The sequence below is a fragment of the Microcaecilia unicolor genome, chromosome 8 (assembly GCF_901765095.1).
Source record: "Microcaecilia unicolor chromosome 8, aMicUni1.1, whole genome shotgun sequence".
In the NCBI taxonomy this organism is placed as follows: domain Eukaryota; kingdom Metazoa; phylum Chordata; class Amphibia; order Gymnophiona; family Siphonopidae; genus Microcaecilia; species Microcaecilia unicolor.
The window spans coordinates 142,597,116-142,716,658 of NC_044038.1; the positions used below are offsets into that span (position 1 = coordinate 142,597,116).

Sequence of the window (119,543 nt, forward strand, 5' to 3'; positions counted from 1 at the left end):
GACATTTACATCCCACATTATCCCAAACAAGTTTGTGTTCAATGTGGCTCACAATAAACAGTATTGGATACATAACTAAGAATAATGCATAAGAAAGTAATTTGTTGTAAGAATCCAATTTTACAATACAATATCATAAACATACTGGGATAGTTATGGATGTTTAACATTTAGAAAATCTATTATGAATGAGAAATTGTACATGAAGCAAAGAGAAAGTTAATGGTAAATAGAATAATAACCAATTCAAGTAATAATTAATTGTTTGAGATATGGTAGATTTTGATTGTACCACTGCAAAATGGCTCAGTAGCAATTATTTTGAAAAATAAATGCACTATCTATGGACATCACATGTACTGTTAGCACCCGAGGGTAGCAAAATTTAATTGGGTGATTTTACTCAGGTAAATAGCTTTCAATTTGCCCTCAATGTCTTATCTCCCAAACCCCTCCATTGCACAACCTGAACCAACATCCAATCCGCCCATCCCCCCAAACCATCCAATTCCTCCCACAAGAGAGCCCCCACATAACACCCCCCCCCCCCCCCCCCACACACACACACACTCACTCCACAGCAAGCATACTCCCCTGGAGCACTCTACATGACCTTCTGACCCCCTCCCCAGTCTTACTGGGGGTCCCTGGTGTTTAGCAAAGCAGGAGCGATGCCCATTCAATCCGGCAGTCAAACAGAGAGAAAAAGCAGAAGTAGTGATCAACAGATGAGCCTGGTAAAGAAAGTCCAGGATAAACAATTGGTGCATGAAAAAACATACTGTGGCACCAGTATGGCATGATTCACCTTTAAGACTGGGGTCTGATTGTTTATTCACCTATATGACCTTACGTTTGTCTTTGTGCAATGCTGAAAATATACCCCTGATGCAGATTAACTGCCAAATTGTGGCCTCACTGTGTTCGTATTCATCTAATAAATCATCTTTGGTGTGCCACACTGGTGTGTATTCTTTCATCCACCAATTGTCTATTCATTCCTGCTACTAGCAATCCCAGGTTCAAAAGTAGAGACTAAGGGGGCCTTTTAATAAGGTGCACTGAAAAATGGCCTGCGGTAGTGTAGGCACAGGTTTTGGGCACGCATAGATCCATCTTTCAGCGCATCTGCAAAAAAATGTCCTTTTTTTAAAACTTTTTACTGAAAATGGACATGCGGCAAAATAAAATTTGCCGCACGTCCATTTTGGGTCTGAGACCTTAACGCCAGCCATTGACTTAGCGGTAAGGTCTCTCACGTTAACCATGCGGTAATCGCCTACGTGCGTCAAATTGGCATTACCGCCTGATTTTCACCGCATGCCAGAAAATAAATGGGGTGTTTTTTGGCACATGTAGCGGATGCTCTTAAAAAAATGAAATTAGCACATGGGCCACATGGTAGCTGGGCGGTAACTCCGAATTGGAGCACGTTGAGTACACATAGGCACCTATGCGGCTTAGTAAAAGGGCCCTTAAGACCTCTAGAATGAATTTTGCAGTACGTCTGCTAGAGCAGTAGTTCTCAACCTGACCCTTGGGACACACCTGGAAACTGTATGTGCATGCCTCTGGGCAGGCTGAGAGGGCAGAGAGTATGACAGTAGTGGAGACAGGTTAGCGTTAACTGGTCCACAAAGCTTAAAAAAAACTAGCACAATCGCTACACTTTTCATCTGCTGTGGTGTCCTACTCAAAAGGGTATCGATGTTTTGGTGGTGAAGAACGTCCTGTACACCACATATCCCTTCTATGGGCGAAACACGGCCTATGTTGGGCATTGTATTGGTTTGAAGTTCTACAATAAAGACTTGTTTGTATCTACTACTGATCTAATTTGTTTGCTTCTACATATGAATATGCATGAGCTAAATTTGCAAGCAGTGGAAGCAGTGCATGCAAATTTATCTCATGCATATTCATTGTGGTTGGTGTGTCCTGAAGACTCGTGCTAGAGGACAGAAGCCTGACCACTAACAGTAATACTGCAAGATTAGCACTAGAGGGCTTGGCAGACATTTTTGAACACAGGATCATTGATAGCACGAGCGAGTGGCTATTGCTCCTGCTTCACTAGATATCAGAAACCACTAGTAAGGCTAAGAAGAGGATTGAGGGGTCATGCAAAGAGGCCTCCTGGGAGGCTATGCTTTCTGTGGGGAATTATTCATTTCGCAATGGGAATACATTGGAGTGGGTGATCTGTCTTGAGGAGGGGAAGTCAGGCAGAATGGATATTGGGGCGGGTGATCTGCCTTGAAAGTGGGGGGAGCGGAGCGGGTCAGGGAGCCTGACATTGAAATTAACAAGTGCTCCTTTCAGGCACTTATATGTCCCTTAAGGCAGATGTATATGCTGCCGTCTATCTTCTGGCGGATGGACATGGATTCTCTATATAAAATGGGGAATCCACATCTGTATTGCAGTCCTACCCAGGACATGCTCTCTCCTCACCCTACCCATGCTTCCTCAACATCTACACGTAGTTCCCATATGTAAATAGCCCCATTGTGAAATGCCATTTACACATGTAAATGTTTGGATGCTTCTATAATAAGGGCTGGTATTTCTTTAATACGGCAAATTCATGGACTGCTTGCAACAAGAATTACTTTAGTAAGAACTGAATTCCTACAAAGACTTGGTCAGTCACATATAAACTTATTAAGGGCTAGGGTTACTAATGTATGCTATCATGTTAGTACATTAATAGAAACTACATCCTATTGCATAAAAAGGGACCTCCGATTAAATAACAAGCATTAACAGCACCTATGTGCAGGAATGTGGTAGCACTTGTTTGATTCTAGCCCTAAATCTGCTATTACCCAAGATTAGAAGCCAGGAACATGAACCTGAATCAGGAAACATGTGGGAAACGCACTGCTCACACAAAGTATTGCCAGTACCTATAACATAGTAACATAGTCGATGACAGCAGATAAAGACCTGTATGGTCCATCCAGTCTGCCCAACAAGATAAACTCATATGTGCTACTTTATATGTATACCTGACCTTGACTTATCCTTGCCATTTTTGGGGCATAGACCATAGAAGCCTGCCCAGTACTTGCCCCGCCTCCCAACCACCGGTGCTGCCACCCAATCTCCGCTAAGCTTCTGAGGATCCATTCCTTCTGAACAGGATTCCTTTATGTTTATCCCATGCATTTTTGTGACCTAATAGAATAGTTAGTACTTCTGAATACCTCAAATCCTGTCTGATGATTACATGCTTTACACATTTATCTGGGTTAAATTTTCTTTAGAGCAATTATATTGCTCTTGGGAGCTCTGAAGTCCTTACCTTTGCTTGTTATATAAATACGTAATATGCAGAAGATGGAAACAACAGCCAAGGCAGCGACACAACCCAAGGCAATACGAACAGCCACTTCCTTTGTTCCTGTCTGCCCTGATTCTGAGCTTTCATAGCTGTCTTCCTGTTTACCTTTCAGGGTCAAAAGAAACCAGGTTAATCCTCAAAGGACCAGATCTATTCAGCATTTCTTCACCAACATTGTCAAAAATCTCATTGATGACCAAGGCAAGAGCATTAAAAGAGCTTGTAGCTTCCAAAACTCTTAACTGGCAAATTAAAAGCGAGCAGTACACATGGTAGTGTCCCCTAAGCAGATTTCCACAGAACTAGGAGACGGCTGAATATTTCGCTGACAGGAAGTTAATAGAATTAAGCATTGTAGCATGTCAGGCTGTGTAACAACCCATTGCTATAGTTTGCCCACCCCATTATGCTCCCTTTCCCCAAAAATGCAACTGCAAAATGAGTCTAGAGGCACACCAAGGATCTGCATTGCTCACGTATAGATCCAGGACGTTCTCCATTTATCAGTGCTAGACCACAGGGGTAGTTGCACTGTACTTGGTACATGAGACCTGCTTGCATTCTTGCACTAGGTACTATTCATATAGCCTGAAACTTAATATGGCAGCATTCAAGACTCTCACTAGACAGTATGGGGGGAAAAAGTGGGCACCAACTATGTCCTTCATTTCCAGAATGCTGGCAGATACTCCAGGGGCATAGCCAGACCTTGCAGTGGGAGGGGGCCAAAGCCTGAGGTGGGGGTTACAATTTTGGTCTGCCACCCTGCTGCTTCCCCCCCCCCCCCCCCCCCCCCCCTCACTGCCGCAGCAAATACCTTGGCTGGCTTTGTCTTCCCCTCACGTCCTGCACGCTCCTTTCAGTGAAACTGAGCATATTTCCTTCTATTTGTTTTAAAAGTATTTCCATGTAATTCCATTGAGTGTCCCCTAGTCTTTGTACTTTTTTAAAGAGTGAAAAATTGATTAACTTCTACACGTTCTACACTTCTCAGGATTTTATAGAGCTCAATCATATCCCCCTCAGCCATCTGTTTTCCAAGTTGAAGAGCCCTAATCTCTTTAGCCTTTCCTCATACGAGAGGAGTTCCATCCCCTTTATCATTTTGGTTGCTCTTCTTTGAACCTTTCTAGCTCTACTATATCTTTTTTGAGATATGGCGACCAGAATTGAATACAATACTCAAGGTGAGGTCACACCATGGAGCGATACAGAGGCATTATAATATTCTTGGTCTTATTTTACATCCTAGCATGCATCCAAATTTGCACAGTGGACCCCAGGGCCTTACAAGCAACTCACATGCTGTGACCTGAGCAGAGGAGTTGGGTTGTCAGTGCCAGCTAAAAGCCACATTGCCATATGCACCCCGATAGACTGTTTGGCATAGTTCAGTAGCTGTAAACCAAGTGCAAGAATGTAAACAGGCTAGGAGAAGAAACCCTCAAAATAATATAATCAGTTAGAAAACCACAGAAGAAAAGAAACTGATAAGGAGAATGAGCCTGAAAATGATTGTTGAGTTTTAAATAGCAAAATGAACTTCACTGCAACAGGGCAAAAGAAAAAGCACTAAGCCAGCTAAGACTCCTGTAACACATGGTATTTGTTACACTGAAAGTTGACTTTTAAATCTCAGTTCCTACTTAAGTTAATCAAGCAAAAAGTATTTATGGATGGAGCAGAAGACATGGGTGAAAATAAGGATCAGGAGGTAAGGAAAAGAATTAAGTCATAACTTCTGTAGCAAACAGGGCATTTATGGACCTTTCCAGAACTATTTTGGGTCTATAAGATCAGATTCTCACTCTTTCCTAAGTATCTTAATCAGAGAAATAGTAGATGTAAAGATTTGTTTTATACTGGAGGATCTTTAGAACTCTTTGGCTGCGGCTGTGATAGTGGTGAAGAAGAGAGTGAGTAAGTAAGTAAAGGAGAAATGCCAGCAGGTCACCTTTAAAACTGGAGTTTTAAAGCCGAAGCTAACACTCTCTCATGCAGTGTCACAGATGTAAAGAAATAAGGTACTTTACTTGTTTTTATCGAAAGTCGAGTTCCCAATCCAAGCACATTTCCATAGCCAATCAAATCCACTTCACAGAAATAGATACCCGAGTCAGAAACCCTCAGGTCCAAAATGTACAAAGATGCATCTCTTTTCAAAGAAAAGGCCTCCGATCCTCCTCGGATGAGCCTGTTTCCAAACTCTTGCACAATGGCCTTGTTGGTGATTTCTACTTTGCTCCTAGCTCCTTCCACCTGCCTGTACCACTTGTAGACTCCTATGGCTGGCATGTCTGAACAGGTAAATTTGCAGCTTAATGTGGCATTTCCCCCTGTGGTGGCATAGACAGATGAGGGAACCTGATGGACTTGGAAAGCTCCCTTAACTCCTGGGAAGGAAACAAACGCAAGGTTTAGCAACTAAAAATATTACAAAGTTTCTGCAAAACCAGAGTTAAATTCAAATCAATTCTTGTATACTGCTAATATCCCCTTTCCAGGGTTCAGTGTGGTTTACATTCTAGGTGAGACAAAAGCAAACAGTGTTAGTGTGAGGTATGAGAAACATTAATGCATGAGACTAAAAATATTAAGGAAAGAATAATGGATGATACTAGGAGGTAGAAGTCATGAAGCAGTCTTTGGGAAGACAACGGTTTTTAGCCTCTTCCTGAAGTTGAGGTAGGTATTTATAAAGAAGAAAAACAAAGGAACTACAAAGAAGCAAGCCTGCAAAAGCCTACTCAGGTTTGACATCTCTAGTGCTTTAACACAAATTGAGTGGAACAATGGCGCTATGGCACCATAAGAACTCCCATGCATGTATATAGTAAAGGCATTTAGGCCTCCCAAAAAGCTCTAGAAAAGATGTGCATTTTACACAAGCATTTTCATGTAACCCACTTGTGCAACTATGATGAACTGCCTGTTAACAGAAAGAGGTTAATATTCAAACACCTAGTTATCTTTAGGAAAATTATTCCATTAAATCTAAACAGCTAAGTTTTCAGTTAAATGTTCAGTGAACTATAGCTGGTCAAAAAATTTAGTGCCACTCGGGTTTTCTCTGCTATACTTAGTAGATTAAGGGTTCTTTCTTTTTTTTTTTTTTTTTAGAAATATCTTTATTGTGTCATGAATGTAACAAGTCAGTACAGAGCCGAGACATTCCTCGGTTGAGCAGTCAATAACAGCACAAAATTGTTCAGTAAGCCCAGATACACACCCAATCCCTTGCACTTTTATATAGCCAAACAAAGAATCTAATCAGACAACCTTATCAGAGCTCCAAGATAGCCCATATTCCATCCACTCATGACAATTTTCATCTTAAGGAACTTCAGCATGTACAGCATTTTCTGCACTTGCACTCAAGTATATTCTTATAAAATTGCACGAGGGTCTACAAGTATAAAGAGTTAGCGGACAGAAACAACACCTACTTTTAAACACCATTGCTTGTACATTTTATTAAATACTAGTGGAACCCAGCCCGTTTCCTCAACAATGAAGCGGGCCCTAGAAAGGCTCTCTTGTAAGCGATTTTTTGTCTCTCGCCTGGCCTCCCCTCCATGTCCAGCGATTCTCCTCTTCCCTGCCCTCCCATCCGTGTCCCGTGATTCTCTTTGGTAAAGCACTGCCAAAATGGCTTCAGTGTTATATTTCTACATCTAAATCTGCTGGCTAATATAGGAAGATTATTATCATTTTCTCTCTAGTTTTCATACTTTCTCAGTTTCCACTTTCCTCTCTTCTGCTTTCAGCATAACTACCAGAGAACATTAGTCTAATTAGAAAAATGCTTCTTGCTACTAATAACATTTTTAAGAATTATAGAGTGAAATGCGATTCTAGAGTGAAAATATTTAGAAAATAAGCATTAGTATATAAGCTGGCATATTTTATTTTAATTGCTAGAAACATTAAGTACAGGGGTGTATAAGCAGGATATGGATGATAGAATTAGTCAAGAGGTTTAGGAGAGAAGATATTGTAGATATAGCCCATCTGTTTATCAGTAGTAGCTCAAAGTGAGTTACATTCAGGTACAATAGGCATTCCCTGTCCCCAGAGGGCTTCCAGTCCAAGGGGGTCTTTTACTAAGGTATGCTAGAATTTTTAGCTTGTACTAGAAATCAGCTAGCACTAAATGCTGAGATGCCCATTATATTCCTGTGGGCATCTCAGCGTGTAGCGTCAGTTGATTTCTAGCATGAGCTAAAAACATTAGCACACATTAGTAAAAGGGCCCATGTTTGTACCTGAGGCAATGAAGGGTTAAGGGACTTGTCCAAGATCACAGGGAGTCACAGTAGAATTTGCACTGGGCTCTGCTGGTTTTTAGTCTGTTGCTCTAACCATTAGGCTATTTCTCTACAGGGCTGGTATCAGGGGAATGCAAAGAAAGCAGTTGCTTTGGGCCCCCATGCCTGCTCAAAGCTGGCAGGCTTTGAAGTCCCCTTCCAAATTTCAGCCCTGCTCCTCCATGCCTAAGAAGGTAAGCTGTCATGTTCGCAGGTTGATCACCGTGGGACAATTTAAGTCTTTTTTTATTTCACATGTATCTTCACGTAGAAGTGTGTTAAACTTAAAAAGTCAGAATCCCAGAATGCCTATATTTATATGGTGTACACATAGATGAAAGAGAACCGAGCTAACTCCCGTGTCACTATGCAGCTATGGCCATACTTTAAACACTGTTTAAAAAAAAAAAATCTATAGCCATCCTGGTCAGGCTGCTGAAGGAGGTGATGAAGAAATCTTACCTGGTACCGATGCACAGATGAAGACTGATGTAAGCAGCAAGTCCATTCCCCTCATTGGCACTGATAAATGTTCAGCACATCAAACCAGACAAAGGCAGCAAGGAGTTTCGCATTGATGAGATGTTATCAGGGAACACATGACACAGATCGTACTGTTTCATAACCAGCGAGGTTGAATTTTGTGCAATTGGCTGCTTCTGAAAGTGGGTCTATAACTGTGGTAACCTTTTATTTTCCCATTAACATACTACAGAAAAATGCAGGTTGACCTGAAACTCAAAGCGTGCTCCTCCGTCAGTAAAGCTCACTGTCATTTATGAAGTTACTTACTTCTATTTTGTTTTCCATTAATACATACAGAATAGAAAAACCTTCAACCACGAATATGGTGAAAACTAAGGCACCGGGCATTGAATAGCACAACTGTTCTATATAACGCAGATTAGCTGTCCTGGAAAAAAAAGTGCAGGATGAAGCACCTTTTCTTGGACAAATACAAGGGTTATCCAAAGATGTTTTCTGTGAGCTTCCTGATCAGGGGCATCTTCTCATGGCAGGACACACAGAGCTGGAATATCAGGGGGATGGGGAAGGAAAAGCTGCTTAAAAATGTCCCCTTGTACAACATATTTTATAGGTTTACTTGTAAGTTCTCAAAAGATAAAAGGAAGCTTCTATTATTATTATTATTATCATTACATTTGTACCCCGCGCTTTCCCACACAATGCAGGCTCAATGCAGTGCTTAAAGTTAAATGTTGAGAGTTAAAAAAATAAGAGGTTAAGCACTAAGGGGATTGGGTGGTGATGCTAATTATTGGGAAGCTAAATCAGAGCTGAGCAGACTTCTACAGTCTACACCCTGATTGTGATTGAATAGATAAGGATGGGCTTGAGTGTAAATTTTAAGGGGCTTTGATGTTAGTTTCAGAACATAATACAAGAACAATGCGGGGCAGACTTCTAAGGTCTGTGCCCTGAGAATGGCAAGGACAAATCAAACTCGGGTATACACTAAAGTATCACATACCATGTAAAATGAGTTTATCTTGGTGGACAGACTGGATGGACCGTTCAGGTCTTTATCTGCCGTCATTTACTATGTTAAGGAGGCAAGTCTGGAGCTTCGTGCCTCCAGTTGGCGCCATTTGGCATCTGTTTACCAAGATACTGTTATAGAATACTAGCATAACCTGAAATGATGCGCCAAAATTTAGACATGACCATTTATGCCAGCTCCATGGCAGGTGTAAATGGGCAATGCCTAAGGGGCGCTTTTACTAAGCTGCGGTAAGAAGGGCACTGTGTTAGCAGCAGTGGCCTTTTTTTTCTACAGCAGGTAAAAAAAAACAAAAAGGCCAAAAATCAGCATGGCCCTGGGCTAAAATTGCATTTACTGTGTGGCCTTGTGGAGAGGAGCACTTACCACTAACCACTGAGGTGGTGGTTTGGGCTCCCGCAGTAACTCAGTGCTAACCAGGCAGTGCTGATTACCGCCGGGTTAGCACCGTGCTAATTAAAAAAAATATTTCCATAACGCTGGAAATGGCACGTGCTCAAGGCAGAACTACCGCTGGTGGCTGTGTTGGGCTGACAGTAGTTCTGGGTTGCCACGCAGCAACCCTTTAGTAAAAAGGCCCCTCAGTGCACTATATAAAGTGCATAACTTATAGTATTCTACAGATTATTCCCCAGATCCTATATAGTTCACCCAAATTTGGATCCAGATCCCAGGTGTGTGCATAAACTAATTAGTCAATTAGACACTACCAACCAATTGTTGGCAATAATTAGGAGCTCTATGTCATATTCTATAACATGCATGCCTAAATTTCATAGCTTGCAACTCAAAATGGGAAATGGCCATGGGAGGAGCATAGGCATGTCAGAGGTATTACCAGAATTTAGGTGCAATGTTAGAGTATTTGGATATACACACCCAACTGCCATTAGTTGAATGCAAGGATTTACACCAGGTTTCAGCAGGCATAAGTCCTCGCAACCAAAGTTAGGTGTTTGAATTTGCACTAAGCCCTATTCTACAAAAGGTCATACGAACATAAGCACTGCCACACTGGGACAGACCAGAGGTCTATCAAGCCCATTATCTTGTTTTCAGCAGTGGCCAATCCAGATCACAAGTACCTAGCAAGATGCCAGAACAGTAAAACAGATTTTATGCTGCTTATCCTACAAATAAGCATTGAATTTTCCCCAAGTCCATCTTAATAAAGGCTTATGCACTTTTCTTTTAGGAAGGTTTTAAACCCTTCTAAACTAACTGCTTATACCTCATGCTCTGGCAACAGATCCCAGAGTTTAATTATACATTGAGTGAAGAAATATTTTCTCTGATTTGTTTTAAATTTACTACTTTGTAGCTTCATTGTGTGCCCCCTACTCCTAATATTTTTGGAAAGGGTAAACAACTCCATTTGGTATTTCATAGACCTCTTATCTCCCCTCAGCTATTTTTTCTCTGAGGTGAGGAGCCCTAGCCACTGCCTTTCCTCATAGGAAAGTCATCCCATCCCCTTTATCATTTTTGTTGCTCTTCTCTGAACCTTTTTTTTTTTAATTCTACTGTATTTATTTTTGAGATGCAGTGACCAGAATTGTAATATTCAAGGTATGACCTTTGTAGAATTGGCACTTAGTGTGGATCTTAACAGCATCTAACTTTGGGCACCGTTTACTGAATACAACCTTATATGTATAAGTTGGAGACATACCCATGTATGTGCCTCCTCTGCAGTTATGTGCTATGCATGTTGGCATGATCTTACAGGAATGCACTTATGCTTTAACTTCAATTTTTGGAACTTCTGGACACCCATGTGATATGTAACTGTAGGTGCCAACTTACAGAATTGCCCTATGAGGAGGAGCTAGGAGTTGCCTGGGGCCTTGCCAATTAAAGAAAAAAAAATGTAACTACCTGAACTGGGTAGAAAATGACACAGGGACAAAGTTTATCCCCATCACTGCTGGTTCTCTCCCCACACCCTCCCCTTAGGCTCTGTCCACATCAGCAAAAGCCTTGAACATTTATGATTTTATACTTATATCATTTTATTAAAGTATAAAAAGGAATATACTGTGCAACTGTTGCTTATAAATCACAAATAGAAAACAAGCAACTATAATAACCCCCCCCCCCCCCAACACACACACCTTACCAACCCCAATAGCCAACTTCTACTACCCCAAGGACTCCTAATCCATCCTGTTAAAATGTCCAGGGGTACAAAATACAATCTGCTCTGTATGCCCTATGAAGAATCTGTAAATGAATAAAATCAACCATCTCAGGATTCAGTCTAGCTCTCTTGTCTTCCACTGTCCCCTCTGCAATAGATGTCTTCTTAAAAAATGTGCTGCTAACAGGAATGTACAGGATCCCCCATACAAATGTTGCTAGTTGTGGCCAGTATGTTTGTTAAAAAATATATATATATCAAAATATCATCATCTGCATCACTGAAACAAACAGTCCAATTCATTCATTAAGAGGCTTCAAAGTAGAAAATGACACAGAGACAAAGTTTATACTTTATCTCCATCCCCACGTCATTCTCTAGTACCTGATCAGCTAAACAAGAAATTTCCAAGGGCAGAAACTGGGGAAGGGGCCCCACAGTCCACATGCAGGCTATGCCTCTGCAGGATTGAGGTCACCTGTGGAAGGGGGGGGGAAGGTCCATGGCAACTGCCCTGTTTGCAACCCCCTAATGCCAGCCCTTAATATGGGATTGCCTTTAACAGCTGTGACCTGGAAGCTCCTACAAATTGAGAGGAACACCCTGCTTTTCCCATCAATCTAGACAAACGTCTATGTTTGATTGACCAGAGGAAGTAAAAAGTGGAGGAGTGGCCTAGTGGTTAGGGTGGTGGACTTTGGTCCTGAGGAACCGAGTTTGATTCCCACTTCAGGCACAGGCAGCTCCTTGTGACTCTGGGCAAGTCACTTAACCCTCTATTGCCCCATGGAAGCCTGCCATGAGTGAGAAAGCGTGGGGTACAAATGTAACTGAAGCCCTTGCAGACAGGCTGCAACATTTCTAGATATGAGCACATTTCCCCCGTGTTACAAGATCTTCACTGGTTCCCTGTGAAATGGAGGGTTTAATTTAAGGTTTTGTATTTAAATTTATAGGGCCATGAATGGAGACATTTCAATTGCTTTAGCTACAGCATTGAGAGAGTATATTGTCCACCTCAGCCTCTAAGATCAGTAGGTAAAATGTTCCCTCAAACAGATAAACAGATTTTGACTTAGTGTCTTCTAAAACAATCTTCCATGTAGAAGGTGCTCACCTGTGAAAGATCTTCCAGTTGAATTAGGAAAAATAAAGAGTTACTTTCAGGAAACTATTTAAAGCCTACTTTTCTCAGGCCTTTTGTTAAGGAAGGATAGACGTTTTAATATAATAAATGATTTACTGCTTTGAGTTTTGTCTGTCATTTATTTTATGTTAGTAAATGGTTTATTTTGTACACTGCTTAGAATTTTGGATAGTGCTGTTTATAAATTTTGCAATAAATTTGTCAAAATACACTTGACATGGCCACATTTTAAAAAATTATTTCATCTGGTAAATAATACAACTGTCCCTTATCCATCTATTAAAAATGAAGGTAGAAAAGGTGATGTATTAAAATACAGATAAACATAGGTTAAGAGCAGGCCGTCTGCCCATGGATTCAGTTTTGGTGAAAAATAGGAAATCATAACTATTCCAGGTTTCTAAAATGTGGAACTACCTATGCAAAGATATCAAACTGTTTGAAATCCAGTAACTTCAGCAATCATTTTTAGATTTGCATAATAAAATCTTAGATTTAGCAGGGAAAATAACATTTTCTAATGATCCTCATAGCACTACCCTTTCTTTAGATGCATCAGGGGTGCAAAACTCCAGTGCTTATTAGCTATCAAGAGTGCTAGACTTCAGGATTTCCATAGTACATAAAGTTAGCCTGTTTCTTATCCTGAACATTTATTTTGCCATCGTGAAAGAATTAAAAAAAAAAAAAAACGAACAGCAGCCCTCCCAAGGCCACAATTGTACACATCTAACACAGGACCTGGGCAAACTTTTCATGACAGACATTTTGCAATAGGACTGGGGGGGGGGGGGGGGGGGGGGGGGAAGTTTTTAAATGTCGTATTGGGGTGTATGCAATTGGAGAGGATAAATATGACAGAGTTTAAGAGTTCTGAGAAAGTCAATACCAAGAATAAATACTCAAATTGACACAGGAAACCCTCTAGCAGTAGATGATTGTGAAATGGGGGAAAAGAAAACTTATCTACTTCTTAAATTTCAAAGCAGCCCTCACACTACTAGAATAGTTTTGTTCTGTTCCTCGCCCTTAGTCGCCTGGCTAAGACATTTGGCTTTCTACAGCCAAAATTCAATTATGCACCCTGCTACCATTCCCAGATAATAGTCAACTTTCAGTACCCACTTCCACATTTCTACCAATTAGGTACTGAAAAAAATAAAATAACTTTCTAGGTCATCCAATGAGAGCTGAGCTCAATTATCTATTACACCCATGACAGCATAGTATTGCATTAACTTCAGGCGAGTTGCATTTGATTACAATAGATAATTGGAGCCTCATTTAAATCTTTATCAAAATAAAACAGTACAAATGTACAGACTGAATGGAACAGCAAAGTTCTTATTTTAAGTCCCTCTATCATTTCCCCAACCAACCCGCAATCCTCCCATCTCCCCCCCCCCCCCCCCCAAGAAAAAAAAAAAAAAAACAGCCCCAGCCCTGTCAGAAGAGGAACTGAAATAGTAACTTGTCATGACAAACATCCCAAAACCATGAGAGCCAAAAAGTTAAAAATCCAAATTCAGTAATAGACAACTAAGCTCTATGTGGTAGTGGACTCCAAACAGGTTTCCATAGTTGCTGAAATTTCTGCCAGCTCTGTGGCTTAGCCCTCCCCACCCTATGAGTTCCATCACCATTATAGCATTAAAAAAAATTACATCATTGCATCAAACTGACATCTGAGGCCATAGAAGCCAACTCTGTGGGTGCTTGAGCACCCCCAATATTGAGAAGATTCCTTGTGTGTGTCCAGGGAAGGGTTATTTCCACTGGGATTAGCACCCCCAATAATTTGAAAAGTTGGCTGCTATGTCTGAGGCAATCTCAAATTGGATAAGATGTGGTCAAGAAATATCATCCTTGGATCCTTATTTAAAAATATTGGGAGTAGTGGTTGATGTATCAAAAGATGCCACCAAGAAGGGTTTTTGGACTTAAGATGCATTAGACAGCTTTCAACAGGATAACTTTAGACTAATAGTACAGTAATTTTATCAGATTACTGTAATATACTGTATGTGGTACTGATATCTGGAAGAAATTACAAACATTATAAAATATGGCAGCAAGGCACTTATTTTCAGTGTTTCAAGTCTGAAAGGGTTACTCCACTGTTTATAAGTAGAGGAGTGTGGTAGCCGTAAAAATTGCATTGGTTGTCAGTGGAGACTAAGATAGTATCTACTTTGGGTTGTTTGCTTTAAAAAAAAAAAAAAAAAAATCATGGAGAATACCAGATTCTATGAATAATTTAATTTTGTCTAATCATAAGATTGGGCAAAGCCAGGTGAATTTAGAACTTACATATCCTAGCTCAGTAAATGTTATGTTTATAAAAATGGTTTTCTACTTATTTCAATTTACGACAGCCAAGTGGTAGAATCAGCTACCTTTCAAGCTCTGGAAATTGACGTATTATAGACTATTTTGGAAATTGCTTAAGTCGTTTTTATACATTAACCCCCAATTCTAAGAAAGTCACCAAAGATTGTGCACACAAATTTAGGTGTGTTCAATTTGCATGTGCAATTGGATAGAGTCAATTGGCTTTTCAGCAATTATTGGCACTAATTAGATTTAATTGGGACTAAGGAACATAAATTTAGACACATTATCTGTACCAAAAGGCATGGAAATGAGGGTCATAGGCATTTTGGGGTAGATTGGAGGCATAATTTAGAGTTACACACGTAATTACACAATGGTGCTTTGCACAGATTTAGTTGCAGGCATTTGCACATTTTGCTTGGTACAAATGACACCTATACACGAGCTGTCCGCTTGAGTTAATTCTATACACAGTGTTTAGGTGTGGCTCAGAATACAGTTTAAGCAGGTATTTAGCACCACTTTTTTTTTGGTACCATATATAGAATCTAGCTCTAAATTTAACTAAGTTACACTGTTAGAATTATCTCTGTATATTCCTGGGTATGCCCAGCTTCTCAATATTGTGACCCGCATTGAATCTCCAATTGCAAAGTTTGCAGGATATAAGAAATGGTAAGGGTAATATTTCCAATCAAAAAAAAAACCCGACAGATTCAGCAAACCTAAATTTTAGCAAAACAATGTTCTAACTAATATAAAAAGGATTGAAACTTGAAGGGTAATATTCTGAATAAACTGTTTTTTTTTATATTATCTCCCTATTGGTTTGCGCATTTGTCAGCCTCTACTTCTGCTGTTTTGCTTTGACTCTCCATGGAGGCTCCTCCTATCTTCTAGGGTAATATTTCCCCCATCCTCAAAACAGTTATAATCAAGTTTATACTGAAGGTAATGGAAAAGTTGCGACTTGTCCAAGATCAAGAGTACCAGCAGAATTTAAAGTGTGGGCATCCCCTTCCCCCAGCCCGTTACTCTTACCACCCATATTTTATAGAGGTGGGCACTTGCTCCTTTGTTTTTTTTTTTTTTTTTAACAGACTGTTGCATGATCCCCTCCGTGGCCAATTGATGTCTGATGTAAATAGCAATGGAATAAGGAGTCCTAACCGATGGCTGCCAGTTCAGTTTCACATTATTTAGCAAGAGATTGTGGATGTTATATCTGTATTTCCCACCAGCCAGATGACCAAAAAACAAAAACCCTGAAAAGGTGACTTTACTACATTTATAGGGGTCTGGGGCTGCCATCAGTACTTGTCAAACTTGAAAAACCAGAGGTGGTTAGCTGGAAACTGAATCTTGATGCAACCAAAAAAACAAAAATAAAAATACTTTAATCCAGTCACAATAAAGATTTATCTTACCCAAAGATCAGATTAGCCCAGCTACTTTCAGAGCAAGCAAAAGTATTTGCTGTTAGTTTTCCCGAACTTGATAGATCAAGAGTCTTTGATGGTCATGGAGGGTTCCCTGGACTTATCATGGTTCCAGACTTGTCTGGAAGTGACAGGAATAAGCAAACGAAATTAACTGGTAAATTGAAAAATGTTACTTTTCTTACTGTCCACGCCAGACAAATAGGATGCATCTGGTACCAGACACGTCCAGGTTACAGAAAAGTGCTCCAATTGAGCAGCAATCCTCTCCTGAATATGAAACTGACAAGGGCGTGTCTAAAAGCAGAATAAGATTTCCTTCCTATACAGGGAGGCCTTTACTGCCCCTAGCCCAACATTAACTGAGGCCATGGTTATCCTAAGGGGGACAGCCTACCACTGAGTGATAAAGCGAATGCTACATACCTGTAGAAGGTATTCTCCGAGGACAGCAGGCTGATTGTTCTCACTGATGGGTGACGTCCACGGCAGCCCCTCCAATCGGAAACTTCACTAGCAAAGTCCTTTGCTAGCCCTCGCGCGCCCGCGCGCACCGCGCATGCGCGGCCGTCTTCCCGCCCGAAACCGGCTCGAGCCGGCCAGTCCAGTATGTAGCAAGACAATACACTTCAAGGGAAGACACAACTCCAAAGGGGAGGCGGGCGGGTTTGTGAGAACAATCAGCCTGCTGTCCTCGGAGAATACCTTCTACAGGTATGTAGCATTCGCTTTCTCCGAGGACAAGCAGGCTGCTTGTTCTCACTGATGGGGTATCCCTAGCCCCCAGGCTCACTCAAAACAACAACATTGGTCAATTGGGCCTCGCAACGGCGAGGACATAACTGAGATTGACCTAAAAAAATTACCAACTAACTGAGAGTGTAGCCTGGAACAGAACAAACAGGGCCCTCGGGGGGTGGAGTTGGATCCTAAAGCCCAAACAGGTTCTGAAGAACTGACTGCCCGAACCGACTGTCACGTCGGGTATCCTGCTGCAGGCAGTAATGAGATGTGAATGTGTGGACAGATGACCACGTCGCAGCTTTGCAAATTTCCTCCATGGTGGCTGACTTCAAGTGGGCTACCGACGCTGCCATGGCTCTAACATTATGAGCCGTGACATGACCCTCAAGAGCCAGCCCAGCCTGGGCGTAAGTGAAGGAAATGCAATCTGCTAGCCAATTGGATATGGTGCGTTTCCCTACAGCCACTCCCCTCTTGTTGGGATCAAAAGAAACAAACAATTGGGCGGACTGTCTGTGGGGCTGTGTCCGCTCCAGATAGAAGGCCAATGCTCTCTTGCAGTCCAATGTGTGCAGCTGACGTTCAGCAGGGCAGGAATGAGGACGGGGAAAGAATGTTGGCAAGACAATTGACTGGTTCAGATGGAACTCCGACACAACCTTTGGCAGAAACTTAGGGTGAGTGCGGAGGACTACTCTGTTGTGATGAAATTTGGTGTAAGGGGCCTGGGCTACCAGGGCCTGAAGCTCACTGACTCTACGAGCCGAGGTAACTGCCACCAAGAAAATGACCTTCCAGGTCAAGTACTTCGGATGGCAGGAATTCAGTGGCTCGAAAGGAGGTTTCATCAGCTGGGTGAGAACGACATTGAGATCCCATGACACTGTAGGAGGCTTGACAGGGGGCTTTGACAAAAGCAAACCTCTCATGAAGCGAACAACTAAAGGCTGTCCTGAGATCGGCTTACCTTCCACTTGGTAATGGTATGCACTGATTGCACTAAGGTGAACCCTTACGGAGTTGGTCTTCAGACCAGACTCAGACAAGTGGAGAAGGTATTCAAGCAGGGTCTGTGTAGGACAAGAGCGAGGATCTAGGGCCTTGCTGTCACACCAGACGGCAAACCTCCTCCAATGAAAGAAGTAACTTCTCTTAGTGGAGTCTTTCCTGGAAGCAAGCAAGATGCGGGAGACACCCTCTGGCAGACCCAAAGAGGCAAAGTCTACGCCCTCAACATCCAGGCCGTGAGAGCCAGGGACTGGAGGTTGGGATGCAGAAGAGCCCCTTCGTCCTGCGTGATGAGGGTCGGAAAACACTCCAATCTCCACGGTTCTTCGGAGGATAACTCCAGAAGAAGAGGGAACCAGATCTGACGCGGCCAAAAGGGAGCAATCAGAATCATGGTGCCTCGGTCTTGCTTGAGTTTCAACAAAGTCTTCCCCACCAGAGGAATGGGAGGATAAGCATACAGCAGACCTTCCCCCCAATCCAGGAGGAAGGCATCCGACGCCAGTCTGCCGTGGGCCTGAAGCCTGGAACAGAACTGAGGGACCTTGTGGTTCACCTGAGATGCGAAGAGATCCACCAGGGGGGTGCCCCACGCCTGGAAGATCTGTCGCACCACACGGGAATTGAGCGACCACTCGTGAGGTTGCATAATCCTGCTCAACCTGTCGGCCAGACTGTTGTTTACGCCTGCCAGATATGTGGCTTGGAGCACCATGCCTTGACGGCGAGCCCAAAGCCACATGCTGACGGCTTCCTGACACAGGGGGCGAGATCCGGTGCCCCCCTGCTTGTTGACATAGTACATGGCAACCTGATTGTCTGTCTGAATTTGGATAATTTGGTGGGACAGCCGATCTCTGAAAGCCTTCAGAGCGTTCCAGATCGCTCGCAACTCCAGAAGATTGATCTGTAGATCGCTTTCTTGGAGGGACCACCTTCCTTGGGTGTGAAGCCCATCGACATGAGCTCCCCATCCCAGGAGAGACGCATCCGTGGTCAGCACTTTTTGAGGCTGAGGAATTTGGAAGGGACGTCCCAGAGTCAAATTGGAGCAAATCGTCCACCAATACAGGGATTCGAGAAATCTCGTGGACAGGTGGATCACGTCTTCTAGACCCCCGGCGGCCTGATACCACTGGGAGGCTAGGGTCCATTGAGCAGATCTCATGTGAAGGCGGGCCATGGGAGTCACATGAACTGTGGAAGCCATGTGGCCCAGCAATCTCAACATCTGCCGAGCTGTGATCTGCTGGGACGCTCGCACCCGCGAGACGAGGGACAACAAGTTGTTGGCCCTCGCCTCTGGGAGATAGGCGCGAGCCGTCCGAGAATCCAGCAGGGCTCCGATGAATTCGAGTTTCTGCACTGGGAGAAGATGGGACTTTGGGTAATTTATCACAAACCCCAGTAGCTCCAGGAGGCGAATAGTCATCTGCATGGACTGCAGGGCTCCTGCCTCGGATGTGTTCTTCACCAGCCAATCGTCGAGATATGGGAACACGTGCACCCCCAGCCTGCGAAGCGCCGCTGCTACCACAGCTAGGCACTTTGTGAACACCCTGGGCGCAGAGGCGAGCCCAAAGGGTAGCACACAGTACTGGAAGTGGCGTGCGCCCAGCTGAAATCGCAGATACTGTCTGTGAGCTGGCAGTATCGGGATGTGTGTGTAGGCATCCTTCAAGTCCAGAGAGCATAGCCAATCGTTTTGCTGAATCATGGGGAGAAGGGTGCCCAGGGAAAGCATCCTGAACTTTTCTTTTACGAGATATTTGTTCAGGGCCCTTAGGTCTAGGATGGGACGCATCCCCCCTGTTTTCTTTTCCACAAGGAAGTACCTGGAATAGAACCCCAGCCCTTCTTGCCCGGATGGCACGGGCTCGACCGCATTGGCGCTGAGAAGGGCGGAGAGTTCCTCTGCAAGTACCTGCTTGTGCTGGAAGCTGTAGGACTGAGCTCCCGGTGGACAATTTGGAGGTTGAGAGGCCAAATTGAGGGTGTATCCTTGCCGGACTATTTGGAGAACCCACTGATCGGAGGTTATAAGAGGCCACCTTTGGTGAAAAGCTTTCAACCTCCCTCCGACAGGCAGGTCGCCCGGCACTGACACTTGGATGTCGGCTATGCTCTGCTGGAGCCAGTCAAAAGCTCGCCCCTTGCTTTTGCTGGGGAGCCGCGGGGCCTTGCTGATTCGCACGCTGCTGACGAGAGCGAGCGCGCTGGGGCTTAGCCTGGGCCGCAGGCTGTCGGGAAGGAGGATTGTACCTACGCTTGCCAGAAGTATAGGGAACAGTCTTCCTTCCCCCGAAAAATCGTCTACCTGTAGAGGTAGAAGCTGAAGGCTGCCGGCGGGCGAACTTGTCGAATGCGGTGTCCCGCTGGTGGAGAGACTCTACCACCTGCTCGACTTTTTCGCCAAAAATGTTATCCGCACGGCAAGGCAAGTCCGTAATCCGCTGCTGGATTCTATTCTCCAGGTCGGCGGCACGCAGCCATGAGAGCCTGCGCATCACCACACCTTGAGCAGCGGCCCTGGACGCAACATCAAAAGTGTCATAAACTCCTCTGGCCAGGAATTTTCTGCACGCCTTCAGCTGCCTGACCACCTCCTGAAAAGGCTTGGCTTGCTCAGGGGGAAGAGCATCAACCAAGCCCGCCAACTGCCGCACATTATTCCGCATGTGTATGCTCGTGTAGAGCTGGTAAGACTGGATCTTGGACACGAGCATAGAGGAATGGTAGGCCTTCCTCCCAAAGGAGTCTAAGGTTCTAGCGTCCTTGCCCGGGGGCGCCGAAGCATGTTCCCTAGAACTCTTAGCCTTCTTTAGGGCCAAATCCACAACTCCAGAGTCATGAGGCAACTGAGTGCGCATCAGCTCTGGGTCCCCATGGATCCGGTACTGGGACTCGATCTTCTTGGGAATGTGGGGATTAGTTAATGGCTTGGTCCAGTTCGCAAGCAATGTCTTCTTCAGGACATGGTGCAAGGGAACAGTGGACGCTTCCTTAGGTGGAGAAGGATAGTCCAGGAGCTCAAACATTTCAGCCCTGGGCTCGTCCTCCACAACCACCGGGAAGGGGATGGCCGTAGACATCTCCCGGACAAAGGAGGCAAAAGACAGACTCTCGGGAGGAGAAAGCTGTCTCTCAGGAGAGGGAGTGGGATCAGACGGAAGACCCTCAGACTCCTCGTCAGAGAAATATCTGGGATCTTCCTCTTCCTCCCACGAGGCCTCACCCTCGGTGTCAGACACAAGTTCACGGACCTGTGTCTGCAACCTCGCCCTGCTCGACTCCGTGGAACCCCGTCCACGATGGGGGCGTCGAGAGGTAGACTCCCTCGCCCGCATCGGCGAAGCTCCCTCCGCCGACGTAGTCGGGGAGCCTTCCTGGGAGGTGGCCGCGGTCGGTACCGCACGCGGTACCGACGTCGGGGACCTCAACCTGGGCGATGGGCCAGCCGGCGCCACGCTCGACGGTACCGGTGGCGCAAGCACCGCCGGTACCGGAGGGGTAGGGCGCAACAGCTCTCCCAGAATCTCTGGGAGAACGGCCCGGAGGCTCTCGTTTAGAGCGGCTGCAGAGAAAGGCTGAGAGGTCGATGCAGGCGTCGACGTCAGTACCTGTTCCGGGCGTGGAGGCTGTTCCGGGCTGTCCAGAGCGGAGCGCATCGACACCTCCTGAACAGAGGGTGAGCGGTCCTCTCGGTGCCGATGCCTGCTGGGTGCCGAATCCCTCGGCGACCCAGAGCTCTCGGTGCCGACACGGGGAGGAGACCGGTGTCGATGCTTCTTCGATTTCTTCCGAAGCATGTCACCGGAGCTCCCCGGCACCGACGAGGAGGACGTCGAATCCACCCGTCGCTTCCTCGGGGCCGAGACTGAAGAAGGTCGATCTCGGGGGGGCTGTACCGCAGGAGCCCTCAGGGTAGGCGGAGACCCACCCGAGGGCTCACCGCCACCAGCAGGGGAATGGACAGCCCTCACCTGCACTCCACCCGATGCACCACCGTCCGACGACATCAGCAGACGAGGTCCTGGTACCACCGACGTCGATGCAGCTATCCGATGTCTCGGCGCCGATGCAGAGGCCCGATGCCTCGATGCACTCGATGCAGGGGCGGCCGAGGAAGATGGTCTGGACGCTGACGACGTCGATGCACTCGAAGATCCCGGTGCCGATGCCGACGAAGAGCCCGAGAACAACACGTTCCACTGGGCTAGTCTCGCTACCTGAGTCCGCCTTTGAAGCAGGGAACACAGACTGCAGTTCTGAGGGCGGTGCTCGGCCCCCAGACACTGAAGACACGACGAGTGTCGATCAGTGAGCGAGATAACCCGGGCGCACTGGGTGCACTTCTTGAAGCCGCTGGAAGGCTTCGATGTCATGGGCGGAAAAATCACGCCGGCGAAATCAAAAGCCGAAATGGCGAAATTTGAAGCACCAAATTTAGAGGGAGAAAAAATCTCGACCGAGGCCGAAAAGAGGCCTACCCCGACGACGAAAGAAAACTTACCGGGGCAAAAAAGCTGGAAGTACGGGGAGGATTTACACGAAACCCGGCGGGGGGTTTCCGGAGCACTTCCCGACTAGGACAAAGCTTTCCCGAAGGAAAAAAACACGTTCAAACAAATTGGACGCGCGAGGTCGACTTTCCGGGGCTCGACACGGCGAAAACACGACCGTACCGAGTGCGGACAAAAGAAGACTGGCCGGCTCGAGCCGGTTTCGGGCGGGAAGACGGCCGCGCATGCGCGGTGCGCGCGGGCGCGCGAGGGCTAGCAAAGGACTTTGCTAGTGAAGTTTCCGATTGGAGGGGCTGCCGTGGACGTCACCCATCAGTGAGAACAAGCAGCCTGCTTGTCCTCGGAGAAGAACTAGGATAGTGAATCTGGGTATTTGGTGGTAATCCTGGAGGAAATGCTGCTATGCATCTGTATGGGAAACCACCTGTGAGGAAAATCTGCCATTCTGCGTTGAGGACTAAAGAAAAGTGAGCTCATAGCCTTTTCCAGGAAACCTAAAAAATTATGCCGACCTCTTCAGTTGACATGGAGCCCACAAACCAGTGACTGGCTGAGCCAGTCTAAAACCATTCCCTCTTAAGCCTACACTAAAAGCAACAAGAGGACAGAGTAGTGTGATCACTCACTAAGAGCCAGTGGCTTAGCTACGTGGGGCCCCCACAGATTCACCCCAGGACCCCCCTCCCGGCGAACCCGCCCCCGCCACCGCCTACCTTTACTTTTGCTGGCGGGGGATCCCACTCCCCGCCAGCCGACGTCTTCTCAGTCCTTCCTGCTCTTCAATTTGTTTGCTGACGTCCTGCACGTACAACGTGCAGGACGTCAGCAAACAAATTGAAGAGCGGGAAGCGACTAAGAAGACGTCGGCTGGCGGGGAGTGGGATCCCCCGCCAGCAAAAGTAAAGGTAGGCTGCAGCGGCGGCGGGGGCGCGGTGGGAGGGGGGCGGCAATTTCGGCGGTGGGGGGGCGGCGCCGGGGGGAGGGCTAAAATGTGCCCCCTCCCCCCGGGCTCTGGACCCCTCACCCACGGAAGGCTGGCTACGCCCCTGCTAAGAGCACAACAGCTTGAAACAGTCTTTCCCACTCACAAAGTTGTCTTGGACTACTCTTGAGGAAGGTGTTTGGTCACTTCAGGCACAACCCCCCCCCCCCCCCCCCAAAAAAAAAAAAACAAGTACCATAGATTGGGAGTTTAGGCAAAAGTTTATTTTTTTTTTTTTGGGGGGGGGGGGGGGAAGAAGGGGAGAACTACTCCCCTTTTACTGTCCAAGGGGGTGCTGGTAATAGCTCTGCTGTCAGACCCAAAATCACAATGGATCACCCCATGCCCATCAGTGTAGAAACTGACACCATACACTAAGTTTCTCTAAATATCCCAAAAAGGAAAGTTTGTCTGGCAATAATTATCCCAGATGCCTCACATTAAAACTTACCAGCAATCTTCTGTTAAAGCCAGATTAAAGTGAGCATTACATTTTCTGCATAAAAAAAAAGGCCTGCTCCAAGTCAAATTTTAAAACATCTTTATTAAAGACTGAAAAATAACACACAAAACACTAATTCTTTAGAAAACAAATTTCTACAGTTCACATAAGGGAGGCAAGTCCACTGCAATTTCTTCCAGTGTAGGCATGAGAAACAGATCAGACTGTAGACAATCTAGAAGGGGGAAGGGGAAAAAAAAATTCACACACAAGAAAACTACACAGTTCTTAAACACCAAATTGTTATTCTAGGCTGGACTCATGGCCATCCAGGTAGAGGGACTTTAGCTCAGTCTGTTACATGTGTTATATCTCAATGCCTTTTCATTAGAAAACAAGTCACACTTCAGTCAACTGCTCCGTCTTTTCAGTTGGAGCAGTAAAAAAAAAAAAAAAAAAAAAAAACTGGTAAAGCAGAGCTTTAAATCCTTTAAAAGGAAAGAGGACAATTTTCTAGAAGCACCAACATGTGGTACTCATTAGGAAAGGTTTTGTAGTTTGGGCACTGCAGTGGCACCGCTTGAAATTCAGGTACAAGACTAGAGAGCTACTAGAACTTAGTATATTTAATCATAAAGGTGCCTGCCACTAAACTGAAAATCAAATGACTGTTGGGGCAGGGACTACTAATTATGGAGCCACACTGTGGCTAGAATATAGCCAGTAGTTAAAAAGTTTGCTTTAGTGGAAGTTATGGGGGGAGGGGGCAGGATTCTAAGTGCCTTACAAGTCACATGATTCCACCCTGCAAAAACAATTTGCCATTCAACATGGCCTGGAGATCTGTGATCATGTAATCACTTGCTAATATTGCATGAGCATTTCATACTGTTCTCCCAACCATGAAGGACTACATATGTGGAATCAAGGGTACCGTTTTGATATTCTACCCCTTGCCATAGGCATCTGAACAGGTTTGTCAGTTAAAGCCCATTACATGAAGTGTCACTATAGGTCCATGGAATTCACTCCCAGTGTGAGGGCTGCCAACAGGTCCAAGTTTTCAGAATCCCTAACAAGTATGCATGAGTCATATGCAAATCAGGGATACCCTGAAAAAGGGTTGCTAGTGGGTCTATACCAGTAGTCAGTTCTACCAGCAAGAAAAGCCACTGCCTGGATGTTGGTTGCAATTAGACATAAAAAGTTCCTAGATGTTTGCAGTTCTAGATTAAGTGAAATAATAAACTATTTCAGGCCCCCTCCCATATGCAAGTAGCCTACCAGTTGCAGTTTTTATGATTAGGAGAAAATTCCTGCACCAATTGGTTAATGTAATACTAATATCAGGGTGCCTTGTCATTTAGACCTTCCCATCAAGGCTAGTGGTTTCACAGGATACAGACTAGGTGCTCACCTTCAAACCTGTGCCCAAATATGGTTGCAATCATAAAATGTTGTACATGTATGCTGGAACTGCAAATTTCCTCCCCACAACACAAAAGGTCAGTTCACAAGTAAATCACAAAACTATGTTACTGTACACTAGCTATAACAGTGTGGATATACAGTCTTGTGAAATCCATAAGTCTGATGCTCGATATTCCTTCTACAAGGAAAGTGAAATTAAAATCTGGGAACACTTTTCAGGGTCCAAAAATATGGAATATTTCACTAATTACAGTCTGTTTCTTAAAGTTTTCCTTATCTATTCTCTTTATAATTTTATATTTTGAGGAGTTAACTAATTGTAAATTAGATATTCATCTGTGAGACCTGGATCTACTACTTAACAGAACTTAAAATATGTTTTTATCCTTCTGAATTTATCCCTATTCGAAACTTCATTCTTCCTTACTCAACACATTACACCAACTTTCATCCTCTCCCTACCTCTATCACCTTTTTCCCTCACCCTTTTTATTGTCCACCTCTTTATATACTATGTTTAGATGTTTTATTCATTTTATCTTGTAAATTAACTATATGATGTAACCCGCATTAAGCCTGCTGACAAGTGGGAATACGCGGGTCATAAATGTTACAATACAATATTATATATACCTGAATGAGATTTCGTCTTCTTGTAAACTGCATTGAAGACTTAAATGTGGTATAGAAGACTCAGAATAGACTAGAAGACTAAAAATGTACCACACTTAACTGTGAAGTGTCCAGAGCTTTGTTAAGTATCATTTTACCATTAGCACACAGTTGGTATATCAACCTTAAAGTACATTAAACTAGTCAACAGTGTCCAATAGTGATGAGGCATATGATCTGATACACTAAAGCTCTGGACAGGGGAAATACAATACTGCCCCCTGCTGGGGTATTAGTGCTATGAAAGGTTTGTCAGACTTCTGGCTTTACTATAGCCAGGGAACCACGTATACAATGGGTCAGAGCAAATGAATTGTGTAGTGTTACTGTTTTTGGTGTTGGCACACTAAGGATACTGTATAAAATTAATGACATTTGTGACTTTTTAAATTTCACTGACAGTTGCTAGGAGAAAGTGAAAACACTTATAGATCAATACCAGATGTGTAACTATTCTGCCCCCCACCCCCTGGTGCAGCAGAGCTGTTGCTAGACATGGTCTAGGAATTCTGCACATTCACAGTTCCTGAAGGAGCATTCTGATGGTTTTAACCTCAATAATATCTACCAGTCACCTTGATGCTATTAGTATGTTATGAGGACAACCTGTCTTCAAGTCTGACCCAGACTACTGCTGCCCTGGCTGGACTAAAACAAAACAGAGGGGCATCCCAAGTAGCCAAGATTTTAGGGTTATAGTAGGTTTGGACTAAGCTAAAAGTACAAAGGGAAAATTAGGTTCTTACCTTGGTAATTTTCTTTCCTTTAGTCATAGCAGATGAAGCCATTACGTATGGGTTATGTCCATCAACCAGCAGGGGAGATAGAGCGCACTCAAACTTTCACAGTGCCCTCTTGGCCAGCTAGCTCCACTGCCTCTTCAGTATTTGAAGCTTCCAAAGCAGTATGGCAAACCGCAATGGGAATCACAAGAGCTTTCCTCACAGCGAACGATGGCCCATCACAAGGGCATGAACTCATAAAGGAGGGAATGCACATCCTCCTGGAGGGAATAAACTCATCCTCCTTATTGTATAAGTGGAGGGGAACACACGCGCCTCCTGGAGGGAATCACACATCCTCCCAACACACGGGAGGGAATGAACTCATCCTCCTATTTATAGAACTGGAGGGGAACACACAAGCCTCCTGGAGAGAATCAACATTCTCCAAAAAAAACATGCTGGAGGGAATGAACACATCCTCCTAAATTTAAACTGAACATGAATCCTGAAGATTGTTTTCCAACTTTCTCCCAAGGAAGGAACTTCAGGAAATTAGAACAGAACCTGAAAAAACAGATTCACAGCATACAATCATACAGGGAGGGCTCATGGCTTCATCTGCTATGACTAAAGAAAAGAAAATTACCAAGGTAAGAACCTAATTTTCCCTTCCTTCTCATCAAGCAGATGAAGCCATTACGTATGGGATGTAACAAAGCAATCCCTAGATAGGGTGGGAACAAGCCACACCACGCGCTAGCACTTGTGCACCAAAACGCACATCCCTCCTGGCAGCCACATCCAGCCTGTAATGTCGGGCAAAGGAGAGCTTAGAAGCCCATGTTGCTGCACTGCATATCTCTTGAAGAGAGAGTGCTCCAGTTTCAGCCGAAGAGGAAGAAATCGCTCTAGTAGAATGTGCCTTAAAGGCTACAGGCGGAACCCTGCCGGCCAGCAGATAAGCTGAAAAGATAGTTTCTTTGAGCCAGCGGACAATAGTGGCTTTAGACGCTGGAGACCCTCTGCGAGAACCGGATAGCAAAACAAACAGATGATCAGAAGTCCTGAAAGAGTTAGTAACTTGCAGATACTGCAGCAGAGTCCTGCGCACATCCAAAAGGTGCAGCTGCCCAAAAGATTCTGGAAACTCTTCCTCTGAAAAAGGAGGGCAAGAAAATAGGCTGGTTTAAATGAAAGGCTGAAACCACCTTAGGCATAAAAGGAAGGCACGGTCCGAACCGTGACTCCGGACTCTGAAAATTGCAGAAATGGATCTCTACAGGACAGCGCCTGGAGCTCTGACACCCATCTCGCCGAGGTAATGGCCACCAGAAAAACGGCCTTCAGTGTCAAGTCTTTCTCCGATGCTCGCCGAAGCGGCTCAAAAGGAGATGCCTGCAGGGTTTTCAAAACTAGCCCCAGGTTCCAAGCTGGACAGGGTGCTCGCACTGGAGGTCGGAGCCGAAGCACCCTTCTAAGAAACCGTGCCACATCTGGGTGAGCAGCCAAAGACACGCCTTCCACCTTACCACGAAGGGAGGCCAACGCTGCCACCTGCACCCGCAGGGAATTATAGGCCAAGCCTTTTTGTACACCTTCCTGCAAAAAGTCCAGAATCGGCGAGACAGGAGCCCGCATTGGAACAATGGCTCTGGAAGCACACCAAGACTCAAACAGGCACCAAATCCTGGCATAAGCCACGGAAGTGGACCGCTTGCGGGCTTGCAGGAGAGTGGAAATAACTTTATTGGAATAACCTTTATCCCTCAATTGCGCCCTCTCAATAGCCATGCCGTAAGACCAAAGCGGCCGGCGTCCTCCATGGCTACCGGTCCCTGAGTCAACAGGTTCGGTACCAGAGGTAACGGCAGAGGAGCCTCCAGGAGCATCTGTCGGAGGTCTGCATACCAAGGTCTCCTTGGCCAATCCGGGGCGATGAGGACCACTTCTCCTGGGTGCAGCCGAATCCGCAAGAGCAGGCGCCCTATCAAGGGCCATGGGGGACACACAAAGTAGACCCGGAGGCCAGGGTTGAGCCAAGGCATCCAACCCCGCCGAGCGAGGATCTCTCCGTCTGCTGAAGAAGCACGGGACTTTGGTATTGGCACTTGTCGCCATTAGATCCATCACGGGCTTGCCCCATTTGACACAGATCTGCAGGAATACTTTGTCTGCCAGATTCCATTCTGCTGGATCGATCTGATGCCTGCTCAGATAATCGGCCTGCACATTGCTCTGACCTGCAATATGAGCTGCCGACAGACACTGAAGATGCAGCTCGGCCCAGTGGCAAATCAGTTCGGCCTGCGCGGCTAGTGCTCTGCACCTTGTTCCGCCTTGTCGATTTATATAGGCCACCGTTGTCATGTTGTCCGACATCACTCTGACAGCCAATCCTTCCAGGGTCACTTGAAAGGCCAGAAGCGCCTGAAACACCACTTTCAACTCTAGGCGGTTGATGGACCACTCCGACTCCTCGGGTGTCCATAGACCCTGGGCATGCTTCCCCTTGCAGTGTGCGCCCCAGCCCTTCAGGCTGGCATCTGTTACCACTAGGCACCAAACGGGGAGCGTCGGCGGCATTCCTCGCCGCAGCATGCTGTCCGAGAGCCACCACTCCATGCTGAGACGGGCCACAGGGAGCCAAGTCTGCATTGGTAATCCTGAGAAATAGGAGACCATCTCCGGAGTAGGGAATACTGTAGAGGTCTCAGGTGCGCTCTCGCCCAGGGTACCACTTCCATCGTGGCTGTCATCGATCCCAGCAGCTGGACAATGTCCCAAGCTCGCGGGCGGGGCATCCTCAGGAGCAGACGGACCTGATTCTGAAGCTTGCACCGCCTTGGCTCGGGTAGGAACACATAGCCCGAGACTGTGTCGAACCTGGCCCCCAAAAACTCTAGAGATTGTGAAGGGGACAGGTGACTTTTGGCCATATTGACGACCCAGCCTAGAGATTGCAGTAGAGACCACTCTGGCTGTAGCTTGTAAGCTCTCTGTTGCAGAGTCTGCTCTGATGAGCCAGTCGTCTAGGTACGGGTGAACCCTGATACCTTCTCGCCTGAGAAAAGCAGCTACTACCACCATTACCTTCGAAAAGGTTCGGGGAGCTGTGGCGAGGCCAAAAGGCAAGGCCCTGAACTGGAAATGTTTTCCCAACACCGCAAACCTCAGAAACTTCTGGTGCGGGGGCCAAATCGGTATGTGCAAGTAAACTTCTTTCAGGTCTAGAGACGTGAGAAACTCTCCCGGCTGAACCGCCGCAATGACGGAGCGCAGGGATTCCATGTGGAAATGCCGCACTCTCAGGGACTTGTTCACTTCTTTTAAGTCCAGAATAGGGCGAAAGGACCCACCTTTTCGCGGCACCACAAAGTAGATGGAGTATCGGCCGCAGCCTTGCTCGGCGGGAGGCACCGGGGTCACTGCCCCTAACTGAATCAGACCTTGTAAAGTCTCTTCCACCGCCGCCCGTTTGACGGCAGAACCGCATCGGGACTCCACAAACATGTCTCTTACTGGGGCGTTGAATTCTACTCTGTATCCATCTCTGATCAGGTCCAGAACCCACTGATCTGAGGAAATCTTGGCCCACTCCTCGACAAAGAGGGAAAGCCGTCCTCCGATGACAAGCATCGAGGAGAGGGCCGGCGCACCATCATTGAGAGGGTCGCCCCTGAACTCCTGGTCTTGAGCCACCGGCTGCGGAACGCTTGTCCGAGCGAAAGGAGTTCCTCTGCTGACCACGGGCACGTGAAGTGAACCCAGCAGAACGCCCCGGGCGGTACCTTCTAGCTTCACGGAAGCGAGGTCTGTACGAGGAGTGGACCGCCTGGCCCTTAGAGGAAGGCCTCTGCCTATCTTCGGGCAAGCGCTGGGGTTTTGGATCACCCAGGCCTTTCACAATTTTCTCTAACTCCTCACCAAATAGGAGAAGTCCTTGAAAAGGCAACTTCACCAACCTTTGCTTAGAGGCCATGTCCGCTGCCCAGTGTCGTAGCCACAGACGACGGCGAGCCGCCACTGCTACTGCCATTTGTTTAGCCAAAGCTCTGACAAGGTCATAAAGGGCATCAGCCAGAAAGGACAAGGCCACCTCCATCCGCGGAGCCACATCCAAGAAGGGCTCCGCTCCATCTCCGGGCTGAGCCACTGCCTGTTACAGCCAAGCTAGGCAGGCTCTCACAGCATAACAGCTGCATGCAGACGCCCGAACAGTGAGACCTGCAATTTCAAAGGACCGTTTCAACGCTGTTTCCAGCCTACGGTCTTGAACATCCTTCAGGGCAACACTTCCTTCAACAGGGAGGGTAGTTCTCTTTGTCACCGCAGTGACTAGGGCATCCACTGTAGGCATTTGAAAACGAGCCATATGCCCCTCACGCAGAGGGTATAACTGCTCCATAGCCCTGGAAACTCTCAAAGGTCCCTCGGGGTCAGCCCACTGAGCCGAAACAAGTTCTAGGATGGAGTCATGCAAAGGGAAGGCCCGAGCAGCTTTCTTGGTACTAGCCATCCTGGGATTACCTGAGGAGGCCATGCCACTGTCAGGATCTTCAATCGAGAGGGCCTGCAGGGTATCTGAAATAAGCGCTGGCAGCTCATCACAGTGGAAAATCCTCACCGCGGAGGGATCATCCAGATCCTGTGGTAAATCCGCACCTGACTCTGGTTCCTCAGACCAAGAACGTCTGTCAGAGTTCTCCGAATCCTCACACCCCGACCACGGGGGGGGGGGGGGGGGGGGGGGGGGGGGGGGGGGGGGGGGGGGGGGGGGGGGGGGGAGGGGAGGTGCACCACAATCTGAAGGGGAATTAACCCTTCTGCACTTATCTTTAGGCCAAGCATCCGGGAAAAAAGCCTCACTGGGCAGTCCCAGGCCAGAATCCATCGGGGGGGGGGGGGGGGGGGGGGGGGGGCAGAGGAGCCTCAGGCGACCCTTGAGGAAGGGCTCTTTTCATCATGTATGCTTTATGCAGCAAAAGCACAAAATCCGTGGAGAAAATCTCACCCTGGGCACCCAAATCCTGTCCGGTGCTAGCCACTCCTGAAATAACCTCATCTCGAGGTGCCCCACCCGGCTCAGGTCTCTCCGTGTCCACGGAGGCCGCGCCATGCGGTGTAAGCAAAATGGCGCCCGCTGCCAGCTCAGAGCGGGAAGAAACATCGCTCGCCATGCTCGGGCCGGCTCCTACGCCAATACAGCACGATTTACAGAGCCCTGCTGCTGATTTGCGCTTGCCACAAGTGGAACAGCGCTTTACATTGTCCGCAGCCATCGCCGAAAAACGGCGGTAAAATCCAAAATGGCGGTTTCGCGCCAAAATCGCCCCGATCGCGGGCCCACCCCGGAGGAGTTGGAAAACACTCTTACCTCAAAGGATCTAGTGTACAACTACGATCCTGCTGAAAATCAGGTCAAAAACCTCTGTTCCAGCGTCTCTGCGTTTAAAAACGCGACGCGATTTTTTTTTTTTTTTAAAGCTGTGAGGAAAGCAGAGGTATTGAAGACTCCGGAGGCTCAGATGAGTGGGAAAGGCAGGGAAAGGGCGAACCTATATGCCTGCATCCACTGTTGGTGGGTAAGGACAGGGAAAGCAAGGCAATATGTCCACAGCCACAGAGGTATGGGTAAGGCAGGGAAAGGGCTAACCTATGTGCCTTTAAAGTGAAGCTGCTATAGCCTCCAACACCCCGGTTAACAACTGGCAAGCCAGGAACCACCTCCCGGCAGATTTTTTCTGGAGCTCGAACAAGCTGCAGCAACCATGCTAAGGGAGATAGAGAATACTGGGGAGGCAGTGGAGCTAGCTGGCCAAGAGGGCACTGTGAAAGTTTGAGTGCTCTCTATCTCCCCTGCTGGTTGATGGACATAACCCATACGTAATGGCTTCATCTGCTTGATGACAAGGAAACAGAAGTTACTGGAAAACCTAAATGTAGATTCAGGCCATGTGTTGGCTGAAGATGCATCAGTTAAGTTAATCTTTGGAAGTTTAGCTGCCTCACACAACTGAGGTTGGAAAGCAGTTTCATCTGAGGAAAGGCCATGTAGAAGCCCTTAGGAAGGTCTAACTTACCTAGCTCCCATGTCACTGGTGAAGGCATTTCCATAGGTGAAAGGACAATGTTCATAATCTTGTCATGTTGTTCCTTTTCCTTCTCCAGCACAAAAAGTGGAAGGCCAGCCAGGTTCAAGTGACTGAGCTTGTGTCCTTTAGGAACATCGAAACACTCAAAGTCTTAAGGAGATAAAAAAATAAGCAAGTCACCTTAAATGACATACCTAGATTAGCAGTACACCCAATGTACAAGAATACAATTAATCCCAATTTCTTGGCCCGTCACGAGCTGTGCGCATCAGCAGCATTTTAGTGCCCAACAAAATTAAAATGGTGACCTATGTAATAGCTTTGGCCTCATTTCCTCCTCCCCTAGGATAAAAACCACTTCTGTAGTAAAGTTTGTGGGCCAGTTAGCACCTTTTTGGCTGCCAGCAATGGTATTCTGAAATCTGAAAGTTGTTCCAGGCTATCAAAGAAGAGTGTTTACAGTAACCTAGTGATTACAACCCCCCCCCCCTTTTTTTTTTTTTTTTTTTTTTAAATCTGCCTCAGGTGGAAAGGCCCTTAAACTACATTGTAGTTAAGAGGCTGACCAAGTTTCAGTTTCGGCACTGAACAGCCTGAAATTTGAATTCAGTTGAAGACACCGACCTGTTTTTGGCTGAAACCAAAACTCCCTCCTCAACCAAAAGCAGGACACCCAACTTTCTGCAGCAGCCATTTTGACTGCAGAGCTAGCATGGGCAGGAGTGAACTTGGTGGGGGGGGGGGGGGGGGGCTGCCCCCACAAGGCCTTGAGGATGATTTAACCCCCAAAACTACTTGTGTTTAGAAGTGTTCACATTAGGACTCCAAAAGAAGGGTGGCTGTGCTGAAATTTCAATTCCTTCCTTGAACTCTGTCATGGTGATTTGTGTTATGCAGACACACAACATGGCATTTGTTCTTCACTCCAAAAGGTTTTCACTTTTTTTTTTTTTTTTATTGGTCCGCTCCTACTTGTTTTCTTTTTTTTTTTGGTAGAGGCCTTTCCTTTTGCTGCTCCCACTCTCAGCACAACGATTGGGGCCCTATACCTGGATGGCTTAGCTTGAAGTTTGGCTACGGTTAGAGAATGACACGGGGACACCACAGTAACCACAGGGATGGGAAGGAGGGTTATTATAGCTGCTCATTGTTATTTTCTAATTGTAATTTATACACAACAGTTGCACAGCATATTGTTCCTTTTTATACTTTAATAAAGATTTAAATATAAAATCATAGGTGTTCAAGGTTTCTGTAGATGAGGACAGAGCCCACACCCGTGTCATTCTCTAGCTACAGTATTTCATGAAGACCAGAATGTTAGCAGGACGATTGACTGGTTAAAAATGACACACAGAAGCTTTTGTCAGCTGAGTGAGAATGACGACGTACCATGACATAGGAAGTGGTTTGATATGGGTTTTGTCAACAGTAAACCTCTCAAAGCAAGTTAGAGGCTGAACAGAGATGGGTTTGCCTGCTACCTGATAAACACTGATTGCACAGATATGAACCCTCACAGAACTGGTTTTCAAACCAGAGTCAGGTGTAGGAGGTATTTAAGCAGGGTTTGTATAGGGCAAGAGGATCTAGAGCCTTGCCCACCAGGTGGCAAATCCATTAAAAAGTAATACCTCTTGGTGGAATCTTTCCTGGAAGGCAGCAGGATCCTGAGACACCCACAGGCAGCTACAGCAGCACAAATCCTGTGCTCTAAACAAGCAGGCTGTGAGGGCCAGGACTGGTGGTTCGGGTGCAGAGGACACCCCTCATTCTGCATGAGGAGTCAGAGCAGTCTGGTCTCCCTGGTTCTTCAGAGCAGAACTCCAGGGAGAACCACATCTGACTCAGCCAGATGGCCACAATTAGGCACGTGGTTTCCTGGTCCTGCTTGAGTTTCAGCAAAGTCTTCCATATTTGAGGGATGGAAGAATATGCATACAGAAGACCCTCACCACCAATCTAGGAGAAAGACAAGACACTAGCCTTTTGTATGACCCGAATCTGAAGCAGTACTAAGGAAACTTGAGATGAGTGGCAAAGATCCGCAGAGGGGGGTGCCCCACTCAGGTGATCTCACAGGCAACATCCATAGAGACCACTTGTGCAGTTGCAGCACCCTGTTCAGCCTGTTGCCCTTCCCCTGCCAGGTATGTAGCATGGAGCACTATGCTGTGAATGGTGGCACACAAGGGGTAGGATCCTGTACCCACATGCTTGTTGGCATAGTACATGACAACCTGGGTGTCTGAGAATGAGAAGTTTGGTTCAGCAACCAATCTCTGAAAGACTTGAGATTCAGATTGCCCCTAACTCCAGAAGTTGATCTGAAGCTCTGTCTTCTGAGCAGATCAGGTCCCTAGGTGCGAAGCCCATCTGCATGGGCCCCCTCCCCCTTAGAGTGGACGCATCCATAGTCAGACCTTTCTGGGGCAGAGGAATTTGGAATGGGAGTCCCAGGGTCAATCAGGTTAAACCATCCAGAGAAGCAACTAAGTTAACTCTGGGGTAACCATGACATCCACAAGGTTCTCCGACACCACTGAATAGCAAGAGTCAAGTGGTGAGCCATGGGAGTGAAAAGCACTGTGGAAGCCATGTGGCCCTTCAACCTCACCATCTGAGCTGTGACCTGCTGGCTGCTCTGAACCCGACAACAAAGGCATTTACCTGCACTGGAGGCAGGTAGGCTTGAGCTTGCAACCTCCTGTACTTCCCCACCCTATTATCCTATCATTCTACCCATTATCCTCACATCTTATGACACTAACTGTATCCCCCTTTTAGACTGAGTCATCCAGATGGCCTGTTTGGCAGGTTAGTAAATTTTAATAAACTTGAAGCCTGAAAACAGTATCCAGCAGAGCTCCAATGTATTCTAATTGCTGTACTGGGAGCAGATGCAGCTACTGGGGTTTTGTCAACTACCCCAAGTCCCAGCACCTGAATAGTTCTCTGCATTGACTCTTAAGCACCTTCCATTATGTGCTCTTAACCAGTCAATTATCCAAGTAGGGAAACACATGGATTCCCAGTCTGTGTAGCAATCCTGCTATTACGGCAAGGCAAATTGTGAATACTCGGAGTGGATGCGAGGTCAAATGGTAGAGGTGACTTCCATCTGAGAGGAGAATCATCTGGACACAAAAATAAGTATCCTTAAAATCCAGAGCATAGCCAATCTCTTGAAATATGGTGAAAAGAGTGCCAAGTGAAATCCTGAACTTTTCTTTAAGCCGATATTTGTTCGGGGCCCTTAGGTCTAAGATGGGGCAGAATCCCTGTCTCTTTGGGTACAAGTACTTTGAACATAATCCTTCCCTTCTCCCCATGGTGGAATGGGTTCAACTACATGGGCCTTTAGAAGAATTCCTGTGTAGCACTTACCAGTGCTGAGCACAAACTCCATGCTCTCAGGGGGCAATTTGGAGGAAGTTGATGCCAACTGATGGTTTAACCCACCCAGCTCATTTGCGGAACCCACTGGTCTGAGGTTATAAGGATCCACACACACACCACTCAGCCTCACCCAACCAGGTGGTCATCTGGGCTAGATACTTTTATTGCAGCCAGTCAAAAGCTCACCCCCGCCCCCTGCTTTGACTGGGGAGCTGGCTGGGCTTTGAGTCTGCTACTGCCAATGATGGGAAGGAGTGCACCTTTACCTTTGCGAGTAGTAGAAACCTCTTCTACTTCAGCAAAAAAAAAAAAAACTTCCACGATGTGGAGGCTCCATAAGGGGTGGGAGAGACAAGGACTTTATGGAATCAATTCTTCTTAAATTAGGTCTGCCCTCTCTTCCACCTTGTCCCCAAGAAGATCATCTCAGCAAAGGGCATCTGCCAACTTTTCCTGAACTGCTAGTTAAAAAAAAAAAAAAAAAAAAAAATGCAGCCCTGAGAGTCTGCACATTCCGACACTTAAGGCAGAATGTCTAGATGCCACAAAGGAATCAAAAATGTACCCCCCTAGCCAAATGTTTCCTGCACTCTGTAAACTCAAGCACACTGAACACCAAGGACTTCAGGTAAAGGCTCATGTAGAGCTGGTAGGTCAGGATGTGGAGATGAGAACTGAGGACTGAAAAACGTCCTCCCAAATCAGAGTATGAGCATCCCTGCCCAGGGAGCCGAGACACGGGTATTTGAAATGCTGGCCTGAGTGAAAGTGGTGTGGCAACAATGCCTTCTTGAATCTGGGAGCCTTCTGGACTATTTTCCATATTTTTATCCCACCTTAAACCAAGGTGGGTTACATCAGAAACATACATAAAATCTTTAGAGATAACTGCCTAAAATGAGTCCAAGATCCCTCAAGGTTGGTACCTTCTCAAAGATAACCTGCACAGAGAAGAGAGTCTCCCACTTTATTCATCTGTGCAATCTTCAAGATATACACACGAGTACAGCTTTCTGATTTGGGAGGAAGTTTTTTTCAGTCCTCAGTTCTCACTTCCACATCCAGACCTACCAGCTCTACATGAGCCTTTACCTGAAGTCCTTGGTGTTCAGTGTGCTTGAGTTTACAGACACTGTCTCCCACTGTCTTCACTGCTCCACAAAGAAAAATACTTAGGGTCCCGTGCGACACTGCTGAAGGCACTCATGCATGTGCAGTGCAGGCCGGTCAAAGGCTTCTTAAAGCTACAGAACGCTGGCTAGAATCTGCACCAGGGCTTTGTTGAGGTGAGAAACTAAGTCCAGCTTCCACTCAGAACATTCTATTCATTTTTTATGAGGCTGCGGAAGAAAGTTAGAGTGATAAAAGGAAGACAGTTGCATCATGAGGCCAGTTCAAAGTAATACTTACCTAAAGGGTCATAGGGAATGAGCTTTTCAATTTCAGGATAACACTCGTCCGTATTCTTGTCACAGCACTTGACATTTTTCTAAGTTGGCAAGAAAATTTAGAAATTGAATCAGATTAATACATATTGAAACTCGGATCTTCCAAATCTAGGCTTCAAACTATTGGCCTGCTCCAACTTTCATATGTCATGAACAAGTGTGGTAAAGCTTAACAGCCAGGTGTGAGAAACCACTGCAGGGTCACGTACAAGAGGCTAGAAAAGGCAACCATAAGAGGAACAAATTGTGTCCTAGGAACTTGTTTACTCTAGTTTCACCCCAGTTTGTTACTTGATCACCTCAAAAAAAAAAAAAACCCATACACACACTTGACACCCTCATTCTTATGAAGGGTGTTAGGTAAATTAATTCCATTAAATTATAATTCAGGAACTGGAGAAAAAAAATCCACAGGAATTATGATTTAAATAATTAGAAATTAGAATCTCAGTATATCCAGTTCCCTTCCTATACCCCTCCCCAGGAACTCTATCATATAACTCACTCATCTGTGTCCTTTCCATATTGCTGCATTGCATGCCTGGAAAAGCCTTCTTAAAATCTGTATGTCATGTTCTCTGGCCCTATTCAAAACCAGGCTAAGAGCCCACCTTGAGGGCTGCTATCAACTCTTAATCCCCAAGGGGCCCTTTGACAAAGGTGCTAAGAAGTGGCTTGCGGTAGTGTGGGTGCATGTATTGAACACGCGCTGGATCATTTCTCCACTGTGTCTGGAAATAAGGGGGGGGGTTGGGCTGGTAAATGGATGCGTGGCAAAATGAAAGCCAGTGCACATTTATGACCCAAGGCCTTAATGCCACCCATTGACTTAGTGGTAAGGGCACACATTACCTGCATGGTAACCAGAGCATGCCAACTGCCAATTACTGTCAGAATGCCTCCACAGTAGAAAATTTTTTTCTACCGTGGGTTTTTGGCACATGCCAAACTCAATTACTGCCAGACGCATGCACTAGCCGGGTGGTAATGACAATTTGACATGCGCTGCACCTTTGTAAATGGCCTTAGTCCCTCAAGCTAACTTGCAAGCGATGTCCTACTCCTGCAGTTATTAATGGCCAGGACTAAAGGGTTAATCCTAGAGAGACCTGAACTGCGTTCCCCCCCCCCCCCCCCCCCCCCCCCCCCCCCAGTGCAAGATGTTACATTCTTATTTGGAACTTTAGTCTTCCATTTTGACCTTAATAAAATACAATAAAAATATAAGACCCTGGACAAGTCACTTAGCCTCTGCTGACCCAGGCACAAAATGTCATTTGTGAGTCCACTAAGAACAGAGAAAACCACCTGAATTCAATATGTAAACTGCTTTGATTGTACCACAGGATGGCAGTATATAAAAGAACCTAATAAAAGTTTACTACGGAAGTTAACCTGATCTGTAGCTTATTATACACAAAACCTGCCAAAATACTTCAGTACTATACTATAGTACTATGAATCATTTCTATAGCGCTACCCAGTTGTACGCAGCACTTCACAATTGAACACAAAGAAAAGAGTCCTTGCTCAAAAGAGCTTACAATCTAAATCAGGTCAGACAGGACCAATAAGGATAAGGGGAGGACAGACGGAAGGACACATAGGGAAAGGGACTAGTACAAGTTTAAATAGCCCAAAATGTATACAGACCTCCAAAAAAAGAATTCTACATCACTTGCCACCATCCACAAAAAGCACTGAACACAGTTTAGCAGGTATCCGCAAATCAGTTGTTACATGCCATTTCCTCTACAAAAATCTGCACTTTGCGGATTGAATGTCTTAGCCAACAGCTCAGCTACTCTCTCCTCCCATTGAGGGCCCATGCCTTAATGTTTTAAATGGTTAGTTTTCGCTGCTGCATCAAAATCTCTCAGAACAAGAGAAATGTATTCACGTTAGCCAGAATTCAGCTACCTGATCAGATTAGACTCTTTTCCTACTCGGAGATGCTGTTAGAAAGCAAACAAGCTTTTTTTTATGGCATACACAGCCCCAAAAGCAGCTAGCTTGGAATTGAACAATGAATTTGGGAACCCTTTTGGTCTTTGCCATCACCGATGGCTCAATCTAGAGTATTGAAATTGTAACCACATTTACTCTGAGGCAGTGTGAAGGGTGGGGGGGACGTTATATTGATTTTGTATCGGCTCTGGAGACATTACTCACATTAATTTTGCATGTAAATCTTGCTTTTATTTTGAATAATCAAATTTGAATACACACGATTTTTACATACCACAATGCTCAAAATATTTATCCCGAAAAATGAAAAGAAAACCACAGAAATAAGTTTGCACCATTCAGCAATTACAATAATTAAAAAAAAAATTAATCAGCATAGTTTCTAAATAGCCAAGTTTTCAGTTCATTGCTAACTTCAGATAATCTGATTCACATGCAGTGGTGTGCTGGAGCCAGCTCGCACGAGCCACTTTTTAAATTTTGACAGATCTTCCGAGCCGGTTGTTCTTCGGAGCGAGCCGGCTCCATTACACGAGGTAAGCATGGCAGGAGGGCACCATCACAGGCCATGCTTACCTCCCCTCCCGCTCTCAAACATGTCCAGCGATTGTCCTTCGCCCCCCACCCTCCCCTCCCATCCATCCTTTTCTATTACCTCCGTTGAAGCGCCGAGTTATTTAAAGCCCTGCTGCCCATCTCTAGCCTTCCCTGTTTGCTTCTGATGAGTTTGTGCCCTCAGTCCCGCCTTCCGGTAAAAGAAAAAGATGGATGGGAGCAGGAGGATCGCTGGACATGGATGGAGCGGGATGGGAGGGCAGGGGAGAGAGGAGAGTTTCAGGACATGGATGGAGGGGAGGGAAGGGAGAGAGAAGAAAAGCTGAACATGGAGGGAAGATAGAGGAAGGAGATTAGATGAGGGAAGAGGTAGGAGATTAGATGAGGGAAAAGGAAGTGAGGAGAGAAACTGCACATGGATGGAGAAAATAGGCAGAAGCTGGATCCACTGTACAGTCAAGTCTGCGGAGGACCAGAATGAAGAAGAAAGGAGAAAAGAAAAGAAATAAATGGAAGGGAAGCCCTGGAAACAGAGTCAAGGGAACAGTATAGAGCAGCAGAATCAGATACTGGGCCATCATGATCAGAGAAACAAAGTCACCAGACAACAAAGGTAGAAAAAAATTTTATTTTCATTATAGTGTTTGGAATAAAAAATTTTATTTTCATTATAGTGTTTGGAATATGTCCACTGAGAATCAGGTGCTGAACGTTAAAAAGTTTATATTTACTTATTTATGGCATTTTATCCCATATTAAATGAATTAGATTGGAACCTGGGATCATTTAATTTTTTTTTCCTGGAGAGAGTAATGCATTGCCCCCCCCCCCCACCCCCCCCGGCTATAGCCAGCTCTGCAATTTGGGGGGGGGGGGGCGCAGAGGTGGACTGGGGAGAGAACCTGTTAAAAATTTACCAGCACACCACTGTTCACATGGCACAGTATTCCATAAAATGTGGTACTACTGCACCCACAAATCTCTTAACCCCCAGACAGCATCATGAGACTTACTGGAGCTTTTGAGCAATGGCTGAAGTAAACCTTAATTAGGAGAAGGACATGGCCAACAGCTAGGAAAGCCACGACTGTGCCCCTGGGTTAGTACTCTACCCCACCTTCCCCCCCCCCCCACCTGCCTCGATGGTCACCTAAGATTGCAAGCTCTTTTGGTCAGGGACTTTGTAAATCCAACCGTTATCTTAGTGTTCTATATTTAATGTTAACCGAATAGCATCTCTAGAAATTTTGCAGGGCACAGTTCTTACCCACAGGCAGGTGAGCTTACCAGTACATGCAGAGCCCTCAATATTCACAGGGTGTAAGATAGGAACAAGGTATCACATGAACTAGTAGCAAGTGAAAAACATGCATATGACATTCTGCCAGCTTTTCCCTTTTCTAAAAGGTACATTATGCAGATGTCACACAAGCAAACTATTTCCCATCGCATGTGCAGTTGCAGAAACTGCCTTTTAACTTCCTAAAAACCTCTGAGCCTTCTTACTGTTCCAAAAGGAGCCAACTTGCTATTCTAAAGGCTCATGTGTTACTACTTGTACTCCTAGATCTTTTTTTTCGGGCCATATAAAAACATTTCTAACTCCTGTATTAGTCCTGAGAAAACCAGATTACGTACAAGATAAAAAAAAACCAAGACTTATGTACGTGCTGAACCAGTCAGAAGGCTATCCTCCAAATCCCATAATGCAGCAGAAAGCAGAGAAAGGGTTAAGACTAAAAGTCCTATTGCAAAATGTTTAGGCCCAAAAGAGCAAAAACAAAGAGGAGGTAAACGCCCTCACGAAACCGTGAGATAAACAAAAAGTGAGGAGAATGGATGAGGATACCAAAAAAATATTTATTCACATGAAAAATCAAAATTAAAAAACAACAAATTTGTACATTTTATGTACAAATTTGTTATTTTTTAATTTTGATTTTTCATGTGAATACATACATATTTTTTTGGTATCCTCATCCATTCTCCTCACTTTTTGTTTTTTATCTTTAGGCCCAAAAGAGCCTCAGCATTCCTGAGAGGCTCATGTGGGAGGATCCTGCTAACACTTTTATACTATCTTCAGAGTGAGAAACTCAACCTTGCTAACTGGCAAGACATATAATATGATGGAGGATGAGCTAAAGTGTTCCTGTAGTGTCAGAGAATAAAAGGCAAACCAAAACAGGCAAAGAAGGGAAATTTAGTTATTAGCAGGATGAGCCGAGTTTTGCAGGGCTCAAAGCCACCGGTGAGCAGCATGAAGGGGCAGGAAAAGGGGATGGAACTTGATATACCGCCTTTCTGTAGCTACAATCAAAGCTGTTTACGTATTATATACAAGTACTTATTTGTATCTGGGGCAATAGAAGATTAAGTGACTTGCCCAGAGTCACAAGGAGTTGCAGTGGGAATCAAACCCAGTTCCCCAGGATCAAAGTCTGCTGCACTCACCACTAGGCTACTCTTCCGCACTAGCTCTATGGTCAACTAGCCTTTCACAAGGTGTCTCCCAAGCCAGCTTAGCTTAAACTGGACCGAAAAAAAACCTTCAGGTCTAAAGCAGACTTTTGGATGAACCCGGTCTACAGCAGACTTTTGGATGAACCCGGTCTACCTGAAAACAAAGCTGCAGAGGGAGTTATACCAGAGGCAGTTTATGGGACCACAAATATCCATCCTAGCAAACATCTTTGAAGTCTGAAAAGACAAAATTGATCATATGCCTATCTCCCCAAAAGGAGTAGTGATTTGGATTGGAGAATGTCCAGAGCACAAACACATAAAAGTACTAGACAGATTAAAGTTTGGAGCTATATTTTAAAAGTATATTTCAAAGACTCCTTTGATGGATCTCTAGATGGGCACATAAATTATGTTTCCAGAAGAAAGCAGAGGAAGAGAACCAGCTTGCTTAGAGGCTTGACACAGAAGGATCCAGAATAACCACCCACTTAGTTTTAAAAGTGGACTTAAAGACTGAGTCAATTAAATGCTTTTTCCTTTTGAGCTATAGTACTTTCCACTGAAATAACTGCATACTTACTACTACTACTACTAATCATTTCTATAGCGCTACTAGACATACACAGCACTGTACACTTGACCATGAAGAGACAGTCCCTGCTCAACAGAGCTTACAACCTAATTAGGACAAACAAGAGATAAGGGAATGTTAAAGTGAGGATGATAAAATAAGGGCTCGGAGTTAAAAGCAGCATCAAAAAGGTGAGCTTTTAGCTTAGATTTGAAGACGGCCAGAGATGGAGCTTGACGTAACAGCTCAGGTAGTCTATTCCAGGCATATGGTGCAGCAAGATAAAAGGAACGGAGTCTGGAGTTAGCAGTGGAAGAGAAAGTTGCAGATAAGCAGAGATTTACCCAGTGAACGGAGTTCCCAGGGAGGAATGTAGGGAGAGATGAGAGTGGAGAGGTACTGAGCAGCTGCAGAGTGAATGCACTTATAGGTTAACAAGAGTTTGAACTGTATGCGGAAACAGATAGGAAGCCAGTGAAGTGACTTGAGGAGAGGGCTAATATGAGCATAACACTGGTGGAATTAGTCGTGCAGCAGAATTTTGAACAGATTGAAGAGGAGAGAGATAGCTAAGTGGGAGACCTGCGAGAAGCAAGTTGCAATAGTCTAAGCGAGAGGTGATAAAGAGTGTGGATGAGGGTTCTGGTAGTGTGCTCAGAAAGGAAAGGGTGAATTTTGGTAATAGAGAGAAAGAAACGACTGCATTCTGCTGAATATGTGCAGAGAAGGAGAGGGAGGAGTCGAAGATGACTCCAAGGTTACGAGCTGATGAGACAGGAAGGATGAGAGTTATCCACAGAAATAGGGAATGGGGAGGAGGAGAGGTTGGTTTAGGGGGAAGATAAGAAGCTCAGTCTTGGTCATGTTTAGTTTCAGATTGCGCTGAGACATCCACGCAGAATTGGGTGTATGTACATACATTTTAGAAGGCGGAACATCGAATGTGCAGTGATGGTTCCAACTGTGACATGACCACATATTCTCCCTGGGGATATAATGGTTGCACCAGGCACGGACTGAGCACATTTTGATATACAAAAAATTTTTGTGCAGAATTTGTTTTTAAATTGCATTAAGAGAAAATTTAAAAAAAATAAAATATATATATATATATAATTGGTTTGAGCCTAAGGAGTTGAGGCTGATACTTTGGCCTGGATTTCGGCTGAGATTTCTGGTGTGGAGAGGTAAATCTGGGAGTCGTCAGCGTAAAGATGATACTGAAAACCATGGGATGAGATCAGAGTACCAAGGGAAGAAGTATAGATGAAGAAAAGAGGTCCCAGGACAGATCCCTGAGGTACACCAACTGACCGTGGGATAGAAGTAGAGGAGGATCCACTAGAGTACACACTAAACGTACGCTGGGAGAGAAGAAAACCAGGCAAGAACAGAGCCCTGAAATCCAAGTGAGGACAGCATATCAAGGAGTAGGCTGTGATCAACAGTGTCAAAAGCAGCAGATAGATCGAGAAGGATGAGGATAGAAGAGACCTTTGGATCTGGCCAGGAACAGATCATTGGAGACTTTAACAAGCGTTGTTTCAGTTGAATGAAGGGGGCGAAAGCCAGATTGAAGTGGATCAAGAACAGCTTGAGATGAAAAAACGTCAAGGCAATGGCGGTGAACAGCACGTTCAAGTATCTTTGATAGGAAAGGAAGGAGGGAGATGGGGCAATAGTTGGAAGGACAGGTTGGGTCCAATGAAGGTTTTTTAAGGAGTGGTGTGACTACGGCATGTTTAAAGGCATTAAGAACAGTCGCAGTGGAAAGTGAAAGACTGAGGATATGAGATGACAGTAGGAGAGATAGTGTTAAGTAGATGGGTGGGAATAGGATCAGAGGAACTGGTAGTTAGTTTTGAGGAGGAAATAAGATGTGTAGTTTCCTCTTCAGTGATTTCAGAAAAAGAAGAAAAGGAGGCAAGGGTTGGAGGGTTCAGAGAATTGACTAAGGGAAGGAGAGGTGGAGGTGACCTGGTTGAGAATTCAAGTTTAATCTTGTAAACCTTATCATGAAAAGTACTCAGGCAGAGTCTGGGGGGAGTTGGAGATGAAGGCACTTTGAGGAGAGAGTTCAATATGGCAAAGATATGTCGAGGGTTTGCGCCAAGAGAATTTGTCAACTGGATGTAATAGTCCTGTTTGTTTTTTTGTTTTTTTTATTTGTACCCCACGCTTTCCAACTCATAGCAGGCTCTATGCGGCTTACATATTATATACAGGTACTTATTTGTACCTGGGAATCACAAGGAGCTGCCTGTGCCTGCAGTGGGAATCGAACCCAGTTCCCCAGGACCAAAGTCCACCACTATAACCACTAGGCCACTCCATGTAAAACAGCAGACTGGAAGGAGGTCAGCAAGAATTTGAAATGTATGAAGTAAGCATGGGCACAGGAACGTGGATAGCGGATTATAGAGTCAGCCAAGGCTAGGGTTTGGTACGTTTTACAGAACGGGGAATGGGAGACCAAAGTGATGGTCAGTGAGGATTTGGGGATGTGCCTCCTCCTCCCCCACCCACCACTGGGGTCTACCTTTAAAGTGTAATCCCCATAGAATGGAAACAACTCTTCTTCTACTACTACATTGGATACTGACAAGCATGTGGATGGAAGGTATTACCGTGTTTCCCCAAAAATAAGACACTGTCTTATATTAATTTTTGCCCCCCCCAAAATGCGCTAGGTCTTATTTTTCGGGGAAACATCGGGGTTGGCCCGCCTGCCCTCCGTCGCTCCCGGAACTAACCTTAAACGCCTCCTTTCACCTTCGCAGCAAGCAGCAGGGCAGACCTCTCCTTCCTTCCGTGTCCTGCCCTCGCCTGATGTAACGTCCGCGAGGGTGGGGCACGGAAAGGAGAGGTCTGCCCTGCTGCTTGCTGATAAGGTGAAAGGAGGCGTTTAAGGTTAGTTCCGGGAGCGACGGAGGGTGGGTGGAGGGGGGGGCCCTGCTTTCAAACAAAAATTTGCTAGGTCTTACTTTCGGGGGAGGCCTTATATCTACCAATTCAGGAAAACCTCTACTAGGTCTTATTTTCAGGGGATGTCTTACTTTCGGGGAAACAGGGTACATACTAACCTTTGGGACTGTAGACAGCTGCCGTTTTGGTTTCTGAGACACCTTCTTCTTGGTGGTGGTGGTAACAATAGCTTTGTTACATTCAGTCTGGTTATTGATATTGCCCAATGCCTTCCTTGCAGATTGAGCCAAGCCAGGTGCTGCATTAAACACTTTCCCAGACCGTGGAGTCTGCAGAAGAGATCTTTCAGGAATGGTCTTTGCTTTTGCTAAATGGGAAAAGTACATGCGAGCCAAACATAGTACTTGTACAGAAGCATGAATGTAGTTAATCATTTGATACATATGTATTTACAAGATTTGTTTCAGTTTTCCAGAATCACCAGCTACACATGTTTGCGTCCAATGAAATGCTACCAATTCTAGAAGTCTAAGATTCATGTGGGAGATAATTTGATTGACTATATGTTAATCAAACCTCAGGTGACAAGATGCTACAGGCAACAACTCAGAATTTTCAAAATGATAAGGTTACATGTAATTAAACTCTGGAATTTGTTGCCAGAGAATGTTGTAAAAGCAGTTAGCTTAGCAGGATTTTAAAAAGGTTTAGATAACTTCCTAAAAGAAAAGTCCATAAGCCATTAACAAGGACTTGGGGAAAATACAATGCTTATGTCTAGGATAAGCACCATAAAATGTGTTCTACTGTTTTGGGATCTTGCCAGGTATGTGTGACCTGGGGTGGGCACTGTTGGAGACAGGATACTGGGCTTGATGGGCCTTTAGTCTGTCGCAATATGGCAGATACTTATGTACTGCTTCAATTGTAAGCAGAAAGTCACTCAGGCACATTCACTACGGAAATCCTGAAAACCTGATTGGGATTACAGTTTGCCCACCCCCACTTTATGATGAATGTCCCTCAAGCAGATTTTTATGTACACTAGAATACTATACAGCCAATTATAGTAGCCAACATCTCCAGCTGCTGCACTGATTGCAGAGTACTTACATAGTAACATAGTAGATGACGGCAGAAAAAGACCTGCATGGTCCATCTAGTCTGCCCAACAAGATAAACTCACATGTGCTACTTTTTGTGTATACCTTACCTTGATTTGTACCTGTCCTTTTCAGGGCACAGACTGTAGAAGTCTGCCCAGCACTATCCCCGCCTCCCAACCACCAGCCCCTTGATTTGTATCTGTCTTTTTCTTGGTTAAAAATGTTATCCTACCCTGTTAACATTTATATTAGAAACCAGACAATTTGTAATCCTCTTCAAAAAGCCACCAGCTACAAACAAAACCTGCTCCAGCAGAAACCAAGTGACAGAATGAGTTCTTATCCTTATGGGAAGGAATTTCCAAAGGTATCTGCTAGAAAGTTATACTCTCCCTTAATGGGAAAAGGACATGACTGTGCAAAAGGGGTGGGGGGAGGAAAAGGAGACATCAAAAAGTATTAGGCCAGATCCCAGACACACGTAGAAACATTTGCCGTTTTGAAAGCCGATTTTTAGCTTGTAAAGGTTTTTTTCCTATTTGCATATGCAACACCTAGTCATACTTCTATCTTGTCTGCCCATTATCACTTATCAAAGTTTTCAAGGTCCACTTACTATAGGTATGCTAGCAGCTGGACTACAAGATCAAACATCATGGGTGGACTTAACACAAATATTGCATACCAAGTTTAAGACTTGATATACAGCTATGGAGATAACATATCATTGTTTCACATCCTTATCACCAAATAGCTACAAGTACAGCCCCTCAAGCAAGGCTTGTTTTTTTATGTTTAAATAAGATTAAACTGTAGCCTACATTTTCCTGGGCCAAGACTTCAGCATTCAGTTTTTTGCCTTGTACACAATCCTAAATATTTGTTATCCAACTATATGTGATATTAACATTTATGGAATAAAAAGTTGTTAAAATAAGCAAATATGATTTTCTTATTAGTTCAACTAGTTTCTAACGACTTTATTTTGCCCGTTATAATTTTTCTACACCCAACGAAAAGCAGTTCAGCAAGTAAGTAGATTACACCTCCACCTTTCCAACTACGAAAGGATGCTTTTGCACCTTACTTTAAGCACACAATATCAAAGTTGTACAGAATAGTCAAGAAGTGCACTTACAAGGTACCGTTGGCAGCCTCAGCCGATCCTTAGACGTGACATCTCCGTTCTCTTTGTCTACATAAATCAAGGTGGCCATGCTCAACCTAATTAAAAATAGCAATAAAACGTTGAATAGACTTTAATAAAAAGCCATCGCGGTAAGGTCAAACGCATTCAGCACCGCTCTTCAGAGACCCGTCTCCCCTCCCCTGGTTCCTTCCAAGACACTTTCCCCTCTCCGCGATCCGGCACCTTTCCTTCAACTCCCCGTACAACCGTTAAACTCATAACCGACATCACTCACCACCAAACCCACAGCTAAGCTTTCCTTCTCTCTGTCGGAGTCGGACACGCCGCCTGGTCTTAATAGAATCTAGAAACACAAACTTGTTGTAGTAAATTGAATCAGTAAGAAGAGGACGCTCGGAATTTGAAAAAGGTGCGTTAGAAGAGGGCGGGACCAAAGAGATTAGATTGAGAGCAGGAGGCGGCATGACGTCAAAAAGCTAAAGCCCAATTTCCCTCTCCTCTGCGCAGCCGTCATCCCTGGCGCTCACCCGAATCAAAGCAAGCAAAGCTACGCGCTGCTGCTCTATCCACGACGTTGTCGTTCTTTATTGCATTTTTATTTGAGCTCACTTATATTTTCAAACATGCCGGCTTGTGCAGCATAATCGTTTTTAGAGTAGTAATTACTTAGTTCTAAATCGTAATCATTGTGTCATTTGGAGAGGCTGGTTACTCCCTGTATTCGTGCAGAGATGTTTTCCACCTAGTAAAGGGCCACCAAACCTGACGACATGCTATGAGAATCAGGTGCTTAACAATAAGCCTTACTATGTATAAGTAAAATTTAAAAAAAAATTAATTAGGTTGAAACCAGGGAGCATTTAACATCTTTTTTTTCCTGTGCCTACATCAAAAGAAAAAGATGGCATATGGGAGCTTGCTCCTTTTGTTTTGTGGAATGCAATGGTATAGTAAAAAAATGCACTTGCCTTTTTTTAATTACTACGATTTCACAGGGGCATATTGAATAAAGAGGGAAGGGCATCCTTCATGAAGTTCTGTCCAGAGTCAGTCTAAAGGTGCCAGAATTGTCCAGTTCAGCACACTATTGGTCTCCAAGTTCATTGAAAGTTAATTATGTTCAATAGAAAATAAATATTATTATTTGTTACTTTTGTATCCCACATTTTCCCACCTATTTGTGGGATCAATGTGCCTTACATAGGACCGTAGTGGCGTTTCCTAGTTCCGGAATAACAAATACAGGTGTTAATTTAGTAGAATAGGGTCATGTAAGGTAGGTAAATTAGGGAACTTAGGGAGGAAGAGGGGATTTGGGGTGTGTCCAATAACTTTCAACTATATGTATTTAAAAATGCCCATTGATAAAACATGTTTTCAATTTTTCTTGAAGATCCCATAACAACTCAATTGCCATTATCCTAAAGGAACTGAATTCCAGAATTTAGACCCTACACAGCTAAATGCTTCTACATCACTTATCTTCACCTTAACTGTTGAGATATTTTCAGCAGTTCTGAATCATGTGTGATTAGACCCTGCAGTGTTATAACATTTTAAAGTCTCTGAAGTGAAATAATTGATTGTCAAAAGATGTAATGTTCAGTGTCCACTAGCATTGGGCACTTGGAGACACATGTGAAGGAACTCATGTTCTCCATGTAAAGGACCATGATCTGTCCTTCACATAGGAAAAAAGATCAGGTGAAGGTGCAGGCAAGCATGCAATGCCCATTGGGCTGTCAAGAATTCCCAATGCCAGCCAGCAATTGATGGAAGATGATCAGTATTATGTTGGTGTGTCTGAATCAATCACAAACAGAATGGATTGAGAGATGCTTGCTGGCTTATGCTGCCCTCTATTGGTAAATGATCAGAGTTTCACCTGCTAGGCATGTCAACATTACTCAACAACCGAGTTGTAAGTGATACCCATCTACTGGACCAAATAATGTATGCTTGACAAGTTTTGCAATGTCTCTCTTCATCAGGCTAGCTCTTGAAAGCTTATCAAAACAGATGATGTTAGTCCAATATAAAAGTGTCACCTACACCTGTCTCTCTATGTCAGGTGTTCAGCGCTGCATGTGTCTAGTAGCACTATACAAATGATAATAATAATAACTTAGCTGTTGACCCTAATTTCTACATATCTAAGTACACTAACACAGCAATCACAATTACCTGCTAGAAATCTGATTGCTGGATGGGGATTTGTTTATAAGTTTTAAGCCTTTTGGGGAATCTCTGTCCTGTCCTGTCCTCCCCTCCTCTCCTCTCTCAGTGACTCTATGCCTCCTTCTCCCTTTCCTAAGTTGCCGTGGTATCAAATATCCTTTCCTCTTGGATGTCTTGACTGATCCCATCTCTAAGAAACTGGAGCTGCTGGAGAGACTTCTGAAGATCTGTAAACTCTAGCCTGCATTTTGCATCCCCTCTGTCCTTCAGACATTCCACCTTCTCTTCGCTGGATGTTGGCTCAGGGTGCTTGCTATGTGACTATTTCAGCACAGTTTCATTATTACTACCCCGTATTACATATTAAGGGCACTTGCTTTAAACTTTGTTTTAATTTGTTTATCCAGTCCTTATAAGCACATGGCTTTGCTTTTTAAACCCAAACATGAATCTTAAGGGTGGTTGAACAATTAGGCATAAACTGTGTTGTTCTTGACTTTACTTGTTTTGGACTGCTTTGGATCCTACTGATCTATACATCTGCTGTGTAGAATTTTGGAAGATAGAAATGGGAAAATAAAAATTAACTCCGCTATTTATCAAGCCGCTTGGCAATGCCAACACAGCCCATTCAAAGTGAATGGGCTTTGTCAGCATTGCCACTCCAGCAGCCACTAGTGTGGCTTTGAACAGGGGGCTAAGTTTTAAATGTACTCTGTAGAAGTTGTTTACTTTTGTAATGTATGGATGCCTGTTCTGGTGTGTGCATGTGATAATGTTTGAATAACTGTTTATAATTATGACTATGATTTCTGAACATGCAGCTTCATTAAAGGACAGACTTTTAAGTGCGCAGTTGGGTATTTATGCTAATCTCAACTTTGTTAAATGTTTCAGACATATCCATCTACTTGTTCCCATGATATAACGGAATTCTATTATTCTCTCTCACTGTATTTTCAAATGTAAGTCACATTGAACCCATTTGCTTGGGTTAACATGGGATATAAATGTTAAAAAAAAAAAAAGTCCTCCACCTTTAAAGACACTGCCTATCCAGCTGGATGGTGATGGCACAAGGAAAACCATCACCATCCAGTCTGGTCTAGTGAAGATTAACTTAAAAGCGCATGTTCCCTAGCTGGGCTCTAGTATTACCATATCGATAATGCAACTATACCATGCCTCTGTGGTTATGCTTCACTAATAAGTTAAACTATTAACTGGTTTTCTTGAAAGAATTATGACTAAGAACAAAAACATATAGGAGTGGCCTAGTGGTTAGAGCACCAGTCTTGCAATCCAGAGATGGTCGGTTCAAATCCCACTGCTACTCCTTGTGATCTTGGGCAAGTCACTTAACTCTCCATTGCCTCAGGTACAAACTTAGATTGTGAGCCCCCCCTGGGATAGAGAAATAGCCAGTGTACCTGAATGTAACTCACCTTGAGCTACTACTGAAAAAGGTGTGAGCAAAATCTAAATAAATATACTTATTTATTCAATAGCACAATTCCTCATGTACAGCCACAAAACCTTTTAGGGTGGCTAGAAAGAACATAGTATTGCCACACTGGGACAGACCGATCGCCCATCGAGCCCAGCATCCTGCTTCCAACATTGGTCAATCCAGGTTACAAGTACCTGCCAGGATCCCAAAACAGTACAATAATTTTTATGCTGCTTATCCTAGAAATAAGCAGTGGATTTTCTCCAAGTCCATTTTAATAATGGCATATGGACTTTTAGGAAGTTATCCAAACCTTTTTTAAACCCCGCTAACTGCTTTTACTACATTCTCTGGCAACAAATTCCAGAATTTAATTACACATTGAATGAAGAAGTATTTTCTCCGATTCATTTTAAATTTACTACTTTGTAGATCATTTTGTGCCCACTATTTTTGGAGTGAACAAGAGATTCACATCTCCTCATTCCACACCACTCATTATTTTATACGCCTCTATCATGTCTCTCCTCAGCCCTCTTTTCTCCAAGCTGAAAAGCTCTAGCCACTTTAGCCTTTCAACATAGCAAAGTCGTCCCATCCCCTTTATCATTTTCATTGCCCATCTCTGTACCTTTTCTAATTCCACTATCTTTTTTGAGATGCAGTGACCAGAATTTCACACAATATTTAAGGTGCAATCACACCATGGAGCAATACAAAGACATTATAATGTTCTCATTTTTCTTCACAATGAGCTCCTGTTATTATCGACCAGATGCAAGATATAACAGTTTTCAGTTTTGGCACAGTATAAGCCACAAGAAAAAATTATAAGAAAACCAATGTACAGCATTAGGGGCTTATAGCCCATTTAGTTACGTTTAAACAAATGAGAGATCTGCATGAAACAAAAGGTAAAATTATGTATAATCATACCTGATAATTTTCTTTCCATTAATCATAGCTGATCAATCCATAGACTGGTGGGTTGTGTCCATCTACCAGCAGGTGGAGATAGAGAGCAAACTTTTGCCTCCCTATATGTGGTCATGTGCTGCCGGAAACTCCTCAGTATGTCGATATCAAAGCTCCATCCGCAGGACTCAGCACTTAGAGAATTACACCCACGAAGGGACACTCTGCCCAGCTCACCACCGCCGAAACGGGGGAGGGGAATTAACCCAGCTCATCCCCACACAAGTGGGGGAGGGGAATCCGTCCAGCTCATCCCCGCGGAGCGGGGGAGGGACACCACACCCGCCGATGCGGGGGGATCTGGCTTATCCTGCAACCGCAACCGCGGGAGGAGCTGACTGACCCTAACACCGCCGAAGCGGGAGGGGTACAAAGCTGCCCTACAGCCGCACGAAGCGGGAGGGAGTGCCGGCAGAATTTATGTCTCAATCCAGCCCCGTAGAACGGGGGGGAGAGGAATGCAGCAGCTCACTGTAACACAAACTCGTCTCAACTCTTGAAGAATCCAAGTGAAAAAACTTGAACACGAAGTCTTTCTGAAGTAACTGAAGACTAAACTTGAACCTGAAATGCAACCAGAATAAAAACAGTACAGATATCTGGGAGGGCCTATGGATTGATCAGCTATGATTAATGGAAAGAAAATTATCAGGTATGATTATACATAATTTTACCTTCCATATCATCAAGCTGATCAATCCATAGACTGGTGGGATGTACCGAAGCAGTACTCACCCAGGGCGGGACATTGAAATCCCTGACCTCAACACTGAAGCTCCAAACCGGGCCTCCGCCCGTGCAGCCACCGTCAAACGGTAATGCTTGGAGAATGTATGAGCCGAAGCCCAAGTTGCCGCCTTGCATATCTCTTCCAAGGAGACGGATCCGGCCTCTGCCATCGAGGCCGCCTGAGCTCTCGTGGAGTGAGCCTTCAGCTGGATAGGCGGCACCTTCCTTGCGGCCACATAAGCCGCTGCAATGGCTTCCTTGACCCATCTTGCCACTGTAGGCTTAGCAGCCTGCAGACCCTTACGAGGACCTGCAAACAGAACAAACAGATGATCCGATTTCCGGAAATCATTGGTCACTTCCAAGTATCTGATGATGACTCGCCTCACATCCAGATATTAAGAGCAGAGTACTCCTCTGGGTAGTCCTCCCTACGAAAGGAAGGGAGACAGAGCTGCTGATTCACATGGAAGCGAGAAACAATCTTGGGCAGAAAGGAAGGCACTGTGCGAATAGTCACTCCTGCCTCAGTGAACTGCAGAAAAGGCTCTCGACATGAGAGCGCCTGGAGCTCGGAAACTCTTCTGGCTGAAGTGATAGCCACCAAAAAGACTGCTTTCCACGTCAGGTCTTTCAGAGATGCCCTTGACAAGGGTTCAAAAGGCGGCTTCTGCAATGCTCTTAGCACCAGGTTGAGATTCCACGCAGGCACCACTGAGTGCAGAGGAGGGCGCAGGTGATTAACTCCCTTGAGAAAGCGCACCACATCTGGCTGCGAAGCCAGGGAAGCACCCTTCAGGCAGCCCCTGAAGCAAGCCAGAGCCGCTACCTGGACTTTAAGGGAACTGAGCGACAGGCCTTTCTCCAGACCTTCTTGCAGGAATGCCAACACTGAAGAAATTGGAGCAGTGAAGGGAGAAAGTGAGCCTGCTTCACACCACGCTGCAAATATACGCCAAACCCTGGCGTAAGCAGTAGAAGTAGAGCGCTTCCTCGCTCTTAGCATAGTGGCGATGACCTTGTCTGAGAAGCCTTTCTTCCTCAGATGCTGCCGCTCAATAGCCAGGCCGTAAGACCAAAGGGGGAGGGATCCTCCATCACCACGGGACCCTGATGTAACAGGCCCTGCTCCACTGACAGCCGCAGAGGATCGTCGACTGAGAGCCTGATCAAGTCCGCATACCAGGGACGTCTGGGCCAATCCGGACCCACCAGGATTACCCTGCCGGGATGCTTTGCCACCCGGTCTAGCACCCTGCCCACCATGGGCCAGGGTGGGAACACATAGAGGAGCTCTTGTGTCGGCCACTGTTGGAGAAGAGCATCTACTCCCAGGGATCGAGGGTCCCGTCCTCTGCTGAAAAAGCGCGGCACTTGGCAATTGGCCGATGACGCCATCAGATCTAGGCTCGGCCGGCCCCAGCGCTTCGTGATGTCCAAGAACGCCTGAGCAGATAGTTGCCAGTCTCCGGGCTCCCAGGTATGGCGACTGAGAAAGTCCGCCTTGACATTCATGACTCTGGCAATGTGGGCCGCTGAAAGCTGCTCCAGGTTCGCTTCCGCCCACTGGCAAAGATTCATAGCCTCCTTGGCTAGAGGGGCGCTCTTGGTACCTCCCTGGCGGTTGACATAGGCCACAGCCGTGGCATTGTCTGACAGGACCCGTACAGGCTTCAACACCAGTACCGGGATGAACTCCAAAAGCGCCAACCGAATGGCTCTGAGTTCCAGGAGGTTGATAGACCACTTTGCCTCTGCAGGAGACCAGAGCCCCTGCGCTGTCCTTCCCAAGCAGTGGGCTCCCCAGCCCAACAAAGAGGCGTCCGTCGTGACGACAATCCACTCTGGGGTCACCAGAGGCATTCCCGCAGACAACTTGTCTGTCTGCATCCACCAGCTCAGCGCCTTGCGCACTGCTGGGTCCAAGGGAAGGCGCACAGCATAATCCTCCGACATCGGAGTCCAGCGCTGCAGCAAAGAGTGTTGAAGTGGTCTCATATGAGCCCTGGCCCAGGGCACTACTTCCATCGTGGCCGTCATAGAGCCCAACAGCTGCACATAGTCCCAAGCCCGAGGAGGAGAGGCTACTAGGAACTGGTCCACCTGAGCCTGAAGTTTGACAATCCGATTGTCTGGCAGGAACACTCTGCCCACGTGGGTGTCGAATCGAACTCCCAGGTACTCCAGGGACTGAGTCGGGCGCAGCTGGCTCTTCTCCCAGTTGATGATCCATCCCAGGGAGCTCAAAAGAGCAACTACCCGGTTCACAGCTTTGCCGCACTCTGCATAAGAGGGGGCTCGGATCAACCAGTCATCCAGATAAGGATGGACTTGTACCCCTTCCTTTCGTAGGAAGGCCGCGATGACCACCATTACTTTGGAAAAGGTCCGCGGAGCAGTAGCCAACCCGAATGGGAAGGCTCTGAACTGGAAGTGTCGTCCCAGGACTGCAAAACGCAGAAAGCGTTGATGAGGAGGCCAGATGGGAATATGCAGGTACGCTTCCTTGATGTCCAAGGATGCCAGGAACTCTCCTGCCTTCACTGCCGCTATAACAGAGCGGAGAGTCTCCATGCGAAAGTGCCGCACTTTCAAGGCCCGATTGACCCCTTTGAGGTCGAGGATAGGCCGGACAGAACCTCCTTTCTTTGGTACCACAAAGTAAATGGAGTAACGTCCCTTGCCAAGCTGACTTTCTGGCACCGGAACGACCGCGCCCAGGCGGATCAGATTGTCCAAGGTCTGCTGCACTGCCACAGCTTTGACCGGAGACTTGCAGGGAGAGAGTACGAACCCGTCCTTTAAGGGTCGGCAGAACTCTAGCTTGTAGCCGTCTCTGATGACTTCCAGCACCCACGCGTCTGAAGTTATTGTGGTCCACTTGCCCAGAAACGAGGACAGCCGCCCTCCAATCTGCACTGGGGCGTGGACCAAGGCCCCGTCATTGGGTACGAGACCCTGGGGGAGGACCGGAGGGAGCACCTCCGGGATGGCAGTCTCTGCGAAAGGAATGCTGCTTGGGGGAGAAATTCCTCTTGAAGGAAGAAGGGGCAGAGGAGCCCGACTTGCCCGGGCGGTACCGACGGGCTTCCTGCAACCGTCCTCTAAAGGTACCGGGACGAGTACTAGCCCGAGCCCTGACCTCTGGTAATTTCTTGCCCTTAGACGTGCCGAGATCGGTCACGATTTTGTCCAGCTCGACCCCAAAGAGCAGCTTGCCTTTATAAGGCAATCTAGCCAGGCGGGATTTAGAGGCGTGGTCAGCAGACCAATGTTTCAGCCAAAGCCACCGCCGCGCAGAGATTGTCTGAGCCATGCCTTTAGCTGAGGCCCTCAAGACATCATACAGCAAGTCTGCCAAATAGGCTAAGCCCGATTCCAGGGCCGGCCAATCAGCCCTCAAGGAATGATCCGAGGGGGAAGCCCGCTGCACCATAGTCAGGCACGCCCTGGCCACATAGGAGCCGCAAACTGAGGCCTGCAAACTTAAAGCAGCCGCCTCAAAGGACGACCTTAAGGCCGCCTCCAATCTTCTGTCTTGGGCGTCCTTTAGGGCCGTGCCACCTTCCACCGGCAAAGCCATTTTCTTAGTCACCGCAGTGATTAAAGAATCCACGGTAGGCCACAGATAGGCCTCACGTTCACTCACAGCCAAAGGATAGAGGCGGGACATAGCCCTAGCCACTTTAAGGCTCGCTTCCGGGACATCCCATTGAGCCGAAATTAAGGTGTGCATGGCATCATGCACGTGGAAGGTTCTAGGCGGGCGCTTCGTCCCCAGCATAATGGCAGAGCCAACAGGGGCTGAGGGAGAGACGTCCTCCGGAGAGGAAATCTTCAAAGTGTCCATGGCCTGTAACCACAGGTTGGGCAAATCCTCTGGGCTAAAAAACCGCGCTGCAGAGGGGTCATCCGCTCCATCCGAGCGGGGATCTATCTCCTCCAAGGAATCCGCAAAGGACCGTTGGGAGACCTCAGACACGCTGCCCTCATCTACATCGGAGGAGACAAAGTCCTCCAAGGCCTGGGAATCAACCCGAGGGCGTTTACCTCTGGGAACCTCAACCTCTTTACCAGAAGAGGGAGCAGGGGCAGCATTTTGCATGAGGAAAGCCTGATGCAGCAGCAAAACAAACTCGGGGGAGAAACCCCCCAGACTGTGCACTTCCGCAGCCTGGGCAACAGCCCTAGACGCACCCTCAACCGGCGCTCGCAAGAGCGGGGGAGAGACATGCTGCGCATCCAAAATGGCGTCCGGCGCGACACTCCGCGAAGGAGCCGCGCGGGAAGAACGGCGCTTAACTTTAGCCGCTTTTGTGCAGTCGCCCAAATTAAGGGCGTTCATGGCATTAATGTCTCCAACCTCAAGGGCGGCCCACGAAGAAGCCGTCCGAGCCGCGTGGCCGGCCAAGATGGCGGAGGCGAGGAGCGGGGGATGGGCGTTTATGGCGGGAAAAACCGCCACGCCAGAGGAAGGACCGGGACATTCATCGGTCACTAAACTGTCACCCATCAAGGGCGAATCAGGCTGTAAAACCCCCGCATCCCCTCTAGAAGCGCTCCAGCGATCCGGGGAGCGACCCTTTGCGCCCTCGCCCTCCGACGCCATATGCCACGAGGAGAAGAATCGGGGAACCCCCTGCCCGCTATAAAAAGGTAAAATTACCTGCTTGCCGCTCCGAGCTGTAACGAACTGGTGTCCCAGTGAGTAGCTGCAATGAACGTTTAAATAAACGTCGAAATAAACGCCTTTAAGGACGTTTAAAAATTTTTTTTTTTTTTTAACGGAGCCAGCGGGAGGGGGGAGAAAAGGAGGGACCTGGCACCACCAGGTTTGCACTTGCTCAAAAGAGCCCTCAACCCCAGGCCTCAACAAAACCTAAGGATTAGGCTTGGAGGCCTAGCCAGAGCTGCTGCTGTGTGTGACCACCACCTGCTGAGATAGAGAACATACTGGGGAGTTTCCGGCAGCACATGACCACATATAGGGAGGCAAAAGTTTGCTCTCTATCTCCACCTGCTGGTAGATGGACACAACCCACCAGTCTATGGATTGATCAGCTTGATGATATGGAATATTTATTTTTACTATTTTAACTTATAATACCATTCTTCCCTGAAACATGCTCAAAACAGAATAATCCATTTGTGTGTCTAAAATGTAAACTTCTACAAAAGAGATGGACTGAAGATGATTCCATGTGCCCCAATGAAAGGAGTTTTACTTCCATTTAATTTCAATATAGTCCATCTTTATAACACCAGGCTTCCCAAGGCTCGAAACTCATGCGAACAACACAACAAAAAAAATGTTCTACTCCATGTGGAAACTGAAGAGAATTAGATCATTCTTTCCAAGATCTGTCTTCCGCAGTCTAGTGCAATCACTCGTACTCAGTCACCTGGACTATTGCAACTCAATATACACAGGATGCAAAGAACAAATACTGAGGAAACTTCAAACAGCCCAGAATACAGCAGCCAGACTCATCTTCGGAAAACCAAAATACGAAAGTGCAAAACCCTTACGGGAGAAACTACACTGGCTACCACTCAAGGAACGCATCACTTTTAAAGTATGCACCTTAGTCCACAAAATCATTCACGGCGAAGCCCCTGCATACGTCTGACTTAATAGACCTGCCACCCAGAAACGCTAAAAGATCGTCCTGAACCTTCCTCAATCTCCATTTCCCTAAGTGCAAAGGCATAAAATACAAAGTACTGCACGGATCGACCTTCGCATACAGGAGCACACAACTCTGGAATACACTACCACGCAACTTGAAAATGATCTACGAACTGACTTCCGCAAATTACTGAAGACTTATCTCTTCGAGAAAATCTACGGCAAGGATCAAAACACATGAAACCCATACAATTTAATAGATACGCACCTACACACTCTCTCTTGAAGTCTCCTCTCCCGCACTCCCACCAATCCTAAAACCCCACCCACAGATAAAATTAGTAGACCTTCATGTCCCCCGATACTGTTTTGTCCCCCTTTCAACTCGCCACTGTTATATTCTGCTGTTCTATTCCCGAATATCCCAAATTTACTCTGTCTTTTACAATTCTTCCTAATGTAACCTATAAGCGCACTGCAACCAACTGTACTCCCATATACTCCGCTGTTCCATCCCCAAATGATACCCTGTATTTACTTTGTTTTCTATAACTCTTCACAATGTAACTCAGAATTGTACTGCAACCAATTGCACTTCCATCATTCACAATGTATTGTAAGCCACACTGAGCCCGCAAATAGGTGAGAAAATGTGGGATACAAATGCAAATAAATAAATAAAATAAATAAGGCAGATTACAACAGTTAAGATGAACCCCTTTTATCAAATCATATGAATACAGCCAGTAGGGCCCCCCACCCCGGTGGGACAGCACTTCACAGAACCAGGACACTGTACCAGTGATTTCACAGGAGAATACTGAAAGGTAACTTTAAAACCATACAAGAACGTAAGACCTTTGAAGTCAGAATGATTGAATATTTTAACACCCAACAGAAAGGACTTAACAAGGACCTGGGGTTCCTAGCCCATTATAAACCATAAAGCTGTATGTCTCTGTTGATCACCCCACCCCTCACCTATCCACACCCATCCTGTTAGAATATCAATGATATGCTTTGATGTCCCCATGCATACCTCCGACCCACCCCCATCCTCTCACCCTGTCAGACTGTCATAGTAATGCTTGAAGGTTTTCACTTATATACACTGTCAGCTAGCACATTTGCTTATTTCCAATCTGACGAAGGGCAACCTTCGAACGCTAATCAAGAAATGCATTAAGTTATGTCCAATAAAAAAGGTATCATCTTATTTTCTTTTCCATGTTTTATTTTGTTTGACTTCTATTGATAATCAAATCATAATAAACTTGAAACCACCCAGGCCTCTCTATACAGCCCCACAGTTCAAATAGTTGGGTCTAGGCCAGCACAGGAGGAAGAACTGGCCTAATGGGCAACTGTTCCACTTTCTCCTCAGCGCATTGTGTGATCTCAGTGGGGGAGGGGAGAGATCGAGTAGAGCAGCTGCTGCCAGTGCTTATGCCAAACTGTGCACATTCTTCCCAGATTCTATTATGGAGACTAAAGTTGTGCACACAAATCAGCACACATTGCTGATTTGCATGCACAACTTAATGAGCCAATCAGCACCAATAATTAACAACCAGCTGGCCTTAATTGGGAGTTATGCACACATAATATTCTATAACAATGTGGCAGTACTCCTATAGTGTATAATTTCAAGGGGGTATGGATAGGGACGTTCCCACATTGTTACAGAATAGACTCGATCAGCACCTAGGGGTCCACAGCCGTAAAGGACCCACTCTTTCCTAACTTCTCCTTTCTTCATTTTTTTTTTGTTACATTTGTACCCCGCGCTTTCCCACTCATGGCAGGCTCAATGCGGCTTACATGGGGCAATGGAGGGTTAAGTGACTTGCCGAGAGTCACAAGGAGCTGATTTGTGCTCAGGGGCCCAGCATACTGTTAGTCCACCCTTTGATGGGTCTGTACTCCAAAGAAAATCTCTCTCTCTAGTCAGCTGACCAACTGCTACAGGGGGATTTGAACACCACTTAGTAGCATTTTTAGATTTTACTCGCACCTTTTCAGAAGTAGCTCAGGGTGAATTACATTTTTATTTATTTGTTACATTTATATCCCACATTTTCCCACCTAATTGTAGGCTCAATGTGGCTTACATGGTACCATAAAGGCGATCACTAGTTCCGGTATGAATACAAAGTGATGTAGTGGTAGAATAAAGATCATGTGTTACAGACACATTAGGGAATCGTAGAGGGGAAGAGATAATTTGTGTCCAGTACCATCTTTGGTTTCATTGTGTTGCAGTTGTTCAAGCATTAAAGTTGGGTTGGTTTGGTATGCCTTTTTGAACAGGTTGGTTTTTAGTAATTTCCGGAAGTTTAGGTGGTTATACGTTGTTTTCACGGCCTTAGATAATGCGTTCCATAGTTGTGTGCTTATATAGGAGAAGCTGGATGCATAAGTTGATTTGGATTTGAGTCCTTTGCAGCTTGGGTAGTGGAGCTTTAGATATGTTCATGTTGATCCTGTTGTGTTTCTAGGTGGTAGGTCTATTAGGTCTGTCATGTATCCTGGGGCTTCGCCGTAACTTTATGAACCATAGTGCAGATTTTGAATGTAATTCGTTCTTTGATTGGGAGCCAGTACAGTTGTTCTCGGAGTCTAGCGCATTCGAACCGCGTTTTTCCAACTATAAGCCTAGCTGCCATGTTTTGGGCAGTTTGAAGTTTCTTTATGATTTGTTCTTTGCACCCCGCATTGATTCCATTGCAATAGTCTACATGGGTTGGTTCCATACCATCAATGAAATTTTCGATAGTGGTAGTGTTCTGACGTAGTGTGTTGCGTAGGTTTGCAATTTTTTCATTGAAGTATTTGGCAAGTTTGTCAGCGGATGGGATATCTGTATTGGTTGTGGTGACTGAGGTAGTGTCTAGTAATTTGTTCATGAGTTGGTATAGTTTTTTCGTGTCTTTGTAGTCTGGTCCTATTTTGGTTTTGTAATATGACCTTTTGGTTTGTTTTATTGTGTATCTGTATTTTCTTTGCAGTTGTTTCCAGGCGTTGAGTATGTGTGTATCTTTTATTTTTTTCCATGCTCCGAGTTTCCTGGATTGTGGTTTTAGTTTTTTCAGTTCTTCGTTGTACCACGGTATTGAGTTGTGCCTGGGTGAGGTTCTTGTTAGTATGGGTGCTATTTCTTCTAGTATGGTTCTGCATCTTTTATCCCAGTCTGAGAGGTAGGGAATGGTGTCCGTTTGTGCTGTCCATTCATTGTTGAATATCTGTTGCCAGAATATTTCTGAGTCTATTTGGCCTCTTGTGCTGTAGGTTGTGTGTTCTTGTATGCGGTAGGAGTCCTTTTTCCGCCAATGGAGGGATAGGTTTAGTTTAAAGTGGTCTGACCATGTAATTTCTTTTATTCCTATGTTCTGGTCTTTGGGCAGATTGTATGAGATGAGGTACACTGGATATTTCTCTGTCCCTGGAGGGCTCACAATCTAAGTTTGTACCTGAGGCAATGGAGGATTAAATGACTTGCCCAAGATCACAAGGAGCAGCAGTGGAATTTGAACCGGCCACTTCTGGATGTCGACGCTATGGGTGCTCTACCACTCCTCCAATGCCTCCCTTGTATACAAATCTCATGCATATTCATTGCAGATATCCTGATAAGTTGATTGGCAAGGTGGGTACTCCAGGCTTAAGAGGCAAGGCAGCCTGTGTAAAGGGTGAAACTAGATCCAGGATTCAAATAACATTCCTTTAACAATTATTTGGTCATTACACAAAGTCTTAAGTTCAGGGAGTCATTTTCAGTGTACAATAGAGCAAATCATAATAATTAATATGGTTTACATTGTGCATAAAAAAGTGACACGGGCAAGTTTTTAGATTTTATTTTTTTTTCATCTGAGCTTTAATACAGATTTTATTTAGTTTTTTAAACTACCTTTCTGAAAATGTTCAAGGCAGTTAATGAAATAAACACAGTATTATATAGCCAATAAAAACATGACCATTTTCCCCCCAAAGTGCACAATAAGAATATATTCTCCCTCATCTTTCCTTTTTGCCAAGGTACCTCTGGAACATCTTCCCTGACCGTGCAGCTCATACATACCTTGCATGCCTCACACAAGTCCCTTATGTATCTTTAATGAGAAGTTCGCAATAGAGGGATTCCATAATAGCCTAATTCAAACAAGCATGGCAGCAAATATTTTTTTTTTTGGGGGGGGAGTCTTCTCCTCTTTCTCCCATTTTGCATCTATAACAAAAGTCCTCCTAAGCAAAAGACGGACATCATTATGTTAACCACCGTATAAACAAAGGAGCAGTATTCATCACTGTAATAAGCTCTCTCTCATCAATTAGCCATTTTGAAAAAAAGTATTGAACCAATCATAACTGAACATTAGAGATGCAGCAAATAAAATAAAAAAACATCTGAAATGAAAAATAAAACAGCACTTTACAAAAGTCAAAATTAGCAGCATTGATGCACAATGTAAAAATCAGTGATTTTGCTATTCAGAGCCTTTTCAACAGCTAACTTTGATTTCTTCAATTTACAGCAGTTATGCCTTTTAACCAATTTAGGAAAACTTAAGAGAACTGAGGCTTTAAAATGAGCACCAGCAAAAAAAAAAAAAAAAAGGTAAGAAGCTCACACAGATATAATGAAAGCTCCAGGACATTCACACATCTTACATATATATGAATCCAAATATAATCCATCTGGGTCTTTATGTACCCTTTGATATGTCCTGCAAGGCTGGTGCAGATAGGACAAACACAAGTTATCTGGCAGGAAGGGAGCACATGAACACTCACCCCCCCCCCCCCCCCCCCCCCACCATTTCTTCCTTTGGAAAGAAAGTTAAACCCCATAAAATCAGCAACAAATGGGAAAATAGTGGCTCTCTTCCCTTTCTTTCTGATTTTGCAATTCAACTGGTGATCCAAAGTAGGAAGAGAGAAGGCCACAGGAGAGCAAGGGCCTTCTGCTTTTTCTCTAAACAGGACCATGCTGGATAGTAAAGGCTCTGGTTTCTCTCACAGTAAATCTGAACTCTATTGTAACTAGGAAGCCCTGGTGCATGCAAGATTACTACATAGGCCAATCAGCCCAATACCAATGCTCATCTTGAAAAAGAATACATACACATGGCAGCACAAGACTTACAAATAGTCATTTTAGAATAATTTAAAATATCCAATGCTATTTGTAATACATTAAAAGCAGAGGGCCTGTTACTGCTTACAGTGCTCTTCAGGGTAAGGCCCAGGGGCAAGTGGCAGGCCCAATCAACTAAATGCAGCTTTCTCCCTCTTTTCACCAATAAACACACACTTCTCCTCTCCCGTTCTGTGGAAGCTTGCAACTGGTGCTACCGCCACACAGTATCTGAATTCCAACACTGTTCTCTAATGATCATGAGAACAATGCAAGAGTTCAGGCATTTCTTGGTGCAAACTCAGAGCCACATGGTGCCAGAAGAAAAACAGAACAGTGAATCCAAAAATCAAGCCACATAAAGCTGGTTGTGACTACTTGTGGAACAGCTCCAGAGGTTGAGGAGAGGCAGATTAAACTGGGGGGAAAGCCAGCTTGAAGGGGATGAGCACAGGGGACACAGTGGAGGTTAGGACTAGATAGCTAAGACTAGGAGAGGTGTGTGTATGTGTGTACTGACAAAGAATATTGGGGGGGGGGGGTGAAAAGAAGTGGCGAAACAGCATAAAGGGATGAGATGGGCTGAGACAAAGCTCCCAATATTGCTCTGGATCAGCCTAGTCATTTGAGAGGTGCCACCACCCACCACATACACCCTTGGTGCAGGGTGCTTGTCATTCTGTCCTACAAAGATCTTGTTTCTTACATTGGTAAAAGAACTTTTCAAAGTGGTCTCCACTGGAAAAAAAAAAAAAAAAAAAAAAGATCACTGGCCCAGACACTCCTGCAGCTATATCCAAGGCACCTTTGTTATTGTTCTGGAGGTAACAATTAAATGCTATGGGTTTTAATGGCTTCCCTATGATGACTAAAGTCTGCAATTTGAATGTGGATGGGTGATTGCATATATCAAATTGCTGAATCTCTTGGACATCTGTGCTTCCCCATAACAAAGAACACTTTTATTCTGAGATACAGCCAGGCTGTGGAATATTCAGTATTCCTTGTAAAAAAGGAAAGAGTAATTTTGTCTCTGCAACGATTCCAAATAAACTTATCAAATGGTAGAGAACGCGACAGACTTCACATTTGTTCCCAATATCACCTTCCAAAGTCTATACTCAAAAGAGTATCAGTAAGATCCATCGGCATTTCAAACCTCCTGTAAATAAAATTACTGTCCAAGAAAAGAGGCCATGGGATCATCCGGCCTCTGGCGTTTCATTCTGTATGCTTCCATTTCCTCCTCGGTGGGCTCTCGGCTCTCATATATGCTATTGTATGCTCGCTTCCTCTCATCTAACTGCATGATCTCTTGAATATGTTTGAGACGAGCCTCCTCTGCATTTAGTGCCTGAAATAAAAATCATAAGGTTTATGAAGAACTGGAGATGAAAGTCAGACATGAAGCAATAATTCTTTTAAAGCTGACCGTACCAAATAAAAAAAAAAACTGGGTGAAATGACTTGCCTGAGGTCACAAGCAGTGTTAGTAGAATTTGAACCCTGGCTTCCTCACTGCCTGCTACTCTAACCAATTAGGTAACTCCTCTATTCTTATCAATAAGGATGTATCTGTCCATTTTAAAAGTGAAAGCAAAGAAGGGATTGTGAAGAGCCTTACAAAACTGCCGCATTTATTCAATTCCATTTTTTTTTTAGACACCATTAAATATTGTACCATTAACAAACTAGGGGCCTTGTTTACTAAGGTGCGTTAGTGTTTTTAGCACACCTACACTTAGTGCGCTAACCATGTAGGCTCCTATAGGGATATTGTAGGCACATACATGGTTAACAGGCGTTAAAAATGTACTATAATGTTGCATAGTAAACAGGGCCCTAGGGCTTAAGCGTCTGGCCTAGCCCAGTCAAACTAACTGTAAAGTGAACAGCCATAAGACGCATGAGGTAGCACTCTTCTAAACAAAATAAATACAACTAAGTAATTTAACAAAAAATAGGCTCACTCAATTCTAAACCCCCTTCCCCCCCACCCCAACCACCACATATACACTAGTGATGCCTCATAATGAAAACAAAAGTGCTTATGTGCTAGATTCTGGAGGAAGCCATGGTTTGTAATCCCTGGACATGAGCTCTCACCATAGACAGGGTTAGAAGGGAGAGGCTGGAGGGTGAAAATAGGTGCAAAACTCCCCTGAAATTGTGAATAAAGGCTGTATCCCCAAGTAGGAGCTGGTTCAATTTAAGCAGAAAACCTAGAGAATCAGGAAGAAACTGCTGAACCAAAAAAAAATTTTAAGCCTTTTCTGGCAGAAGTGGGGACATTCCAGGAACAGAGATGTAAAAACTAGTACAAATCAATGGAAAAAATAGATAGTGCTGGTAAACTTTCAGACCCAATGTTCTGGTGTCTAAACCCAATACTACAACTTAAGGCAACAATTCAACATGGTGTTTTCAAACCACACCATTGAAACATGTTTAAAAATATACATGAAAGAGGTTAATTCGCCGCACCTCGAGTACTGTGTGCAATTCTGGTCACCGCATCTCAAAAAAGTGGCAAGGGCTGTTCAGCTTGGAGAAAAAACTGCTGAGGGGAAGTCTATAAAATGAGTGGAATGGAACTGTGTAGATGTGAATCGCTTCTTTACTCTTTCCAAAAATACTAGGACTAGGGGGGCACGCAATGAAGCTACAAAGTAGTAAATTTAAAATAAAAATCGGAGAAAATATTTCTTCACTCAATGTGTGATTAAACACTGGAATTCTTAGCGGGGTTTAAAAAAAAGGTTTGGATAGCTTCCTAAAAGAAAAGTTCATAAGCCATTATTAAGATGGACTTGGGGAAAAATCCACTGCTTATTTCTAGGATATCAAAAAAATGTTCACAGAGTGTGTGAATGCAAATATAGTAGTCTTAAATAGTCTTAGATATTTCGATACTTATAGATTAAAGTGAAGGAGAGTCTCATATAAAGCACACGGTGATATTATTTTCACTCAATTGGTGAATCCATTACACGTGTTTATAGCTTAATCATTGACTCGACCTCCACCCTCCAATTGTATTGCCAAATAAGACTTGCTCTACTTTTTTTTACTCGTATATTTATCAATAATGCACACTGCACTTATCTTAGGCAGATTGGTGCGCTCTTAAAACCCCTTAGACTCACACATACACATGCTTTAGAAAAAAAGCGAATCTGACCTAAGTCTGGGTGATTTTCAATAACACAGAACCCAACAGTAATAGAAACATAGAAACATGACGGCAGATAAAGGCCATATGACCCATCCAGTCTGTCCATCCTCTGTAACCCCTAATTCTTCCTGTTCCTAAGCGATTCCACATGCTTATCCCATGCCTTTTTAAATTCTGGAACAGTCCTCGACTCCACCACCTCCACCACCCTTGCTGTGAAATAATACTTCCTTAGGTTACTCCTAAGCCTATTCCCTCTTAACTTTGTCGTATGTCCCCTCATTCCAGAGCTCTCCTTCATTTGAAAAAGGCTCTCTTCCTGTACATAAATGCCCTTGAGATATTTAAACGTTTCTATCATGTCTCCTCTCTCCCTCCTCTCTTCCAGCGTATACATGTTGCAGTTCATAAGCCTGTCCCTATAATTTTTGCATTCAAGACCGCTTACTAATTTCATAGCCACCCTCTGGACCGACTGCATCCTGTTTATATATCTTTCTGTAGGTGCGGACTCCAGAACTGCACACAGTACTCCAAATGAGGCCTCACCAGAGACTTATACAACGGCATTATCACCTCCTTTTTCCTGCTGGTCATGCCTCTTTATGCACCCAAGCATCCTTCTGGCTTTGGCCATCACTTTTTCTACCTGTTTGAAAGCTTTAAGGTCGTCAGACACAATCACCCCCAAGTCCCGCTCTTCCTTCGCACACTGAAGCACTACACCCCTTATACTGTACCGTTCCCTCGGATTTTTGCGATCCAAGTGCATGACCCTGCATTTTTGGGGATTAAACCTTAGTTGCCAAATATCGGTCCATTCCTCCAGCTTCGCTAGGTCCTTCCTCATGTCATTCACACCCTCCAGGGTGTCCACCCTGTTGCATAGTATCATCCGCAAAGAGACAAACCTTACCAGACAGCCCTTCCGCAATATCGCTCACAAAGATGTTAAAAAGAGCCGGCCCTAGGACCGATCCCTGCGGTACTCCACTGACGACCTCCTTTTCTTCAGAGCAAGCTCCATTTACCACCACCCTCTGTCTCCTACCATTCAACCAATTTTTTACCCAGTCACTCTAGGTCCCACACCGAGGGCACTCAATTAATATTGCAATCTCTCATACTGAATGCTTTTCTAAGACAATTCATACTGCTACAAAATCCTCAAACTGAATATCAAACATATAAATGGCAAGAGGCGTACTCACTCGCAAATGCGCAGTAGAGACCCTCTCTGTCTCACCCCCTCGTCAATACGTGATGACGGGGGCGTGACAGAGAGGAAACCTGTGCACCTGCGAGTGAGGGAACCGCCGTCACCACCGCTCCCCACCCCAGGGTTGCCGCTACCGCTCCCCCCACCCATCCGGAGTCGCCGCCACCACCCACCCCGGGTACCTGGCTTCACTATTCAAACCGCCGGAACGCAGCACACAGCTCATCTGAGCTGCCGTTGGCCTTCCTTACCTGCCTGTGTCCCGCCCTCGTCGACGTTACGTCACACGAGAGCGGAACACACGCAGAGAAGAAGGAAGGCCAACGGCAGCTCAGATGAGCTGTGTGCTGCGTTCCGGCGGTTTGAATAGTGAAGCCAGGTACCCGGCCCAGGTGGAGGGGTGGCGGAGGGGACTCCGGGGGGGGGGGGGGGAGCGGCGCCACCGCCGACTCCGGGGGGAGGGGGGGCCTTTCAACCCCCCCTTCCTTTACTAGCCCGTTTTTACGGGCTCAACGGCTAGTCGACACTGAACACTCAGACCAAAAAGAACATGACAAAACAGGACCAAATAGATATTAATCTGCCCCCTCCAACCCCATCATCTATCTAAACCTGACCAAAAGATCGGTCACTCCAATGCCTCATACATGTGATTTAGAGTGACTGATCTTTACAGCTCATACCACTAAAGGCATCATTACTATTATTTTCTAAAGTACTATCAGATGTACACAGTATTGAAAGGCTAGCAAAGGAAAATAGAGAGCAGCAAACAAGTAAAGAAAGCAGCTGGTGAAATTGCTGAAACGGTTATAAAACATGAGGCTGTACCTCCAGAAAAGGTGCCTAAGCAGAGTTCAAAGCCTACCTTCTTCAGCTTCTCTTGCCTCTTCTTATCCTCATCCTCGCTCTCAGAACCTGTGCTCTTCTTATGCTTCTTCTTTTTCTTCTTTTTCAGTTTCTCCTGATGCAACTGTAAAGTGAAACAATCATATTAAAAAAAAAAGAGAGAGAACTCATAGAAGAAGATACATGGGAAAGATTAAGGATCTTTTTTTATAATATGAACTGGGAAAAAAACAACAACCAATTACTACCCGGGTACATGTGTAAGGTGTATTGGAGTGAACAATCTTTACAGCTCATTCCACTAACAGTACCATCATTATTATTTTCTAAAGTACTACCAGATGTACACAGTGCTATACAGACTCATAGTAGGAAATCTGAATTTAGGTCAGACCTTTCTCAGTAAGGCAAGTTACAGTCAGGTAGAGTAGGTATTTTCCTGCTTCTGGAATATTAAAATAAATACATAAGCACTGCCATACTGGGACAGATCAAAAAGGTCCATCTAGCCCAATATCCTGTTTCCAACAGTGGCCAATTCATGTCACAAGTACTTGGCAGGATTCCAAAAGAGTAAAAAGATTTCATGCTGCTTATCCCATGAATATGCAATGGATTCAAGCCCACCTTAACAAGTTTATGGGCTTTCTTTCAGGAACCTATCCAAACCATTTTTCAAACCCTACTATGCTAACCGCTTTTACCATATTCACTGGCAATGAATTCCAAAGCTTAATTATATATTGAGTGAATTAATTTTTTCCAATTTGTTTTAAATGTACTACCTTAGTAACTTTGGTGTGCTCTCTAATCATTGTACTTTTAGCATTCACATCTACCCATTCCACTCATTTTACAATGAGTAGAGGATTTCAATCTATCATCCTTAGCCATCTCTTCTGAAAGCTGAGCAGTCCTAACCTCTTTAGCCTTTCCTCATAGACGTGTCCCATCCCCTTTATCATTTTCGTTGCCCTTCTCTAATTCAGCATATATGTTTGAGATGCAGTGACCAGAACTGTACAAATCATTTGAGGTGCTGTTTCACCATGGAGTGACACAGAGACATTATGATATTAACTGTTTTTTTCTCCAGTCCTTTCCTAATAATTTCTAACATTCTATTTGCTTTCTTGGTCATCGTTATACACGGAGTAGAGAATTTCAATGTGTCATCACTGATGACACCTAGACCCTTTTCCTAGGCGATGACTCCTAATGTGAAATCTTGCACATCTAGCTATAATTTGGGTTGCTTTTTCTAAGTGCATCACTTTATACTTGCTCATATTAAACGTCATTTGGATGCCCTGGCTCCCAATCTCATAAGGTCATCTTGCAATTTCTCACAATCCTTGTGATTTAACAACTTTGAATAACTCTGTCGTCAGCAGATTTGATCACCTCACTCATTCTCATTTCCTGATCATTTATAAATATGTTAAAAAGCAGTGGTACCAGCACAGAACCACTATTTACCCTTCTCCATTGATAATACTGATCATTTATCCCTACTCTGTTTTATTTTAACCAGTTCTCAATTCACAATAGAACACTGCCTCCTAACCCACGACTTTTTAACTTTCTTGGGAGTCTGTCATGAGGTGCTTTGCCAAATGCTTTCTGAAAATCCAGATACAGTGTTTCAATGGTCTCATCTTTATTCATGTTTAGTCTACCTTAGAAAATAAATGTGCATAGGCATGGTTTAATGCTACATGTTCAGTAATTTTGTTCTTTATAATGGCCTCTATTATTTTTCCTGGCAACAGTGTCGGGCTTACTGGTCTATAGTTTCCTTGGACACCTTGGAACCTTTTTAAAAATTAGTATTATATTGGCCACCCTCCAATCTTCAGGTATTACACTCGATTTTAAAAAGACAGAAAAACAAGTAACAAAATAAACACTATGGAGGGAGGGTTTTGAGTTAAAACTGTGGGATCAGCTGCAAGAAGTCTCAGAGCTATCCAGTTGATGAGGCCTGCCCAACCAATTAAGTCTTTCCGCAGAAAATCCTTGCCTAAGAAACTTATCTAGATGAGAGCAAAGGGTAGGTGGGTAACAACGTTAACGAACTGTATTACAGGTTCTCTGTGTTCAGCAGGATAAAAATCAGCCACATATGGGTAACATCATCCCTAAAGGCTCAGAATCTAAAAAGACCGCTGGCCAAGTGTAAGTGCTCCCTATTCTATAGCTTAAACTAACTTTAACTATAAGGGGAGGCAGGAGAGATTATGTGGCCGATTTGTCCTACTGTCCATCAAAAAACCCATGTTACAAGTAGGTTACCTTACTATCTCACTCCCCCTTTACTCTGTTTTATACACATTGCTTCTTGGGCAAAGGTTTTCCTGTGAATTAACTTAATTGGTTGGCAGGCCTCGCCAAAGGGAGCGCGCGCAGACACCCAGAGAGCAATGAAGACTCTTCTGGATTCTGGGAAAGCAGATCCAACCTGTGCCATCAGGTATGACATCATCCATCTGTGGCTAATTTTGTCCTGCTTGTCCATGGAGAACCTAAATAGCAAGCTATCACCAGCAGTTTAAGGTCACTGCCTTCTCTGAAAGCCAAAAAAAAAAAATCTGAATTACAGCAAGCATGTAATACTGCACCACCTCATTTGCTTATGTGAAGAGATCTGTAGGGATGTCTCACATTCAGGTGACTCTTACATCTTTAGCTTGAATCCAGGCAGATCTAGGCTCCTCAGGCATTCATAGCTTAGAAACTAGCATTGAAAATGAACCATCTTTCCTTTGCTAATTTGATAACAGCATCAGGATTTTCTCCGAAATAAGCCCAAGGTATAAGCTTCACATTTGTACCCAAAAAGTTCAACCATCAAACGTAGAGGGGAGAAAAGGGGCACAAGGGTTGTTCTAGCATGCCTCTCTCCTAAAGCAGAGAGGAGAGGACTCCTGCTGTGTTCTATTTGGCTAGCAGAAGGAAAGAGTAAGGCCTGATTAAGAAAGATATTTCATGCAAAATCATCAACTCCAATGATACAAACAAGTCAGTCAGAGAATAACAGCTTTCTGTTCTGTAGCTGCATTTGTCTGTCTTCTGGTCTGAAAAGTGGCCTGATTATGCAGCCTAACAGTACAGAGTGCAAAACACTAAATTCTCTATAGACAATAACTTGGATTCTGCTCTTCTTACTGCTCAATTTACACTGAAACAAATTCAGGAAAGAAACTGATCCTGTACAACGTTCTGAATTCTACTAGTACTAAACAACTAACTATGGGAACCAGGTCCACAAGCAATAAACCTCTTTTTATTATTATTATTAGCATTTGTATAGCGCTACCAGACGCACGCAGCGCTGAACACCTGATACAAAGAGACAGTCCCTGCTCAAAAGAGCTTACAATCTAAATAATACAGACAGACAAGACAGTTACGGGTGAGGGAAGTAATGGGTGAGAAAGGAGGAAGGGACAAGGGGAGGGCAACTGTGGCTAGGAGATAAAAGCAGCAGCTTTAAAAGAGAAAGGACAGTAAACTCCTGACAACCCTTTGAAAAAAGGTAAAGAGATTACAGTCTTACAGACATTTATGCCAAATTAGAATTAGTATTTCTCTATTGCAAGGTAGCACATCCTTTCTATCTATGCTGTGTAAGATTTGCTGTCTTACACTGTGTCTAGCTTCAAGAATAGAGTACAGAACCTACTCATAGGGCTGGGAGTGCTACAAAGGGAGAATGTTTGAGTTGCTTCACAACCTCCAGCCATGCCAGTCCCCCCCTCCCCCAGGGCAGTCCAAGGCTCTATCAACCCCCACGCCCATAATTCAGCATCAACCCTCCCCCCCACCCCACAGTTGGCCAACATCTCATTTCTCTTTCCCTACCCCCAACCCCTATCACTTCTTCTCCTTCCCTTCTTGCTTCTGGGCCACTGCCAACACCCAAATACCTTCTCCTGTGTTGGCCCCCAGCTTAGAGTGAGAACTACATGGGCACTGTAGGTATAGGTATGGAAAGGTGCCATGCCCACTTGACCTCCTCTGACAGAAGTCTGCCTGAGAGGTTGGTGGGACACAGCAACATTTAAGAATGGGCCTGTGCTTGCAGGGCTCCAGCACTCAAACTTTTTAAAGCTTGGGACCAACGCAGGAAGATGTAAGCAGGGAGGAGGCAGGGTCCCACACGTACAGGAAGTGCACCACTCCCACCCCCCCACCCCCTTACAAAAAAAAAGAAAAAAAAATTCTGGTATTCTAGGCCAATGCCCAGTCTACATAGTGGCAGGGACAGCTCCAAATATAGTTACACCTACTGCCTGGCTTAAGGACATACTTCTGCTAGGTTCTGAATGTGCAGACTGCACCCTCAATAGAAGGGCTGCTGTGTATAGGAAGCGGAGGGGACCCCCACTATCTACAAAATGAAAGCTCATGGCAGCACAGCTTCAGAAGTACTTCACGGTTATGAAATCACTGACTAATGGGCAGGGGCATATCCTGACTTGGTGAAAAGCCCAAAGCCAGGCCTGAAAAGAAAAAACACACACAAAAACTGTTTTGTTAGAAACATGAATGCCACTGTTTAAATCACATACCTCCATTAGAGTTTTTGTCTTGGTCATAATCTCTTCTCCCTCTGGTTGCTCATCAGCTTCACCGGCATCTGCATTCTGTTTAATAACATGAAGGAAGAGTGTGATTTCTTTATTTAGCATCATTGTACTCTACTGTACTTCAATACCTCATGAAAAGGAGAATAAAGACAGACGCAACAGCTTCCATCATGTTACATTATCATCTCACATTCAGTGTCATCTGAGCTCAGCATTCTGCTCAAAATAAGGGCTGGGCAATGCCTATGCAGAAATATAACTGAAGCTGTGATAGTCTCCTAGAAGGCAACTTTCAAATTATTGCTCTTACATAACTAAAGTTACCCAGGAAGACACTAACCGTCCCATGGTTACAATTACCTGAAAGTTTTCTTGCAAAGAAAGGGAGTATGGGGACTTGGGGAGGGGCAGGGGGGGGGGGGGCCACAGCCAACAGATAACACACTGGAATATCTTTTTTTGAAAATGCTGCATGTAATTTATGGTGTAGGCTTTACACCTGTTACAAAGCAGGTGCATTTACTAAGTACCTAAGGCACTAGCCAGCCCCCTATTTTCAATACAAAACCCCATAAACATTTCCCTTTGAAAATGTGCTTGAAAGCCCACAGATACAAAGTACCTAAAAGCCTCCAAGATCCCTGCAAAATTCAAAATTAGGCTCCTAGTGAAGCTCATGTTTCTCATAAAATAAAACTAAATGTGTGTACAACTGATACTTAGAGTTATGAGATCAAAACCAGATTGGAATAAAGAGATTAGAAAATACAGTATCATTTGGCTATAGGTACCAATGGATGAAAGCTGTAATGCGTTTTAAGAGGCTGCTTTGTTTTTTTCCATCACTGCATATTACTTTATCATCAATATGTCTTACACTTTTTGCAGACCACTATCCAACCCCTTATAACAAGAGACTGGACATCACTATATGTACTCAGACCATTCTGTATTTCACAACATCAGAGTATTGGATGTTTTCTGTCTATACAGGTCAGTTTCTTTCTCAGTATGCCCATGCATAGTTGCCAAGCCCATTCACAATTCATATACTTTATGTTATCATATAAATACTACAATATATTTTATTTCATACAATTTGTGGTATTTGCCTTACGTGCATTTTGCTCTATCCTCCATATACTTTGTTTTTACCACATTGTTTTACTGTATGTTTGGTGCTAATAGTTTATTGCACATATACGTTTGAATATATACATACAAATAATTTGCATTATGTAAACATTTTGGCAAATACTTCATATTCCTTGAGTCTTTATTATATTGCTCTTATGTTTTCTATTATTCATTTTACAGTATGTTAACTATGGGCCCATTTGATTGTTAGCTCTGCTGTGAGTTTATCGTCTATTAGATAGATAGATAGATAGATAGATAATACTGTCATATTATACTTACATTTTAATATTTTTACAATACTTTGCTCTATGCAAACATGCTGCCACATTCTACATACATTTTAATAATACTTTGCTTTATGCAAACAAGCTGCTACATTTTTCATACACTTTTATGTATCTTCACCACATTGTTTCAATGTATATTTACAATGGGAATTTAGGATAGGTGCCCCCAACGATGCAATTTTGACATTTAACTATATATGTATATTATTTTAAAATGTAGTCTAAACAATGATATGATTAATAATTTTTTAATGTATATTTTATATCTCTTTATACATCAGTATATTTAGTTTTTTTTATATATGTATTTAACGATGTCATGAACAATGTCTTTATGTATATTCTATACTTCTTCACACATCAGTACATTTTACTGTTAATTTTTATATATGCATATTTCCTTGTAGATTCCTGATGTAGGCCTAACGGCCGAAACACAACATTTGTGTCAAGTCTTTTTATCAATAAATGTTTTTACTACAGTATTCATCTCTCCAGTCTTTGGTATCCATGGTCAACCTCCCACCCTTTTTCTTTACACTTTTGTGTTTTCTCGTGGGGCGTTTGAATTCTCTGCTTAGGCGGACTCTCCTATTATGGTAGGCATATACACGCATGATGTCTGTCAAGCTCCATGAATTTGACATAGCCCAAATGACTGAGAAATATACAATATACAAACGAGGAGAGAAAACTGTCCCTTGCAGTATACAAATTTTAGAAACAAATAAAGAAGTTATATTTTCTATTGTTAACTTTTGGAAATCTGTGCCTTCCCTAAATTAATGGTGCAAACAGTTATAGGAAGTAGCACAATAGAGACATGAGTGAAATTTGCTTAAGAAAGAATTTCATTTGGGGAAATTTATGACCGGATAACTGTACTCTAAATGCTTGAGAAAGGCAAGAGATTGGATATTTTTAGTACTGTAAGAACATTTGAGGTTCATGTGTTGTGAATGATAGTCTAAATGCAATAAAATATAAGTTTTTCTATTATTGTAACTTGATTAAGAAATACAAAGTTTAAAAGAAATAACTCCCACAGAATATCAGAACTCTGAATCCTGAAATGTTGCTTTGCTGATGGCAGATACTTCTGAGTGAAATTCTGCATTTTCAAGAGATTAGGACACCAAATGTGAAGACTCACAGTCATTTCTTTTCCAGCTTCCCCAGTACAGTAAGACAACTTGATAAAAGAGTGGCAGCATTTGTATCCCCACTTGCCATCCTTCCAATAGGAACCCCAAATACACTGCAAAAAGACAAGAGGATACAGACACTGAATATTACACAAAACGTTTTGAACACACACTGCAGTAACGCCACATTCTCCAAAGTTACTTTAATGAAAACACAAGAAGAATACACTCAATGCCATAATATTACCAGCAACTTGTCAAGCTCTGACTGGATTCCCTCCGAAAGCCCCCAACTATCTTGCTCTGAGCATGCTCTATTATATATTCTAACTGCAGTGTCTCTTTAGCTGCTTCTGGAATATCCTCAAAGCCAAACTGGTAGTGGGGACACCCTCAATGAATACTTAGGACATATTTTTGTATACAGTGGAGGCAAGAACTGCTTGAGAAATATCATCATTGCAGAACACTCCCACCCCCCCCAAAACCATCTTCATGCCTTGAATAGCTCTAACCAGAAACCATGAAGGAACTTCAACCTAACAGTTCTGGCTTACCGTGTGGTTGTTAATCAATACATCTTCTTCATACTTAGAACGAGCAATAGCTTTTTCTTGTCCTTTAATTACCGTCCCATGTCTCGAATACTCCACATAGTCTTCAGTCTGTGCCAAAAGCAGTTCTCGGGGTGGGACATTCAAGTGCTCATCTCCACCATACTACCAAAATAGAAAGTTTACATGCCTGGTGAAATTGTATGTATAAACCTAAAAAAACATAGCTCAGCTTTGATTTCAGCCTCAACATATAAACTGCTTCTGTTTCTCTGAAACTTCTCTACAGTACCTTTTACATATGCAGAGCAAGAAAATCTGTGTCATTTCATACACTTAGTTCTGAATGAGAGAGGTTGATGCATGAGCTTCCGAGGACAAGAATCCACTTCATCAGAAGCATCTAAAACTGGACCTTAACCATTTATTGAGCCACTGGCTCCTGAGGAGAACAGACCACTTTTAGATGCAACTGATGGAAGTGGGCTCCTGTCATCAAAAGCTTATTGATAAGGTAATTTATAAAGTGCCACTAACCTCTGTGATTTTACAACTCCAGACTAACCCAACTACCCCTCAAAGTTCATCAGCTCCAAAAGACATGACTGCTGCAGAAAAACAGAAATCTGTCTTTGCATTTGTTCTTTGTTACCTTTTCCAAGATGGTTTCCTTTTGCTTCTCCTTGAAATCCTCTTTCTTCACTTTGAAGGATTTATACAACACCTCCAGTTTTGTAGGATCAGCCTGAAGATGAACTTCTGACCCTTTCTCATAAGCCTCCCAAGCAAACACTGAGAAAAACAAATATCAGAGGAATGGCCTTTAAATAGAAAACTATGTCAAGACATAAAAATAATACACATAAGAAAACTGGTTACACAGAAACACAGAATATGAAGGCAGATCATGACCATATTGCCTTTCCAGTCTGCCCATCCATGCCATCTATCATCTCTTCCTCTCCCTTAGAGATCCTATGTACTTGTCCCTAGCTTTCTTGAATTCAGATACAGTTTTCACTTCCACTACCTCCAGCGACAGGCTGTTCCATGAATTCACCACCCTTCTTTTTGTGAAGTATTTCCACAGGTTACTTGTGAGAGTGTCTCCTTTTATCTTATGCCCCCTCTTTCCAAAGTTTCCTTTCAACTGAAAGGGACTCAGGTATATAAACATCTCATATCTCTTCTCGCCTTCCTTTCTTCGAAAGTATAGATACTGAGATCTTGAAGTTATACTTCCAAAAACTATTGGCATGTTAAAGTTGTTTTTAGCAGTGTAATGATATCTTGAAACAAAAATTAGCATTATAATGGATTTCTAAGATGTTCAAATCTACTTACACTGAGTTTGCGCCATCGAGATAGTATCTCCCGTATAACGAACAAAGTTATCCCCTGCATAACTGACCCTATAAGAGTAATACACATTAGTGTTATTTTGCTGACAGGAGCCTCCTTTTCATGCCATTACATAAAACATGTGTTTCCCTAGCCTTCAAAACATTATTTCTAGATTTTTATTCTAGAAGGAGCATATGCAAAACTAGTCATATTTCAATCTTTTACTATTTGGATCCCTACAGATATGAATTCTGAGCCATGTGTAACTGTGAATCTGTGTACCCATATGAACATTTACACAAGAGAATGTTTCAGCTTCTTTCTCTGTATTTTCTCCAATTTAATACCCCCTCCCTAGACGGTTTGCAGGGTGATTCAAATTCTCTTACTGGGTGAAGATCTCTCTGAGATGAATGCCTCAGCACTGCTGGCCTGCTAGTGTCATTCACCTTATCAATTGTGGCTACCCTCCCTTTATCCCGAGAGCTCGAGTTCACATATCCAAGAGACCAAGCAATTCAAACCTGGACTCCTACACTGTGGTAGCGATGTCCAGCCACATAACTTTACCTTTCCACTTGTCTAGCTCTGTGCTACATAAATGAGACTTAAAACAAATATGTTGCTAAATTCAGTTCATGCTGTCAGTAGCACTCTATTGTCTCCAGACTGATGGCATTTTTATTATTATTATAACTTAAGAGTTTTACAATAATCAATCATTAACTTTGTCTTTGCTTCATGTACAATTTCTCATTCATAATAGATTTTCTAAATGTTAAACATCCATCGTTATCCCAGTATGTTTATGATATTGTATTGTAAAATTGGATTCTTACAACAAATTACTTTCTTATGCATTATTGTTTTGTATCCTATACTGTTTCTTGTAAGCCACACTGAACTCAAACTTGTTTGGAATAATGTGGGATATACATGTCACAAATAAATAAATAAATTCAAGCAAAACACTTGTACAGAGAGAGCTCACAAGGAAAATATCTTTACAAAAATAAAATTATAAAGAAAACACAGAACTCAAAAATGAAGTCCACCACACAGAGAATTACAAGATTTCAAAAGGAGAGAAACAGGAAATCAATGCCTTATGAAGCCAGCGCCTCTAGATTCAGGCTACAACCTATAAGAGCATCGCCCAGAGTATTGCAAACCACCACCCAGATATTCCCTTAGCAGCCAAGAATGCCAACAATTGTGATGATTCAAAGAAAACATGTGTCTGGGAATTAAATTTAACCCTAAGCTGAAGTACACCCAGACCAAATGACAGGAACAGCCACCTTTTCTTCCTCCCTAATCATAATCCCCACTACAGTTTCAAAGAATTCTCTTTCTTTCCAGTCTAGTCTGATTCTGTTACACTATTTGCTTACCCTCCAACACCCATATGATAACCTTCTGTCTGCACAGTTCAGAACATAAAAATTAAAATATATAGAACGTAGAAAGGAACACATTCAGATTTCTCATATAAAATGCAATATTTCAAATATTGCCTAGGAAATGTTCTCTTCTGAAAAGGTCAATTTAGGTCACTTACGCAAATCGGTAATTTAATATGTTTTTAGTTTATCACAAGAATGTGTATTGCTGTGAACACTCCCAGACTTCAAGTAACTGATGAAATAAAATGGGGGAGAAAAAAAAAACTCACTACATACTCATCTGGATTTGTTCCTGCACTGCCATATGGGTTCTCTCGCATGGCTCTTGTTTTAGGATCATAGTAGGCAGAATTGGGATCTAAATTTCTCAGGTACTGCAAAGAAGGGGAAGAAGATATAACATTAGTTCCTGAAAATGTGTCACTACAAAATCATCTGCAATTGTGTGCTTAGCTATAGTGCAATGAGGCCTTACAGAAACCATCAGAGACCTGTGTGTACCCTGTTGGAATGTGCGCTAATATGATTATACTGTGCAGACACTCCCCCAGGCCCGGCACAATAGTGACCTATGTCCCCCTCTGTATGGGATTAACTAAATACTCTCCCCTCTGCAGATATTTAGCAGGTGTCTGCTCGTATTTACAAAACAACCAAAAAGGAAGAAAAGACCTCATGGAACCATGAGATATAAACAGGAAAAACAGTGAGGACAATACAAGGAGGCTAACAAAGAAGTCTTTATTGAAGGTGCTAAAAATCGACCCGACACGGCCATTTTTTGATTACCTTTCTTTTATTTATGAAATAAAACATGAGTTTATGCTTGTTTTTATGCATATATAATTGCATACAAAGTCTCCTATGTTTTCATCCTGCATATCCTTTATATAGCCATCATGTTTGTTATCATTATATATATATACTAGTGGAACCAAGCCCGTTTCGTCAACAATGAAATGGGCCCCAGCAAAGCTCTCGTGTAAGCATTTTTTTCTCTCCCCTGCCCGTCCCGCGATTCTCTCCTCTCCATCCATGTCCATTGGTATGTTCTGTTTATGTGTGAGAGGCATTGTATTTGACAGGTGTATTTGAATGTGTATGTGGTGGGGGGGTTGTGTATTGGGCTATCCCTGTGAGCAAAGATGACCACTCCACTCCCTCTACTTTGGGAGCTGCATATGAAAAACTGGCAGTGTGCTTGCATTATGTACTATTGGACATATGTATCACAGCAGGCCTGTGATAAAGATCATATAGAAAAAAAAGCTATAGCTGCCTAGCAAGGCTCTCGTGTAAGCGTTTTTTTTCTCTCTCCCCTGCCCTCCCATCCATGTCCTGCGATTCTGTCCTCTCCATTTATGTCCATTGGTATGTTCTGTTTATGTGCGAGAGGCAGTTTCTGGGGGGAGAGAGGCATGGTATTAGAGAGAGAGTATGTGTGTGTGTGACAGAGAGTGAGAGAGAGAGAGATCCCAGCAAAGGTTTCAAGCCTCATACAGTAGCTGACAGCAGGAACAGACCATGCTGACACCATCAAAGCTTTGCTGTCAGTATCTCTATTAAACAAACCTATCAACTTCCCCTCCCCTTTGCTTGTTCAACTTAAGAAACCGAAACCTACTTCCATAATGGCCCACAGACAACATTTTATACATCCCAGCTGCTAGCTAAAAGAATACTGGACACTTAAAATGGCTGGGAGGAGGAAGTGGGAGTCAACTTGCTGATTTGTACCTGAAAGCTCCGACTGTCTGGCTTCCCTAACATTCCGTTCGTAACAGACAGAGAGTGTGTGTGAGAGAGAGAGAGAGAGAGAGAGAGAGAGAGAGAGAGAGAGAGAGAGAGAGTGTGTGTGTGTGAGAGAGAGAGAGAGAGAGAGAGTGTGTGTGAGTGAGTATGTGTGTTCCCAGCAAAGGTTTCAAGCCTCATACAGTAGCTGACAGCAGGAACGGACCATGCTGACACCATCAAAGCTTTGCTCTCAGTATCTCTATTATTGGAACAGCTCTGTTAAACAACCCTATTATTATCTTCCCCTCCCCTTTGCTTGTTCAGCTTCAGAAATGAAACCTACTTCCATAATGGCCCACAGACAACATTTTACATGTCCCAGCTGCTAGCTAAAAGAATTGTTTACTGGACATTTAAAATGCCTGGGAGGAGTAAGCGGGAGTCAACTTCCTGATTTGTACCTGAAAGCTCTGGCTGGCTTCGGTAACATTCCGTTCATAACATCTCTTCATGTCAGCCCGCCTCCAGCGTTCCCTTCCCTCTCACTGTTCCGCCCTCTGACGTCATTATATTTCGACGCGAGGGTGGGGCAGTGAGGGGGACTGGAACGCTGGCTGACGTCATCAGATGTTACGAACCCAGGCAGCCAGACAGCGATGGAACATTGGCGGTGCATATTATTATATAGGATATAATTTTTTGCTGGCCGGGACCAAGATGGCGGCCTGAAGGGAGCGCGGCGAAGTAGCTCGTGGAGTTTTTCCTACAATTTTGTTTACCTGGAGAATGCCGAAGCGGAAGGGTAAGCGGGTGCCTGGTCCTGGGGCGCCCGCGGGACCTGCTTCAGGCACGATGGACCGCTTCGTGGTGGTGGGGGGCAGTCAGCTGAGCTCGGGAGTCTTGCTGCCGGGAGGGGCGGAGAGAGGCGAAGCGTCCCTGCTGCCTGAGACGGAGCTCAGCCAGGAGGTGAGGGAACCGCCTCCCATGCCTGCGACGGTGAGAGCTGAGAGTGGACGGGGCTTCCTGGCCTCCGAGGAGGGGGCGGACGGCTCAGAGTCAGGACCTGCTCTTGGCAGGAGTGCACAGCATACCCCGGAAGGGGGGAGTTCCAGCGTGCAGGGAGGCGGCGCTCCAGGGGGGCTACAGATGGAGGAGGAGGCCGGTTTCTCTATGGGATCTCAGAGGAGCGCTGAAGTTTTGAGTAAGTCTTCACTTTTGCCAAAACCTCCAAACTTTACACTGGAAACTATTTGGGATGCATTGCTTACTTTGGAAACTTCATTGTCCCAGAAAATGTTATTATTATCACAGGCCTCTCAGCTTCCAACCGAGACTGTTGCTCAATTGGGCTTGCAAATAAAGACTGTGGGAGAAAGAGCGGAGGCCCATGATTTGGCTATCAAATCGGTTCAGGCAGTACAAATTACCATGATTACTGACAATAAATGGTTGCACAGGAAGATTGAGGCGCTTGAAAATCGGCAGAGGGCTAATACTCTGCGAGTGATAAATTTTCCTAGACAACAGTTGACTGCACCGATAATAACTTTTAAAAAATACCTCTTTGAGGTGTTGAAGGTGTCTGAGCCGGCATGCCCGCCTATCTTGCAGATTTATTACTTGCAGCCATTTAAGAGAGGGGTTCAAGAAGAGCGGGCTGCTAGCGAGGAGTCTGCTGGGCGGTTTGACACCTTGGACTTTATTCGGGAGTTGGAGGGGGAAGAGGGGCAACGGGAGCGAGCTACTCTCATAGTGACATTTGTTACACAGATAGATAGAGATAGGATTTTGAAGTTATTCTTTAAATATCGGAAAGAAAAGTTTTTGAATGTACAAGTACGGATGTATCCTGATGTGACCAAGGTAACACAGAGGAGGCGACAAGCTTTTCTTAAGTTGCGCCCCACTGTGTTTCAGTTGGGGGGCCTTTTTTGGCTCAATTATCCCTGTAAATGTGTGGTGAAGTTGAATGCTGTAAAATATGTGTTTTTTGAGCCGGTTCAGTTGAAAGCGTTCCTGGATTCCCGGGGGGGCAGGGGGACTGCCTCTCTGGCACCTGGGGCGGTGGTTACATCTCCACCTCAGTTATAATGGCCTTCCATGATTCCCTCCAGTGCTTTTACTTTGTGGGTTTATTTTGGTTTTATTTTTCCCAGAATAGTGGCTTGGTCCCTGGCCCTAGATGTGGACTAACAGGGGAGGCGGGAGAGTATGTTGAATGAGATTTTTCTCTGTGTAAAATTGTTCTTACAGATCTCCTTGATTGTACAAGAGGTATTCTTGGTACTGTATATGTGAAATGTATAAATAAAGATATAAAAAAAAAAAAGGATATAATTTTTTCCGTTTCATCATGTGTTTGAATACATATATATACTAGTATAAAAGGGCCCGTTTCTGACACAAATGAAATGGGCGCTAGCAAGGTTTTCCTCGGAGTGGGTATGTTTGAGAAAGTGTGTGTGAGAGTGACTGTGTGACAGAGAGCGAGTGAGTCTGGGTGAGAGTGAGTCTGGGTGAGAGTGTGTCTGTGAGAGAGAGCCACCCAGCGATTCTCCTATCTCCCCTGCACCCCTGCAGCCACCCAGCGATTCTCCTGTCTCCCCTGCCCCCCCCTCCAGCCACCCAGCGATCCTCCTCTCTCCCCTGTCCCCCCTCCAGCCATCCAGCGATTCTCCTCTGTCCCCTGCCCCCCTCCAGCCTTCCAGCGATTCTCCTCTGTCCCCTGCCCTCCCTCCAGCCATTCTCCTCTGTCCCCTGCCCCCTCCTCCAGCCACCCAGCAATTCTCCTCTCCCCTGCCCCCCCCCCATCCAGCCACCCAGCGATTCTCCTCACTCCCCTGATTACCTCCGTCGAAGCGGCCGCGTTATTGAAAGCCCTGCCCATCTGTAGCCTTCCCTTCGAGTTCGTTCCCTCAAAGTCCCATCCTCACGGAAAGAGGAAATAACGTCAGAAGGCGGGACTCTTTGGGAACGAACTCGAAGGGAAGGCTGGAGACGGGCAGGCCTTTCAATGACGCGGCCGCTTCGACGGAGGTAATCAGGGGAGCAAAGAAAATCGCTGGGTGGCTGGGGCAGGGGATCAGGGCTGTTCGGAATGGAGTAACGTTTGTTTGCGGGTTGCTATGCAGCCTTCCCTTCCCTCCGAAGGCGGGGCAGTGACAGCGAGTGCGATTGCCTGCGGTTGGTCCCTTCTCCTTCTGACGTCGCGTTTGTTTTCCTGGCAACTATAGAGTTCCCTCGAGGGCGGGGCGATTACAAACCCCAGGAACACTACACGGCTTCACTGCCACGGAGTCAGCTTCAGAACGTTGGAGGTGCGATTTATTATATTAGATATGATTCAAACGCTAATTAAATACATAAACCGTTTATTTTATATATTCAATATTTTTATACGTTCACAATGTATTTATAATTGCAAATTTATAATTACAATTATATATGTCACGTTATGCGTTTTTATATGTTTGCAACCTATAAACGGAATCCATATTCTACCTCACAGATTGGGATAAAAGATGCAACAGCATACTAGAGGAAATAGCACCCTTACGAACAAGAACCTCACATAAGCACAACTCAATACCATGGTTCAACGGGGAACTGAAAAAAACTTAAAACACAATACAGGAAACTCGAACGAGCGTGGAGAAAAACAAAAGACGACCATATACACAACGCTTGGAAACAAATACAAAGAAAATACAAATACGAAATAAGACGGAGCAAAAGACTATACTATAAAACTAAAATAGGGACCGATTACAAAGACACAAAGAAACTATACCAACTCGTGAACAAACTCCTAGATACCAACTTTGTCACTACAACGAATACAGACATCCCATCTGCAGATGAACTGGCTAAGTATTTCAACGAAAAAATTATAAACCTTAGCAACACCCTACCTCAAGACAACGACATTGAAAACTTCCTTGATGAGTTGGACCCAACCTCTGGTGTATACCCGGTTGATCGAACCTGGTCAAACTTTGCCCTCCTGACCGTCAAAACAGTAACCCAGGTGATCAACAAGTTCTCCAACATCCACTGCAAACTAGAAACCTGTCCTAACTACCTAATGAAATCCGCCCCTGATCGCTTCATAGCAGACCTCACCATCCCACCTAAATTACATGCTCCAACAAGGCCTCTTCCCCAAGGAATATGGCAATATCCTACTCACCACATAACCAAAAGATCCCAAGAAAAAAACCCAAATGAAATTACTATCGCCCAGTAGCATCTATCCCGTTGGTAGTCAAACTGATGGAAAGCATAGTAACCAAACAACTTACAGATTATATAAACAAATTCTCAATATTACACGAATCAGAGTCAGGATTTCGCCCACTCCATAGCACCGAAACAGTACTAATCACTCTCAGCCAAATTCAAACAAGAAATTGCAACAGGCAAAAACATCCTCCTCCTACAATTCGACATGTCGAGTGCATTCGACATGGTAAACCACAATATATTAATAAGACTACTAGACAAGACTGGGATCAGTGGAAACATACTCAGCTGGATCAAGGGTTTCTTAACCACGAGAACATATCAAGTAAAATCAAACTCAAACACATCATCACCGTGGAGGGCAGACTGTGGAGTAACACAGGGATCACCGCTATCACTGACCCTCTTCAACCTAATGATGACCCCGCTAGCCAAGTCCTTATGCAACCAAGGCCTTAACCCTTTCATCTACGCAGACGATGTCATAATATACATCCCTTACAAAACTAAACTGACAGAAATCACCAACGAAATCAAGCTAAGCTTAAACATCATGGACTCATGGGCAAATGCATTTCAACTAAAACTCAACAGGAGAAAACACACTGTCTTATCCTCTCATCCCAACACAGCATGGACAACCCCACAAGTATCGATAACCCAGATTACACCCTCTCTATATCAGACAGCCTGAAAATCCTCGGCGTTATAATGGACCGTAACCTAACACTGGAGAGCCAAGTGAAATCCACTACAAAGAAAATGTTTTACTCAATGTGGAAACTCAAACGTGTGAAACAATTCTTCCGAAGGGAAACTTTTCACAACCTGATACAATCAATGGTAATAAGCCACCTTGATTACTGCAATGGAATCTATGCAGGATGCAAAGAACAAACCTTAAAGAAACTTCAGACCGCTCAAAACACGGCAGCTAGGCTTATATTTGGAAAAAAGCGATTTGAAAGTGCAAAACCCCTCCGCGAAAAGCTACACTGGCTCCCAATCAAAGAACGCATTGCCTTCAAAATCTGCACAATCGTTCACAAAATCATCTACAGCGAAGCCCCTGGATACATGACAGACCTTATTGACTTACCAACCAGAAACGCATCCGAATTAACACGAACATATCTACACTACCCAAGCTGTAAAGGACTTAAATACAAATCTACCTACACATCCAGCTTTTCCTACATAAGTACACAACTGTGGAACGTGCTACTAAAAGCTTTTAAAATGACGTACGACTACCTACACTTCCGGAAAATACTAAAAACCACCCTGTTTAAAAAGGCATACCCCACCGATCCAACTTAAATGCCTGATCTCAGCCACACAAGAAAATTAAGCACGTAATGAACATAACATAACTCTTCCGCTCTATGATCCCTAATGTGGCATCTGCCACATGGACTTTATCTTACCACAAACCACATTGTATTTGTTCACACCGGAGTCAGCAATCGCCTCTCCGGTACTAAGTAAGCCACATTGAGCCTACAAATAGGTGGGAAAATGTGGGATACAAATGTAAAAAATAAATGTTTTATTTTATTATATATTTTCGATTTCATAATTTTATATAATTTATTTTACTTATTCATCTATGCATTTCTAAATCATACACAGTTCACGTCTGCTTTTTATGTAGATTGATCAAGACCCCTGAGGCAGGTCTTTGGGCCGAAACACGGCCATGTCGGGTCGATTTTTAGCACCTTCAATAAAGACTTCTTTGTTATCCTGTTCGTATTTACAAACACACTGAATATCTCACTTCTCAAGTGCCTCAAAATGGCTTTTTCTCAGCACGTTCCCACAATTAAGTACAGCCTAAATATAGCTTAAGGTTCCAGCAACTGATATTAACAAAACCAATTATGCATTCCTCTTGTGATCTAACTGGATAATTAAAACATTAGCACCTACCAATAACCTGAAAAAATAAGTCTCAGAGGATGCACTTACTTTAGCAATGTCTTCACGGATTCGCAGATTTCTAACAGTAATACGTCTTTTGGAATCAAAATTCTGTCCGGGCATGTCAATATCATCTGCATACTTATCTTCATCCTCATCTTCACTGTTATGATCTCTTTCCTAAAAAGAAGAGAGATGAGAAATCAGAAACAGTAAATTTTCTAAGAGTATTTCGTTAACTTCTAATTTCTAACTCCTAGAAATCTGAAACAGTAATTTTCCCTAACAGTAAGTGGTTAAAAGTAGTGAACACTTAAGACTGTAGTTCATTAACAAATAATGCAAGCCAAATCAAACACAAATGAGAAAAGCAGATCTCTTCCTTAAATATTTTTAAATTGTATTTTTAAAATCATGCAAACGTCCTGTTACCCATAAAAATGTATACATTATAACAGATTCATGATAGCATCTAATTAAGACATTGTAAACAATTATAACGTTTCAAAGTACATGCTAAGGATTTTGCTAAGAGGCACTTGTTTGGAAATTAACCTCACAATTCAATAGATATTATGTGTTTTGTTGCTGTTCACTGCCTTGCTCTGCCTGTAGACAGTGGTAGTGGTGGTGGTATATAAATCAGTATGAAATGAAAGGATATTAAGATTGTTTTCCCCATTAATGGGTGTATTAATTTTCAAAACTTTATCTGTCTGAAAACTGCCCAGCTTCAATGTGGCAAAAAATCTGTGCATTGTTCCTGCAGGGAAAGGGGGGCTGGGGTTATGTTGAGACAGGAAAAAGTACACACACAAGCTGCATTTTCAGAACAACATATACACTTTTCAAGCAAAATTCTACCCACACAAAATAAAGCAGATGCAAGTGACCACACATACTTTGTACCCGAGGCACTTTACAAAGAGGAAATACATGCATACTTTCACTTTCAAAGGTCACCAGTAAAAAAACAAAACAAAAAAGAAAAACATACATGCAGACTTTTCACCAATGCAGGTGATTTAAAAATTGCCCCTACTGCACATATGAGAATTAAAAATAGTTCACATCATTCAAGAAAAGCGAGATCCGTTAAGGCAAAAGCAGTTTTAAAGTATCTTAAAGCTGCTAAAACACTAAGTTACTGTTCTCTATCTCTTACCATTTTACGTTAATTTGAAAATATGTTAATTTTAAAACATGCCTCTTGTGAAGCATCTCTTATTATTAAAGTATAATACAAAGATACAAATCTACACTGTCACCTAAATGAATTAAATGTGTACTGTATATTCACATGCATGCATTTTTAACGATGATGGGATAAGGCATACCATTATCAGTAGAAAAATAGTCTAAGTTCTGGGGATTCTGTTAGACTCTACACTATCTCTAGATCCCCAGGAAACACAGTAATCAAAAAAAGTATTTTTTAAACTGCAACATTTATGCATAATTAGGCCATTATTTTATGAGGAACAATTATGGACACTAATTCTTCCACACCTGGATTACTGTAATTTGCTATACTCTGTGTTAAACAGTTTCAAAAGCTAGGCTCCAAATGTTACAAAGCACAGCTGCAAAACTGATGTTTACATCTTGTAAATATAACCAACAGGAGAAGACGCTGACCAAAAGACAAATCCAACTCAGGAGATAGTGCTTAAAAGACGCTTTATTGGTTGCTTGGATAAAGGACACGACACGGTCTGTGTTTCGGCGTCAGAAAATGCCTGTCTCAGGGGTCACAAATGGTATTCACAAAGTATTCAGACCAAAGTTGCCAACGAACATACACTCAAAGAAAGTAACAAAAACGCTTTCCAACAAAGGCCCACTCACTAACCTGTTACTTTCTTTGAGTACAGAGAAATTAGATCTTACCTGCTAATTTGCTTTCCTTTAGTCCCTCCGGACCGGACCATCAGTCCAATCCTGGTCCGGTCCGGAGGGACGCTAAGGAAATGCTTGTTGGCAACTTTGTCTGGTCAAAATACATTGTGAATACCATTTGTGACCCCTGAGGCAGGCGTTCTGTGATGCCAAAACACGGATCGTGTCGGGTCCTTTAATCCAAGCAACCAATAAAGCATCTTTCAAGCATTATTTCCTGAGTTGGAATTCTCTTTTGGTCAGCCTCTACTCCTGTTGGTTTGGTCGTCGTGGAGGTTTCTCCTGTTTGCTGTTCCTAAATCTTGTAAATACAACAGTTACACCATTCATTTTTTTCCTTCGACAAAGGGATAATTTAATCTTTTACTCTGGTTGTTAAGGCCTTACACTATAAATGAATAATGGACACTACTTTCAAGCTGCTTTACTATGGAATAATTTACCCAGATTAACTCCTTTGTATGCAGTCTTCCATAAAGAATGATTTTAGGCTTTACCCCATTTACGTGAACCAACTAATATAAGCTTTTATATTTCAGATCTTATTGTAATCTAATGGCAGAATATAAACCTACAAATTGGATTGGACTGGATATACACAATGCATATAGTAAGTTTATTTAGTGGGAAACTACCCTTGTCAAAAAAGAAACTATTTTTTTTCCACTCATGCTACTGAAAACTGCTTGTATTAAATTTTTAAAAGACTATTTCTACTACATTCTAGCCTGCTAAATAAATTATCTTACAGTTTGTGAATTCTGCTCCTCTTCTCCCCACTTGTTTCTTGAGTTCTGCAGTTAAGAAAGCACATTGCATAATTTTATCACAAAATGTATACAAAACACAAACTACAAATCCCAGATGAACATCCTTTCTGAGGCCTAGTCAGGTGTCCTCCAAAAGAATGGACCACAAACAAAAGGATAAAATATACAGGCTACAGCGGAGGCAATTTTTAAATGAAATGCCAGGTTTCCATTTGAAAATCCAGTCAGTAGCACAAAACAGTACCCATGTACTTGTACAACTAAAAGCTTGAATGTACTCTTCCTCCCAAACCTTGGCCTTTTTTTTCTTTTTTTGAAAACAAAGGTGAACTCCTGTTCACTTAAAGCTTTGACAGCTACACTCTTATGCACATAATCACAGTTTTACCTAAGAACATAATAGCCATATTGGGTAGGTCCAATGGTCTAGCCTAGTATTCTACTTTCAACATTGGCTAATCCACATCACAAATACCTGGCAAAATCCCAAACAGCACCAAGATCCCATGCTACTGACCCCATGGATAAGTAGTGGCTTTCCCCTTATCTTAATAGCAGAATATGGACTTTTTCTCCAGGAAACCTGTCCAAGCATATCTGGGTTAAAAAAAAAAATTAAAAAAAGAAAAAAAGGTCAACTGCTGTTACCACATCCTCCAGTAACATGCTGCAGAGCTTAACTATTTGAGTAAAAAATATTTTTTCCTATGCTTTTCAAAAGTATTACCATGTAGCTTCATGCAGTGTCCCCTAGTCTTCGTAATTTTTGAAAGAGTAAAACAATCATGTTTTATCCATTCAGGATTCTGTAGACCTCTATCATATTCCCACCCACCCCCAGTCGCTTCTCTTCCAAGCTAAACAGCCCTAAAAAGCCTTTCCTCATATGACAGGAGTTTCATCCCTTTAACCATTCTGATCGCCCATCTCTGAACCATTTTTTAAAATTATTCTGCTATATCTTTTTGGGGGTTGAACAATACAGATCTAGAGTTACCATCTTGAAGAAGGCTCTAGGACAGTGGTTCTCAACTCAGTTCTTGGAGGCACACTCAGTCAATCGGGTTTTCATGATATCCACAATATATATGCACGAGATTGATTTAGTATGCACTGCCTTCTTGGCATGCAAATTTATCTCAAGCATAATCTGAAAACCTGACTGGCTGGGTGTACCCAAGGGCTGGGTTGAGAACCACTGCTCCAGAACAATACACCTAGTGGGAAAACTAAAAGAGTTGGATTACTAAACATCCTTACATAGAATCCCCTTGCTAACAGAATAACTGGTCTCAGTTACACGCACACAAATCCTCAAAGAAAGAGAAGTTACTCACCTGTATCATGTGTTCTCCTAGGACAACAGGACACATTATGCCACATATGGGTGATATCATCCAATGGAGCCCAACAAGGACACTACCCAGAGTTCTAGCATTTTCTGAAGCTTTTGGCAGTGCCATACCACATGTGCCTTCCCACCTGACGTGAATGTGCAGGACCAGCAGTATTGTAAAATATCTTAAAGAATACGACTCCTAGGGGAGGCAGGAGGGTATGTGGCAATGGTATCCTGCTGTCCTCTGAGAACACCTATGCCTTTGAGAGTAGTAGGATCTCCTTTGGGCACAACCTAAAACCCTCTAAGAAGTGGAGGCTGTGAAGATCTTATTATTAAACCTTAAGAAAAACTTCTGGGCAAAGGGATGGGCAGGGCCAAAAATAGAGCAGCTTTTGCAGCACCTTCATCTTTACTGCTTGCACTCTTCCATAAGCTCCTGTAGCCTTGGGGAAGGTGGGGAGGGAATTCAACTCATACAGATCTTCCAGGGATCTAGTAATGTTGACTCCTAAATATCTAATATTTCATTGTGTCCAACAGAAAGGGAAGTTCAGCTTCAATTGATGAACCTCAGTCTCATCAACTAATATATTTAAAATTTCTGATTTAGACGTATTGGCTTTAAATCCCGAGACCTGCCCAAAACCCTGCAGGGATTGTGCCACTTGAGTTAAGGAACCAGCTGAGTCAGTCGATGTTTTGTACGATTTTGTATTACTTCGTCAAATGAACGGTAGCAGAGGGACTTTGTATTGCTGTTACTGAGATGCCACAAAAATTGATTTCTTTTTAAACATATGCCAAGTTGTATGCAGAGATAAACTAGTTCTCTTCTGCACTCATTTAGGGGGAGTAAGGGGGATTCTGTTGATACAAAATATACACATACGTATGTATACATATATAGATATATAAGTTGTTGAAAAAATATAAATGCATGTCTGTCTATATATATATATATATATATATATATATATATATATATATATATACAGTGGTGGAAATAAGTATTTGATCCCTTGCTGATTTTGTAAGTTTGCCCACTGACAAAGACATGAGCAGCCCATAATTGAAGGGTAGGTTATTGGTAACAGTGAGAGATAGCACATCACAAATTAAATCCGGAAAATCACATTGTGGAAAGTATATGAATTTATTTGCATTCTGCAGAGGGAAATAAGTATTTGATCCCCCACCAACCAGTAAGAGATCTGGCCCCTACAGACCAGGTAGATGCTCCAAATCAACTCGTTACCTGCATGACAGACAGCTGTCGGCAATGGTCACCTGTATGAAAGACACCTGTCCACAGACTCAGTGAATCAGTCAGACTCTAACCTCTACAAAATGGCCAAGAGCAAGGAGCTGTCTAAGGATGTCAGGGACAAGATCATACACCTGCACAAGGCTGGAATGGGCTACAAAACCATCAGTAAGACGCTGGGCGAGAAGGAGACAACTGTTGGTGCCATAGTAAGAAAATGGAAGAAGTACAAAATGACTGTCAATCGACAAAGATCTGGGGCTCCACGCAAAATCTCACCTCGTGGGGTATCCTTGATCATGAGGAAGGTTAGAAATCAGCCTACAACTACAAGGGGGGAACTTGTCAATGATCTCAAGGCAGCTGGGACCACTGTCACCACGAAAACCATTGGTAACACATTACGACATAACGGATTGCAATCCTGCAGTGCCCGCAAGGTCCCCCTGCTCCGGAAGGCACATGTGACGGCCCGTCTGAAGTTTGCCAGTGAACACCTGGATGATGCCAAGAGTGATTGGGAGAAGGTGCTGTGGTCAGATGAGACAAAAATTGAGCTCTTTGGCATGAACTCAACTCGCCGTGTTTGGAGGAAGAGAAATGCTGCCTATGACCCAAAGAACACCGTCCCCACTGTCAAGCATGGAGGTGGAAATGTTATGTTTTGGGGGTGTTTCTCTGCTAAGGGCACAGGACTACTTCACCGCATCAATGGGAGAATGGATGGGGCCATGTACCGTACAATTCTGAGTGACAACCTCCTTCCCTCCGCCAGGGCCTTAAAAATGGGTAGTGGCTGGGTCTTCCAGCACGACAATGACCCAAAACATACAGCCAAGGCAACAAAGGAGTGGCTCAGGAAGAAGCACATTAGGGTCATGGAGTGGCCTAGCCAGTCACCAGACCTTAATCCCATTGAAAACTTATGGAGGGAGCTGAAGCTGCCAGTTGCCAAGCGACAGCCCAGAACTCTTAATGATTTAGAGATGATCTGCAAAGAGGAGTGGACCAAAATTCCTCCTGACATGTGTGCAAACCTCATCATCAACTACAGAAGACGTCTGACCGCTGTGCTTGCCAACAAGGGTTTTGCCACCAAGTATTAGGTCTTGTTTGCCAGAGGGATTAAATACTTATTTCCCTCTGCAGAATGCAAATAAATTCATATACTTTCCACAATGTGATTTTCCGGATTTAATTTGTGATGTGCTATCTCTCACTGTTACCAATAACCTACCCTTCAATTATGGGCTGCTCATGTCTTTGTCAGTGGGCAAACTTACAAAATCAGCAAGGGATCAAATACTTATTTCCACCACTGTATATATATAAAAACAGCAGACAGGCAAATATGGGCACTACAAAAGGCAGCCTATATGCATATAAGAATCTCTCACAATGCCGGGGAAAAAGCCCTATCATCACATAGCCCCAGAGGAGTGTACTGCCGAGGACTAGTTCCTGAACCAGACCAACAGGAAGGATAGCCTCCCAAATGGTAAATAGGAAGCAACTACTGTTAAACTCACGAATCCAAAAGGATGGTGATACAAACAAGAAGGATGACAATCACCCAGTACATGATGGAAGTTCCCTTGCAGAGACTACTGCTGTCACGCAGAATATAAAAAAACAAGACGTCAGCCGCTGCACGGTAGAGATGGTGCTGCACATGAGGCTGCTGTCATTGTAAGGCCATAACCACCGAACAGCATACGAGGCTGCAGCCACTGCATGACAGATGAACAAGTTCTAGAAAACAGCACAGAGAACTGTATACCAAACAACGCACCTGAAGCTGTTCCCACTGCAGATCATGAGTAAGATTCACTGCGCTGGTAGATGAAGGTGAAGAACAGAGGTGCTGCGCCAGCCATCAAGATGGTGACCCCATAAAACCATGAGCCCTGTCCACCCGAAGTTTAAATCGGTACTACTCTATGCAAAAGGTTGGATTTCCAAGCCTTGCATGAAGACAAGATAATGTCACCGTTGTCAGCCCGTGAAACCTATGAATACTAAACTTGTGCAACTCATGAGTGCTGATAGTGCTGTCAAACACCGCATATGAGACATAAATGCACAGCACCAAAGACAACCAACATTAGCATTGGTCTACAAAATCCTGTGTGGTGTAGAATGAGTAGAAGTGAATCGATTTTTTACTTGTTCCAAAAATACAAAGACTATGGGACAGTCAATGAAATTACATGGAAATACAAATAGGAGGAAATATTTTTTCACTCAAAGAATAGTTAAGCTCTGAAACTCTTTGCGGGAGGATGTAGTAACAGCAGTTAGCATATCTGGGTTTAAAATAGGTTTGGACAAGTTCCTGGAAGAAAAGTCTATAGTCTACCACAGCATGCTGATTGATCCTCCCCAGAAAGGTGAGCCAGGTGCCAAATCACATGGAGCACAGCCCTCAGAACCATTACAAAGGGCTCAGCATGCGGGGTCCCAGCCAACTGCACCTCAGAAGCCGCAGCAACAGTTAGAAGCCATTCACCGAAATAAAAACGCAGATCATGCCCCATAGAAAAACAGCTGATAAGTAAAAAAAATAGAAGGGCACTTACCTGAACTCCAAAGAGAACAGGAGAAAGAAATAAATAGAAAACGTACACTTCCTAGCTGAAGGGATTCCACAGTGAAGTCATAAGTTTTCTTTTCTTGTTCCTTTGTCACTTCATAGCACTTCTTATGAAGAAACCCCAGGGAAGCAGTGTAACTGGTGTGTGTGTGTGTGTGTGTGGGGGGGGGGGGGGGGGGCTCAGTACCACCAAGTGTCACCCTAGCTGGTGGACAAGGGACCAGACACCACCAGGTATTATCATAGCTCAGACAGGAACATCCAAGGATAAATGAGCAAATTCAGTCAGAATTAACCCCCCTTCTCCAAATCCACCAACACCAGTATAGGGGCCACCAGATAAGCACCAAGAAGGAGCTGCATGATCCACCATTCGCTGAACGCTCTGGGCTGCACAATACCCTTTATGAGGCGAACCACTAGGAACTATTTATTTTTTCTGTCTCCATCCACTAGTGGACAGAAAGATGCTAGGTAGGGGTCCTGTCTGGCTCAAGAGGAGGTGAGAAATTAGGAACCTCTTCTCATGGCCTGCTCCTGCATAGCCAAAGCAGGCACCATATCTCAGCAAGGCAGCGCATTCTGCCTGTCTCTAGCCTGGGTGCCCAGAGATACCAGTCCTGTCTCTAGCAAATAACATTTGCCGACTGGCCTCCGGCTAGTTCAAGGATGCAAGTCTATAAGGTCCCAAGTTGAACCCGATTGCCCGATTGTCACTGTTGCAGTTCATACATACATGGTGGGGCTTTGCTTCTTCCCTCTTGGCTTCCTTAACCTAGCTATGTCCTGAACGTTTATATCCCTGGATCACACCCTCCCGACTCCACCATTCTCATGTCACTTCCACCTTGGGTGGGAATGTGCAGTTTAAGGTGGTACTGCCTGTCATTAAGGGAGAACGGTAATGTCCTCTATATTCCCTCAAAGTTTGTAAGAGTACTGTGTCAGGGCAAAGATTTCAGATTTGTTTTTTTTCCACTGAACTTAGGGGGCTCTTTTACTAAGCTATATTAAACAGTTAGCATGAGTTTTACCATGCCAAAGATATTATTTCGCAAACACCAACTACACATTAAAACCAACCAGTGGAGTAAAACTGCCACACTAGTTGTTTAGGTTTAACGGTTTTTATTCAGGCTCAAAGAAAACCTAACATACAGCTAAACAACAATGCTAGACAAACACATCAAGTGGTTACATAATAGCAAGCAAGCACGATAACCAAGAACGTCTGTCAGCAATAACCCAGTAACACTTGATCCTTTTTTTATGTATGCAATAACCCTCCCTTTACTTTCCACCCTACCACATCACTTTCCATTCAATTTTATCAAATATTCAGAGCCACCCCTTCCCTCCTTCTCTACCGAAACCTTTGCCTTGTCAGATTTGTAAGATGGCCGGTGTTTAGACTCTTATAACCCCAGGCCATCTGGAGAAAGATAACATCCAATACTCCAATTCCTCCCTCCCCTACCCAATCTAAGAACCCCTAATCAATCCTTACTCCCACACTAGTTGTTTAATGTAAGTAGGGGCAGTGAGTGGGTATGACAGTGGAAGAGCAGAGGAATGGCCTGCCATGACAGCAAGTGTCCGGAGCATTACCCTACACTAGCTGTCAACTGCTAATGGAACGGTTGGATTATATCACCTCAAAAGGAGGTGATTGTGCAGCTGCTCAATCAGTAGTCCAACAGCATGGCTGCTTCAGTAATACTGCTGCGGCAGCCAATCCTCTTTCTTCTCCCCCCCCCCCCCCCAACCAAGGCTGCGGTTCCGCCTTTGAATGGTTAAGATAGCGCTGTCGCTGTGAAAGGGGGGAACGCCTTCCACAGTCTCGTTGTGTGCGTTTGTCGTGTTCTGCTGGCAGGACAACACGATGATGATGGCAGGGAGGCTGCCGGCTTGTGTGGTGGACTGCGGAACGGGGTAAGGCAGCCCTTGACAGCTTGGTGCCGGCCGCGCACAGCCTTCAGGTTCAGGGCGTGTTGCTGTTAGTCTTGGGTTTCGCTTGAACAGAGGGGTGAGCTGCGCTGCGATTTTTCGGCGAGGAAAATCCTCCGCTTTAGCTTGGGGTAGTGGCGGGTTGTTTGCAGTTGCCTAAGAAAATGGATTTGGGTCTGCTATGGAAGGGTTCACCATGTTCTCTCTACATGCTTACTGTGCACGTTTGGTATCTGTGAATTTTCAATAGACCCTTTGAGGGTCGGGTGCTGAAGCTGCTCCCGCGGTAAGTTTCTGTCAGAGACTGACAGAAGCGTCCTCGAGATGAACGTCTCAGCCCTCTCGTCGTTCTTTTGTTCGTGCTCTTCCCGCCTCCCTGCTTCGAGTAGTAACATCTCCTGATGTCAGGCAAGCAGGCTTCTACTGCGGGAGAGTGATGTCGGGAGATGGTTACGAACACAGGTAGACACACTGGAACGTTGCAGTGTTACTTTCTCTGTCCCTAGTGGACTCACAATCTCAGTTTTGTACCTGGAGCAATGAGCAGTTAAGAAACTTACCCAGGGTCACAAGAAGCCACAGTAAGAATTGAACCTAGTTCCCTAGTTCTTAGCCCACTGTGCTAACCATTATATTACCCATCCTACCATAAACTGACATAGCGATTAAAATTTTACGCTTGCATCACCACAGTTCAAACACATAGGATGTGAACAAGAACTGATCTTTCTAGTTAATCAGGGCAGCCCCATTTGTATCATAATTAGTACTAAACATATCTTCCAAGAATACTAAATTGCTCAACCCATGCCTTTACTGATCTCTTCTAATCAGATGTAAGAGCTGAGATGAAAGTGCAAAAATGTATTAATAGAAGCATGTGCACTAGCCACATGGAATCAATGAAGCAACAAATCTGATAATAAATAAAAGTCATATTGTTTCCTTACCACTTGCTCCATTAGTTTTCCAGATGCCAATTCTTCCTGCAGCTTCTGAGCTTTAAGTGTACGTTTAGCCTACAAGCAAGCATATTGTTTTAATATTTTAACTAAAAGCTAAATTTTTCCTATTGCATTACAAAAGCTGTAGAATGTAAACCTATTAAAGCAGAATAAACATACAAACTTTCCTTTCCCTAGCTTTAGAGGAGATAACATTAAAACAGAAAATGACATTGCTTGGGAAACATGAAAAATAAAGTCACCAACCAGGTAGACCAATGTCTCACAGAAATAATAATTAAAAAAAAGTAAAATAAAATATCTCGGTGCACACCGCAGTCAGAGCCACATAGGCCATTTTCCCCTTTATACTGGGAAGAAGCCCATCAAAAATATGTCTTTATGTCTTGCTGCAATACCATAGGAACCAGTTCTGAATAGTCTTGCTACTCCACTGTTTTTAACAAGGGAACAAGAACGAAACAGTACCATTTACATACCAAGTCAACTTTGGCATACTCTTCCACAATCTTCATATGCTCTTCAGAGTTGTAGCCATTCCATCTATCTCTTTTCCCATCATAATCGAACATCAGTTGTGGCTGTGCAAATTCATCTGGGGCGATGTTAGCACCTGTGAATTTTGCTCCAACTTTCCTTGGCCTCTTAAAAAAAGAATAAAGCGTCACTGTCTTTGGAATACCAGCCATAAAGAGCACAAAACTGAATTCTGGAAAATCAGACTCATATTTTTCCTTTCCTACTCTCTGGAACTCTAAACAAGCAACATGACCTTGCAGTGTTCAGACAGATAAAGGAAGAAGCAACCAAAATAACAGAGATACCAGAAACACAGCAGTTAACCACAGTATGATCCAGTAGGTCTAGTTCCATTATTAGTGGACTAGTAAAGAAGGCCCATTTCTGTTTTAAAGGAAACGGGCGCTAGCAAGGTTTTCCTCGGAGTGTGTATGTTTGAGAGAGTTTGTGTGAGAGTGACTGTGTGAGAGAGAGTGAATGTGCGAGTGTGTGTGTGTGAGACAGAGAGAGAGTGAGACTGGGTGCGAGTGTGTGTGTGAGAATGAGAGTATGTGCCAGGGTCCCCCCTCCCTGTATCCACCTAGCGATGCTCTTCTCTCCCCTGCCCCCTCCCCCCCCGGCCGCCCAGCGAGTCTCCTCTGTCTCCTGCTCCCCCTCCAGCCACCCACAATTCCCCTCTTTCCCTGGCTCCCCCTCCAGGCACTGAGCAATTCCCCTCTCTCTACGCCCCCCCCCCCTTTTTTTTGGTACTGTCTATCTAGTTAAAACAGGTTTTGCAGCTGCTCCTAGGTTTGCTTGTTTGTTTTGAGTGTATGGCAATGATGGCTGCGTGGGGGAGTGGAAACAGAGATTAACCAACGTGCTTCGTTGCTTACAGTGGACTTGATTGGTTCACTTGCACTCCTGTCTATTGAAGGTCTGCTGGCACGGCTGGGGGCGGGGACCTGGGAGGGCGTGGGCCCTAGGAGAACGTGGCACTGCGGCGAGGGCTCCTCCACCTTTGAAGGCACTATGCGGCTGTCAGCTGATGATCCCCCCTTCCATCAGTGATGTGATTGTGAAACCGGCGCTAGCAGTATGGAGGGAGAGAGGGCGGCGGCGAGGGCTCCTCCACCTTTTAAGGCACTATGCGGCTGTCAGCTGATGATCCCCCTTCCATCAGTGATGTGATTGTGAAACCGGCGCTAGCAGTACGGAGGGAGAGCGGGCGGCCTGCCTGCGGTGCCCCGCTTCCTTTTTAACACAGCTGACGTCGGACGGGGGGGGGGGGGGGGGGGGAGCGGCGGCGATCTGTGATGGAGGGTTGAGTAGTGGGTGCAGCGACCTTGGGGGGGGGGCTTGGAGGGTGGTAGTGGTGGCAACGTGGGGGGGGGTGTAGGGGTGAGTGATGCGATTCGCTGAGTGTCATAACCCCGCCCTCACCATCATCATGTTGTGACGCGAGGGCGGGGCAGACACTCATGGGGAAAAATTCCGAACTATGCCACCTCGGAAGTTGCAGCTTCATTAGAACGTTGCCGTTGCGAATTATGTGCGGAAGGAGCGTGGCTGAGGGCGAGTCTATGAGTGACAGTGAGTGATGCATGAGTAACAGTGAGTGGTGTAAACAGCCTAGCCTACCAACAGTGCAGGGCTTCAGTGTTTCCCTGCCACAGAGTGAGCTTCAGAATGTTTGATGTGAGAATTATTTATATAGATAGCCATAGATCTCTTGTAATCTCAGACACTTTTCACTTCTTTGCATCTAGGGATCCTACATGCTTATCCAGGGGATCACTGAACTTTTACTGTTTGTCTGTTCCATTTCCCTTGAAGATCAGTCCATGCCTACACCACCCTTTCTATGATGAAATATTTTCTGATGGTGCTCCTTCGAGACCTCCTTCCTGCCATGAACCCTTCCCCTTTCCTCCTAAGCGCATCCCGTCTTCGTCGCCTTCGTCGCCCTTCCTCACCCACCCTTCTCCGCACTCTCTTGCTCCTTCTCCTGCTATCCGCGGGTGACATCAATCCCAACCCAGATCCCCCACACGTGTCCTCGTCCTCATCTCATCTATGCAAACGATCCCGCGACATCTCCAATCTCATCCCTATTCCCCTCCTCCCCCCCTCCTCCCTCCCCTTCTCGTGTGCCCTGTGGAACGCCCACTCAATCTGCAACAAACTTCCCTTCACCCATGATCTCTTCATCTCCCATTCCCTTCATCTGCTCGCCCTAACTGAAACCTGGCTCACCCCGGACAACTCTGCCTCAATCGCAGCCCTATGCCACGGAGGATATCTTTTCTCCCATTCGCCCCGCCCAGCCGGCCGCGGTGGCGGCGTCGGACTACTACTTTCGCCCGCCTGCAGCTTCCAACCTCTCCACCTACCTCAGTCTCACAGCTTCTCATCCTTTGAAGTTCACTCCATCCGTCTATTCCACCCACTGCCACTCAGAGTTGCAGTTATCTACCGCCCCCCTGATAAATCCCTCCCATCCTTCCTTCCCGACTTCGATGCCTGGCTCTCCGTCTTTCTTGAGCCCTCATCCCCATCCCTCATTCTCAGTGACTTCAACATCCACACTGATAACCCTTCCGATTCATATGTTGCTCAGTTCCTCACTCTTACCTCCTCCTTCAACCTCCAACTGAGCCCCACCACCCCTACTCACAAATCTGGCCACTGTCTTGATCTCGTCCTCTCTTCTACTTGCTCACCCTCCACTTTCCGCGTCTCACCTCTTCCTCTCTCCGACCACCACCTTATCACATTCACACTTCAGCACCCTCCCCCTCACTCTCGCCCAACACTAACTACTACGTCCAGAAATCTCCAGGCTGTTGACCCCTCCACCTTATCCTCTACTATCTCTGATCTCCTCCCTTCCATCTTGTCCTCCACATCCGTTGACAAAGCTGTCTCCACCTACAATGCCACTCTTTCCTCTGCTCTAGACACCCTTGCACTGTCCACCTCCCGGCCCACAAGACGTACCAATCCCCAGCCCTGGCTGACCCCGTGCACCCGATACCTTCGCTCCTGCGCCCGTTCGGCTGAACGCCTCTGGAGGAAATCTCGCACCCTTACTGACTTCATTCACTTCAAATTCATGCTATCCTCCTTCCAATCCTCCCTATTCCTCGCTAAGCAGGACTATTATATCCAATTGACCAATTCCCTTAGCTCTAACCCTCGTCGTCTATTCGCCACCCTCAACTCCCTCCTCAAAGTGCCCTCTGCTCCCACCCCCCCTTCACTCTCTCCTCAATCTCTGGCCCACTACTTCCGTGACAAGGTCCAGAAGATCAACCTCGAATTCACCACTACTCCCTCTCCTCCTCTTCAGCATATATCTCACTCTCTCATCCAACCTACCCAGACCTCCTTCTCCTCCTTTCCTGCTATTACCGAAGAGGAAATCGCCCATCTCCTCTCCTCCTCGAAAGCCACCACTTGTTCCTCTGACCCCATCCCCACTAACCTACTCAACACCATCACTTCTACCATCACCCCCACCATCTGTCATATACTTAACCTCTCTCTCTCCACTGCATCTGTCCCGGACACCTTCAAGCATGCTGTGGTCACTCCACTCCTCAAAAAACCATCACTTGACCCTACCTGTCCCTCCAACTACCGACCCATTTCCCTCCTACCCTTCCTCTCCAAGATACCGTTCACAGCCGCTGTATTGATTTTCTCTCCTCTGCCATCCTCGATCCGCTCCAATCCGGCTTTCGCCCCCTACACTCAACAGAAACGGCACTATCTAAAGTCTGCAATGACCTATTCCTCGCCAAATCCAAAGGTCACTACTCCATCCTCATCCTCCTCTCCGCCGCTTTTGACACTGTCAATCACAACCTACTTCTTGACACACTGTCCTCCCTTGGGTTCCAGGGCTCTGTCCTCTCCTGGTTCTCCTCTTATCTCTCCCATCGTACCTTCAGAGTACACTCTCATGGTTCGTCCTCCTCCCCTATCCCGCTCTCTGTTGGAGTTCCTCAGGGATCTGTCCTTGGGCCCCTTCTTTTTTCGATCTACACCTCTTCCTTAGGCTCCCTGATTTCTTCTCATGGTTTCCACTATCATCTTTATGCCGACGACACCCAGCTTTATCTCTCCACACCAGAAATCACTGCGGATACCCAGGCCAAAGTCTCGGCCTGCTTATCCGACATTGCTGCCTGGATGTCCAACCGCCACCTGAAACTGAATATGTCTAAGACTGAACTTATTGTCTTCCCACCCAAACCCACTTCCCCTCTCCCTTCACTCTCTATCTCAGTTGAGAACACCCTCATCGTCCCCGTCTCATCTGCCCGCAACCTCGGTGTCATCTTCGACTCCTCCCTCTCCTTTTCTGCGCACATCCAGCAGATAGCCAAGACCTGTCGCTTCTTCCTCTATAACATCAGCAAAATTCGCCCCTTCCTCTCCGAGCACACCACCCGAACTATCATCCACTCTCTCATTACCTCTCGCCTTGACTACTGCAACCTACTCCTGACCGGCCTCCCACGTAGCCATCTACTCCCCCTTCAGTCCATCCAGAACTCTGCCGCACGTCTTATCTTCCGCCTTAACCGATATACTCATATCACCCCTCTTCTCAAGTCACTTCACTGGCTCCCAATCAGATACCGCATACAGTTCAAGCTTCTCTTACTCACCTACAAATGCACTCGATCTGCGGCCCCTCCGTACCTCTCTACCCTCATCTCCCCTTACGTCCCTACCCGTAACCTCCGCTCTCAAGACAAATACCTCCTTTCAGTACCCTTCTCCACCACCTCCAACTCAAGGCTCCGTCCCTTCTATCTCGCCTCACCCCATGCCTGGAACACACTCCCTGAGCCCATACGCCGTGCCCCCTCCCTATCCATCTTCAAATCAATGCTCAAAGCCCACCTCTTCAATGTCGCCTTCGGCTCCTAATCACTACACCACTTCTCAGGAAACTTATCTACCCCAACTTGACATTTCGTCCATTAGATTGTAAGCTCTTCCGAGCAGGGACCGTCCTTACTTGTTAATTTGTACAGCGCTGCGTAACCCTAGTAGCGCTCTAGAAATGTTAAGTAGTAGTAGTATGAAATATTTTCTGATGGTGCTCCTTCGAGACTCATAGGTAAAATTAGGTCTTACCTGATAATTTTCTTTCCTTTAGCCACAGCAGATGAATCCAGGAACTGGTGGGTTGTGCCCAACCAGCAGCGATAGAGAACTTAAACTGAAGTGAGTGATACTGGACGACCAGCCCCTTCAGTAGCCAGTATATGTCTCATCACAAAGCAGGAAAGAACAAACAGGAAACCAAAACCTTCCTCACCAAGCAGGGTGAAGAAAGCAGGAGACGGGATAATGTAAAAAAGCTGAAATCAATTTGGTTAGTCACGCTTTCCCATTCCCCGTGCACAGAAAACAAACCAAGCAAACCTATGAGCTGCTGCATCTTCGTTGACGTTCTTTATTGTTGGTAGCATTTTTATTTAATCTCACTTATATTTTCAAACTTGCCGGCTTGTACACTTCCTCTGTGTACACGGTTGTACACAGAGGAAGTATAAATAATATAACAACTTTTCACAGGTAGAGTAGTAATTTGTTATAAATCGTAATCTGAGTGTCATTTGGAGGGGCTAATTATAGGGACTCCCTAGTACGTGTTGTATTAATACAGACATTTTTTTTTCTCCTGGTAAAACAAACATATCAGAATCAGGTGCTCAACATTTAGAGTTTTTACCTACTTATTTACTTATTGACATTTATATCCCACATTAAACATAAATTAGGTTGAAACCTGGGGGCACTTAAAATGTTTTTTTCCTGTGCCTAGATCAGAAGAGAAAGATGGTTTGTGACAACTTGCTCCTTTTGTTTTTGGAATGCAGTGGTTTATTACACAAATGCACATGTAGGATCCCTAGATGCAAAGAAGTGAAGTGTCTGAGATTACAAGAGATCTATGGCTATCTATATAAATAATTCTCACATCAAACATTCTGAAGCTCTTTCTGTGGCAGGGAAACACTGAAGCCCTGCACTGTTGGTAGGCTAGGCTGTCAGCACCACTCACTGGCACTTAATGTTGTTTATTACTACTATTTATAAAAGAGATATCAAATAATGAATATAGATGCATCCTGGAAATAATGATGGCTAAGGAAAAACAGCATTGACAGTTTGCCGATGCTCTAGACTTGCTGATTGGTAAACCTGAATATCAAATGAAATTCCTGTTGCCTTTAAAGTAAGCCAAGATCATTTGGAATTATTTTTTGGAAAAGTTTGGTATCTCGGTGGCAGTTCATTGCTGATTATAGAAACATGCTTGTGCATAATGATCTGCAAGATATTCACCGAGGTAATTGCTTGCCTCTGGAAATTGTGCCCATTTTAACTTTATCAAGCAATTACATAGCCAAAGTAACACCCTCAGCATCAGTCCTTAACAATTCAACCAGTAGACATAGTCTCATTGATCCTGTTGAAAGTGTAATACCAGACCATGATTACACCTATATCCCAAGACCTGACCATCTGGCCATGTGTTCAGAAAAAAAAAAAAGTTACATATATTTCTGGATTTATTGTTTTTAAGCTGCAAACATCTCTACATTGTGAACCTTGCATAAATGCTTTGAGTGATGATAGTGGCAGTGAACTGTGTTCACTGATAACACAGAATAGTAAAGGTGGCCTTATTAATCCCTCAACAGATGTTATTGAAATTTGTATGAAGTGTGAAAAATGTTTTTAATGCTATGTTTCCAATCCAACTAGCCCAGCAGTTTCCATTTGAGTTTCTTGTTTTGAAATAGTGCAGTCTGTGTTAACAAGCTACTCAAACAGAACTATCTTCCCAGTTTTGTCAGGTCACAGGTATGAATATGATCCAATAGGAAATCATGTGCTTTTGTTAATTAAAGCTGCGACAGAAAAATATTTGCAAGTACAATTTTATTAAGCAGGCAAACAACACAGTGCCAAAATACAAAATAGCAAGCAGCACAGTATTAGCCCCCAAGTTCGTACAAACAATTATTTTCAGTGGAAAATAAATCTGCTGGCTGCTTGCTATGTGAATATTCCATCACTGCTTCATTATTGCTACCAAGTATTACATATTTAGGGCATATGCCTTAAACATAGATTGTTTAAATTCATTTATATTGACCTTACATGCACATGATACTGCTTGTTAAATCCAAAGGCAAAACCTAAGGGTGGTTAAACAATTTGGTATAAACTGTGTTATGACTTTACTTGTTTTGTACTGCTTTAGGTCCTACCGATCTGTACATCTGTTGTGTTATTTTGGTGGGTGGACACCAGCAGGTAGGCTTATAGAAAGGGAAGGGAGGGAGGGGAAGGGTTCTCGGGTTATGTTCTCTGTAAAAGTTTATATTGTGTCATGTTGGCTGGTTCACTGTTTTTTCTTCTTCTGTAAGAAGCTTATCAACCAACATGTTTTGCTTTTAATAAAGATGATTAAAACACAAAAAATCTTTTGTCCTCCACCTTTTAAGGAACTGCCTAATCAACTGGAACAGCTTTTGACTTTTTTTAACAGATGGACCACGAATAGGTAGTTCCTTATTTCTAATAATCTTTGGTATTGTTTTCAATAGCATATGCTATTGTTTTGGGTGAACTTTAATTGTGTCAAGCTGCACCTACTGCTTGGAAGCTCCGCCTACTGGCCAGCCCATATAATAGATTAGACAGGAACACCCCATCTCCTGTTTTCTTCAGCCTCCTTGTTCTTCATCAACAGTGCACCAAGAACAGGCGCGAGAAAAAAAAAACTTTAACCACAACAACCATCTGTTCAATTGGGCACACTATCCTCTTCTCAAATATTCTTCCGAACAACTTACCAGTCCAGGAACAGAACAACCCACAGACATGCTGTGCGACAGAAAAAGAAGAGAGGGATCCTGGATTCATCTGCTGCGGCTAATGGAAAGAAAATTATCAGGTAAGACCTAATTTTACCTTCCTTAGCGCATACAGCAGATGAATCCAGTAACTGGCGAGATGTACCAAAGCAATCCCTAACTAGGGAAGGAAACGGTTGCGCCCCCCCCCCCCCTTCCCCTAACACCTCCGCTCCAAAAGTTACATCTGACCTAGCGGTCACATCCATTCTATAATGCTAAGAAAAAAAAGAGTGTAGAGATACCTAAGTAGCCGCCCGACAGATTTCATCCAGGGACTGCACCAACTTCTCCGCTCAAGAAGCAGACTGAGCCCTAGTAGAGTGAGCTTGCAATGCCACCGGAGGTACCCGATTAGCCAACACATATGCAGAGGAAATAGTGTCTTTAATCCACTGGGCAATAGTAGCCTTAGAAGCGGCACCACCTCACCGAGAACCGGAGAGGAGAACAAACAAGTGGTCCGACCGTCAAAACTTACTGGACATCTGCAGGTATCGGAGCAGAATGTGCCGGGCATCCTAGTCCTAAACTCTGCAGGGTAGTCCTTTTTCTAAAAAAAAAAAGGAAGAAACAAGGGCTGATATGAAACGCTGAGACAATCTTCGGCAAAAAGCAAGGCACCATCCACAGAGTGACAGCACTCTCAGAAAACTGCAAGAACGGATCGCGACAAGACAGCACTTGCAATTCCGAGACTCTCCTTACCAAGGCCACAGCCACCAAAAATACCTCCTTCAAGGTGAGGTCTTCGTCAGAAGAAAGTGTTCAAAAGGTGCTGATTGCAAAGCCTTAAGGAGCAAATTCAAGTTCTAGGTCAGGCAAGACAAGCGTAACAAAGGACAAAGCCCTAGCGCTCCCCACAAAATAAATAAATAAATAAATAAATAAAAAAAAGATCCACATCCAGGTGAGCAGCCAGAGAAGAACCTGATAATCAACCCCAGAAACAAGCCGGAGCCACCACCTGTGCCCGCAGCAAATTATAAGCCAGCCCATTCTACAACCCATCCAGCAAAAAGGCCAAGAGATAAGCCACAGACGCCTTAAACAGAGATCAAGCGTGATCCTCACACCACGCCACAAACAGACGCCATACCCGGGCATGGGCCGTTGAAATAGATCTCTTCCAAGCCTGCAATAAGGTAGCAATTACCTCATTCGAATAGCCCTTTTTCGTCAAGCGTGACCGCTCAAGAACTAGGCTGTAAGACCAAAGAAGTAAGGATCCTCTATCTGAATTGGACCCTGGTGCAGAAGGCACTCGACACAAAAACAATGCTGGCATACAGCGGTAGTGAACAAAAGAAAAATGAAATTAAAACAATAATATGTATTATTTAATAGCTGGTTTCTAACAAAGCAGATTAACAATGAATACATAAATCAGACAGATATACCTAGCTTACCTCAAGGCAGTCTTTCTTTTTGTGTGTCATGGAACCACAATTTTCACAAGCTCCTGGACGAAATTTAGTTCCAATAGAACCCTAAATATTAAAGATAAGCTTATTAAGAAAAAAAAAACTCGCTCATCCTTACAAATAAAAGGAATGGAATGAGGCAGACTTATCTGTTTGCTGACTATGGGGCCTAAGAGTGCTGACCATGAGCAGGGAAAATAGTTACTATAGTATCCCCTGCTGGTCATAAAGCAGTGGCAAGTGATCATCTACAAGACTTCCTTTCACCACCTGGTGATCTGGGAACTTTGGCAGGCCCTGGTGGGAGGAGGTAAGCTATAAAAATTAGGGAAAAAATTAAGAGACATCAGGAATTTAAAAAGGAATACTGTCTTTTTATCATTTCTTCTTCATTTGCAGGGTCAGTTTTCCCTCTATTACATTATAATGGATGCAACATTATAATTCTTCTTAAAAGTTCTGCACAGTGTATACTACACACAACCACTGTGCGATCAACTTCAAGAGAAAAAAATCCATACATGCCAAAACCATGTGCAAAAGGCAACATGACACCTTAGCTAGACTCTTAACCTTTAAGGGTAAAAGTCCCATTAATACCCTTTCAGTCATGTTTGTGTGCATAACTTTTTTCACTTCCAGAAGCTGAATGAAATTAAAGCTAAAATGGCTAATTTACTAAACCACGATTAGTTATGTTAACAGCTGGTTTTAACACATCTTACAATGCAGTGAAAATGACTTATTTACTAACTGTGTTAATACGCTGTAATACAGTAGCACACAAGCAAAAATCAACTCTTTGGCTAAAAGATGGACTATATAAGCTTGTAAAAAAGCATGTAAGCAAACTGAGTAGCAAGTTTCTTGCACTTTTTTGCTCGATTCTTAAACTGGCCTCTTGGAAGCAATGACCAAGATCTGCAGTGAAAGAACTTTTATGTAATAACAGAGGACAGGACGTAAAATTAAATACAATGACAATGGTGAATAACTCCTGTCTGTATTCAATCAAATGACAAATCACCTCACTGAAAAAATATTTGACATTTTTCTAACATGAAGGAGTAGCCTAGTGGTTCGAGCAACAGGATGCGAACCAGAGAAATCAGGGTTCAAATCCCACTGCTATTCCTTGTGATCCTGGGTAACTCACTTAACCCTTCATCACCTCAGGTAGAAAAACAGACTGTAAGCATCCAAGGGACAGGGAATAATGCCTACTGCATCTAAATGTAACTACTACTGGAAAGATGTGGGGGAAAATAAAACCCATAAGGCAAACAGACAGCAATGTATGTTTACCTAATATATTCCCACTTCTAATTTTATATATATATATCTCGCTCACACCTTTTTCAGTTGTAGCTCAAGGCATGTTACATTCAGTTACAGTATTTCCATGTTCCTGGAGGGCTCACAATCTAAGCCTGTACCTGAAACAACTGAGGCTTAAGTGACTTGCCCAAAATCAAATAGAGCTGCAGTGTGGGATTTGAAATGAGCTTCCCTGGTTCTCAGCCTGCTGCTCTAACCACTATGCTACTCTTTCACCAAAGCTACCTCCCTATTACTTCATATTTCTCCTACCACTGCCTGATCTTAAGGCTCTGGTGACATTAAGAGTACCAATAACAGTTTAAGTGAAGGGTCTAAATTAGTCCATGCTCTCAGGCCTCACTTCTCACAAGGACATTACCAGGAAGGGGGGCACTATGAATGCATGCTGGCTTGGTCCCTCTGTTCACTCATCCTGTCATCAATACTGTTGCCACCACCACTATTATGAAATCAGGGAAGTGAAAGAAAGGAAAATAAGTTATCAGGTATTCATAGCTGGGCGTGGTGGGCAGAAGTGAGCAGAAAGGAACCCATGCAGATGACAACAGGGATATGAAAGATTTAATGGGGTGAAGAGAAACGTTCTATCCCCAGTATTATATCCCCTTAGGCCAGGACTTTTCAACCCAGTCTCTGGGACACACCTTGTCCCATAGGGTTATCAGAGAAGATTTGCAAACCAAGAAGTGCATGCCATTCTCTCTCGTGCATATTCATTGTGGATATCAGGTGTGCCTGAGTACTGGGCTGAGAAGGCATGCCTTTGGCATATATGCCTAGTAGGCACATGTGAATATAGGCTTGTATGTTTTTGCTGTTTTTTTCCTTTTTTTATACAACTACTCTAGCACCAATGCTAACTATAGAATATTGCAGAAACAGGGCGCACAGCGTATCAATATAAAAATCAGAGGACAGCTACAGTGTTTTCCAGTAATCCAAGCTCTTAAATTGATAGAAAAAGATAAATGGTTTTCCTACCTCTTTAACTCCCCTCTTATACCATTCACCCATTGATGTAAATTCTTTCTGCTTTTCTTCCTGAGGCCGCTGATGCTTTAAGGTAGGTCTTTTGGAAGGATCTATATACCATGGTACTGAGGAAATGTACTGTGGAATATGAGGATTGATGTCTCTACACGAGAAAGAACAAAGACAGACATTAGAAATTTAGAGTTATAAAAGGACAGGAACGAGAGACATTTATTCGGACAGCCACCATTTCAATATAAAAACAGATCCAAAATGTAAGGAGATAACCTGATTTTGCATTCTTGCCAAAAATCAGTGCAACAAAGTACCATTTTTCATGTGGTGAACTGACATGTTCCAACTGCATATAAGGCTTCTTACCAAATCGTGCTAGCAATTTCTGCATGACAATGCCGACGAAGCCCATGCATGCAAAGTGAATGTCCACTTCAATAGCAGACTACAGACTTTTACTCCAGGAACTTGTCCAAACCTTTTTTATGCCCAGATATGCTAACTACTGTTATCACATCCTCCGGCGAGTTCCTGAGCTTCACTATTCTTTGAATGAAAAATATTGCCTCCTATTTGTTTTCAAAGTATTTTCACGTAATTTCACTGAGTGTCCCCTGGTCTTTGTACTTTTTGAAAGAGTGAAAAATGTTTCACTTCTACCAGTTCTACACCACTCAGCATTTAATAGACCTCATTCATATCATTCCTCAGCCATCTCTTTTCCAAGCTGAAGAGCCTTAATCTCTTTAGCCTTTCCTCATACAGGAGAATTTCCACCCCTTTATCATTTTGGTCGCTTTTCTTTGAACCTTTTCTAATGTCGCTGTATCTTTTTTGAGATATGGCGACCAGAATTGAACAGAATATTCAAGGTTAGGTCATACCATGGAGCGATACCTATGATTCGGATTATTCTTCCCAATGTGCATCACATTGCATTTGTCAACATTACATTTCATCTGCATTTGGATGCCCTGTCTTCCCAGTTTCTAAAGGTCTTCCAGCAATATTTCACAGTTCGCGTGTGTTTTAACAACTCTGAATAGTTTTGTGTCATCTGCAATTTAATCACCTGTTCTGATTTCCAGATCATTTACAAATATGTTAAATAGCACTGGTCCCAGAACAGATCCCTGCAGCATTCCAATATTCACCCTCCCTATTGAGAAAAATGGCCACTTAACCCTACCCTCTCTTTTCTGTCCAATAACCAATTCCTAATCCACAGAAGGACACTGCCTCCTATTCAATGCCTTTTTAACTTTCTCAGGAGTCTCATGAGGAACTCTGTCAAAACCTTTTAGAAAATCTAGATACATTACATCAACCAGCTCACCATGATCCACATGTTTATCCACACCTTCAAAGAAATGAAGCAAATTGGTGAGGGAAGACTTCTCTTGGCTGAATCCCTACTGACTGTCCCATTAAACCATGTTTGTCTAAGTTTTCCGTAATTGTATTCTTTACTAGTAAAAAAGGCCCGTTTCTGCCACAAATGAAACGGGCGCTAGCAAGGTGTGCCTCTGAATGTGTATGTTTGAGAGAGTGTGTGTGAGAGTGACTGTGTGAAAGAGACAGAGTGAATGTGCGAGTGCGTGTGTCTGTGTGACTGTCTGAGAGTGTGTGTGAGAAAGACAGAGTGTGTGGCAGGGGCCCCCCCTCCGTCTCCCTGCCTCCTTCCCCCTCCCCCCTGTCTTCCCTCCCCCCTTTCCCGTCCCCCTCCAGTTTTTCCTCCGCTCCCCCCTCCCAGCTTCAGGGTTGTGGCCTTCCCTACCTCTGCCTGTCATGGTCGTGGCCCCCCCCTTCCTTCCTTCCTCCCTCCCTCCTACCCACGTTCAGGTTCCCTCCCTCCCTCCCACCCACTCCCATGGTCAGGCTGGCTCCCTCCCACCGTCGTTCAGGCTGGCTCCCTGGCTCCCACGTTCAGGCTGGCTGGCTGGCTGGTTACCTGTCTCCCTCCCTCCCACCCTCCGATGTTCAGGCTGCCTGGCTGCCTGCCTCCCTCCCTCCCACGTTGTTCATGGTTCGCTCCGTGAAACGCTGATACCCTGTTTCTTCTTTTGTTCACGATGCTCTTTTTGTCGGGATGCTCTGTTTTTGTTTGTTGCTCCGCCTCCCCGCCTGTGCCTTGTGCGTTTCGCCACTCGAGAGGCTGGCTGGCTAGCTGTGTCCCTCCCGCCCTCCGACGTTCAGGCTGCCTGCCTGCCTCCCTCCCTGCCTCGCACGTTGTGGCTGGCTTGGTCCGTCAAACGGTGATATCCTGGTTCTTCTTTTGTTGACGACGCTGGTTTTGTCGGAACGCTCTTTTTTTTGTTGCTCCGCCTCCGCGCCTGTGCCTTGTCCGTTTCGCCACTCGAGTGTCAGTGCTCCGCCCTTGACGTCATTACGTTGTGACGCGAGGGCGGGGCAGACACTCATGGGCAAACCGGATATCTATGCCACTTCAAGTTTCCGGCTTGAGGCTTCATTAGAACGTTGGAGGTGCGTTTTATATAGAGAGATAATAATAGTTTCCACTATTTTCCCCGGCACTGAAGTCATGCTTACCAGTCTGTAAATTTCCCATATCACTACTGGAACCCTTTATAAAAATCGGTGTTACATTGGTCACCCTCCAATCTTCAAGTACTGTGGACGATTTTAACGACAGGTTAGCGATCACTAACAACACATCAGCATTTTCAAGTTTGAGTTCTTTCAGTACCCTGGGGTGTATGCCTTCCAGTCCAGGTGATTTATCATTCTAACTTGTCAATTTGGCTCAGTATGTTTTCCAGGTTCACCGAGATTTCTTTCAGTTCTTCTGCAGCGTCACCCTTGAAAACCATTTCCAGAACAGGTAGATCTCTTACATCTTCTTCAGTAAAGACCAAAGCAAAGAATTCATTCACTCTCTCTGTTATGGCCTTGCCTCTCTGAGTGCCCCTTTTGCTCCTTCATGATCTAACGGTCCCACAAATTCCCTCACAGGCTTTCTGCTTCTTATATACCTGAAAACTAGTAAGTGGTACATTATACTTTGGCTAGCCCCTTGTACAGTATATGATGAAGACTGACAAAGGCAAGGAATTGTTTCATGGTATAATTTTAGCGATACATACTTGCACTTCCACATGACAAAATATAGCACTTCACATTGTTAATTGTTGAAAATGCATTCTTTTCCTACTGCAAAACATTTATAATTCAGACTCCCAAACCCACTAGATTTGTTAAAATATCCCTATAATCACTATAATTATACTTTCATTTATGTATTCTGTGCTTTAAGAACTTACTTCCCCTCTTCATCCACTTCTGCTGGGGCATTACCCAACTTCCTTTGTTCCTCAAGTTCCTTTTTCTTCCTCCAATCCTCTCTTGTCATCTTCTTTGGTTCATCCAAACCTGCATCATTAGGCCCACCAGAAGCGGCAGACTGGATCACCTCCATACCTCCAGAAGCCATTATGCCTTTGATCACAGTACAAGATACCTGGATATGTTGAAAATAAGACAGATGAAAAGAGCAGGCTCAAACTGATCACTCTGTTCACAACCCCCATTCCAGATGCAGGAGGCAAGAGGAGCCCTGTACTGAGCATTTTTGTAAGCAATATTACTGAAGGGCTGTCTGGTAAGGTTTGCCTCTTTGCGGATGACACCAAAATCTGAATCAGGGTAGACACCCCTTATGGTGTGGATAACATGAGGACTTAGCGAAGCTAGAGAAACAATCTGGAATTTGGCAGCTTATGCTAAAAAAATGCAGGGTTATGCAACTGGGCTGCAAAAAAAACAAGAGAATGGTACAGTTTAGAGGGCGAAGAACTTTTGTGCATGAAAGAGGAGCGGTCCCTGGGGGTGATCCTACATGATGATCTTAAGGTTGCCAAAGAGATAGAAAAGGCAATGTGAAAGCAAGAAAGATGCTTGAGAAAATAGGGAGAGGAATGGCCACTAGGAAAAAGGAGGTGATGATGCTCCTGTATAAGACTGGTGAAAGAAAATAAAAAAGCAACCGGTCTACTAAATCCAATGTGGAACAGAAGAAAGAAGCAGACCTTATGAAGAAAAACAGTTAATTTATTGGTTGTTTAAAGCTTCCAGGATTCACATGAGTTTTGAGACTGTGAGACTAATAGGCAGATCATGCACCGTATGATCCAACCTTATGGAGAACCAGGTACAGACAGGAAGAGAGTCCCTGTTTCCGACAGCAGTATTTGCAGTAGCAGACAATGAGACGAGAGGAGAGACGGCTAGTGGAAGTCTGAGTTGCACCGTGGCTGGTTAGCTGGGAGTATCAGGGCAGCCTCCTGGGGATAAGAATGAAAGACACAGACTGAGTTGGGCCAGAGTAAGAGGGAAGGAAAGAAATATGTTTGAAAGAGTTGGGAGGGAAAGGCTAGTGAGGCCTGGGCTACAAAGACAAGTAAAACTAAGAGGCAAAAAACCGCCTTAGATAGCAGAGGGTGCTGGCATGCTGCTGACAGAGTGCTTCTGAAAAAAAGGACTGCAAACACTGCAGGGGCATCCCTTTATAACACCAGGCTTCCCAAGGCAGATTACAACAGTTAAGATGAACTCATCAGTAAACAGGATATCCTCACTGAAACTTGGCAGTGTATTACTGTACAGACCAGAATAGAAAAATTAGCCCAAAATACAGCCTGTATTAGAGCTGTTTCCACTAGCTACAATAATTTTTGAAGCTGTTTTAGTGATATTCAGTTTTTATTTCATGATATTTAAATCTACATATGGGACGCTTTTAAATAAATTAAAAAGCAGTCAAACAAGCAAAAAAAAAAAAAATATATATATATATATACTTTGTCCTCCGCCTTTTAAGGCACTGCCTATCCAAAACAGCTTTTGCCATTTTACAGATAGACCATACATAGGCAGTCCATTATTTCTAATAATCTTTTATTACTGCTTTATTTTGCTATTGTTTTGGGTGTACTTGTGACTCCGCCTACTGGCTTCAACCCATATAATGGGCTAGATAGCCTCGTACCGTCTCCTGTTCTCAAATTAATCTAACCTCCACCTTATAGCCGAAGCCCCTTCTTTATGAAGAAGGTCGCGCAGGCTCGGAAGATTCTAGAAACTTCTGCGCCCACCGATTACCCACCTAAGATTAGAGTACTCACCGAATCCGGACTTCCACCCTTTCCGTTCTCCCAGGACTCAAATCCTTCTGTTCTCTACCCCTCTGGGCCCCTCTATTCCCCCTCCCCCATTTTGCTATCTCCTAGTCCACTCAGCTTGTATCACTCCTTTACCTGCCAATAATACGGAATCCCAAGCTACGGCCAACACCACCTCGGCCTGTTCTGCGATCGTCGCGGCCGCCTCGGGCCCGAACCTTCCCACTTCCCAGCAGGCCACTCTGTGACGTCACGATTTTCTTAAAGGCCCAGAGCAGAGGAACGTTCCGTGAGGAGCCCCGGTCTCCAGCCAACGCGAACGTGCGCGCGGGCCTATCAGTGACGCGCAGCTTCAAGCAAACAACAACGCGATATGGCAGCGACGCTTGTTGTGTGTGTGTGTTAATAGCAAGGTTAGATTGAGTGAATATAGCATAGTGATAGTGAGACTTTGATTAGCTTCACTACTTTCAGGGAACAACCACTAGGTTTTAACTTTAAGATACTCACAACATTGACTGAAGTTCTGATTAAAATACTACATTCTACAAAGCTCGGGTGTTTCCATCTTTAAAAAAAATGGTACTTCAGAAAATAATAAGATCCCATACCTCAACAATTTGATGTATCCATCATTACAACGTGAAAAAACGCGTAGCTCTAGTCTATCCCATGGTGGAAAAAGCAAAAAATATTTAAGCAACTATATTCTAATTACTTTACATAGTATATGCATGTATTTGTTTGTACTTGGGGAAATGGATGACTTGCCTAGAGTCACAAGGAGCTGAAGCGGGAATTGAACCTAGGTCCTAAGGATCAAAGTATGCTGCATTAGCCATTAGGTTACTTCTCCATTCAGAAAACTGAAATGCCCATTGAAATGTTATGATTGCTATGTTTTCAGTTAAGAATATAAGAATAGCCATACTCAGACCAATCTCACCCAGTGGCCTTTTTCCAACAGGACCAATCCAGGTCACATTGCCTGCCATCCTTTGAGGAAGTCTGGATCCATACAAGGGATGGAGGGAGTAGAGACAAGGAACGGCTGCCAAGGGAGGAGGAGGGGGCAAGATTTCCCAGGCTTGTCATCAGGGTCTGTCTCCTGCTCCTGTGTGTTGGGACCTGGGTGATTGCATTAATGTGATAGTTCAAATCCCAACACACAGGACAGGAGAGTGACAGACTGAGAGAACAGCAGATGCAGGAAGCTTCCCCAGAGGCCCCATATTGATGCCCAGCTTGGTGTGGACACCTGCTCAGCATAGCCTGATACAATGCAAAAGCTCCAAAGCTCAAGCAATCCCCCAGCCTCCCAAGAAGCAGGGATTACAGGCATATGCCACTGAGCCCAGCTATGATCAGTAGCCTCTCAGGAGTAAAGCTCTGCCTGTGAGTGACATCACTGCAGCGTTGATTTCGCACTGCTCTGCTGCAAATACACAAAATCATTACCTACCTCAAGACTTCCATCTCACTGTTCTTCCAAAGGACAGACAGGAAAACAGCAATGAATGACACTCCCTGCTCTGAGAGAGTGGGTTTGAAATGTTTTTTTCAAGACCATTAAACTGTCTTAATTTAAGTGCGTGGCCATGGCTACCTACAGGAATATTTTATTTGCCTTCTGAAGAGGAGCTATTGCTTTGCAAATCTCTCAGAACAGAAAATGTATGTCCCACTCCAGGAAAAAAGGCTGATCCAAGCCTCGTTCTGCCCCATTGCATTCATGGAGATGTGGTTCTGTTCTCCTTAAGGAAAACAACATGAAATCTCCATACATGGAAATGGCAGTAGTCAGGTCTCACTCAGGGACCTGTGAGGTTCCACTTGAGTTCAGTTTTGGAAGTCGTATCTTGCCAAAGATGTAAAAAAAACTGGAAGCTGTGCAAAGAAAATCTACAAAAATGGTGTGGGATTTGCGTTTCAAGCCAACCTGAACGTGTATACCTTGGAGGAAAGGAGAATCAGGGGTGGCATGATGCAGACATGCCAATATTTGAGAGGTATTAATCCGCATTCAAACCTTTTCCGGAGACGGGAAGGTGATAGCACTAGAGGAAGTTGAAGGGGGGCAGACTCAGGAGTAATGTCAAAAAGTATTTTTTCACGGAAAGGGTAGTAGATACGTGGACTGCCCTCCCGCGGGAGCTGGTGGAGATGAAAACGGTAATGGAATTAAAACGTGTGGAATTAACACAAAGAAATCCTGTTTAGAAGGAATGGATCCATGGAATCTTAGAGGAGATTGGGTGGCAACACCGGTAATTGGGAAGCAAAACCAGTGCTGGGCTGACTTCTACGGTTTACGCCCTAATCGTAATTGAATAGATATGAATGGGCTGGAGTGTAAATTGTCAGGGGCTTCGACGTTAGCTTCAGAACTTCAGTACAAGAACCAGTGGCATAGCTATGTGGGGCCTGGGCCCCCGTAGATTTGGCCTTGTACGCCCCTGCCGACAACCCTCTTGACCCCACCGCCAACCCGCCATCGCCGTCGCCTACCTTTGCTGGCGGGGGACCCCAACTCCCGCCAGCCAAGATCCTCTTCTTCCGGCGCAAGGCTTCGTTCTGTTTCTGAGTCTGACGTTCTGCACGTGCAGGTTATCAGACACAGAGAAACAGAACGAAGCCTTGCACTGGAAGAAGAGGACCTTGGCTGAGGGGGTTGGGGTCCCCCGTCAGCAAAGGTAGGCGACGGCGACGGTGGGTTGGCGGCGGGAGGGGGGTCAAAAGGGTCGTCAGCAGGGGGGGGTCAAAGTTGTTCTTGGTGGTGGTGGTGGTGGTGGTGGCGGCAGCGGGGGGGGGGGGTCGGCAATGGCGGGGGAAGTCAGCGGCGCCGGTGGGGGCTAAAATGTGCCCCCTCACCTCAGGCTCTGGACCCCCCTTCCGCTGAAGTCTGGCTACGCCCCTGACAAGAACAGTGATGGGCAGACTTCCACGGTCTGTGCCCTGAGAAAGGCAAACTCAGGTATACATATGAAATATCACATACCATGTAAAATGAGTTTATTTTGTTGGGCAGACTGGATGGACCATACAGGTCTTCATCTGCTGTCATTTACTCAGAGGCATAGCTAGGTTTTAAGGTCAGGGGGAGCAGACTTTTGTAAAATAGGCTCCAGCAGCGATCACACAACTGAACTAGCAGAAGTCAAATTGGAAACCACGGGAAACAGTATGAGCATGTGTCTACTCCCTGGTAGTGGAGAAAGGCATTGCACAATAGAAAAATTGATATTATTTTTGTTATGGTTAGTTAGCTGATAG

General features: G+C 44.4%; 2 protein-coding genes across 3 annotated transcripts; both read right to left on the minus strand.

The window, feature by feature from the left end:
- Positions 1–24,018: 24,018 nt before the first annotated feature.
- PTTG1 (PTTG1 regulator of sister chromatid separation, securin) lies at positions 24,019–48,864 on the minus strand. 2 transcript variants are annotated; one of them, XM_030211184.1, is made up of 6 exons: positions 48,729–48,864; positions 48,431–48,516; positions 46,345–46,553; positions 37,664–37,742; positions 32,843–33,004; positions 24,019–24,169 (listed from the first exon to the last, which is right to left on the minus strand). In XM_030211184.1, exons 2-6 carry the CDS (start codon positions 48,507–48,509, stop codon positions 24,090–24,092), a joined length of 609 nt encoding a protein of 202 aa, XP_030067044.1. In that variant the 5' UTR covers positions 48,510–48,516; positions 48,729–48,864; the 3' UTR covers positions 24,019–24,089. The 2 variants fall into 2 exon arrangements, with proteins under 2 accessions (XP_030067044.1, XP_030067043.1); XM_030211183.1 differs by having other exon boundaries at positions 48,717–48,864.
- A 14,380-nt stretch (positions 48,865–63,244) lies between these two features.
- On the minus strand, positions 63,245–116,514 carry SLU7 (SLU7 homolog, splicing factor). The gene is made up of 16 exons (XM_030211182.1): positions 116,406–116,514; positions 114,414–114,610; positions 111,127–111,280; positions 108,790–108,870; positions 99,410–99,574; positions 98,916–98,984; positions 90,799–90,843; positions 88,199–88,330; positions 80,528–80,625; positions 78,846–78,913; positions 78,154–78,293; positions 77,505–77,666; positions 76,956–77,060; positions 74,358–74,432; positions 69,803–69,907; positions 63,245–65,894 (listed from the first exon to the last, which is right to left on the minus strand). The coding sequence occupies exons 2-16, from the start codon at positions 114,581–114,583 to the stop codon at positions 65,715–65,717; spliced, it is 1,749 nt and encodes a 582-aa protein (XP_030067042.1). The 5' UTR covers positions 114,584–114,610; positions 116,406–116,514; the 3' UTR covers positions 63,245–65,714.
- Positions 116,515–119,543: the final 3,029 nt, after the last annotated feature.

Coding starts and splice junctions, on each gene's coding strand:
- SLU7 (XM_030211182.1), bottom strand. CDS start 114,583: ATGGCTTCTGGAGGTATGGAGGTGATCCAGTCTGCCGCTTCTGGTGGG. Junction 78,914..80,527: donor GCAGGAACAAATCCAGATGA/GTATGTAGTGAG, acceptor TTACTCTTATAG/GGTCAGTTATGCAGGGGATA. Junction 65,895..69,802: donor GGCAAGAGAAGCTGAAGAAG/GTAGGCTTTGAA, acceptor TTTTTATTTCAG/GCACTAAATGCAGAGGAGGC.
- PTTG1 (XM_030211184.1), bottom strand. CDS start 48,509: ATGGCCACCTTGATTTATGTAGACAAAGAGAACGGAGATGTCACGTCT. Junction 37,743..46,344: donor AGCTGTCTACAGTCCCAAAG/GTTAGTATGTAC, acceptor TTGCCAACTTAG/AAAAATGTCAAGTGCTGTGA. Junction 33,005..37,663: donor CATTCCCTATGACCCTTTAG/GTAAGTATTACT, acceptor TATCTCCTTAAG/ACTTTGAGTGTTTCGATGTT.